This window comes from Sturnira hondurensis, unplaced genomic scaffold, assembly GCF_014824575.4.
Source record: "Sturnira hondurensis isolate 20B ecotype Veracruz unplaced genomic scaffold, ASM1482457v3 Scaffold0008196, whole genome shotgun sequence".
Lineage (NCBI taxonomy): Eukaryota > Metazoa > Chordata > Mammalia > Chiroptera > Phyllostomidae > Sturnira > Sturnira hondurensis.
In genome coordinates, this window is record NW_028080827.1 from 26,301,209 (window position 1) to 26,423,104 (window position 121,896).

The window sequence follows — 121,896 nt, forward strand, 5'->3', positions numbered from 1 at the left end:
GGAAGGACACATGCCATGTAGCTTGGCCCCTGTGAAAAAGCATCAATTCCTTTTCCTTTTCCAATATAGTCTTCTCTTGTGGGTATGAAATTATTCAAAGATAGCAACTAATTTCCCATATGACCTTGAGAGCTACTAGTTTGGAATGACTTTGGGCTGCTTGCTAAAAAAAAAAAAAGATCTCAGAGATGAACTGTCAGGACATTAGTTCCTCTTCCCATCAGCTTTAGGAACATCCTGTACTTGGTGCATGTGAGTGTGTACCACTGCAGAAATACAATGTGGAAAGGCAGTAAAAACAAATGTGCTTTGTTGGCTACCAAACCTCAAGGCCATGCTCACTGGTCATGGTGATTGGTGCCGCAGCTCCCCAGGTCTTCCTGCGGAGACAGCATCTGGGACAGATTTTCTCTGACAAGAGCTTTCCACAAAGAGGTGTACAATGTTTCCCCCTGAAGGCCAAGAGTCAAAGAAATGGTGCAAGACCATCTGAAAACCCCCTGGAGGAAACTGCAGCCGTTTTCACTTCTCTAAGCCCATGGGCATTGCGGGTTGTGCTGTGCAGCTTGTCCTCCTCTCGTCTGGGGCCATTGTCCTTTGTTTCTGGGTGAGCTAGGCAGTGTGGGAAAGACCAAAATGATACTAAATGTTCACCGGAGAGGAGCTCTTTTGAGGTAAGAGCTTTCAGGTTATTGCAGGTCGGGTGACTGTTGGGAACCGTTCTGCCTGGTTTCAGGAGTTGTAACTGCCCCCCATGGCTAAGACTGAGTGAGTGACCTCCAGAATGCGTGCCACTAAGGAGACAAAGCTTATCTCCCTGGCAGCAGCGTTGCTTCTGCTTCATCCCCTGTCCCCAACGCTTGGTTGGTTAGTCAGAGATGGGTAAGACCACCTCAGAGGGGGGGCAACCTAAGCCAGACAGAATCACTTGGGAGGCCCTCAAGGAAGGACTGGGGGGGGCTGCAGCAAAGAGGGAGTGATGGATCCTCGACCCCCAGGCTATTCTGACATAGCCTGAGTTCCCATTTCCATCTGGGAGAGGCACTTCCTGGCTCTAATCCACTTAAGCCTAAAAACCTAGGACTGAGAAGGCAGTGCAGCCCTTTGCTGGCTAGAGTGGTTCTGGGTGATCAGGCCTAAGAAAGAATATGTGAAATCCTGTGAAACCTGCTTTGTTTAGAATCTCTCATTTAAATGATAAGGGTCCAAGCAAGAAGTTTGTTCTCAAAGTTTTACGGCTCTTTAGCTATCTGACCCTGACTGAGAATAAGCCCTCATAGTTCTTTGAATGCTATCTATTGTTAGATCCTTACCTGTATTCTTGTGCAAATGAAACCAATAAAGTCCCCTTGAGGAAGGGGCTCTTGGCCCTTCTCCTTTGAGGGATTGGCCACTTCTCCTCCGCAAGCAGACCATGTCTTGGCAGTATTATTTTCATCCGTGGTGGACGGGGGGACTTGCTGGCAAAGTTGCCCCTGCAGGTGACCAGAAGCTACTTGAATTCCAAAGGGCTTCAGGGAGCCAGAACTCTCATGGACTCTGCCACTTAAAATCTAAATAACATATTGTGTTCTTTGCAAGTGAAAAACTGTGATGACTTTTCTTCAACTCACACAGGAAAAGAGTGTCACTCATGGTACTTTTGGTTTTTTAAGAAAAAGATCCTTCTAGAAGAAGAAGAAGGCACAAGTAGCCAGATTTTGGAGGGAGGCCAGGGCAATGGGGAATGATCTGATTCTGATGCTGTTTTATAGAAAAACAAAACAAAAAAATGTCTGGGTTCTTTTCAGTGAGAGCTAAAAGTATAACCATTTCTTTGACTCTCTTTTACATGAAAATGTTTAAGTCGAGCACATACACAGTGATTTCTTTTATTATTTACAGAGGAGAAGATTGCCACCAGAAAGCATGTCTGCTAATGTGTTTTGGCCAAGTTCTCCTTAGAGATGGTGATTAATAGAGGAATGGGTAGAAAATTAGAATATACAAATAGCTATTCAGACATGCGGGTGAAATGCTAATGCAGTGACCTTTACATCTTCATTTTTCTTTATTTCTTTGAATGCTAATTAATGGACACGTTCAGCACCAGGGGGAGTTTGCATCCAAGTCCATGTCTCTGCTAAGCGGTGTTTTGAACATTTCTGGAGCTGAGTCACGGAGAAGGGCTGATCCAAGCTTCCTGAGGCTCCCATCCCTGCTGCCACCTTGTGACTTTTCCCCTGAGAACAAATAAACGCCTTCGTCCAGCAGCTCATTAGCATAGCTGTACAGCCTCTGCAGTTAGCAAGGCAATTAGTTTCAGAGGTAAGTGCAGGTTGGGGAGGTTGGAGGCACAGCGTGTTTATTGACTGCTGTCCCTGGACAACAGAACCACTGCCTGCTTGTTAACCAGGCCTGAGTTACTGCCTGCCCAGAGCTCCCAGACCCAAGGAAGAAGCAATGTGATAATTGGGGCCTTCCTGGAAGCAAAGGGCAAAGGTAAATTTGCAATTCAGGCAATAACCTTTAGAGTGATGCCAGGGATGCTTCCTGGGAAACATTCCCTTCACGCAGGGCAGGCAATAGACTGGAGGTGCATGCTGAGTTTGGACTGGAAAGTCCTATCATTGTGGAGGAAGAAGAAATAGCTCAGATTAAAGGAAAATGACTTGGAGTTGTTAGGAAAAAAAAAACCTCAGGGATCAACTTAAAGAAAAACCCCAGTTAATATTTTATTTCTACCAGCAGTAGTGACTGCATGGGGGGTGGGTGTGCTGGGATCAGGGTGTGTGTGGTCCGAGAGGAGATGATGATGTTGGGGAGACTGGAAAGAAGGGGGTGGATGTGGAGGCCAGCTCCAAGGACTCGCAGATATAATTCTGGGAACCGGTAAAGGAGTCACAGCAGGCCACGGCCATGCCACCAGTAAGGGTAGAAATTCTTGGGCATCTAGCTGCTCATCACAGTTGAGTTCCAGTTTCTTCATCACGTGGTCAAGGACACTGGGTGTTTCTGGTTCTCGTGAGGGCAGCCAGTTCCATGTTCATGAAGGTCAGGAACTCGGTCTCGGAGAGGGTGCAGCTGTTACGGTCCTTCCTAGTACGTGTCTGGACAACCACAGAGACTTGTGCACCTCTTGGTCTCTGCAGGGCTGGATGTTTTTGCCACATCGGAGTGGAGCAAGGCACGGAGGCTGTGAGTGGGGAGTGGTGAAGCAAGCTCTGGGATTAACTTTTATAAGGGGGACGTTTTATAGGCATGGCCTCTTCGTGATAGAGCTGCGAGGGAGTGAGAGTTTGAGCAGAGACTGGAGTGTCATCTATGCCTCCACCTTTGGTTTTCCTTATCTGTAAAATGGGGGTATGATACTGCCTACCTCACAAGGTTACCATGAGGATCAAATAAATTAATATTATAGAATGCATATTAAATATAATGTTAATAAGCCTTTGACATTATTATCACCATTATTATTTATCTATAAAGGGTAAGCTAGATGGTTTGGGTAAGAAATTGTACTACATGACCTCAAGATCCCCACATAACTCTTAGGTCCTATGATTCAGTGGGTTAGTGGTAGGAGTATTTTGTACCCACAATCTCTTAGGCAAGTTTTTATTTAGGGCACACTGATCCACAATTCTTTTGAATCCTAGCAGATGTCTTTAGAACTGTAATGATCTTTCTGTCTGGTTTTCTTGACCCACTTAGAGCAATATTTATTTATTTTCCTATATCCTACTTTGTCCTAAAAGATTTTAAGGAAGACATTTAAAGTAACTTTGAATTTGCTCTGGAAGATACACTGAATTAAATTATCTGAACTTGCCTCTTCTCGAAACACAGTTTTCAAAAAGAATTTAAAACCATTGACGATATTGGTAGATTGTTTCCAATATTTCCAATGTTTCTAAAAGCATCTCATTTGGATTTGGGGGGCACAGGCAGTGGTATTGGAGGAGAGGGAAATGTGAAGAGAAGGAAGACACTGAAAATATAACTTGCTGTAGTTTCAAATTCTGGAAGAAAACAGAGGTGAAAGCAAGTGTTCAGAGGACACAAGTTACACAAGAGTCCCCGAGGCACCATTTCACTGGTTTGCGTCCAAGGATGGCTCTTCTGATCAGCTTCTAATTACTCTCCATTGGAACCATTAGATGCTCCCACACGGGTGGCGTTCAGAAGGTGACAGAGCGCATGATGGAGGGGTAACAAAGAGAAGACCTGCTGGGTGCCAGGTGCTTTACAAAAAGCATCTATTCTAATCTTCACTTGAAGCCTGGGAGAGCATTGAGATTCACCAAGCTAAAATAACTTGCCCCAAATCTAGTTAGTAAGGGATAGTTAGTTAGTAAGTTGGTATCCCACCCTAGGAATGCCGAGTTCCAAAATCCATGTTCTTTCTAACATTCTCTTCTTCTCTGATGTAGACCTATGAACGTCCAGTGTCCAGTAATCCTGCAACTTGGAAAATAGAGGGCTCTTCCATGTTTATGATTTATGAAGAAAGGTATCACTTAGTCTCCGAGCCCCCTCTCAATTCTCACATAATCCGAACGTTTAAAGAAACCTGATCCTATAACTTTCCATTTCTGTAAATCATTTAAGAGGAAATTAACTTAGGAGACCATGTAACTTAATGCCCCAAAGTGGGAGAGGCTCTCCTTTTCTCCCTGGATCAGCGAAAACCTACATCTTTGTCATGTTTTCCATCAGAATTGTATTACCAATATAACGCCATGTAGGTAGAAAGAATATTTTCTTCAGAAAAGACTGAGATGAAATGTTCTGAAATCAAATTGCTAGCTGATATCAGTAATGCTTTTTCTAGTCAGCGTATTATCTAGTCTGAGACGCACCTCTAATAGCGTTGTCTGACCCACGTTTCAGGAGCAGAAAACCTCAGCGGCCAGCCCACTGCACCAAGCGCTCCGTGATGTTAGACTGCTCCAAATCGCCTCGTGTCAGACCGCCTTTTTCTTAAATTCTGGTTGATTACAGCGGGAAATTTCATAGGACAGGTTCTTTGGCTCTTTCCAGCAATGAGGATAGAGAAGGGTAAAGGACACATGGCATTAGCCACGCCATCACTGAGGTGACATCTGAAAGCTCATGCATGGTGTTACTGACAAACTGAGGCCAGCATTCCTCAGAAATGTTCTTTACTAGAGCTGAAGACTTGCCCCTCTTGATAAGCCAACCCTCTTCTCTGTTAATTTCCTTCTCTAACATCCCATTCTTCTTCTTCCTGGAGTCATTAGGTGATGTCACTAACACTAATGGTACTAGATACTGGCCCAGAAATGGGCTTCCATGGTGAGAGCTTTCTGTTACAGCTCTGTCCTACTCAAAGACAGGAGGGAAAGAAGGGAGCAATGCCCTATACCATCTTATCTACCAAATAGAATCATGACCACTGTCTCTATCAACTCCTACCAGGTGTGATATCCTAGATTCCTGACATACCCCATTGTTCTGTGTTTTGTCCTGTTCCTTTCCTGATGCCTGAACTTTTTTGCTCCAAAAAAGATCCGAACTTTCTCAATCTGATAAAAGGAATCTGCTGAAACAAAATAAAATAAAAACTACACTCAACATCATACTTCATACTGAAAGACTGGGTGAGTGCTTTCCTTTCTAATCAAGGCCCAGGCAAAGGATGTCCACTCACACTACTTCCATTGTGAACCTTTACTTGTAGGTTCTAGTCAGTGAAATAAGAAAAAGAAATTAGAGACAAACAAATCAGGGAAGAAATAAAGCTGTCTTTATTCAAAGATAGTTGGATCTTATACATGTAGAAAAGTCTTTAAAAGTCTGCAAAATAATCACTAAAAACAATAGAAAAATTTAGGAAGTTTGTAGGATGTGAGATTATTACAAAAAATATCAATTGTGTTTTTAACTCTTAATGAAAAAATCTGAAAATAAATTAAAAAGTAATTCCATTTAAAACTAGCATCAAAATAGTAAGGATAAACTTAATAAAAGAATCCAAAGCCTTGCCACCCTAACATTTACAATTTCCAGAATATCATTTAAAATATTTGCCATGCAATGTATGATCAGTTTCAAAAAAGACAGTCAGTGGAAATCCACCCCAAGAAGACCTCAGTGTTGGAATTCTTGGCCAATTCTTGGAGATAATATAGCTAGGCATTACAAAGTAATGGAAAATAAGTTTGCAATAGGTATACTAGGCAAACAGCAAAGAACAGAAACAATTTTTTGAAAAATCAAATGAAAATTCTAGAAATAAAAATTATAATAGCTAAAACAAAACATAACTGGATGGACTTAAGAGCAGAATAGACAGGATGGAGAAGCATCAGTGAACTTGAAGACAGTTGCAGAGAGAAAAAAGATAGAAAAGATGAACAGAGCTTCAGAGATGTGGAGCAATAGGAAAGGGTCTAACACATGTGTAATTTGGTCCTAGAAGGAGAGGAGAGATGAAAATCGGGCAGAAAAAAATGTTTGAAACATAATAGTGAAAAACTTCTCAAAATTGGTGAACAGATTCAAGAAACTCAATAATCCCCAAGCAGAATACAGATGAAGAAAATCATGTTTAGACACACCTTACTCAAACAGTTGAAATCCAAATATAAGTAGAAAATCTTAAAAGCTGCTAGAAAACAACTGACACATTACATAAAGGGAAACTGATTTATTTATTTTTTAAAAATATTTTTTAAATTTATTTTCAGAGAGAGGGGAAGGGAAGGAGAGAGGGAGAGAAATACCAACGTGTGGTTGCCTCTCATGTGTCCCCCACTGGGACCTGGCCGGCAACCCAGGCATGTGCCCTGCCTGGAAATCGAACCGCGATCCTTTGCTTCACAGGCCCGTGCTCAATCCACTGAGCCACACCAGCCAGGGCAGGAAACTGATTTAAATGACCATATACTACAGAGGTCAGAAGAAAACAATAACATACTTTGCAAGCTTCACAAAAAAGGAGAAAAACCCTATCAATTCTGAACTTGACATCCAGCAAAAATACTCTTCTAGCTGACTAAACCCTAAAGATATTTTCAGATATCTTTATATTTGACGATATATATCCAGATATATTTTCAGATAAAAGAAAACTAAGAGAATTCATCGGCAGCAGTCCTGCACTACAAGAAATGCTCAAGGAAGTGCTACCAAGATAAAAGTAGATAATACTGGAGAAAAATTTGAATCTTCAGGAAAGAATAAAGAACACTTAAAATAACAAAAATATGGCTAAATATAAAAGACTGCTTTGCTTTTTCATTTCTTTAAAATAAAGAGAACCATTAAAGCAAAACTTATAATGCTTACTGTGGGGAATTTAATATACAGGGTCTGGCACTAATAATGTCCCCTTTTGTTGCAAAATCTTTTATTACAAAATCACAAGCATGTAATTCTGTAACCTAACAATGTCACCCTCAAGCACTACATATGATGTTTTAGGTGAAATGTTCAAATTAAAACTATAAATTATTACACCCATATTATACCCTACCAACCACACTCAAGCAGGCATTGCTTCTGCCAAACCCTGTATATTCAATATATGGAATTTGTATGACAACTACAGAATAAAGGAATAGAATATAGGATAAAGGGAAAGGGACTGGGAGGGTGGCAGGGTAAATAGTAAAGAGAACTAAACGGTTCCAAGATCTCTGTGTATGGAAAGTGGTACAATAATAACCCTAAGAGGAATGAGAATAAAGATGCATTTTTGTAATCACTACAGCAAACATTAACAAATAATGCAAAAGGGTGTAGCTCAATGCTGATAAATAAATTAAAATGGAATTCTAAAACATATTAAAATATTTCTAGAGAAGCCAGGAAAGAGAGAGAGAAAAACAAAAAAAAGCGGGCGAGGGGGCAGGGAGGCAAAATGGAAACTAATAATAAAAACGGTAAACCTAATTCAAAATATGTGAAAAACTATGTTGAATATTAATGAATTAAACACTCCAAAGGAAGTGATTATATGGATTTTAAAAAGGAAGAAAAACAAATAAAAAGGAAGACCTATATATTGTTTATAGAGTTACACTTTAAAAATATAGTCAAGATAGGTTAAGAGGAAATATGTGAATTCTATCTACATAGATTAAGCATTATAAGTAATCATCATAAATTTTCTTTAGACAGTTCTTTTTATTTTAAAGAAAAAGTAGTCTGCTGTATTTACCCACAGATTTACTATTTGGAAAACAGATATGAAGTCTGTCCAGAAGGCATCCAGCCAGTTAGTATAAAAAATAGAGACACTGAAGAAGATACAAAATATAAGAAACTGTACACAGGACAACAATGCCTCCATCCTCTTTAAAGCAGGCACACTGGGACCTCACACAGTTCTCCCAATCTCCCTCAGCTGCCCTTTCGTATTTTCCTGAATCTCATTGACAGTATGAAATCTGTTCCCTTTCAGAAGTGATTTCAGTTTTGGGAAAAGCCAGAAATCTGAGGGTGCCAAATCTGGGCTCTAGGGGGCCTGAGTCACCTGGGCGTTCTGATGTTTCACAAAAAAACTCTGCATGAGACGTGATGCACAAGCAGGCGCGTTGTTGTGATGAAGCTGCCAATCACCGGTTACCCATAGCTGCAGCCTTCTGAATCATCCAAATAGTTTCCACAGAAAAAATGTTCAAGTTTAATGCAAAATTTGATGCAGATTCATTGCTCTACTTGCTCAGTCATTTTGAATGTGATGGCCACACAGTGCACATGCCCACTCAATGGTGTCTACTGCCCCCACTGACTAGTACTGTGGAGTTGTCATTGTTCACACATGTGCAATTCAGCCCACTCTCCCTGGCTGCCAGGTTACATTGATGTCACACAAACCATTCTTTTTTTAAAAAAATATATTTTATTGATTATACCATTACAGTTGTTCTATTCCCCCCCTTCATTCCCCTCCACCCGCACACTCCCTCCCCCATCATTCTCCTCCCCCCTTAGTTTATAACCATGTGTCTCAAGTTCTTTAGATTCTATATTTCCCCCACTATTCTTGCCCTCCCCCTATCTATTTTCTACCTACCCTCTATGCTATTTTCTGTGCCTTCTCCCCCCTTCTCCTCCTCCCACTCCCCTGTTGCTAACCCTCCATGTGTTCTTCATTTCTATGGTTCCACTCCTGATCTAGTTGTCCTCTTGGTTTGCTTTTGTCCTCTTGGTTTTGCTTTTGTGTGGTTGTTAATAACTGTGAGTTTGCTGTCTTTTCACTGTTAATATTGTTCATCTTCTTTTTCTTATATAAGTTCCTTTAGCATTTCATATAATAAGGGCTTGGTGATGATGAACTCCTTGAACTTGACCTTGTCTGAGAAGCACTTTATCTGTCCTTCCATCCTAAATGAAAGTTTTGCTGGATAAAGCAATCTTGGCTGTAGGTCTTTGGATTTCATGACTTGGAATACTTCTTTCCAGCCCCTTCTTGCCTGTAAGGTCTCTTTTGAGAAATCCGCTGACAGTCTGATGGGAACTCCTTTATAGGTGACTGTCCCCTTATCTCTTGCTGCTTGTAGGATTCTCTCCTTCATTTTAGTTTTGGCTAATGTAATTATGATGTGGCTTGGTGTGTTCCTTCTTGGGTCCAACTTCTTTGGGACTCTCTGAGCTTCCTGGACTTCCTGGAAGTCTATGTCCTTTGCCAGACTGGGGAAGTTCTCCTTTATTATTTGTTCAAATACGTTTTCCACTCATGGCTGTTCCTTTTCCCCTTCTGGTACCCCTATAATCCGGATGTTGGAACGTTTAAAGATGTCCTGGAGGTTCCTAAGCCTCTCCTCATTTTTTTGAATTCTCATTTCTTCATTCCTTTCTGGTTGGATTTTTTGTTCTTCCTTCTGGTCCATTCCATTGATTTGAGTCCCAGTTTCCTTTCCATCGCTATTGGTTTCCCGTGCATCTCCCTTCATTTCAATTAGTTTAGCCTTCATATGTTCCTCTAATTTGTGGCTAAAATCTACCAGTTCTGTGAGCATCTTGATAAACAGTGTTTTGAATTGTGCTTCTGAGAGGCTGGCAATTTCTCGGTCGCTGAGAGTTATGGGCTCTGGTTCTTTGAGTTCTTCTTGCGCCATCTTTCGGGCTGTTCGTGCCTGTTCCGTAGCAGGATCGGAGCCCTAAGGTGTTCACCAGAGCAGGGCAACTAAGTCGCTGGGTTGTGACTCTGTATGTGGGGGTGGGGTCAACGAGGAACTATGGCGTCCCATCTGCCGCCTCCCGCTGCGGCCCCCACAGGTGCTGCAGCTGCCACTGTTACCAGGCCCGAGCGTTTTGTCCCACTGCATGTGAGTGTGCCACCGCCGTCAGCCCTTGCCCCCTGGGGCCTGCGTGGTCCGTCTCACTGTGCGCAAATGTGCGACTGCGGTCAGTCTGCCCCACACCCCAACTGGTTCCAGGCTTCCTGCTGCCTAGGTTGGGGGATCTGTCCTGCCCAACCCTGCTCGCTGCTGGCTCCGCCCCTCTTACTGTCCCGTTGAATGGTTAGTGGTCGTCGGACTTCCGTTTAACTCAGTTTTCTGGTTTTTTGCTGTGTCTTTGGTCTCCAAACCTTTGTTGTATTCAAATTTGGTTGTGGGAGAAGGCACAGTGTTTCCACCTATGCCTCCATCTTGGCGGAAGTCCAAACCATTCTTGTTATATTAACAATGGTTGGATTTTTTTCCAGACAGATCTCATATACCATGCAAATAAGAAATATATGAAGGCTGAAGTCGCTATATTACTATAAAAAAAGAGAGAAAAGGGGACATTTACGCATGATACAATAGTCGGTTCATTAGGAAAACATAATATTCACAAATATGTATATGCCAAGAAACAGCTTCAAAATACATGAAACAAAAGTAGACAGAATTAACTACATAAATAGCAGCATCATTGCATCATGCACCATATTTTTTGGACTATAAGACAAACCTAGGTTTTAGAGCAGGGAAAAAAATAGGAGGCTTTTGCCTCCTGCCACCCTGCTCCACCCCCACCCCCCACAGCGAGCCAAGTAAGTTGCATTTGGACTATAAGATGCACCCCACTTTTCCTCCCAAATTTGGGGGAGGAAAAAGTGCGTCTTATAGCCCCAAAAATACAGTAGATATATTTTAAACTCCACGATTACAATTCAGGTTAGAAAGCACTTACTGATGCTTATTATATATTAACTTTGGGTGATACAAAATAATATGACAAGATCCACATCTATAATGAGCTTACAATCCTACTGGGACATGAACTTGGGCTTACAATATAATGGGAGAATAAGAAATTTTAGAATTAAGAAAAAAGAGTTTATTTTCTGTTCCCTTAGTGTTGATACATGGGAGCAAATAATCTTTTCCATGAAGGCAACAGCAATTACTAGCAGAACACATGAAGGAAAAGCTGAGATCTAGGACTAATACTGAAAAGCAGAACATAATGAGTATTGTGAGTTGATATTCCAGTCACCCCTTTCCACTTCTAGTGGGATTCCACATCTTTCGTCAGATGACATTGACACCAGCCCCCGATTCGGAATGAGATTCAATTAGTCACTGAGTATAACCTCATTGCCATTGCCCACATAGCAGTGGGTTTGGGGGTGACTACTGATTGGGAGTAGGAGGGAGAAATGCTTTCATTTTCTGTTGCCTGTGGAGGAGGAATTATGTGGTTCTGATTTGCCTGAAGATGAAACCCAGTAAACACATTTAAAGCATTATAAATAGTTCCTGGTGCAAAGTAAATATTCTACACATGTTATTTGTTTATTGTTTTTGTTGTGGTTGAGTTTGGATGTATTTTATTTTCTTGGAAGGCATAGCAGAGAGACAAAAATTCACCAAGTTTTGGTGACACGGTTGACCTTCTGGCTCAAACCAATCTTGAAGTCCTTCCAACCTCTGAACAAGCCGGAGTTGGGTTTCTTGATAATTTTTTCATCTTGATGGTTCCTAACTGGTAGTCAAAGTCAGGGTGATTTAACTTCGTGTGGAGGACAGTTTTGGAGGCATGAACCTCAGCATCTACGTGGTGTTTGAATTTATGTCTCGCGTAATTCTATATACAAAATGAAATGACAGACTCTACCAGGGAGGTGGCTGTGCCTAGGTTCCACCAACCTTTATCTTTTGCTAACTGGTATTCCAGCAGATGCCTAACCAAACTCTCTGGCTCCAGGCTTGTCCTACCCCTTTTAACAACCCTTCACATAACTGCCAGAGTTATCTCTACAATACGAATCTGATCTTTTTACATAGGCACAGGCCCATGCATTGTCTGCTTAAACCTTTCTGCAAGTGTATAGTGCCTGATTGCCTACTGGATTTCCTCCAAACTTCTCAGCATGGCCTACATGGTCCTTACTACCTTCTTCAGCTTGCCTTTTAATTTTTGTCGCCAGGATCCTCTCCCACAAATCTGATGGTCCCTCTACCCTGAATATATGATGTCCTTGAATGTCTTCAACCTTTGCGTGTGCTGTTCCCCGTGCATGCAAGGTCTTTCTCCTGTTTTCTGTATTGGGAATTCTTTGTTTTTTTAACCTTTGAAGACCCTCAACTCCAATATAACCTGATTAAAGGATATTTCTTGCTATCCCCTGGCAGAACCATTAGGATATGATTTATTACTTGGATTTGACTTTACACAATTATGAAAGTTGGTTAGTGGGTGGAAGAGCCTATGGGAGGTTGTCAGGGCTGCCTTCAGGGTGGGCAGGTGGAAAGGCAAGATCGGGGAAGAAGGACACATTGGGTTTGAATGAGGCCTAGAAGAACGAATTGGAACCTGTGTTGGTTTTTTACCACCTTGAGGCCTCTAACTTTGGTGCTGTGGGTGTCTGCTTCAGGAGAAGCTGTTGAATTTTGTCATGATGCTTGACGTGTACCTGGTCCAGGAGTCATAGAAGCCAAAGGAGGATGCAGCCAGGGATGCAGTTGGAGTTGTGAGCCTGGGTGCTGCCTTCCCCCATCCCCCACCAAGTAAGCCAGTAGACGGACAACCACACACGTGAGATGTTGCAGTACCTCTTGCCCTGCTCCAACCTTCCGAGTGAGCTCTTGTGGGTCATGCGAACGTGCACTCCAGAGGGAAGGGAATTCTGAGAAACATAAATCCAGCAAATTGAGCCAACAATGTACAGATCCATAATATTCTACACCTTCCTTTTATAAGAATAAGAGATCTTTGTACGCGTGTTTCTGCCATCGGAGTATAAAATCTTTTGAGCAAGGAGCATGCATTTGTATTTATATTTGAAGCACCCAGAAGTACTTATCAATGTTCAATAAAGCAACTAACAAAACAATTCTTAGCAGATAGCAACTTAACAGTGAGCAAAATGCTTGATCATTATTATTTTTTCTCACGTGTATTTCTGAATGGTTGAAAAACTAGTGTTTGACATTTGTTTGCACAACCACCTGAATAGTATTCTGGAAAAGAGTGATTTCTTAACATGCATGCTGGTATTGGGTTTCAGAGGGGAATAAACCTACTCCGTTGGTGAGTTTTGGTGGGGCGCCGCCTCTGAGGATGACAGAGGAAAGTGTTCCTTTTGTGATACATGGCAAGGCTTTCCACAGAGGCAGCAAAGGTTAATTATTTCAAGCATTTGGAACTTGGCCGCAAGTGGGGTGGGACGAGCGTACTGACTAGACATATGCTATAGAAGATCCCGTAAAGCTCTCTCTGTAGTGGTTTGCACAGAAACTGAACATATGGCAACTTTGTTTGGCCTTTTCTCTGGAATCATCTGTCAAGACATGAGCTACCACCCAAGTACCCACTCTCGTTCTACGACTCTGCGCTTTCCATTTTTGGTCTGATTTCGCAAAGCCTCAAACACTCATTTTTTTAAACTTCGTTTCTAAAAATTAGTTTTATCTTCCCTACAGAAGAGTTGTGGGTGTTTCTGGGAGACAGAGGTTGTGGGTGTTTAAAAGGCATGGAATGTAGACTCCACATCCTGGTTTTGGGGATTCTACGTCCTGTCGAGGTGACACGTGTCTTGGAGAGGTAGTGACTGATCACCCATCTAAAGAGAAAGGGGACTAGCAGTAACTGTTGGGATCAAACTTTCACTTTTTCTTGAGCTCCTACCACATATAAGCATGTCCTAGTAGAGCAGTGTTTGTCTAAGTATAGCCCCCTGGGTGAGGTGAAAACCAGTTCAAAGGTCCAAGTCTTTCCTTTGGATCCGACCTGCAAACGGTACATAATTTCAGTTTTTACTTACAATTAACAGCCCCTCTCTAGTAACCTATAAAATGAATTATTAAGGCTTATTGAATTTGTATTGATTGATTTCTAGAGAGAGGGGCAGAGAGAGATATCAATTCGCTGTCCCACTTATTTCTGCATTCATTGGCTGATTCTTGCATGTGCTCTGACTGGGGATCAAACCCTCAACCTTGGCAGGACAGCACTCTAACCAACTGGGCTACTTGGTGAGGGCAAGTCTTACTGCAATTTGATATTTATACATCAGCACATTAGGAGGACTAAAGCATAACAGTTATTCTACTAAAACGTCTTAATTTTGAAAAGCTCCTATTGGGCCTAAGGCTCTATAGATAATTGGAATTCACGAAAATTTTGAGAAAGAACGAGTCCTTTTCAGTACAGAATAAATGTTGACTTTGAGATGGTTGTAGTTTTCCATTGCTGTTCTCCTCCTGGCATTAATTAGCTTGTATCTGTAGGTTTTACTTTTCTTAAAAGTTTGTTTTTACATGATGTTTCAGTCTCTTTGGTTTTTATTTAGCTTCTCCCCAGTTCTTGTGATCATCCAGTTCTTTTTCCACCCCAAAGTGGCCATAGGTGATGATAGCGGCACGCACAGGTTTTTACCCTGCTTAAGGAGGCCTCACTCCGGTGAGCCGGCTGTCTGCAGGAATGGAGGCTACGCCATTACGGATTGATCCGAGGATAGAGAGCGGGAGACTAGGCACTGTCACGACCAGTTTATTTTTGTGGTAATCATATATGGTAATCATATATCGCCTAGTAGTTATCTTTAAAACCAACCTTATTAATAAAATTGTTTTCCCAATGAGTCAGGACTCAACACCCATAGTCCCAGAAGGAAAGAATCGATTGGCCTTTAGCATCTTGTCTCACACGATGAGGGAGATGAATGAATGGGCCAGAGTAATACGTGCTCTGTCACACCTTGCTGCTTACATATTTTATAACTTTTAAGCTCTATTAAAGGAAGCGATGCCAAGAGTATTTAGTGGAGATAGCCTTTAGCAATGGCTTTTTATGAAGGAGGATGACACCAATCATCTAGTTGATGATGGAGTGAGAGAAGATAGTACCTCGCTGAAGATGGGCTTATGATCTCAGTCCCTGGGTTGGTTGGCTGTTGGAAATGGTTGGGCAAAGAGGGCAGGGCAATACCAGGCATGACTCAACCAAAGTGTTTGTGTCTGGTTGCCTTGGTGGAGGGACAGTGATGTAGAAAATTACCTGTGACAAGCACAGTTTTTATTTTAGTAAAGCCTTTATTGTGTCTGAAGAAGACCTCACAGAACAACCTACATTCTGTGTGCTGGTTGAGGACAAGAATGTCTTCACATTTCTTCGCTCTCCATTTCAGGATCTCACTCCATCATGAGCAGGGCCAACTTTATGGGCACATGAGACTTTTAGTAGCTCATGTAATTTTTTTAGATTTCTTTTAAAATCAGAAGAAAAAACCAAACTTTTTGGTCAAAGAAAATGGGTTAATATATATTAATAAGTTTATCTTTCTACCAATGCAGTTGTCAAATACAGTTGCATGCTTGGGCACCCCCATGAAAGTGCACTGCAGTGCCAAGTGGGCACTCAATAAATGCTCACGATTAGTTGAAGAATAATGTTTAGTGGCTCCGTTGTATGTGGTCCAGCGGAAGTAATGCTATTTGAATGTGGTCGGTAGGGTAATGATATGGGTGTAATAATGTATAGAGGTTTTTTTTAAAGATTTTATTTATTTATTTTTAGAGGAGAAGGGAAGGAGAGAGGGAGAGATAAATATCAATGTATGGTTGCTTCTCGCGTCTACCATGCTGGGAATTGGCCTGCAACCCAGGCATGTGCCCTGACTGGGAATTGAACTGCAGTTATTTGGTCCGCAGGCCCATGCTCAATCCACTGAGCTAAACCAGCCAGGGCATAATGTATAGTTTTAATTTGAACATTTCACCTAAAATGCCACATGGTGTGCTTGAGTGGGATATTGTTTTGGTGCAGATTTACATGCTTATGATTTTGTAATAAAAGTTTTTATAATAAAAAGGGGGCATTATTTGTGCCCAACCCTGTATTTCTCTGAGGTCTCAGTCGTGTGCATGCTGCCTGCAGGAAGGTTTGTAAAGCGTGCAAAAAGCACTGACAGTGAGCAGGGAGATCTGAGATTGAGACCAGACTTCTTCACTTCAACTTTCGTGACATTGGGAAAGTCACTTAGGCCTCTGAGCTCTATTTCTTCACCCCTGAAAAGAAACACTTGAATTCAATTTCTAGGATTTTCTAGGTTAGACATTTTATTATACTAATTCTATATTAGAACAGATAGTAAGGGGCTGAAGTTCCTTCCTGAAAAATTTTAGACAGATGGCAAATGTAACATTTAGTTGTTATTTCTTGAGCTCATAGGTGCTCAGTGAACAGTTGCTGAATAAAGAACTCTGATGGTGTCGGGTGCCTGCCAACACTCTCATTCTCTCAGTCTCTGACCGCAGGTAGATGCTTAGTTGTCGAGGAAGAGATGGGGAAGGCAGATGATTGAGGCATGTAGCCTCTGGTGCTCCTTTCCAAACCAAACCTGCGATTACTTCTTGTTGAAAAAACCCAAGCTATTATTTCCTGGCCAGGCTTAATGATGTCTGTAAACTGACAGCCTGTCATTGAAAGAAAAATTAAGTTGGCAGCAGCATTGGCTGTCCAAGAGCCCGGCAGGTTCAGATTGGCCTTCCCAAATGTCCATATCCAAGGTAAAGTGCCCACCTGCTCAGCTCACTCTTCCTTTGCTTGAGCTGTGCTCGCAAGCCTGGCCCTGGTGAGCCTTCTGATACTGGGAGTTGTGGCCTGGGAAGCACTGAAGGTCAGTCAATCCCCAGCTTCTTTTTTCAGCATCCTGATGGGAAGACAGACATGGCAACTGAGAGGAGCACCCTGCACCCCCAACAGCTCTCTAAACTCTCTCTGCCACCTGCACAGGCCATACATGAAGGTCGCCCATAGAGGCCCAGATACTCTCCCACTCAGATTCCTGGAAGTGAATCTTGAAGACTCCTGGGAACAGGTGTGAGTTTTTAAGTTATTACCTTTATTAAAATAGCATTGATGGATGCATGGTAGGGGAAATGGACGTAGACCCTCTAAGACCATAAGAAAATACCAAAGGAAAACATCAACTAGGAAAGAAAGCTAATGAGCATTATATCATTAAACAGTGTTCTAATGTTGCCTTAGAAGATAATAACAGCATTAAAACTCTGGACCTTCTTCAGAAAATACTCTCCAAAGAGCCATGACCCGTGTGGGCCCAGCCTCAAGGCATGCTGGGACCTCAAAGGGGAGCTGACAGAGTGAGGAGGGAACCAGAAGGGGTGACCTGGGGCTAAAGCCAGATCCTAGGGCTTTTCTCCTCATGTCAGGTTGTCTGGTCGGTTCAGCAGTTTTAAAGTTATACCCTCTCAATTTTTGAAAAGTCTCATTTGTGTGAGAGGACTCTGGGCCATATATCAATATTAGGTTGTGTGACCCACTCAAGTGGGGAAGAGATATTCTCCCCTTTACACAGTAAGGGCCGAGCTCATGATTCTGCCTCTGGTTTGGTGTCAGATCTGTTTGGACAAGAAGAGATACAGAGGGAAGGTCGGTCCACTGGGGAGGGCACTGCCTACCTCCAAATTCCGTATGTTGATTGATGACCACAGCAGATTCAGAAAATGCTGGAAATAACTCTCTTCTCAATCTCAAGGATGTTTTACATGGAAAATGAATCATCTTGCTTTTTGAGAACGCACAGAAGGAAAATTCATAAATGATATGTCTGCTTCCCTTTGATAGCCATAATTCTTGTTTTTATTGTGTGCTTTTTTCCTTAACACCTCTTAATACAGTGTAATATAGGGGAGTGCTTTTATGCTCTCATCAGTTACCAGATATGGTTTTAATCATGTGATTGATTCTGAAAAATACAAAACCAAATTGGACATTAATGACAAGAAGCTGAACCCTCTCAGCCTCAAACACAGACATTTTCAAAAATTACTCTTCATCTCTGAGCCTTTGCACCTTTGACTTTGCAATTTAAAGTATTTTGCTATTTCTTTTAAGCTCTGATTAGATCGGGTGACACTTTGACTTCTGTAGTTGTATTCAGTCAACATTTTTGCCGTTTCCTACTTCATTAACTCCCATTCTCATTAGGTTCTGTAGACAATGGTCAGCTTTTGCCAATGCACTGACAATGGTCAGTTCAGCTTTTACCAGTGATTTCTGTGGGACTCTGGTCCCAGCGAGGCCCTTGTTTACGGTTTGTGTTGTAATAAACGTACTCGCCGAGAGGGCGGAGGGAGAGGAAGCAAGGCGTATAATGTAATGAGAAATGAAAACAAATCACAGGATGAAATATTACAGCCTTAATAACAACGGCAGGCATCCTGGAAATGTGTATTATCAATCAGAATACCAAATGGATATACTAACTGAAAACAACTGAAATATATAAATATTGTCTTATTGCTGTTGTCTGGTTCTCCATGCTTCCTTGATCTTTAGTGAAAGCCAATGGTGGGAATGGAAGGAGCCACACCTTATTGATCAAATGTCCCAGGCACTGTACTTGTTGTATTTCACTGGTTTTCATGATTACCCCAAGAGCCAGATATCTTTATTATCTTCTCTCATGCACCATCACAACCACCTTCCATCTGCTGGTCCTGCTTCCAGTCTTGCCCTTCCATCCCATACTCATTCCATCCATTCCCCACACAACAGCCAGAGAGATCACTGTAGAATGCAGATTTGGTCCCATTTTCCCCCATTAAGACCCTGTGAGTGTTCCTCATTTTTCTAGGGATCGAGGATTCCTGAACGAAGCTTAAGGAGCCTTCGTGATCTGGCCTCTGCGTCCTTCCTCATTCTCATCCAGGACCATTCTCCTATCCCACATCCAGCCTCCAGGCCCTCCAAAGGTCTTCCGGTCCCCTGCTCTGTGCCTCTCTTTTGACTACCCGCCCCCCACCTGCGTCCCTAGCAGCAGAGCGGAGCTCCCATCTCCAATCCCCCTCCTACACCCCAGAGTGGCTCCCGGATAGCAAGGGTCACGTCTGTTTGTTCACCAGTCAATATATTTCAAATTGATATGTAAAAACTAAGGCCCAGAGAGCTTACATTACTTTTTTAAGTTCCTAGAGCTGGTTAATGATAGAGTTGGGGAATCTGAGAAAAATCTATATCCAAGTCTGATGTTTTTCTCACAGCATCGTGGTGTCTGTCATAGATGGATGAGTGTGAGACAGTCAGTAATTCATTTTGGCTGGATCATAGCACGCACATAAGGGGGGAACTGGGAAAAGAAGGTTTTAGTCATATTGCATGTGGCCTTGTGCCCTAGGTTAAGGAGTAAGGGTTTTATTCTGCAGACACTAGGGAACCATCGATGAGCACAGAAGTTGCAAGAGCAGAGCAATTAGATGTCCTTATGCCTTTCAAAAGTGCAAGTGAGGGCAGGGGAACAGAAGAAAATGAGGTTTTCTTTCATAACTTTCATCTATAAAATAATACCACCCATTTCATGACTTTGGTGAAGATGAAAATAAAGCACATAAAAATGCTGTGCAGCCCTATCTATATCTCTTTATAAAACCATTATGAGCTTTTTTTCCCCTCTTACTGTTTGTTAAAAGAGCTGTTCAGCTTTGTAGTTACTTCTAGGAGACTCTGACTGGACTCTCTAACGGTGGTGTTGAGGCTATAAATGAAGCTTTCAAGCTACTGGGAAGTCACAGACCTGTCCCAGTGGGCGTGAGAGCCACCGATTGGAGCAGCTGAAAGTTTCCCAGGTGAAAAACTCGGGTGGGTGCAGAAAAGGGGGAGATACTGCTGTTGGTTAGAGATCCCCCGCTAGAACAGCTATCAAAAGACGTTGCTGGTACCCTGGGTGGGCTGTTTAGTTGGTGGGAGCATCATCTGTACAGCAGAAGGTTGTGGGTTTAATCCCCTCTGGGGAATCTGGGTGCGTGTGGAAGACAACCTATGGATATTTCTCTCTCACATCCATGTTCTCTCTCTGGCTCCCTTCCTCCCTCTCTAAAGTCAATAAACACACACTTGGGTGAGGGTTTAACAACAAAGACACTGCTGGCCACCCCTGTGAGGTAAGGCGGCTGGAAACCAGCAGTGGGAGCAGCGGGGAATGTTGTAAAGAGGGGACCTCTTGGCTCCAAGGCCTCTGGCCTCTGCTGCCTCCCCAGCCTGATTCACCGGGAAAGGAAAGGAGGGCTGGACCACATATTTGCTCGTTACCAAGAGGGCAACTGGAAGTAAGTGTTTTGCTGTAAATGATGGTGATCATGATGATGATGATGGTAATTACATTGAATAAAGAGAGTAAAAGACAAAATGTAAGGCCCAGAAAGTCCATTTCAGAGGGCGCGCTTGGAAAAAGGACTGCCTGAAGTGCCTGAAGAACGGCTCCTCCGGCCCAGGGAGTTGAAAGATTTGCAGGTGATCATGACAGTGAACTTGGGACTCAGGTCATCTGACGAAGCTCCGCTGAAGGCAATGTTTTTATGTCTTTCTCTTTGGACCCACCGTTTGGAAAAGGAGTAGTGGCCTGTTCAGGGTGAAAATTGTTCTGAAGCCCTGGTGGACCAGGTCAAGCCCTGGACTTGAGAGACATACTTCCAGGATTTCGATCACCTTTCTTTTCTTCCTATCAGCGTTAAGAACTGCATGCAAACTTAGAGAAGCGTTCGTTCAGGAACAGGAGATTAATTTGTTCCTCTTGCATTCCCTAGCACATCAAGGCATTTTATAAATAGCTGGTGAATTAGCCGGAACCCCCTAAACAGCTTCCCTGTAACTCAGCTCTAGGCTGTAGGTCTTCCTGGCACAGGAGGACGCAGGTGAGATGGAAGGGCTTTGGTGCACAGTCAGGTGTTGTGGGTTCTGCTCCCAGCTCTTCTGAGAACAAGCTGACACAAATGATGCCTACAACTGACCAGTCTTGCAGACGGCACTCAGGGAGGTTTTGTTTTTTTTCTAGCATCTTGGCAATGAATGTGATTCATCATCTAGTCTAACAGGTCTTCTCAGGTAAAAGCTGGATCTGCAATTATGACCAAAACTCTTTTACACAGTTTTTCAAAAGAATTAAGTTTAAACACATTGTAAGGGAGACAATGTTGTATATGGGTATCAGGCCAGATGGCCCTCTGCTTCCTATGAAAAGAACGTATAAATGGAGCTGGTTCAAAATTACCCCCATTAAAGTGTGTCCCAAACCAATATGGGCTCAAAATGATTACTTCTTTCAGTCGAATTGAACTTCTTTGCAAATGCTCCTAAGAAACTGCCCTTTAATTTGGATGCAGCTTAAATTATTTAATGAATCCCTTTCTCGGTTAATTGGACATTAGGTTTAAGAGTGAATGAAAGTGCCTCATGGGCCGCATAATAGCTGGCCAGTGTCTGTGGCAGGCGGCGAGGCCAGCCAGCTCTCTTGGAGAGACGGACCGGTGGTCTGGTCTCAGCCTCAGGCCTGGGGAAACCATTAACCAAACAACTTGAGTTTTATTTTTAACTCGATACACTGTGTTTGATGCAAAATGTATGGGCATTTGGGGAGGCCGTGCGCTCAATTGTGGAATGGCTGTAATCCCAGTGGGTTTGTCTTGCAGGCTCTGGAGGCTGCTGTTATTTCCTGGTGGGTGTCTAGGGGAGGAGGCAGCAGAATGTGGAGAATCTGGGCAAATAAAGCCTCATAAAGCAGCCCTTTGATTCGATGAGAACAGGCTGCTTTATCCCTGAGGCTGCGAGCAGGGCTGTGGGTGAAGTGCCAGATGAGTCCCTGCCTACTTTGTGACTCCTGGGTCCCAGCAGGCATCCAGAAGACAGAATTTAAAAGGACCCTACCTGGAGGGGCAGAGCACAGGTGTGCCAAGGGAAATCTACCTCTTGATACTCACGTGGTCTTTTTCCACATTCTCTTCCTTCACCCAGCAGGCAGTTCTTAAGGCTAGAAAAAGGCCTCTGACCTGTCAAACTCATTTTTGGTAGGCACGCTTCTCATCCAGATCACTGAGACATGAAATAAAATTTGTGATGCCTGAAGTAAATAGAAAGTTCAGTGGGAACACGAAGGACAGTGTGACTCAACCTTTGGGAACACCAGCTTACCTCATCGTCAAGCAGACATATTGTAGGCCACCCTCTGTGCTGGGGACCCAGGATGGACACGACAGAGCAGCCTTGCCCTTGAGGAGCTTCCAGGCTAGGGAGCCAAGAAGGGTTTTGAGAGATGGGTTGAATCTCAACAGATGACGAGGAAAAAAAGAGAGAGAAGGAAAGGAAATGGGTGAAGGCACATATTTTGAAATGTATACAGTGCTGAGATAATCACAAGAAAGTTTGCGTGCGCGCGCGCGCGTGTGTGTGTGTAAGAGAGAGAGAGAGAGAGAAAGAGAGTGACGATATTTGAAACTGTTTTTGCAGGCTTTCATATGCCATGCCATTGAGTTTCGTGTATGTCCTATAGAAACTGGAAGCCAAGGAATGATTTGAACAGGGGAAAACAAGCATATCCACATTTTAGAACCTTGGCAGCGAGAGAACGGGGGGAAGGTTAGAACAGAATGTTGCTGTCCCCAGTGAAGCACAGTGCCCGCGGAGGCAGTGTTTAACTGCTTGAATAGCCCCAGAAAGGTCAAGAAGGACAATGACCTAAAACAGGTCACTGGATTTGGCAGTTAGGATGTCAGTGAGGACCTTCCAGACAGGGCTCTGGGCGCAACCGGATGGCCCTGGTTTGAAGAGTAATTTACAGGGAAGCAAAGCGGAGGCTCCAATTGTCCAGAGCACAGTCGCTTTTTTTGTGGTTGTTCAGTCTGGCGAGTGTGGCTGGCTTTGTAAGGAAAAAAACCCAAGGATAACAGGAGTCCTGATTGTCTCCCATGACCCCGACGGTCCTGGAGAGTTGTGTTTGGATTTGCAGTTGTGTTGGCATGAGGTTTGTCCTTTAACTGTGAGGACTCAAGCAGTCTCCGAGACAGCCTTTATTTAGCTCGGCTTGGGTTGCCTGCTCTCTCGAGTTTGCAGAGAGCATCTGGGTTTTAGAGTTTTCGGAATGCCATTTACACAACAGCCCTGTGTCCCCAGTTACATTTCTCATCTTCCGAGGATGACATTTCCGAGGAACACCCTCCCTGAGCTCTACTGGGTCGGTGAGGAGTTCTCCAATGCAACAGAGTCCCCAATAACCCATTGGGAAGTCCCTAAAGGTGGAGTCACACCCCAGGGGCCCTACCCTGGGATTGCCAGTTCTGTCTCCCCGCCCAGTGATAGAGCCAGCCTGTTTTTCTGACATCGTGACCCAGCTAGCTCTTTGCTATAATCAATGTTTCCATTCTTTTCCAAAACAAACATGTGGATGATCATTCGCAAATAGGGGAAATGAAAATTTTCCATGTGTAGGTACGGTGCCTCTATTTTTGAAAACAAAACATTTAGCAGAGGAATTTAATCTAATCTCTGGTTACTTTGTAATTTGTCTGGGGCATTAGACCTTAGAAGGTAATTTTTTTTTTCTTTTAGATTCAATTAAATTCTCTCCCACTTCTACCCACCCCCTTCTGGCTTTGTTCAGGATTATTGAGCAGAATGGCTTGAGGAGAATAGGACCTTATTGTATCCCATTTCGAGAATGAGCCACGCAGAAACAGGAGCCAAGCCTGGAAATGAAAACGTCCTTGTAAATGACCAACAGAAGACAGGAGTTAAAACACACAACTGTTGTTGTGCCAGAAAATTGTCTGCTCTCCCTGAGCGGATGGGGAGGGCTCGTTTGCATTTATACCAGGGTTTAAAAATAACAAATACAGTTCTCCCTGCTCAAATAAAACGTAATCTCATAACTGCTTTGAAGATAACCCTACCTTTTTGTAGCCATAGAAATGAAGAGCTTAACATTCCTGAAAATCCCAGGTATGATACTTGTTTAATGTAAACAGGGCTTATTTAGTCTGGGTGATTTGTAATTTTATTTCAGAAAAGAAATGACTGATTGTTACGGCACAGATGTCACGATCAAAGCTTACTTCGTGTTCATCTAGGGTGTCAGATGCAGGCAAGCTGTTTATGTATCCACTGGGCTAAATTGGTACCATTATCACTTCAGTAAAGCTTAGTTATTACTGTGTTCTTTGCTAAAGAAACCAATTATAATATCTGCTGGATGGTATATTAAATGACACTATTTAATTAAAGCCTAATCTCTCTGTGAATGAACAATATTTTAAATTGTTGTGCATTATTTCATTCAATTACCGCAAACCTCTGTCCATTTTTAAGGGCAGGAAAAACTCATTTGGCACCCTGACTGCAGGGGAGAATAATTGCTGTTCTGTGCTGTGTTTGGTGCTCCGTGCCCAGTAGCAGTCAATCCAGGACACACAGCAGTTCAGGAGGTCTTTCAGTTTTAGAATATTTCACATCTGTTTCTCAAGTCTCTAGGCAGCAAAGAGCTCTATTCTACCCATGCCAGTGGTCCCCTCCAAGGACTGGGGGATAATGGAGACCTCCCAAAAGAATATGTTTAGAGGAATAAAGCCATTAAAGAAATACAATTCCCATGCCAGGAGCAGAGCTGTGTAACTGACAGGATAGCGATTCCTTTCGAACGAGTATCTCACAAGGGAATGCAAGAATTAAAATGAACTTGACAGTGAACTCAAGAGATAACCTCTAATAGAAAGGGAAACTCACTTGTTAGAAGAAGAGATGAGTCCAAAAGAGGTAGCTATTTTTAAAAAGATGGGGGAGAGCCAAATGTGAATGGATTTTTATTCCTCGTAGTCATTTAATTTAACTATGGAGAAATGTTGGCACACATTTGAATAGTTAGAGCAAGAACCACTAGCAAATACCACTAATATGCCACCTCTGTAGCTTTATAATGTCAAGGAATATATAGTACGCGTATATTGTGTGTTTATCAGCCTATTGGGTCATCTGTGAAATCCCAGGAAAGAAAAGTTGCAGTGATGTGTCCCAGAAGATGTAGGAACGAAGTCTGGGACCCAGGCTGTGAGTGGGAAGGTGAGAGCTCAGCCTGGGAACCTAGCATCATGTCTTGCTCATATTAGATCCTTTGCAAATTTATATTAGTTCCCCAATGCCATAATTCTAATATGTGACATTAGTGGTCCAAGCTGATCTATATGTCTTTCAGCCAGTCTCTGTGGCTCGTCTGAGTCTAGCTTTTGGCCTAAGGAATGATGGTGGTCAATGGCGGTGAGAGAGATGACCAGAGTGTGGTGCAGGTATTTGCCACGCACAGGTCATCTTGGTCTGTTTCTGCAGCTTCATCGACATTGTTCCATTGGCGTCCCTTGTTTAAAAAAACCATTTTGTAGAGCAATTTCAGATTCACAGCCAAATTGAAAGCCAGGCACAGAGATCTCCCATGGAAACCCTGTCCTGCCCCCACACACATAGCCTCCTCCATTACCAACATCCCACAGCAGAGTGATACATTTTTTAGTAACCGATGGGCCTACTTTGATTGGCATATCATCGTCACACAAAGTCCATTGTCTCCCTTAGGGTTCACTCTTGGTGTTTCACAGTTTGTGTGTTTGGACGAATGTATAATGACATGCATCTGTCATTGCAGTACCATTTAGGGCGTTACGCTACCCTAAAAACTCCTCTGCGGTTCGCCTCTTCATCCCTCTGCCTCCCCCACTACTGGCAATCACCGATTTTTTTTATCCTTTCCATAATTTAACCTTTTCAAGGATGTCCTGTTGTTAAAATCATTCAGCATGTAGCCTTCTCAGGTTGGCTTCTTTCACTTAGTAGCATGTACTTAAGGTCTTTTCATGGCTGGTAGCTCATTTCTTTTCTAGTGCTGAATAGTATTCCATTGTCTTGATGTACCATGGTTTATTTTATCCATTCTAGTATTACATTTTTAAAGACAACTCTTCATTAGATATAATTGTCAATTATAGCAACTGGGAAATATAGGCCATGTCCAAGGCATTGGGCTTGTTATTTGTGGCTATAAACTGGTCCAGTACAATGTCCATGTAAGAACCACCCAAGCCTCTAGAGAATTTCTATGAGTTTATTTCAGCCAAACTGATGATGGCTGCTGGGAAGTGAAATCTCAATGGACTGAGAAAAATGCTCTGGAGAAAGAGCACTTTTGCAGCTTATTTTATACGTTAGAGTCAAAAAAGGGGGTATGAAGGGGGTTACGTGAAATCCATTGATGGTAGATTAAGGGGCGGGGAGAGAACAAAGCATGGAAAAGCAATGGGAGTGGATAAAAAGTAAAGAGACGCATACTTCTTTCACTTTGGCGGGGACAGGATACTTAATAGTGAACATACAACACATAGAGGTCCTATGCGGTGAACAAGATAGCACTGAGGGGTGCTGTGGTCTGCTGCTCTGGTGCGGAGGTCATGCCCTGAGGGGCCTGGAAATTAAGATTTCTGTGGCATTTCAAAGCTATTTATCCCAGCTGCAAAAAAAAAACAAAAACAAAAAATACAACAACAAAAATCCAATTAACCAACTTTCTTTTTTTAATTAATTAATTTATTTTTAATTTTAAACATCAATGTATGGTTGCCTTTCGTGCGTCCCCTGCTGGGAGTTGGCCTGCAGGGAACGGGCCTGCAACCCAGGCATGTGCCCTGACTGGGAATCGAACCTCGATCCTCTGGTTCACAGGTCCACGCTCCATCCACTGAGCTACATCAGCCAGGGCCAATTAACCAACTTTCTTAAGGTAAAAATTGACCTTTATCAGAAAAGCTAGAGGCCGAGGATGGACTACCTGCAGCACTTGCTTTCAGTTGGGGATTTTAATGTTCAGACCACCCTGTGTAGTTACTTCCCTCTCTGAGTTTGAGTGGCCCACCATGCAGGTCTCCCCCCACCGTGCTTGGCAGGTTTAGTGTGTGGCCCCTTTTTCCTCCACAATAACATAGAGATAAAGGTGTGAGTTTTGGAGTCCCTCACTCATGCATTCTCTTAGCAAATATTTACTGATCCTTAATGATTGTCAAGATAGACAAGACCCTGCCCAGGAATACTCAAATTCAAATTCCCAACCCACCTTTGCAACCATATAACATGGAACAAGTTATTATTCCTAAACTGTAATGTGACATTAATAATACACCCCTCACTGGATTACTGTGAAAGTTAAGAGCAATTCCAGTATCTGCCACACAATAAGTAGCAAGTATATAGTAACATCGCTGTGCGTAAGTAGGTACCACTTATCTCCCAAGGATTATAGTTTGGCTCAGAGACGGGACATACAGTGTATACATACAGTAATGGTAATTGATTAAAAGCAATACTTCAGAACCAGCAAAAGTTAACACCGGCTTGTGAGGGCCAGTACAGTGCACCCTAACCTCTGCACGCACACACGTATGTAAACACAAATATGACTTTGTATTTGAAGGCATACTTCCTTTGGGGGATGCCTCATCATTGGACACGGCAGTCGGAGTGCTCTCTGCACTGGCGGAGTCCCCAGGATCGGCCCAGGAGTTATTAGATGTAATCATCAGGTTGAGTTACTTACACGAAGCCAGTTATTCGCCATCTGCCATTTGGAGATGTGCCCCCGGGCCTTGCTTGGATGCCAGCCCATTGCTATGCAGCAGAGGGAACTGTTTCTGTCCAAATAACTTATCTCCTTGGTTTCAAGTTCTAATGTGAGAAAGGGCTGTCAAATAGACGCCCTGTCTTAACGATGGAGGGGACAATGGGCATTCATTGTCCTTCCTATGGGTACAAACAGTGGAGAGGACACGCATCTTGAGGATTTTCAGATGGGGAATAAACTATTTGGAAAACTTAAACTTGGCTCAAAGATAACCTGGGTGAAAGTTTAGCCAGGTGGGAGAAGAAAGTCCTTTTCAGATGTTTCTATCCTGAGGCAGGGGTAGTAGGCAGTGGGGCGTGTCTAAGGTTGGAAATGATCAAACAATGTTAAGCTAATCTGTGAAATGTGTTATGCACAACTCATATTTATTGTGGTCTAACTGAAATGAAAGTGGGGGTCAATGTGTGGAGGCCTGGGCATCCCCTACGGAGAGTAAGTCATGGCTAGTCAGTGATACCTCTCAGGATGTCTGATCAGAAAACCTCATCTTTGTTGCAGAGCGTGCAAGAGAAGAGAGACAACTGTGTGCACTCTGTGTCCATGGTCATTGTGTCTGTTGTGATTACTTAACTCCCATGTATGAATAAGTGGCCAAGGCCAAGGCCAAGGTCACTTGGCTAGCAAATGGAGAAGCCAAAGACCTGGGTTTCTTCTCCAATGTTCTATTGTTTTGGTAGGTAAATGGCATTTTAAGATCACCTCCTCCTGCCTCTGGCAGTTGGATCCCTAGTCACTATCTTTTGTGGAACTTCTCTTCCCTGGCTTTGAACCAAATTTTCAACTACTTTTTGAAGATCATCACCTGCGTGTCTCTGCTCAGTATCCAGGCCAGGGAGTTTTGGGCTGCGTTCCTCAGAGCAAAGGGGCCCTCAGAGTCTGGGCCCACAGGAAAAACCCCACAAAACACTGCCAGGGCCCCATCTCGTCTTTGAATTTCTAGTCTCCATACTGACATTTTAGGTATTTGGGTTTGAATTCAGGATTCCTCGACTAAATACATTCTTTTATTCTCCCCTTCTGAACACAAATTTATTCTAACCCTTTTATTTAGGGAGGGAACTCAAGTTCAGAAACATTCTGTGACTTTCTCCATATCACACAATGAGCTAGTAGTAGAACTTGGGCTGACACTGAGGCTTCAAAACCCTTGGTCCCAGGCCCTGGCCGGTAGGTCAGATGGTTAGAGCATTGTCCCAATACACCAAGCTTGTGTGTTCGATCCCCGGTCAGGGCACATCCACAAAGCAACCAGTGACCGCATGAATAGTGGAACAACAAATTGATGTTTCTCTTTCTCTCTTCCTTTCTCTCTCTCTCACGTCAATTAAAAAAATAAAACTCAACCCAGTACTATTTCTTCATACAAACATAAACAAAGAGAAGTGCAAAGAAAACTGACAATGATGGCCAACATTTTACTGAGCACCTTGTCAGGCACTATGCTAAGAGTTTTACATGTATTGTCATATGTAAGTCTCCATGGGACCACATGAAAAGGACACTATTACCATCTCCATTTTAAGGATTTGAGAGGTGGTTAGCCTTTGGTTACATAACTAGAAAGGGTGAGAGGTGTGGTTCTTATTTAAGGCGACTTAGTCAAGAACTTTTGAAGCATATATGGGAAAAGTGAGGTAAAAGTGAGTAAAAAGTAGCGGCCCTGTCGCATAATCCGCGGCTGAGCTGAGTCCCCCTGCAGCTTCGGGAGAAGATGGTTTCCAGCACCCCCGCAGCTTCCCTGCTCCAGCACCTGCTGCCTGCATGTGCTCTGTCAGGGGGCTTTCTCCTGCTAGCTCCCCACCTTTCCCGAGAGCGGTGGTGTCAATGGAAGTAGAGGGGAGCTCCTTTCCCTGGGACAACCCCCACCAGTGGGGGGTGGGGGGTGGGAGTTGGTGGATGATGCCCCGTCCCTCTGTCTTCCTTCAGGGTGATGCGAGGTGTGTTGCACACGGTTTCCGGAGGGTCACCTGGCCCCTCCCTCAGGCACCCACAGCAATAACCTCATTGATTCACAAGTTACTCGCTTCCCCCTCCCCTAGCTCCCATTCCCACTCAATTCTCCCCACAGAGGTCACTGGCCAAATGAATGACTTGCACGCAAGTCTGGCTCAGGACTTCTTTTGTGGGGGAGCCAATCTAAGGCACTGTTTTAGAGGGACATATTCAGATCACATGTGGCCCTTAAATGCTCCCTGGGGAGGAGGGGCACTATAGGACTTCTCCCGACTCTGCTAGAAGGAACGAGACAAAAATGTGAAAAAGAATGTTTTATAAAGATGAATGTTTTCAATGGAAGGGACTGTAAGGGAGGTGAAAAAATAAGTCTTTGAAATGTTATTTACAATACTGTGAGAGGAGTCCTCTGGCACTTGGACCTTTCTCCAGCGGGCTGAAGGCAGGTGGGCACCTCTGCAGCCCCCGGATCAAGGGAGCAGGGCAGGAGAACGCAAAGTCCCTTTTTTGGCCTTTGGTGTGACTCAGTCATTGCCTCATCTTGTGTGTTCGCCTCATGCAGAGAGAAGCTGGTGCTTCTTGTTTCACAATATTTCAAAGGCTCTGCCAGTGAAGGGGAACATGAGCCCTTTGCTGGGTTCCCAAGGAGCTACTGGAAGCCGACTCCTTCAGCACTGGTGCTAATAAGTTTCCCCAAGGAGCTGCTTTAATTAATTTTAATATTCACTGTCCAGATACAAGATGTTGGTGATTTCCTAGATACTTTAAACATACAATCCCACCATTTGGGGATTTGGGCACCCTACTGCGTTCAGTTCAATTTTATCTAGTGTCTCTTCTAATTGAAAGTGATCATTGGGGACTTCCGCCAAGATGGAGGCATAGGTGGAAACACTGTGCCTTCTCCCACAACCAAGTTTGGATACAACAAAAGTTTTGGAGAACTAACACACACCCAGAGGCCAGAAAACCGAATTATACGGAAGTCTGACAGCTACAAACTGTTCAACGGGGACGGTAAGAGAGGCAAAGCCAGCAGCGGAGCAGGGTCGGGAAGGACAGACCTAGGAGCACAGGCAGCCCAGACCTAGTCGGGGTGCAGGGCAGACTGACCAAGGTCGCACATTCGCGCGCAGTGAGACGGACCACGCAGGCCCCAGGGGGCGAACCCAGTGGTGGAGGGCTGACAGCGGTGACACACTCACGTGCGGTGGAGCGGGGCGCGTGGCCCTGGTGACGGTGGTGGCTGCGGTGCTGGTGGGGGTCGCGGCGGCGGGCGCCGGAGGGAAGCCATTGTCCCTCTTTGACCTCGCCCCCACATACAACATCACAACCCAGCGACTGAGTTGCCCTGCTCTGGTGAAAACCTAGGGCTCCGTTCCTGCTACGGAACAGGCATGAACAACCCAAAGGATGGCTCAAGAAGAACTCAAAGTCCCAGAGCCAATAACTCTAAGTGACCAACAGATTGCCAGGATCTCAGAAGCCCAATTTAAAACACTATTTATCAGGATGCTCACAGAATTGGTAGAGTACAGTCACAAATTGGAGGAACATATGAAGGCTAAACTAATTGAAATGAAGGGAGATGTCCAGGAAACCAATAGCGATGGAAAGGAAAATGGGACTCAAATCAATGGAATGGACCAGAAGGAAGAACAAAACATCCCACCAGAAAGGAATGAAGAAATGAGAATTCAGAAAAATGAGGAGAGGCTTAGGAACCTCCAGGACATCTTTAAACGTTCCAACATCCGGATTATAGGGGTACCAGAAGGGGGAAAGAAACAGCCACGAGTGGAAAACGTATTTGAACAAATAATAAAGGAGAACTTCCCCAGTCTGGCAAAGGAAATAGACTTCCAGGAAATCCAGGAAGCTCAGAGAGTCCCAAAGAAGTTGGACCCAAGAAGGAACACACCAAGGCACATCATAATTACATTAGCCAAGACCAAAATGAAGGAGAGAATCCTAGAAGCAGCAAGGGATAAGGGGACAGTCACCTACAAAGGAGTACCCATCAGACTGTCAGCGGATTTCTCAAAAGAGACCTTACAGGCAAGAAGGGGCTGGAAAGAAGTATTCCAAGTCATGAAATCCAAAGACCTACAGCCAAGATTGCTTTATCCAGCAAAACTTTCATTTAGAATGGAAGGACAGATAAAGTGCTTCTCAGATAAGGTCAAGTTCAAGGAGTTCATCATCACCAAGCCCTTATTATATGAAATGCTAAAGGGACTTATATAAGAAAAAGAAGATGAAAAATATGAACAGTGAAAGGACAGCAAACACACAGTTATTAACAACCACACCTAAAACAAAAGCAAACCAAGAGGACAGCTAGATCAGGAGTGGAACCATAGAAATGAAGAACACATGGAGGGTTAGAAACAGGGGAGTGGGAGGAGGAGAAGGGGGGAGAAGGCACAGAAAATAGCATAGATGGTAGGTAGAAAATAGATAGGGGGGAGGGCAAGAATAGTGGGGGAAATATAGAATCTAAAGAACTTGAGACACGTGGTTATAAACTAAGGGGGGAGAAGGGTGGGGGAGGGAGTGTGTGGGTGGAGGGGAATGAAGGGGGGAATAGAACAACTGTAATGGTATAATCAATAAAATATATTTTAAAAAAATAAAAGAAAGGGAAAAAAAGAAAGTGATCATTGGCATACATGTGTTTCTTAAAAAATATATAAAGTATATATATATAGAGAGGGGGGGGAATTGATTTGCTTAGATACTATTCTAAGAGGCATAGAAATTTTTCTATGTCTCTTGAGACATCTTGGGATAACATCAGATACCCCTCTGTGTGTCCCAAATAGGGTTAAGAATGGGAGCTCCAGAATCCAGAGAAAGGCCTCTCTCTAGTTCATTTGGTGTTTCAGGGAAGGGCCTCTTCTTGGAAGTCCGGGCCAAGCTGAAGGCTAATCAGACTGTGGACTCCCCCTACTCAGTTGAAGTGTGTTGCTTGTGAATGGTCCCCAACAAATAGTTACTTAATCAAACTGGAAATATGTCATAATCCATATCATAAAGAGGTTTATACTTAACATTAAGAACAAGTAAAAAGTTATGAATGAAGTATAAGAGGGGCCAAGAGTGGGTGAGGGTGGGGGGTGTGCCTGTGCACGCACAGGGTGCGGGACTGAGTGAGTACGTGAGAGTCTCATATCACCTTGCCAGGCTCCTGCGTGCTTTGAACAGTCCCATCCCCGTTACTAAAGTCAGATGGTTCCCTTTATACCAGGCTTTTGCATCTGCTAGTACTGGGTTCAAACACTGGTTCTGCCTCTGTGGCTGTGTTATGGAGGGCAAGTCACTTAAGTTTTTTGTCACCCAGTGTTTTTAGATGCAGAATTAGGATATAGTGTGTCTTAGACTTTGACCTCTAGAAGTCAGAGCCCAAGGCAAGGATTATTGGGCTGAAGCTTTCTGTGAGAAGCACAAAGCCAGAGCCCAGCAGGCAAAGGGAAAATGGGAAGAGAGTCAAGGACGGATGAGAAAACCTGAGGTGCAATGTGCTGCTGTGCTGGCCACTACTTTAATCTGAGTTGTTCAACGGGAGTGTTGACTAGACGGTCTATGATCACAAACTGCATCTCCCAGCCATTCATGGAAGGGGAAAGGAGGGGGACCTATTCATTCCATTTCCTCCCAGCTCTTGTCTCCTGGTTTACCTGACTGGGAACAATGTGTTCCCATCTCCTGAGGTGCCTCATCTAGCCCCTTGGTGACTACTCAGGACCCCAGATCCAGTCGTCTGCAGTGTGGTGCTTTATCTCAGCATGGAAGTGGAAAGAAATTCAGAAAGATAAGGCCCAGCACATAAGAGCTGGACTCCAATCAGCAAGGGCGCTGGGCAAGGGCACCAGCAGCGGTGCTAGCAGTGGTAAAGTCTGAGAGGTGCCTTTGGGAAGAAGCAGGTGGTCCAGGGAATTGGGAAACTGCACAGTTTGTGCTCAATACATGCTGGTACCTACCTCATTGGACTCTTGGGAGAGATGAATTCATGTGAAGTACTGAGAACCATGCCTGTCATTACAGTGGACTCTGAAACAGATGACCTGAGTTGATGATTTGCTTTGCAGCTTGTCAACTGTGTAAATATAGGCAAGGTGCTTGCTTTGAACCTCAGGAGCCTCACTGTAAAACAAAAGAGAACAATTGCACCTGTTTTATAGATGTGTTGGAAGGACTAAATGAGGTGAAGTGCTTGGTACAGTGCCTCATGTGTGGTAAGTGGTCCATAAATGTTTGGGATGATGGTGAAGAGAATGATGACGGAGAAGCAATGCTTCATGAAAAGCGCAAACTTTCTTGGATTCCTGGGTTCCTAAAGCAATTGTTCTTTAATGTCAGTTGCATGAAATTGCCCATGAGGAAGTCATTGCTATCTGGCATTTTCCAATTTTGCTTCCTATTGCAGTATTGTGGTGGTTGAATTATATTAAACTTCAGTTCAGTTTTTCTCAAAACCTTGCTTGCTGGAAATTTACCCAGAGGCTGAACGTGATAGCAGCGACTTCCCTGAGAATATTTCTCCACAGACTATCAGGCAGCAAGATCTCTTAATAAATCTCGAGCCTGGTCAGAAGTCTAATGACTTTGAAGGGAGCCATAGTTGGTCAGTCAACCAAAGACACATCCACTATATTAATAAGGTTTTGTGGAGTCCTTATCTGTTTTTGCATCGGAGAGCACTGCAGCAATAGGACCCATCTCTGTGCTGTCCACGAACACTTTCGATTTCTCGTTTCTGCAATCCTTTCTGAGTGCAGATGAAATTGTGTCCCCAACTACAGGCGAGCTAAGTGATTGTCATCACTCAGGGCCAGAATGTCTTTCCATATGAAAAAACAATTCATTAAATACAACTTGACTTTAGACACCTTACGTATTTTGTTGGGAGAAACCGGAACACAAATCATTAAAACAACTTGATGTTTATCCTAAATTTACTGAATCTGCATGGCAACCCAAGCATCCTGAACATCATGGGCTCGAGTACCCATGAAAGCTAACTATGATTCAGAGTAGGAGTGAGAAGAAAGAACAGGAGCCAGGGTCTTCCCAATAAGCATGTACGCAAAGCCATTCCCTTAGCCTGGGAGAGTCCTGTCCCTCCCCTGGAGACCCACCAGCCCGTGCGCCCCTTCACTCAGCTCAGCTGCCCTAAATGGAGACCCAGCAATAGACAAACACAGGTCTCTCAGTTGTTTCCAAAGTCTGCTATTTACTTGAGCCAAAGAAAGTAATTCTGTACCAGGGGCGATAATTTTCTAGCAGGTTAATATAGCTACATATCAAGAAGGTGCTCGAGATCGGTAAAATCCCATGAATTTAGATTCCTCAGACAGGAGTTAGAATCCTGTTACAACACTCACCGCCTTACCACCCCGAGCAAGCTACTGAGTTTCTGCAATCCTCAGTTTTACTATTTCTAAAACAGGATTAATGATGAAAAAGATGATGGCCATTGCCCTTTATGAAGCACTCACAATGCCCTGAGAACTGTGCTAGGTGCTCCATGTACATTTTGTCACTCCTCTTCACAGCCATTTGGGACTCAGACGAGGACTATAGCGAGTGTGCTTCAGGCAGTCATTACTGCAACGCCCACTACAAGCGCCACCGTCTCTGTTGCTCTAGAGAACATTTCAACCAAAGACAGTACCCAGTCCCAGGTACTGCTGCTAGAATGTGGCTAACACTCTCACCTGCTTTCCTGAGGCCCCAACGCCTTTCTTTCTTTTCCTTTTTTGTTCTAGTGTTAGATATGTCTGAGCCATGCTGATACAAGACTCTTTGTTTCGTTGTTCATTTTTCTGAGAGATACACAGTGCATGCAATTTTGTTGTATGTTATTTAGGGATGTTGATCTACTCTGCTCCAAGTTCACTCAATGAAAAGATCCAGATCAAAAACTGTTTTGTAAAAAAAAAAAACAACTGTTTTGTAGAATCAGGTCTACTCCAGGAACAGGTATAAATGACCCATAGACTTGGGCAACAGGGCAGGGATTGGCTGCAGGAGCTGGGGGTGGGCAGGGCAGGGAAGAGCATGGGGGAGAGGGGGTAGGAATCAGGAGAACTGCAGTAGAACAAGAAAAAAATAAAATAAATAAAACCGAACAAAAACTTCAAAGACGTTAACAAACATAAAAATGATGATGTCAGCAATAATCCCTCCAATAACCCAGTAAGAGTTCCCAACTTAGGTATTAAACTTTCTTGGCATTGGCTGGAGGGATTCTTTGTGCTGCAGCAGCATTGCCACTCGGCCCCGTTTTGCCGGCGACCTGCTCTATGCGTGCAGGTGCCTGAGGACCAGCAGTCCCCATCCAGACAGGGCAGTCAGCCTCCGGGAAGGTAACACTTGTACTGCTGAAGACAATGTAACAGCCATTTTCACCCTGGGCAATAATTTATTAGTAACGTTTCAGGGGTAATTTACTTTAACCCATAATGCATTGTTTTCCAAATTACAGTATGCTAAATATCTAGAAAGCTATCTCACATAATTAAACAGGCTGCCGCAACCCCGGAGTGTTAGTTACTGACATAAAGAAGCATTTTTTAAAAAATCACAGGTAGTGTCATAAATTGCATTATACTGTAAACTCCTGAACCCATCCTGAGAAACATCACAGCCATAGAATTGCTCATCTTTTCTGAATGTGGCGTATTTATTTTAGTTAAAAATTAGAACTTCCTACAACTTGTAAATTGAGACCTTTTTTGAAAAATCAGTCACAGTTGTATGTTAGTATATGTGATGCATATAATTTTCACAGAAAGGCAAGTACACATGTGAATAACCTGATTTCAGAAACTGCCCGATTTTCCTGCAAATGAGAGAGCAGAATGAATTGGCTCAGTTGGGAGCTTTGATGGAGGGAGCTTTGCTCGCTTTGGGGAGTTTGGTTTGGGGCTGTTGTTCGGAGGTGTCCCCTACTGAGGACTCTGTGAGTGAAGCCCACTCGATAGTCCAATTCCAGGAGACCCTAGTCTCCTCTCCCACATATGGTAAGACCAGGCAGAACCCAACTTAGGGACTGGCCTGTCGGATGGCCCAGAGGCAGGGGATTGGCCTGCGTGACCTTACGAGGCTCCTTCTAGTTTAATGAAGTCTCTTCTCAGACACTGTGACATCACCATTCTCTCCAAAAGCCAAGGTTGATGAAGAGAGGGCTGAGGGAGCTGTGGCTGTGGTATTTTCAGCCAGCTTAGTAAAATGGTGAGGAGATGATTCGCAAACTTAGAGCAAATCTGCACAACTTGTGGGACCTGTTAAACACACTGATGCTCTGAGCCCAGCCCACAGGTGTTATGACACAGGAGTTTTGTCATGGGGCCTGAGTTTTATTTTGGGTCAACTTTATTGACTATAAGTTGCAAACAATAAAATGGACTCATTTTAAGTACAAAATTCAGTTTTGGTGAAAGCAGATGCCCTCATAACCCCCATCATGATCGAGGTAGAGAACCTTCCCATTACCCAAGAGCCTTTGTTCATGCCCTTTGCGTTCAGAGCCTCTACCCCCTAAACTCCTGCTCTCAGGCACCCATCAGTGGGCTGCCGCTATCGTTAGTGTCTTTTCTAGAATGTCATTAAAATGGAACCATACAGTATATATTATTTTGTATCCGATTTTTTCTTTCAGCATAGTGTTTTGAGATTCATCCAATTTGTCACATCTACCATTGATTAATTCCTTTTAATTAGTAAGTAGTATTCATTGTGTGTTTATTCCACAACTTACTTATCCATTCACTTTTTGATGGACATCTGGGTTGTTACGGAGTTTTAGCTATTAGGAATAAAGCTGCTATAAACAATCATGTAAAAGTCTTTCTGTGGAACTGCTGGGTCATAAGATAAGCATATGTTTCCCTGTATAAGAAACTGCCAGGTTGTTCTCCATGACAATTGCTCCATTTTTAGATTCTCACCAGCACTGTTTGATAGTTCCATCACTCCGTACCCTCAACAACACTTGGGTTTGTCAGCTTTTAATTTTAGCCACTCTAGTTGGATGTCCGTATTTCCAATAAGCTGTTAGGTGATGCACAGCGAAGTCGAGGAGCCCCAGCTCTCACAGAAGCAATAGCTTCCGGCAGCGAGAAGCAACTTCAGCCCTGAGTCCAGCTGCAGCTCTGAGCCTGCCAACGCTGTCTCATCCCTGTGCTCACCCCTGCTACACAGTGTCTTTGTGATTGAATCTTGGTTTTTTAAAAATAATTTTAAAATGTAAAAACTATTCTTAGCACAGGGCTGTGTAAAACTAGGTGAGGGACAGGACTTGGCCCACCATGGGCCACAGTTTGCTCACCCCTAAGGTATTTAGGCTCTCTCCTCATATGTACGGACAAAACCTCTTTATTTGAACATCTGTTGTAGTTATCACTGCTGGGAAGCTCTCTGCTCATATCCCCCCTCTCACACACCCTCTCCTCCATGCACACACTCACCCAGTCCTCCATTTCTGCTTTCAGAACAATCTCCTTACAGTGCAGACAAGTCAGACCATGACCTTCCCTGACCAACAGCTCCCGCAGGTGCCCCAGGGGGCACCGTGCTGTGGGGTAGATCCCAGCCGCCTGGCCTGGCTGCCTCTGCTCTAGCACCTCTCTGCTCTCCTGGTCAGCCTCCTCCCTTGCCTTTCCCGCCTCCACTAACTGAGCCGCAGCTACTCCAAACTGTTTGCAGCTGCCATCTCCAGGCTGTGTTCCTTGGCCCATTGCATTTTCCCAGGTTGGGATTCTTAATCTCCTCTCTACCTGGCTAACCTCTGCTGGCTTTTAAGGCTCAGCCTGCCTTTCTCCTTCGTGTCACCAGGCCTCCTCTGGGCCCCCAGCACTCGGTGGTCCCTAGCAAACCCGAACCACCTTGGGGGTTGGGTCCTGTCTTTTTTCAAGTATGTGCTACCATGACAAGCACGTGGTAAGTGCTCTGTGGACATTGCAATAAATTCCCAACCATCATGTCCCATTTTTATATACTTGGCAAAACTGTTTTCTATGTGCATCTTTTATTTGCTTTCTTTTCCCAGTTTCTTGTGTTATGGCCACTATTAAAGTTCAAGTTTGTAAGTGCAGGCATAGAGTCTATATTTTAGTATAGACCTTCCTCTTTCTTCCAAACACACAAAATAACACCCTGAAACTTGTGAGAGTAACTCTGAACAAGTCACCTGGTAGGAACCACAGAATGGCACCAAGGTCCTGTGAGGTCTCTTTTTGACAGAGGAGGAAACTGCAGTCTCAGAAAGGTGAAACGGCTGGCCTAGGGACCATCCGTTGGTAAGTGGCAAAACCAAAACAAGGGCTGGAAGCCAGGCCTTGCTCTGGCCAGCTTTCGAATTTTTGGTGTCGTTTGCAAGATTAAAGTGTCGAGCCCTGAATGCGGAGTTTCAGTCTATGAGTGAGTAGGTGTGGGTGGGTGGTGGCTCAGGACTGGCCCCAGGAGGCTGGGCAGTGGTGACCTTTGGCGCTGCAGGTCTGCTGAATAGGAATCCTTGTTTGCTAACCTTCACAGCCCCTGTCTTGTTCCTCCAGCGTGCGTATCGGTCATTCCCTTACAACAGTGACACCCATTATAGCTGGCAAACAAATGGTCAGGAACTGGGCAACTCCAATTATTGAACTCAGCATGGGCGATCATTTAATCAGAGCTCACAAGACTGAGGGGAAGTATTAAAAGAGACATAAGCAGCCTGTATGGTCCCCAGAATGAGCCCTTTTCAGGAGAGAAGAGAGCTTGTATTATTAATTGTGGTGGAAAGAAGATACACTGCAGTGTCTCGGCACAAAATGGACTCGACGATGAGAGTGGAGACCGGGGTTCCGCTGCGGCTCCATTCCCCATTTCTTGTTTCGGTTTAATTTTGGAACAATTATTTAACTACTGCGTGACTCGGTTTCCCTGCAGCAACACAGAGCCACTGCTATTGCATATCCTTTAAGATCTCTTACACCCCTGCCAGAAACCCGGGCAGTCCCAGTGCATCATCCACATTCATCCACGTGGCCGCAGCCCCTGAAAGACCAGACAGACCTCCTTCGAGGTGGAGTCAGCCACAGGACGTGTGCCGCAAGCGTGCCATTGTGGCACGCATCTCGGCTTAGGAGCCACGTGCACACACTTAAAAACTAGTTTTGTGTTCACCCCATTTGCCTTTTTATGATATTGAATGTGAGGCTATTCCATTCTTTATTAAATGTGAGATTAGGGGGGATAAAGCGTTGGTCTGGGAAGTATAATAAGTGGTAAGGGCACCGAAGACCGAAGACCGCTTCAGGGGTGATGAAGGTGGCAGCAGTCTCATCCTCCCTTCAGATCGCTTCCCGCCTCTGCGGTCACCGCTTGAGAGGCCTCCCAGCAGCGCGGTGCGCAGAGAGGAGGCTGCAGGGGGACAGCGGGCTTCTCCCCACCCCCACTGCTGGCACGGAGCACGCAGGTGGGCTCCGCACATTCCCTTTCTGTCTCTCTGGAGGTGTCGCTAAACCTGGAATATTATTTGGAAAACACTTGCTCTGTTTGTCTACATATTCTCTTCTAAAAACAAACCAAATTGATGCTCTCCTTCTGACAGACTTAAAGAAATAAATGCAACACTACGGGGAAATAGCATACAGCTTCTTAATGACCGCATGAAATGTGCTTTCTCGAAACATACAAAGGCACGGGCTAAAACGTGATGGCTCCATTAAATTACAATAATTTTGTTTAAATACTACCCCGTGAGCCCCTTCCGTACTTTCCTGTTTCTGTATCTTTCTCTCTCAGTCTCGTTGTCTCTGAGAGTTGTTCTTTTGTCTCAGATAGCTTGGCGAGGCTTGTCGAAGCCACAACGGCGTGGGGAGCTAAGAGTAGTAAGTGTTCAGTGTGGACGGCGCAGGAATCACTGGAGATTCTACACAATTTAATGGTTCATGCAGCCTCTTTCATGAAGGCTGGACCCTGCTTCAGGTCTTCTGATTGTCTTGATGAGGATTTTAATGTGCACTTCTTTTTCAGCCAAGTTGAGCTCTTTGGGGTCCAAGGTCAGTGGAAGAAATTGAAGTCCTGTGCCCTGCACAAAACATCAGATTCCCACCGCTTGGACTGCGGGACTGGGAGGGCGATTAGGCGGTCGGGGCTAGTGGTCAGCATGAATCACGTGCTGTGGTCAAACACAATCACAGCATCACGTGGCACTGTTTTCTTTTCTCTCTCCATACAAGTTTTTTTTTTCCTGATTTTTTCCTATTTGACTCTTTTATTTTTAAATCTCTATTTTTTTCTTTATTCTAGCAAAAATATTTAAAAGACAGATTTTAAGACCTCTATCCAAGAGAAGTCATTCCCAAGGGAAACTGTACTCAAACACAACCTGACTTTGGGGCTGATGTAGCCAAGAAATGGTCTTTTTAAATATTCTGATCAGGGGCTTGGAAAACACAGAAGGTTTAAAACCTCAGCCCAGAAGAGGATGATTAACTCGGAGCAGATGTGGTAGTTCTAGCCACGTAATTTTAGACGTTCTAATTGGCAGTTTAAAAATAACAGAGTTGCAGCCCCCTCCACTGCACATTCCCTTTGTTTCGCCCTTGACTGTGCATTGTATCTGAAGCCTTAGGCTTTCTGGGGCTGCCCGGGAACCGGGGTCCGTGGGTCCTCCTCTTCCATCTCCCAGGTCTGCCCGACTCTGCCCTGAAATACCACAGGATAATGAAAACTTGTGCTCTTAGGAATGCTCCCACCCTCCGACTCACAGACAGACGTGTTTCCTCCTCTAATAACTGGGTGCTTAAGGGATGTACTTTGAAGCCGGTAGTCCAGTCAATCGGTTTCTGGGCGCCTTACACTTCCTGCTGAGCTGCATCATTTTCTTGCCAGGTAACAAGTCTTGCAGGATGTCATCATGAAAAGGAAAACACTGATTTCAAATAACAAGTTATTTACCGAATTCTTTCCCATATCTGTGTAAGGCAGAATCCAGACACTGAAACAAATGTTTGTTCCTTCTCTACTGTTTCAATTGGCAGCAAGGTGACACGTCCGTGGAGACGCTCATGACAGAGCTGCATTTGCCTTTTTGCGCTTCCCAGGAGCCCCGAGTCCCGTCTGGCCAGGCGTGAAGGTGCTCATGGTTACTTAATCTCAGCCTCTGAGTTTCCCTTCTGGGAGAATTCCTGTGTCACTGAGGGAATGGAGAGGTGTAAAAAAAGTGCTGAGAGGTGGAGAGCTGCCTTGGCCCCCTTGTCACCAGCAGAGAGTTTGGTGGCACCCATGTGAGGGGTTCTACATTGTCATTCAGGCCCCCTGTGCTGTGTGGTTTGTCACTCCTGCTTTGAATTTTGTTTACATGAAATCTCGCACCGTCCCAACCAAAGAGACCGCAAAGGCATAAACTGTGTTCAGCCCATAAATCCCAGAGTGCTGAATCTGTGGCAATGCAAGTGTCTGCCTTCTAACCTGTGGTGAGCAATAAGATGCCCGCTGGCATCTCGGGGCTTCAGTGCACAGAGAACTCGGCTCTTCTCAGGGGCCCCTCCTCTTCCCACTCTCTCCCCGCAACAGGACTTGCATTCACTGCTCTCTTACACCCAAGACCCTCTTACAATGCATCATTTTTTTAAAACAGGGAAAAAACAAAGTGGTCTTTTCCTGGCTGGCTGGCTGGCTGCAGAAGGTGATGCCTGCTGATGAGAGCCTTGTCTTTCATCCCGAGCTCTCAGAAGGACTCTTGGAATGTTAACCGAGGCATGTGTCCGTCTCCTCGTGGCTCGGTGTTTTCTCTGGGCCTCCTCCAGGGAGCCAGTTAGGGAGGTAGCTATTCATGTGCAGAAAGAATCCGGTCCCTCTCTCACTTTTCCAAGGAGTCATAGTGAAAAAGCCTTGGTGCCCCATGGAGGTGTGAGGAGCCAGCCGGCGCCCTCCTCTCACAGGCCGACCTGGAACATTTCAGGCATTCACAGCCATTGGGCGACCTGACACACAGCTCCAAGAAACTGGTTGATCTGCATTCTATGAGGGCCGAGATGCCGTCTATCTGCACCAGAAGAACATCAGAGCACACCGGAATGGCTCCCAGGGTGCGAGGCTGGGTGTGTCAGGCGGGAATTATTTAAATCACTTGGCCATTTTTCCTTGTATGATACACTCAGGATAGGGGTCGAGGATACCAGAGGTCCCTCATCCCCATGATCAAAATGCAGTCGTGCCCATCTTTCTGTGGATTCAAGGACTGAGCCGTCTTTCCTGGTTCCTTATTTAACTATGTGCTATGGTCTTCCTTTTTGCTTTGAAAATCATCCTTGTTACTCTTCTAGCCCTCGATCTCCTTTACGTCGTGCTAGCAAGGTCTTCTGCATACTTGTGGATGTTGGGTATTGAGCCATTTTCTCTCTATTTTTTGTTCATATTTGTATTCACCTTTTTACTTAAAGATTTTACTTTTAGAGCAGTTTTAGGTTTGTAGAAAAATGAGTAGAAAGTACAGAGAGTTTCCATCTACTCCCTTACTCCCTCCAGTTTCCCCTACTACTGACACTGCCTACTTCTCATTAGCATTATGAACTGCAATGCCAGACTGTGGTCATTTTTAAGAAGACAAGGGACTTTCACCTACAGCAGGGGTGTCAAACTCATTTTCACTGGGGCCATGTCAGCCTTGTGGTTGTCTTCAAAGGGCCAAATGTAACTTGAGGACTGTGTAAATATAACTACTCCTTAAATGTTAAGGAGTTGAAATTACATTCGGCCCTTTGAAGGCAACCTTGAAGCTGATGTGGCCCCCAGTGAAAATGAGTTTGACACCCCTGACCTACAGTATCTCATTTAACAGAGACTGTTTAGGAAGCCAGTGTGCCTTTAGGGCAGGGGTGTAACTGGTGATGGGGATGCAGGCTGCTGAGCAGACCGCTAGGTCCTGTGGTGAGCCATCTAACCCATGGTCAGCAGGGACCCATTTGAGGAATGGGTGTCCGTTGGGTTTCCCAGTGCCCAGAGGAGGGAAATGGGGCTGTTTCCAATGGCTGCTGTAACAAACGACCACAAACTCTGTGGCTTACAAGAATGCAAATTTATTACCTTACAGTTCTGAAGGTCAGAAGTCCAAAAATGGGTCTCACTGGACTATCATGGTGTCAACTGGCTTGTTCCTTCTGGAGGCTCCAGAGGCGAATTTGTCTCATTGCCTTGTCCACTTTCTGGGGGATTGCTGCATTCCTCAGCACATGGCTCCTTCCTGCGCCTTCAAGAACAGCAGTGGCCAGCTGAGTCCTGCTCACAGTAAACCCCCCTCACACTGATTTTCCCGCCGCGCTCTTTCATTTGCCAGGATTTTTGTAACTCTATCAGGCCCACACAGCTAAAGCAGGATGATCGCTCTATTTCAGAATCAGCTGATTACAACCTTAATTCCGTCTGCACCCTTAGTTCCTCCTTGCCAGGTCACATCCCACACTCACAGGTTCTGGGGGTCAGGACGTGGACATCTCTGGGGGATATTACTCTGCCCACCGTACAGGGCCCTGTCCTGGAGAAGCGGGGCCTGGGATCAAAGTCACCAGTGAAGCACAATCTCATTCTCCTCAGGAGTAATTAGAAGCAGGGCCACTCACTCCATTCGGCTTACTTGTCACTTGTTTAAGGACCCCTCTGTCCCTGCTGACTGACGTAGGAGACAGTAGGGCACGTGACACTTGAATGTGGCTACTGGGAATTGAGACATGTTCTAACTCTAAAATACACACCAGATTTTGAAGACTTAGTACAAAGAAATGTAAAATGTTTTTACAGTACTGATTTTTACAATATAGATCACCCATAGAGAGAATATTTTGACATACTGCTAATTTTACTTTTCCTTTTTTCTCTTTTTTTCATGTGGCTTCCAGAAACTGTAAGATTGCATATCTGGGTTGTACCATGTGCTTTTGGGATGGTGCAGCTCCGTAACAGCTCCAAGCTGAGCCAAGTGCTTCCCTGGTGTGCTTCCATGGTCCCCGATCCACCCCTTACACGTTTACATCGCAGCAGTTCTCCATTTGCCTGCCTACCTTTCCCTCCACATGGCGAGTTCTTAAAGGACAGGCACTGTATCTTATTAATTATTGTAACTCTCATGCCAGGGTAGTGCTTGGAATGTTATGCTAATAATCATTATCATCATAGTAACACTTGTCTGGTGCTTACTAGATGCCAGGCTCTGTTCCAGGGGCTTTATATATTAACTCAATCCATCCCTACAACACGCTCTAGCTGTATGACTGCAGGTAAGTTATTTTAACATTTTGTGCCTCAGTTTTCTCATCCATAATATGGGGCTGATAACATCACCTCCCTCATAGCTATTCATAATATGAGAATTAACTAGTGATTTTATATATAAAACACTTTTACATATACTTGTATACATACAGTACCTATACATTATTATATGCATATTATAGAGATATAATACATATGTATGGATATATACAGTATTGGGGGAAAAGCTCCGAATGGCACCTGCACATCCTAAGCACTATAAAAGTATTTGTTAAATAAATAAACAACCCTTTGAGATACTTCTCTTCATTTTAAGGATCCCAAAATTGCCATAGAGAGGTTGAACGACTTGCCCGAGTTTACACGGCCTGTTTGTTTCAGAGATGGGACTGGAGCTCAGTCCATCTACATTATTTAAATACCGTGTTGTACTGGTGCTTACTAAATATTTGAATGAGTGAGTGCAAATACGGGCGAACTGATGATGAATGCTCCATGCAGTGACTAATGCAACACTACACAGCTAGTTTGAAAAAGAGTTGTCTAAAACTCAAACTCCGAAAGTTAAAGAAGATTCAACGGGAGGGCAGGGGGGCGGTGAGGAGTATATAGATTAGGGACATAAAAGGGTGAAACTCAGTTCATAAGACTGTGATCTCTAACATTTCTTCAGATTAGCCGTGCCGAAGGAGGGAGTGGAAGCACTGTTGGGGAGAGAGCAAAGGAAAATCTGGGCTTGTGGGACTGTGTTTAGAAGGCGGAGCAAGACCAGGAAGCACCGACGGCGAGTGTTCAGCTGCAGGGAGAGCTGGAGATAACGTTTGTCTTTGGGCAAAACTTTAAAAGAAAACTTGGAGTTTTCTTTTGCTTAAAACCAGGCCTACTCAGAGAACAGACTGAGACTGGCCGTCACCTGGAAATGAGAAGTCCTGCCTAGCATGCTCTAAGCCACCTGGAAGAGTCCAGGCTGCAGAAGAAGGTCAGAGGGGTTGCTGCCCCCATTTCTAAGCCATGAGCGTGGGTAGAAGTGCTCAATGCTCACTTTGCTGTCTTTCGGCCGATAATATGGTTCCAGAGAAGAAGGGACAGTGGGGGGACCTACAGGCTTGTCCAGGGTCTTCTGTATGTGACCCACCAAGGGGATGTACAAGACCTGAGTGATGAGACAGATTTGACTAATCATTGCTCCCTGAATATTGTCACTTTGCACTTAAAAGGACTCGGCCCCTATAGCTCAGTCACAGTTAATCAAGGTAAAGTGTACATGTTAACAATCACGATTTAATAAAGGAAAACTCATTTCAGACCATGACTGTGAAGCTGGTAGCCAACGTAGTCACCTCGAGGAGTTTACTGCAGCCCCCTATAAACTGTTGGCTTCTGGCACAGGGTGTTAGGGCCTTCCCTAGGTGCAGCTGGGTCTGTCCCAGGACCGGCCTGCCCTGACACATTCCCAGCTGCAATCTCTCTGGCTCCATCTCAGGCTATTAAGAAGTTGAGGTCACTCTGCCAGGCACAGCCTGTAAATTTCAAGCTCTCAGCCTAAATGTGCACAGAGCAGAATGTGTGTGCCTCCAGCCTGGTTTCCCTGCCACAGGAGGTGAGATGCTCAAAGGCGGTGGGTTGGTCTTTCAAAGGCTGGGAGAAATTTATGGCTCAATTTAAAACCACTTGTAGTTTATCAAAGCAAAGGAAATGGCATCACAAGCTTCAGGGTAGGAGCAGATTTTCTGCAAGAGTGAGAAAGGAGCCTGTTCTTCTGTTCAATCTTTCATGATAGCAGAATCCTTCCTGAAATCCCGCAAATTTGGCAACAATGGCATCTTTTTTTGACATGACCAATGATTAAACAGAATGTATAAATGTCAGGACTGCCTTTCTAATTCTTGACCAATCGGAGAGGCCAAGAGTCTGTTGGACTGGCTTAGTGACAACACGTAGCAGCAGAAATACAGAGCACGGGAGGACCTACAACTGTGGGTTCAGTCTCAGACCTGACCCTTTACCTTCATGGCTCTTGCCAAGACAACTAATTATTCTTCATGAGAGGAGTGAGATAGAAGATCCCTCAGTCAGGCGTCTTGTTTGTTTTTAATGACGCTCAGGAGCCTGATTTGCAAGCCACACATGCGAGGGCACTGAGGCGCGTGGTTGGTTTCCCCACACATACCGAGGCTCAGGGAGGCAGATTGTCAGGAACAGAGACCTGGCTGACACGGCTCGCATGCACAAGGCTTATTTGTCTCACACACTGAGAAGTCTGCAGGTAAATAGAGACTGTTCTCAGTGCAACGGCACAGAGATGTCAGAGCTGGGGTCTCTGTGACTCGCTTGGCTGCTGGAGCTCCAGCCATCACATCTGAACTTCAGGCAGCATAAAGGGCAGAAGGGGGAAAGGGGGCTGTACTGGAAGCTTCAACCAATGATGGCTGCTGACATTGTATCAGCCACACCTAAATGTAAAAAATAGTACCCTGCTAGGTACTTTTCTGGTCTCCAATAATGTAGGAAAAGAGGGGGAGGATTGACATTGGGAAGGAGACAAGCAGTTTCTTCTCAGTTTGCAACACACAGCTCAGCAGTGTGGGAGAATAGGAATCCAGTCCTCATGGTTTGTGCAAATAGAACTTGTGTACCATTTGTATCTATTTATTACTCACTCTTCTCACTCTCTCTTTAGATTATTTATCTATAAAGCCCCTTGCTCTCCTAAGGTCAGGGGACATTTCTAATTTGCTCACTGATTAGCAAAGCCCTTGGTCCATGGTAGGTACTAAAAATATATTATTGAATTATTTGATGAATTGAGACTGAATTGGATGCTGGGTGGTAGAAATAGTTACATAGATACTGAATGAACAATCACCGATATTTTCAATAGTTTTAGGCTGAGAAAAAATTACTAGGAAGAGATGTCTTCTTTTTTGTTTGTTTAAGGAATTTGGCTTCTTTTTTTAAAATTTAATTCTTGTTCACGTACAGTTTTCTGTCATATATTCCCAGCCCTGCCCCCCACAGTGCACCCCACCTCCCTCCCATTTCCGCCCCCACCTTAGTTATTGTCCATGTGTCCTTTATACTTGTTCATGTGAGTCCTTCCCCTTTTCCCCTGTGATTCTCTCCCCTCTCCCCTCTGGTCCCTGTCAGCTTGCTCTGTATTTCAGTGTCTTTGGTCATATTTTGCGTGCTCGTTTGTTTTGTTGTTTAGATTCCTGTTAACAGCGATATCATATGGTATGTGTCTTTCACGGCCTGTCTTATTTCGCTCAGCATAATGCTTTCCAGTTCCATCCATGATGTTGCCAAAGGTAGGAGCTCCTTCTTTCTTTCTGCAGCATAGAATTCCATTGTGTAAATGTACCATAGTTTTTTGATCCAGTCATTGACTGATGGGCATCTAGGTTGCTTCCAACTCTTGGCTATTGTAAATTGTGCTGCTATGAACATTGGGGTGCATAGGCTCTTTTGGGTTGGTGCTTCAGGGGTCTTAGGATATACTCCTAACAGTGCAATTGCTGGGTCAAAAGGCACGTTCATTTTTAGTTTTCTTAGAAAATTCCATACTGTTTTCCATAGTGGTTGTACCAGTCTGCAATCCCACCAACAGTGAACTAGGGTCCCCTTTTCCCCACAACCTCTCCAGCACTTGTTGTTTGTATCTTTGTTTATGATAGCCATTCTGACTGGTGTTAAGTGGTATCTCATTGTGGTTTTAATTTGCATCTCTCTGATAGCTAGTGATATTGAGCATCTTTTCATGTGTCTCTGGATCCTCTGTATGTCCTCCTTGTAGAAGTGTCTGTTCAAGTCCTTTGCCCATTTTTTTAATTGGGTTGCTCGTCTTCTCTGAGTGAAGTCGTGTGAGTTCTTTGTATATTTTGGAGATTAAACCTTTGTCTGAGGTATCATTGGCAAATATATTTTTCCAAACAGTTGGTTCTCTTTTTATCTTGATACTGTTTTCCTTAGCCATGCAGAAGCCTTTAAGTTTGATGAGATCCCATTTGTTTATTAAGAGTAATGAGAAACCTTTGGAGGTTTTTTTTTTATATTTTATCAATTTTGAGAAATAATCCACAAATACAATTTTATGTATTTAAAGTACACAATGTGAGGAGTTGATATGCACACCCATTGTGAAATGATTACCGAGATGAAGGCAATTAACACAGTCATCACTTCCCATAGTTGCTCTTTCATTGTGGGTGGTGAGAATGCTGAAGACCCACCGTCCCAACCCTGCAGTACAAGGCACTGCAGTCTCAGCTGCAGCACGGCCGGCGGAGCCGAGAGCTCAGCCTTCCTATAACTGGGAGTGTGTACCCTTTGACCCGCAGCTCCCTGTTTTCCTTCCCCTCGGCCCCCTGCAGACACCGTTCTACCTTCTGTCTCTGTAAACTCAGCTTTTACTCTTTTAGATTCTTTGCATAAGGGATACCACACAGTAATTGTCCTTTTCTGTCTGGTTTATTTTACTTACTAGCTTCATGCCCTCAAGGGCCACCCATGCTGTCACAAATGGCAGGGTTTCCTTCTTTATGGCTGAATGGTATTTCATGCTACATACGTACCACATTCTCTTTATCCACTCGTCCATCAAAGGGCATTTAGGTTGTTTCCATAGCTTGGCTATTGCGAATAATGCTGCGGTAAACATAGAAATTCAGATAACTCTTCAAGCTACTGATTTTATTTTCTTCAGACACACACCCAGGAGTGAGATTGCTCGATCAAAAGTAGTTCTGTTTTTAATCTTGTGGGGACCTGCCGCACTGTTGCTCCTACAGGCTGAACCAAGGATGGGTGTCTTCTTTAACAGTTCTGCAAGATGTATTGTTCACAGAAGGAAGAAGAAACTAAAACCCAAATTTCCTAAGTATCCTTTCACATTCCTCTTAAGTGCCTCTTATTCTACAAAACTTCTCCTTTCCTGTTTTATCTAAAGTGAGATTATTGCATCAGACAGCGGTAGTTACAATGTCCATGCAAGTCCTTCTGGTTTGTAGAATCACCTGGGCAACTGTTTTAAAACAGATTCCCAGAGGTGTGTCCCAGAGATTTGGATTCAGTGAGTCTGGGAGGGTGTTGCGAAGCTTATAATTTACGAATTGCTCCGGATACTTGTGCTGTGTGGCCAGGTGGAGAAATCCCCAAGGCAGAGTCCCCCCAGCTTTGTAGCACTGTCGTGACACCTCTGCAGACAGGGAACTGCCACAGCCTCCTCCCCAGCCTCCTCCCCAGCCTCCTCGTGTGCCCTGTTCTGCCAAACCCTGTGGACAGGCGCCCATGGGTCCCTTCACAGTCCCATCTGGAGCCTGTGTCACAATGCCTGGGGCACAGCGTGGGTGCTCCGTAATCATTTGTTACATTGTTTAAACAAATTGAGTACACAATTATTCACCTCTACAAAGTGCTGCTAAGAAGTGCAAAGAAGCTAGTCTTATCTGGTGAGCAAAACTGGTCTTAACCTAGAACTCGGGGACAGAAGCTGTAGAAGTGACAGAAAAAGTAAGGAACTTGAGATTCTCAAACAAAATTTTTATTTATTTTTTAAATATAATAGATATAAATAATTGTGATGACATTTACCTATCGTGATTATAAAGGTTATTTTAAATGATGCAAAGTAGTTAGTGCAGTGCCAACGGCAAAATGATCGAACTATGAATGTTGTTGTTGATGATATACAACTACAATTATAAAAGAAACTCTTATTAAAGGAAACTTAGAACATAGAAAAGTGTGAGGAAGAAATAAAAAATTGACCCTAATTTTGCCAGCAGAATCAATAATCTTGTACTATAATTTCAAGGGTTTTCCCAAGCATCTATATTAACATGTATTTTAAAAATATATGAAGTATATATTTAAAAGTGTATATTATATTAATATATTTTTGAATGGCCAGTGAGCACATAAGTAGATGCTCAGCACCACTAGGTATTAGGGAAGTTCCGATCAAAACCCTAATGAGACACTGTCTTGCACCCATTCGGATGGCTGTCTAAAAATCAGGAAAACCACAAGTGCTGGTGACAATGTGACGACGTTGGAAGCCTGTGCACGATGAATGAAAATGTCAAATACTACGGTCACTGTAGAAAATAGCATGAATGACCATATGATCCGGCAATTCTATTTCTGGACATAAGCCCAAAGTAATTACAAGAGGGGTCTCAGGAAGATATTTTTATACTTTACGAACTGAATTGTGTCCCTTTAAAATTCGTATGTCAAACACCTACTCCCCAGTATAAAGGTGTTTGGGGGTGGGGCCGTGGGAGGTGATTAGGGTTAGTTAAGGTCACGAGAGTGGGGTCTGCTTGCTGGGATTAGGACCTGCATAAGAAGGGACACCAGAGAGCTTGTTTGCCTTCTCTCACTGCTCCCCTGCCCTGCCCTCCCCTCCCCTGGCCACAGGAAGACACAGTGAGAAGGACTAGAACCTGACCAGTCTGGCAGCCTGGTCCTGGATCTCCGGCCTCCAGGACCGTGAGCGAACGAATTTCTGTCGTGTTACTCACCCAGACCCTGGTATTTTATGGCAGCCCAAGCTAAATAGACACAAACCCGTGTTTATAGCAGCATAAGCAACCGAGTGTCTGTTTATGGACGCCTGGATAAGCAAAATATATTACATACATACAAAAGAATATCATTCGTCTTTCGAAAGGAAGGAAATTCTGACACATGCTACAACACGTTTGAACTGTGGCGACATTATGCCAAGTGAAACAAGCCAGTCACAAAGAGACAAAGTGCTGCACGATCCACTCACACGTGCTGATCAGAGCAATTAAAATCATGAACACAGAAAGCAAAATGGTAGTTGCCGGGGTCGTGGGGAAGAAGGGGGCGGGAGTTATCATTTAATGTTCACTGGGTACAGACTTTCAGATTTGCCAGATGAGACGCGTTCCGGAGACGGACGGTCCTGACAGTCACACAGCAATGTGAGTGACATCACGGAACTGCACACTTAAACATGCTTACAATGGTAAATTGTACGTTCTGTGTATTTCAGAATAAAAAAATGTTAAAGACGTATATACCAGTGTGTCTTAAAATATTTTAATATTTGTACTTAAACATATAAAATGCTTTACTATATACAGTATAAATATAACATTTTATATTATACATAATCTACATTTAAAAGATGTTATTTAGGAGTAAGTACACCCAGCCTGTGTTGAGCAGCACTATTCCTTGGGATGGCTCCTATGCCCATCTCCGTCTCCCCAGCTTCACGGGTCTGGGGCGACTTGGCCACGGCCCCTTCTCCCTCCGTGCAGAGCTCTCCACCCACCGCTCTGCACAGGTCAGCCTGGGGTGGCGGGCTCAGCGCTGTTCCCGCAGCGATGAGAATCAGTGTGACGCGGGGCTGAGCAGTCTGGGCCTGTCGTGTGGCTCTTCTGAGGGTTGGTCACTAGATTGCCAATGAAGGGAACCGCTTTGCCCTCAAGCTGTGACCATATTTATTACCAGCCATCCCTTCTGCTGCCAGTCGGAAAGGTGACATGTGGCCATCTCTTAGTTGCCACATGCTAAGCCTCATCTCACAATGGCCACTTAGTCTGGAGTTGTCCTGGGCATTGCAAAGTGACATTGCTATTTCCTACAAGCTGAGGCCCATGAATTACCTCCAGCCAAAGATGAAAATTGACATTGAAATGCTTAGCAAGTTTTACTATATTTAAGAAACTGACCAGAGCTGCTCAGCCTCATCCACAGGTTTTGCTAATGAATTTGGCAGAGAGGAGTTACATTCCCGGGCAAAGCATTAGAACAAAAAGGACCTGTTTTCCTGTGTAATGAATTGCTGAGAAATTATTCAAAATGTGACTTTAAAAGCCTCTTGCCAGCAAGCAGCTCAACTCTGAGTCATGAATTAGATAATGGGCTTTTCTAAACCCACAGAGGAAAACCCTCTGAGGATTTATGTGGGTGGGGAGAGAATGTCTGTACAGAACTGCCACCTTCTCCCAAGTGCCGGGGCACAATGCAGAGTCCCAGGGACCTTGCATACAAGGCCAAGCCAACTGAATCACCGGCAAGAGCACTGGCCCAGGCCACCAGCTGCAGATCTCACCAGGACACAGCAGTCCAATTCCCCCATCTCTGGGAGCTCGCAATGGTCAGAGAACAAATAAGGCTCCTCCCCCACACCGCCACCTTCCTGCAGAAGTGGTCCCTGCCCCCACTCCTTAAGCCTGAGTCAAATTGGAAGACCTGAGTCTGCCATGCCACTAAGTCTTACAGCTCCTAGGTATGTAAGGAAGGCGTGTTTGCAAATGATTCCACAGAAGCTAAGCTCCACATAGTACAGAGCCCCTTTTGCACACAGAGCTCCAAGAATGAAGGAAGTAGTGACAAATCAAACCGTGGCAAATCTTCAAACCAAGAACAGGACGTCATGATATCCTCTAACCAAGCTTTTCTTAAGGTCAAGGGCACTCATGACTTTTTTTAACCCCTTTTCCCTCCACCTAAATGTTCCCTGGTACCAGGAATACAAACCCAGTTTCTAACCTCACAGGGAAACTTGCCTTGTTTAACTTTGATTACCTCTCAGGCTAGCTGCCTGACTTGGCCTGAGTGTGGCTCAGACTTGTCTGTGCCTCATGCCTGCTGCCCACTCTGGCTGTGTGTGCCCTTGGATCACCAGCTCAGAGTTCTGGCCTGACTCAGAATAATCACTTGGGCATGAGAGCAACCTGGATGTGACATCTGTCAGCCCAATGATGGCCAAGATAATCTGGCAACACCTCCTTTGTCTGATTCCCAAGTGATTCCAAAATCCATTTAGCAATCTCATATGATGAGGTGGCTGTGGAAACCATGAGGGCTTTTTTTTTTTCCTGTAACCTAAGTGTACATGCTGTTTGAGAGAGAAAAAAACGAGGGACATGAGGCTTTTTCCTCTATTGGACCTAGAAGGATACAATGGGCGATGGTGTCCTGAAGTATTGCCACCCTGCTATGAATATTTTAAGGAACAACATTCCCTTCCTAGATAGTACTGGGCCTGGAGATTGCCTTGTTCTGGGAGAGAAACCAATAGCTCTTAGCATTCTCCCTTTGCTCCAAAGTTCCGTAAAGTGTAGACCTAGGGACTCACATCACTTCCCAGGAGCGAGAAGGGCAGACTGATATTCACAAGAGTTTCGGTGGATCCCGGAGGTGTGGGCTGCAAGCCAGCTGGCTCTTTCAGTTCGAACACCACAGCGAGCAGACCAAGTTCACGCGGCCAGATGGCCTGGCCAGCATCCTTCCCATCTGTGGCTGCACTCGTCACCCCTAGTTTTCTGTATGGTCACAGTGGGATGACGAGTGACTGTTTATGTCATTCCTCCTTTAATTCAATAAGTCTGCGCTGAGTACAATGCCCCGTATTGTAAAAGGTTCTTCAAGATATAAAAGTGTAAGTTTCCAAGCTAGCTGAGGATTGCCTCAGATTCACCGTTTCCTTTTCGTTGTTAGGTTCTCTCGGCTGATTTATCTTTAACCTGAAAACTCAGGTTCAAGTTTCTGAGCCAGATATTAGCAGTTATAACACTCTCAGTCTTGATGTTTGCGGTATTATTATCTTTGTTTTTTAATTTATCCCCGAGGTTCCCCGCTGAGTGTGAAACTTTTCTTTAAATATTAAACAACTTCTCTGAGGTTTGGAGACTTCACCTCACTTTTGCCAGAACCTATTCTTGAGGGAAGAACACTCATCTGTCAGTCGTCACCACTGCTGAGTGGAGGCCTGTCCCACATTTGGGACTTGGACATGGTTATCTCTTCACTTGCTTACTGTCTGCTGCCTCATGTCACTAACCGCATCAGGAGCACTTGGCCACCAACGCCATTTGGTCAAGACTGAGAGCACCACTGGTCATTTGGATGGCCAGCCAACAATCCTTCTTGGTCCTCCCTTGGTTCTGCCATGCCCTGGACTCTCTGCCTGGCTCACACTGAGATCCCTGAATGAAAGCACCCGAGGCTTCTGAGATATAAAAACCTATGATAGACAAACCCTACCATCCTTTTTATGCTAGTTTTTTCCCCCAGCTGGACAGCACCCAAGTATCACAGTCTCTCAAAGCATTTCACTCTAACTCATTACCTCCCAGAGCTTTTAAAACTAACCATCCCATCTGTTTAGAGCAAACAATTTTAAAGTACTGATCTCTACACGGCTTCAACCTTCCCAACTATGTACCTCTAGGTTGAAAATCCAGAAGAAGTATAGAAAAGTAATTAGAGTGAGAAGCCTGTGTAAACAGTAAGTGTTAGCTATACTGCAACGTTCTTAGTGGGAAAATATAATTAGCTGTAAAATAGTGAGGTGAACAGGAAGAACCCTAGAAAGCATGCAAAGGTGTTGAAAGTAACACATCATTTGTCCTTCCTATTTTTAAAATTCTTTTTAAAAAGATTTTATTTATTTATTTTTAGAGAGAGGGGACGGGAGGGAGAAAGAAGGGGAAAGAAACATCCATGTGTGGTTACCTCTCATGTGGCCTCACTAGGGACCTGGCCTGCAACCCAGGCATGTGCCCTGACTGGGAATCGAACCAGCGACCCTTTGGTTTGCAGCCCATGCTCAATCCACTGAGCTACGGGGTCTATTTTCAAAATTCTTAAGTTGCCCTGTAGTAGATGCCTATTGTTTCCTTGCTAAGTATGTTCTTTTCTGGTGTTAAAATCTCTCTTTTTTATTTCAATCACTTTTCAGGCTCTGTACATGAAGTAGCCCTGGCTTCCTGGGTGGCACATGGACCAGGCCTTACTAACCAGAACACTCCATTCCCCCAGACACGGCATTAATTCAGGGATGAGAGCCTGTCTTAAGACACACAAATCAAAAGCAACTTATTTGAGGTAGTAAATGCTAACATTAAAAATGATGGAAACCTTTAATTTTTGAGAACAGTTTTGTCCACCCTGCAGACAAATCCTGTTACTGAAGAGTAGAGCATGGCCTTAGAATGTGATGGAATCAGGAGAGCATGACCCTGCCATGCCTGAAGCCAAGTGGATCCATGGTCCTTGAACTATTCAGGGGCACAGACAAGCGATGCTTTGCATTCGCTTAAATTAAATTTCTCATTTTAAATTAAAACATTTTTGAGAAGTCTCTGCCTTGCCTTTAGGATGATGAGGATTTAGCCTGGGAGACAGACAGACTCGTGAGGGTGTCAGTGCTGGGCGTCAACACAGTCAACGGGGGAAAGCACATGCTGTGATTAAGACACACACCTGGCAACTCTGCAGCAACAAATAAGGCCTAGCTTTTAAAATATTTCTTCTCTGTCATGGGGAGTTCGATATATGTAAGTAGAAGATTTATTTTATTGCCCTGCCTGGTGTGGCTCGGTTGGTTGGGTATCATCTTGCAGAGTGAAAAGTCTCCAGTTCAGTTCCCCGTCAGGGCACATGCCTGGGTTGAGGCTTGGTCCCTAGTGCGGTGTGAACAAGAGGCAACCGATCACTGTCTTTCTCCCTCCTCCCTTCCCCTCTCTCTAAAAATAAATAAATAAAATCTTTGGTTTTAGAAAGATTTATTTAACTGTGGAGGTCTTGTTAATGATACGAAAACCATAGTTTTCCAACATGCTGCTAAAGTCATTGGAAACCACTGTAAGATCAAGTCCCTTCGAGGGGAACTTTTTCAAGCATTGGGAATTGGGGTAGAATGAATCAAATGACAAATCTCTCTGCCCTTCTGTGTTGTCATGAAAATATGAATTGCCGAGCTTTATCATCAAAATGAACGTGCCATGATACATAATTTATTTTAGCAGTGGAATCGTTTGCAGGCACTGTAAGTTGGTTACATAGCACAGAAAAGCCCAAAGCAACAGGGGTCTGAACAGAATAGGCTGAGCTGATCTCCAGTGAAGGAAACCTGAAAGCAATCAGACGAGAGCGGGTCTGTGTCCTCAGAGACCCAGGGCCCGCCGGCTCTCCAGGTGTCCTCCGCCGTGCTCTGAGACGGCTTCTTGAGTCCCACCCATCGTGGCCTCGCTCTGGGCAGCTAGGTGGACACAGGGACAAGAATATGCCCCACCCTTTAAGGGGACTCCCAAGAGTCACATGAACATCTATGGCCAAAACTGGTTCACACGCTCTCTCTTCAGTCGTTTTCATGGCCTGGTGAAGTCTTTTCATCTCACTGGGTGGCAATGTGCCCAGCTGAAGATCAGTGATTATATTACTAAGAAAAGGGAGAGAATGAATATTTGGGAGAAGTGTGACAGAATAGGGCAGGAATTCAGGGATCCTGCATCTCTGAAGGCGACAAGATATCAGTGTTTCTCAAACTCAACATGTCTGAAAGGGAGCTATTGAATTGTACATGATGATGAATGTACAATGATGCCAGGGCTGTTCTTTGAAAAATGTGTTCCAGCTTCTTCTGCCTTGTCTTTCTCAAATCCCCAAAATGCACACACACAAACTAGCATTTCCAGCACCCATGTTTTTTTATTCATTGCGTAAGCTAGGCTGTTCATGTGTTTGCTGATAATGGGTTTAAGTTAATGATAAAAATAAGAAGTGAACATGTTGTTTCCTCTTTTACTACGCATAGTTTCTACTTTTTCCTTCCCTGCCAAATGAAATCAAAACAATCAGCTCTTAGACTCAGTGAAATTTCATTTGGTTGAAACAGCTGGATGATGTCAGAAAAAGGACCAATGCCATTGGAGGAATTAGACAAAGGCTCTTTTTCAACCATTCATTGATTATCAGCCTGTCACCAGCACCTCACGACCTCTCCGTAGCTTCCCAAAAGCTAAAGGACAATTAGGGGAGAAAAGTCTCTTCCTGGAGGTGTGTGTGGATTCTGGTACGTGAATGTTCGCCTGGCTGCCTGAAAGGAGGGTCAAGGAGTTAATAAAACCTTAGGATATCACAATACGTTCAGCTCTGATGTGCCTTGTGTGACACCTACCAAGAACGGGTCTATGAAGATGAACCACGTAAAACTGCCAATATTTGACAATTTTGCCAGCAAACTGGCAACATAATACAGTCTAAGGATGGTGCGTGAGAGAGAGATCCAAAATGATACATCCAAGATCAAAATAAAGTAAACATAGCTTAAGAAAAATTGGGAAAACCACTGGACCATGTGGGCTCTTGAACTCGGACAGTGGCACGCAAGAATTCAGCTCAGTGAAGAACTGAGCACTGAGTGCTGCAGGCAGTGTTCCTAAAGCTCACAGCTTAATTTAGCAAAGCTATGCTGACCCTTAAAGGAGCCTGCTTTTGACTGCTGCCTGGAGCAATGGCTCTTGATAAGCTCCAGGTCCCGGGAGATAGGGAGACCCAGAGACAGTCTCCCAGCCTGGAGCCAAACTCAGCTACTGGCTGGACAGGTAAAAATGTGCATTTTGTCATTATCACATCAGGGAAGAAACACTGAGTTGCTATTATATGAGCAGATCTGGGAGCTGACTGACGACATCCAGAAAACTACTGCACAAGAGAAAACAAGCACAGAAGGAGAAAGAATGTCACTGATAAGAGAATGTCAGAAAACTGACCCGCAAAGCTGAATTTCAAAGTACATGAAGAAATTTAATGCTAACGAAGATAGCCAACTATTAAATCTTTAACATTGACTTATTCTAGAGAAAGTAGTGTTTTATAAAAGTTTGACCAGAGACTTTAAACCATGAAACAAAACCAAGGATAAATTAAACAAGAATGGGAAAAGAAATAATCTGAGATTCTCAAAATTAAAAAATATTCATGGAAATAAACGTTTAATAGATGCTGTTTACTCTAGAATGGAATGAGTGAAGAGACAATAAATGACTTGGCAATTCATCTGGAACACAGCACAGAAAGAGAGAGTTTAAAATTGTGAACAGTTAAAGGGTCTCAACTTCTCCGAGCTTCCATTTTCATCTGTAAGTTAGGGATCATAGCAACTCATCACACAAGGCTTTTGTGAGGATTGGAAAAGTTAATGCATGTAAAGTGCACAAACCTGTCCCTGGAATATAGTAGATTTTATTTCAGCAAAGCATTAAATAGGTAAGTAAGCAGAATAGGAAAATAGGAAAAAAGAGTTTTGCTATCATGTAGTCCCCAAATGTATTTATTCCTTTGAGCTATTTGCCTAATAAATGAATGGATGAATGTAAAATAAAATCACATGATGATATATTACCCAATATTATTTTTAATGCTATATCGGATGACCATTTCTCCTTCATTTCTAATGAAAGCAAAGAATGGAAACCATTTGACTCAAGGAAAGAATTGTCACCCAGTCATCAGAAGTACTTACTTTTTCAGCACCCCACCCATGTCTCTACCTTTCCTAGCTTGTGACCCCAAGGTTCCTGTGCCCCTGAAGCATCAGAGTCCAGCTGTAGATGGAAAAGTGATAAGATTCTTTTTTTTTTACATGTCGGCAAGAGCAGACTTAAAATGAATCATTGGTTGAAGTCAAGATTACAAGAAGGTCAGTTATAGGTAAGAGTGCACCTGAAAGCTGGAAGGCTTCGAACTGGCCCCCCCAGACCTGCCTGTGGCAGCATGCCTGGGACAGGCTGGTGACCTCCCAGTGGCATGCTGCCCATTGGGGGTCTCCTGATAGCAGCAGACCTGCAAGTGGCCACGGCAGCCTGGAGCCCAGTTCAGTCTACCCCAAGGGAAGCAGTAGGAATATCCCCGTTTCTCAGTGGCCTGGAGAATTTAGATGTCCACAGGCGGACCTACAGTTTGGAGCAGGAGGAACCCAAACAAGAAGCCATCAGGGAGGTGACTGCACAAAGGGGCCCAGAAGCAGGGACTTGGCTCCCAAGTTGGCAGCAGTCACAGGCCCTGACTGCTGCCCCTTAAGGAGGTTGTTTCCGTGACTTCTCTTATCTGTAAGAAGTTAGCTTTTGTTTGTTAGCCGAAACTCTGTTTACTGTAGGACTCGGGGTTTGGCCAAATCCTAGGCTCATTGGCTAGAGGGCCTGGCAGTCAGCAAACATGGGAACTCAGGAGAGCAAACAGTGGGCCTGAACTTGGCCTATGCTCTCCTACTGAAGCAGTGGGGTTCTGCTGTTACCCCCCAGCACCATGCAAACCTGGAAGGTCAGTTCCCACTGTGCTGCAGGACTCACTGGCTTTGCCGGATTGGTGGGTTTGCCTCAGATGGCTTCCTCCTATTTACCTACAGATATAAAATTCTCAGGTACATGAAGCTCCTTTTCCTATTGCTTGGAAATAGGATTTTTAGCTGTGTCCCTAGTCATGATTTTTACACCTATGAGCGAATGCAGTCAAATTGTCAGTTATTTTTAAAAAGTTACAGGTTATTTTAAAAGTTCCAGATAATAGCTGGCTAGGCAATGCCATACACTTTCACGAGGCGTGGGCGGGTGAGGGGCACGCAGGCACACTCAGCCCTCGCAGCAAGGTGCCCATGTGAGGACTCATCACCCCAGGAACAGATCGAACCTCTCACCACAGCCCACACCAAACCCCAATTCCATGTCACCCGCTTCCAGCTGCTCTTGGATTATCCGCTATATTTTGTTGCACTCTTTTGGGGGGAGGTGGTGAAGCAAGGAGTACGGAGAGATTCAAGAAATGTATTAAAATTCCATGTAGTTGTGGGAGAATTTGCTAAGTACCAAGTGCTTGATACAATGTTGTAAAGGCATCGTATCATCAAAAGCCAGGACGTACAGACACGATAGAGCATTCCCACAGAAAGAAGAGTAAGAAAGACCCCGGCTGAGCATCCCAGTTGGTCAGAGCGTTGTCTCAGTATGCCAAGGGTGCAGGTTTGATCCCCAGTCAGCACGTGTCAGAAGCAATAATGCTGCATAAATACATAAGTGGGACAACAAAGTGATGTTTTACTTTCTCTCTCTCTCTTTCCCTCTTCCTCCCCTCAACCATCCCTCCATTCCTTGCCTCTCTCTAAAATCAATGAATCAAATTTTAAAAAAGAAAGAGGAATGAGAAAGGATAAAAAAGATAAAATAAAAAGTTAGACTTTGAAAGGCCCAGGAGATTATTTGAAGGAACGGTATCAGACAATGAGAACCGACCAAGTTATTTTCCGATGTTAGATGGCCTGGTATCACTGAGGGAACTTTCCATCTGATTAAAAATAATTATTGCTGGCATTAAATCCAGTTGGAATCGCCCGACATAATTTATCTTCTGGTTCATGCTGCTACCATATGCCTGACATTGTGGAGCAGAAACATTCTCTTTCATTCTGATAAATAGCACTTTGTAAATATTTAGAAACGAAAGCTCTGGATCGCTGAACAGTTCTGATGGGGGACATGTGCAAACGGGTCCGTTACTCATGTTCCTGACAGACTGTTTGGGGTGCGGGGACCAAAAACACTCAGGGAGCCAGGTAGGCCTTTCACGGAAGTCTGGTTCGGAACACACAGCAGCTGGGGGAGCGGCTGGGCCGTCCTGCGGGAGCCGTGCTTCGCGAAACCACGTGTCCTCTGAGTGAGACATTTCGCTGTCTGGCTAGTGCTGCGTGAGATGACAAACTGCCACGTTTATTAGGCCAGCTTTCTCTGGGACCCTTGTTTCAAGAAAGAAGCCACACTGAGTGTGACCTGTTTGGCGAGAGGGTCTTTTAGAGGTAAAAGAAATCAAATGGAGCTAAAATGAAGTCACTGGGGTGGGCGCTGATCCAGTGTGACAGGTGTCCTTCTAACAAGGGAAGACTTGGGCACAGACACCTGCATAGAGGGAAAGCAATGTGAAGGGTCAGAGAGAGCAAATGATCGTCTGCAACCCAAAGAGAAAGGCCTGGAACAGCTCCCTCCCTCATGGCCCCCTGCCAACACCTGGATTTGAGGTTTCTGGCCTCCAGAACTGTGAGATAATACGTTTCTGTTGGGTTAGCCACCTGGTTTGTAACACTTTGTTACGGCAGCCCCAGGAGACTAACCCAGAAAGAAACCTACCCATTGGTCGTGAGGAGCTTCTCTTTGGGGAATTTGGGTCCCCTCCCTCTCCAGGCCAGAGCTGCTTGGAGGAGTCTTCGTTCTCTTCCCCACTCCCGTCAGGGTGGCTCATCGGGTCACTGATGTCGGGATGGGGTGACTGTGTGTGGCCTGACCTGTTGTGTCTTGCTCTCTCTGGGACTGTCAAGCCCCAGAACTCCTCCTTCTGTTTTCTCCAAATGCTTCCTTGTGGCAAACTCTTCAATCAGGCGGCACACTCCCTGTGGTGGGGCGACCACCTTTCTCCAGGCCCTTCCTTGGGCTCCATTCAAGGAAAGGAGGAAGAAGTTCTGAGGCGGCCTCGGGCTCAGGCTGGCTCTCTGTGCGGCATGTGCAGTGGAAATGCTAGTCGTTCGGTATCAGTTGCCTCAGTGAGTTGGGAGAACACTCTGTTGTCTGGGACTCCGGTGCCCTGAACAAACCCCTCAGAGTCCATGTGACACAGACAGTAGTTTGTGGTGGTCCCTGACCGTTCTGGGCACTGGAATTGGGTGATAGAGCGCATCCTGGTGGTAGAGATGTGGGAACGCCCCTCCCACTGGAGCTTTTAGAGGAATGTAAATAGTAGTAGCAGAAACAGTCAGTTGCTATTGGATTCAGGTTGGAGTTTCCCGTTCATGTGGTTTGTGGGCATCTGACACCTCCCTTGGCTAGATGATCATTCTCTCTGTAACTGTTGATGATGTTTCAAGAAGTCTATAGAAAATCATTCTCTAAGTATTTTTAGATCATTTCCAATGCCCCCCCCCTTTTTTTTTGTTAAGGAACATCTCATCTGTCCCGTGGATATTCTGAAGTCTGTAGCTTTAAACTTATCATCGGCCAGGAGAGCAAAGAGGAATATCTTAGGACACTAATTTATATCTTCTTGTTCATTGTTAAACATCACTTACCATCTTGAATATATATTCCGAAATAATTGCCATGCATAATTTATCAGAGTGAAAGAGTTTTTCTACTCAGAAAAGCCAAGGCCTGGGAGCCTGGTAATACAGAAAATGAACTGCACAGAAAAGAATGTAGATCATCATTAGAAACAAAGAGCACGATGAAGCAACAGGAGGGAAATGCAGGGCAAAGGAGCAAAGTCATTGTTCTTCAAGTTCCCAGAAAAGATGCTCTGAGGAGTTAGAGATCCTGCTTTGCTTGTTCTCCTGGAATGGTTGACCAGAGCCCGGCCACGCAGTCAGACAGAGGGAGGTGGAGTGAGGGGGTGGGAGGGCGAGATGAAGAGCGAGTATGAGCGGAGTTGGGAGACTTCGAGAAAAGAAGTAGAGGACGTTTGTGTCCGCATGCATTTTCTCCTGACTGTACGAACACAGATAACATTAAACACCAGGGCTTATCTAAATAGTCACCAATTCCTATAGCTAAATACTAGACTAAGTGGTATTTTAAAATAGCATCGATATAGAAAAAATGCTATGGTTCTTTATCCCTTAGCAAAGAAAATACTTTATGTAGAAAAGATGAATATCTTAGGACACTAAGACATTTGGGCTTTTCGGGTTATGCACCAAACTGACACAAGTTAACAGCTTGCTAATGAAAACAGTAGATGGTTTGGGGAAAAGACGTTTCAGCATTTTTTACTAATGGGTGAGAAGGAAAGTTGTTTGAGTAGTAAAAAAAACCAAAAAAAAACAAACCAAAAAAACCCCAAAACAACCCCCCCCAAAGCCATGCATGCGGACTGCTGTCCAAAGTTATTATTGAAGGATGGATGCACAATTCACTTCAGACACAGTGTGAGTTTTCAGTTTTCAACCCTGTTGGACTCCGACTGGGCCAGAGGAATTTGGGAGGTACTGGGTTCCCCCGCATCTTTCTGGAGAATATGGCGAAGTAAAATGTGGAAACGGAGGGCGGGGAGCTACTTCTCCCACCACTGGGAAGACGTCTCAGGGGGACGAGGGGTTGGTGTGTGATGACAAATGAACCTGCAGCTTGTGTTTAAATAAGAAACTAGCACGTGTTGAGAAGGGTTGGAGACTCTTTAGAAAGACACGTGGACAGTTCTTGCCCAGAGCTTCGGCACCGTCTCAAAGGCGCTGTGGTTAACGTTCTGCCTTTAGTGCTTTTTGAGCAGCACCTAAACAACACTGTCTCCTAGGAATGGCACAGCCCATCTCTATGGTTTGACACACGCCTTGGGAACGTTGCCCGCTGCCTCCTTCACGCTTCTCAGTTTTACTCACTCCTCAAGGGTTCTATCAAATTGCAATTTTTTCCCTTAAAATTTCTCGACATGCCCAGGCAGTGGTGATTTTGATGTAATCCCATAAGACTTAATGCTTATATTGCCCATAGCTGGTATGAATTTTGCTCAACTACAATTCTGGGTTGACAAAAAAGTGACTGAGCAATGAATTCATTCTTCTACCAGGATGCCTGCCATCATTGTATTTTTTTCATATTAAATTAAATGACTGGGAATTCCACTGGCCAGAATAGCCAAAAAAAAAAAAAGTCATTCTCCATTCTTGTTGGGATTCACTGCTCTACCCCTTCACTCAAAGCCACCGGGAGTCTTATGTAATCTACCATACTGCCGTTTGTTCTCCTGGGAACTCCGAGATGCCCCTTAACCAAACCTACACGGTCCTTTGATAGCAGTCAATTCTGCTGCCTGTGCATGGTGTCTCTGAAAAGTCTGGGGGTTCTAGAGCGCAGAACACAGCCCACCCTTGAGAATATCCCTCTGCCATTTCCTCACAGGTATGTCCACCTCCAGAGAAGATGTAAAGGTTAAGTCTTGAAAACCCTGGGGAGGAGAGATCCAAGAAGGCAGAGGGGTTGGTGGAAGCTGCACAAACCTCCTCCCAGGACCAATCTGTAGTTACAACTAAATTGTAGAGAAATCATCCTGCATCACCAACTAAACAGTAGCTGGAGCGAAGCCTTATAACCAAGCACAGACAGAAGAAACTGCTTCACCACCACGTGGCTGGTAGAGAGCAGAAGAGGTGTGAGCTGGCTGGCTGGGCTCCCACGGGTGGCAGTTGAAGTTCCGGAGGGATATTTCAGTGGCCAGGGTGTTCCCCCTGAGAACGGTGGGGTCTAAACACCAAGTTGAGCTCTGCAGCCTAGAGCAACAGAACTAGGAAAGGAACCCAAATAACATCTGGCTGTGAAAAGCAGCTGAGTTTCTGTCCACCAGTGAGAGACAGCTAGAGACAGAGACAGCCTCTTAAAGGGCCAAAGAACACAATTTCACTCGTAGCCACTTACCCTGGGCTCCGGCAGAGGTAGGACAGAGTGGACTAGAGACATGCGAGGGGGGTCAGGGGCTGCTGAGTGAGTCACCCCGATCCCTGTTGCTGGGTCATTCCCCACACTGCAGAGCCCTCCCCTCCAAGAGGCATCAGCCTGAGGGGAAGGAATAGCTCTACCTGCAGGAATTGCTCTGACCCACCTGGTGGAGCTTAAACTAGCCTGTGGAATGCAGCTTGAGGCTATATCAGTGATTAAGTTTAACAACTAAGATCTCTGGGAGCCCTGAGACTCACTGACCCTTCCCCAGGCCTGGTGCTGCTGAAAGCCAGACGTATGTGGTGCACAGTCTCATTCTTTCAAGGAAGGAAAGAATAAAGATCAGAGCGCACATACGTGGAATGGAGCATAGAAAATAATACAGAAGATTAATGAGTTCAACAGCTGGTTCTTTGAAAAGATAAACAAGACTGACAAACCTTTAACCAGATTCATCAAGAAAAAAAGAGAGGTCCCAAATAAATAAAGCCAGAAATGAAAGAAGAGAAATAACAACTGACACCAAAGAAACACAGGTGACTACAAAAAATATTATGAACTCATAAAAAAATTGGACAACCTGGATGAATGGATAAATTTCTAAAAACATACAATCTTCCAAAACTAAATCAGGAAGAATCAGAGACTCTGAATAGACAGATTACACCAACTGAAATTGAGGCAGTAATCAAAAAACTCCCAACTAACAAAAAGTTTGGACTGGATGGTTTCATGGGTGAATTTTACCAAACATTCCAGGAAGAACTAACACTTTTCCTCAACCTATTTCAAAAAATTCAAGAGGAGGAAAAGATGCCAAGCCCATTTTATAAAGCTAGTATCACCCTAATTCCAAAACCAGATAAAAACACTACAGAAAAAAATTACAGGCCAATATTGCTGATGAGCATAGGTGCCAAAATCCTCAACAAAATGTTAGCAAACCGAATACAGCAATGCATCAAAAAGATCATACACCATGATCAAGTGGGATTTATTCGGGGAATGCAAGGTTGGTATGACATTCACAAATCAATAAATGTGATTCACCACATAAACAAATTGAGGGTTAGAAACCACATGATCATGTCAGAGATGCAGAAAAAGCATTTGATAAAATCCAACACCCATTTATGATAAAAACTCTCAGCAAAGTGGGATTAATGGGAACATATCTAAATATAATAAAGGCCACATATGACAAGCCCCCTGCCAGCATCATGCTCAATGGGAAAAACCTGAAAACATTCCCCTTAAGATTGGGAACAAGACAGGGAGACTCCCTTCACCTCTCTTGTTTGGCATAGTACTGGAAGTCCTAGCCATAGAAATCTGACAAGAGGGAATAAAAGGCATCCAAACTGGAAAGGAAGAAGTAAAACTGTCTGTAGTTGCAGATGACATGACACTGTACATAGAGAACCCCAAAGGTTCCACCAAGAAACTGCTAGAAATGATAAATGAATTCAAGGAAGTACAAGATACAAAATTAATATTCAGAAATCAGTTGTATTTTTATATGCCAACAATGAACTAACAGGGAAATTAAGAAAACAATCCCACTCAGTTGCTTCAAAAAGAATAAAATCCCTAGGAATAAATCTAGGACATAAAAGACCTGTATTTGGAAAATTATAAGACACTGAAGAAAGAAATTGAAGAAGAAACAAAATAGTGGAAGCACATACTGTTTTCATGAATAGGAAGAAATAATATCATTACAATGTCCATACTACCCAGAGCAATCTATAGATTCAATGCAATTCTTATCAAGATTCCAATGACATATTTTACAGAGCTAGAACTAATATTTCAATAAATTATATGGAACCACAAAAGGCCCAGAATAGCAACAGTGATCCTGAGAAAAAACGAAGTTGAAGGAATCATGCTACCTAATATCAAACTATCCCATAAAGCCAGAGTAATCAAAATAGCATGGGAGTGGCATAAAAACAGACATATAGATCAATAGAACAGAACAGAGAGCCCAGAAATAAACCCACACCTTTATAGTCAATTAATATTTGACAGAGGACACAAGCACATACAATGGGCTAAAGATAGTCTATTGAATAAATGGTGTTGGGAAAATTGGACAGATGTGTTCAGAAAAATGAAACTAGACCACCTTCCTACACCATACACAAGAATAAATTCAAAATGCATCAAAGACTTAAATGTTAGACCAGAAACCATAAAAATTGTAGAAGAAAATGTAGGCAGCAAAAATCTCAGACATTTATCATAGCAATATTTTATTGGATGTATCTCTCTGGGTGAGGGAAACAAAAGAAAAAAATGAACAAATGGGACTACGTCAAACTAAAAAGTTTTTGCACAGCAAAGGAAATCATTAGCAAAGTAAAAAGACAACCCACAGAATAGGAGAACATATTCACCAAGACATCTGATAAGGGATTAATATCCAACATTTATGAAGTACTTGCAAAACTCAACACCAAAAAAAATAAACAATCCAATTAAAAAATGGGCAAAGGACCTGAATAGACACGTCCCCCAAAAGGACATACAGATGGCTGATAGACATATAAAAAAGTGCTCAACGTCACTAATATTCAGAGATATACAAATTAAAACCACAATGAGATATCATCTCACACCCAAATGAAAACCACAGTGAAATATCATCTCACACCGGTCAGAATGGCTATCATCAGTAAATCAACAAACAGCAAGTGCTGGTAATGATGTAGGCAAAATGGAACCCTTGTGCACTGTTGGTGGGACTGTAGACTGATGCAACCACTATGGAAAGCAGTATGGAGATACCTCAAAAAATTAAAAATGGATCTGCCTTTTGACCCAGTGATCCTACTTCTGGAAATATATCCAAATAAACTCAAAACACTAATTCAAAAGAACATAAGCACCCCATGTTCACTGCAGCATTATTTACAATTGCCAAGATAGGGAAGCAGCCCAAGTGTCCATCAGTAGATGAGTGGATAAAACAACCATGGGATACTTACACAGTGGAATACTATTTGGCCATAAAAAAGAAGAAACTCTTACCTTTTGCAACAGTATGGGTGGACTTGGAGAATATTATAATAAGTGAAATAAGCCAGTCTGAGAAAGACAAATACCATATGACTTCACTTATATATGGAATCTAATGAACAAACTGAACTAATAAGCAAAATAGAGACAGGCTCATAGAGAGCAAGATGACAGCTATTGGGGGGGGAGGGAAGGTCAAGGGGTAGAAGGATCTAGCGAAAAGGAAGAACTCATGGGCATGGACAACAGTGTGGTGATTGCAGGGGGGGAAGGTAAGAGGGGATCAAACTGTTCAAATCAAACAAGCTCCCAAGCCCTTGTGATTTTTCCCCTTAGGGCCAAAAGAACAGCTCACCTATCCCTTGCCTAATGAATTTACCTTGATTCTTCATGGGCAAGAAAGGGGGAGGGGTGTCAGTCTGGCAGTTCTGTGGACAATGCAATCCATGGGGTAGTCTTTCTCACCATCAGATCTATACTGAAAGTGAGAGAATAGAAGGGCTCTGCCTTTGTACTGGTAAGCTGTGCACATCCTACTCTCTCAAGCTGGCATAATACAATGCATTTGTTTTGAATCTGATTAAAACCAGGAGTAAACAACGCATATTAATTGATCCATGCATTTTGGTAAACAATACATTTGCGTCCCTGTATTGATTTTTCTGAGCTAGCCAATAAGATGAGTAAACCTTGCATTATTTATCACTGGTCACCCAATGTCACGTTTAAGCCAACAGAACTGGTGTGCTTCCTGTGTCTCCTCAGGAAAAGTAGCAGGCTGATTTGGAAGAGGTCAGGATGCAGCATCAGATTTTCCCTCTGAGCCTTTCAAAACTCAACAGAAGGGCCAACCACAGCTGTCTGTCTTCTCCTCATCAGGTGAGTACACACGTGTACAAGGATAGTGCATCTGTAACCTTTGAAAGAAGACAATAGGCCAAAATTAAATCAAGTGTATTTTTACCAGTCAGATGAGTCATTTTCCCCACGAGGTTAATTATCATTAATGGCTTTAATTAAGGAGTCACAGGAGGTATTTATCTTGGAAAATGTGGATCCATGTGGTTTGCACTATTGGATTTTCGTTCTCTGCTGTGATTGTGCTCTTTCAAAACACCCTGTTAATGTTGAATCTCTTTGGTGCTGTGTGCTAATGTTGTGATGCCTGGGAGCATATATCACAGTGACACTGGCCAGGTTTAGCCTGGCATTTAACTAACTGTAGAGCTAGAATTATTCTTGTGCATTTGAGGCTTACACGTTGGAATTTCTAAGATAAATGAGTCAGTTGCATCTATTCTCTAGCAATTAACTGGTAATTGGGGCATTTAATCAGAATACGGACTTGAAGGATTTAAGTCTGATTAGATGCTGTTGGCATGAAAACAAAGATTCAACTCCGAGTCCATCTCACTCATCTGTTATGTTCGCACCCTAAGTCTAGATCGAACACAAATACAGCTTGTCAATGAACACTTTACAAATAAATGTATACAAATAAATGGATAAAATTTTAATTTATTTAGTTTATTTTAGATTTAATGTTATGCATCTACTTGATGCAAGAAAGTTGCTCATTAGCATGTAAACATGAATAAAAGAGCTGTTGAATTCCAGGAAGCCTCAGTTGGCCTAAGTCTTACTTCAATCAGAGTATAAATCAAGGCAAATAACTGTACTTCAGTATCTTCTCTGTAAAATAACCACCACACTTCATGATCCATGCAGGAAAATGCAATAGACATATTTTTATGGTTCACACAAAAATAACCAAGATTAAACACATATTAGCAAAAGTCAGTAGTTGAAGCCTGGCCATGTATTAGAATCACCTGGAATGTTTTCAAACACACCGTGATTCCTGAACCACACCCCAGACCTGTTAGATTAGAATAACTGGGCCAAAGACCTTTGCATCCATTTCTCAAGTAGCTTAGGTGATTTTAAGTGTTAGGAAGTGTTACCATAGGCAGAAAGAAAGAAAGAAAGAAAGAAAGAAAGAAAGAAAGAAAGGAAGGAAGGAAGGAAGGAAGGAAGGAAGGAAGGAAGGAAGGAAGGAAGGAAGGAAGGAAGAAAGGAAGAAAGGAAGAAAGGAAGAAAGGAAGGAAGGAAGGAAGGAAGGAAGGAAGGAAGGAAGGAAGGAAGGAAGGAAATAATAATAATAATAAAATAAACTTAACTTTAATAATATGGGTACAGAGTTGTAGCAAGAAGATGGAAAACCCTAACAGTCTATGAGGCCAGAGGAAAAGCAGGTGTGGGTGCAAAGGGGCGGGGTGGAGGCTAGGGCACAGCAGCTGTCCTCTGGCCATCTGAGTCTGACCCTGCACTTGCCTCTCCACTCATGAGTACTTGACCCTGCTACCAGCAGAAAAAACTCACAGAGGATGGCCCGTGCTTCACACCTGCCTCTAAAGTGCAGGCACATGTCATGTGAGGCCTCTTCACTTTTGCAGAATAGGAAGACGCTGTAAGAGAAAGGTGAAGTGTGGGATGAGTTAGATAACCTCAATGTTCCTCACAGCCGTCCCCAGGAGACCAATCCATTCTCTTAGTTCAATTACCATATTTTTCCATGTATAATGTGTACCTTTTGCTCAAATTTCTGAGAGAAAAATAAGGATGTTCGTTATACCTGGGTAGAGCTAATTCTGTATCTATATGTTTATAATTTTTTATTTATGCTTACGAGTTAAAAGTGTAACTCTAGACTTACCTCTCTTCTTATGCCTCCAATAATGTCACCATTACCCACCCAGGCATCCATACAGCTCTGAAACCATATGCTGGGTTCCTTCCTTTGCATCACCTCCCATATCCAATCTCCTAGAATTGTCTGTTCGTCTCCTGGAACCTTATCAATTATCCCGTCCTCTGCAGCCCCACTATCTGTTCTACTTTGAACCTCCATCATTTCTACCTGGATTTCTACAACAAATTCCTAATTGATTTCTGCTAGGACCGGTCTTCAACCCCTGAAATCTATCCTTCATACAGCTGACAATAATTGTGTTTAACACAGACGTGATCACATCAACTCCCTGCTTAAACCTCTTCTGTGATTTTTCATTATATATTGCAAGCCTTAAACTCTGGTGGCACATGAAACTCAAGAGTCCGTTATAAACACATCTTGGGGGCTTTTAAAACTATCAATAGCTGAGCCCCACTTTAGACCGAGTGAGTCAGAATCTCTGGGAATAGGGTTTGGGAATCAATATTTTTAAAAAGCTCCCTGATTTATTTTAATACGCAGCCAGTGCATTTAGACCAAATTCTGTTCTGGTTAACTATTTGCTACAAAACACAACTTAGCTGCTCAAAAACTTAGTGGCTTAAAACAACCACCATTTCATTATTTCTCACAATTTCATGGATTGTGAATTCAGAGAGGGCTTTCCTGGGTGACGTCCGGGTCCACGTCAGCTGGGGTCACTTGTCGGTGTTTAGATGACAGATGGGCTAGTCTGAAGGGTTCAAGACAGCTGGCCGCAGGTGAAAAGGCTGGGCTCCACGTGTGCACATACATCTCAGATTAATCCGTCTCGTTTCGTGAAGGACCACTCCTGTGGCCTTGCTGCCCCAAATGGGGCGCACAGACCAGTACGTAGGCAGCGTCACCTGGGAACCTGCTGGGGAGCGCAGTGACGGGGAACAGTGTCCCCAGACAGAGGGCAGCTCTGAGCCTAAGCCTTGAGAAGATCGGACTGTTTCCAATTAACTGTGTCCCAGAACGTGTTCAAAAATAGTTACAAGAATACCAAAATTTGGCACTCAATAAAGTAAAATTCACAATGCTTTAGGACCCAGTAAAAAATTACCAAGATGCAAAGAAACACACAAAAAAAGACCTATAATGTGAAGAAAAATTACCCATCAAAACCAACCCAGAAATGACACAGATAATAGAAGTGGTAGGTAAGGACATTAAAATAGTTATTTTTAATGGTATACATATGATAGAGAATGTTGAAGAAAGATGGAACATTCTTCTAGAAAAGCGCCCAACTAGAACTTCTAGAGATAAAAACTGGAATGTATAAGATGAAAACTACATCGAGTAAGATACTACCAGATTAGACACTAATAAAGAAAATTAGTAAATTTAAGGATGTAGCAATTGAAGTCAACTGAGACATAGAAAAAAACCCCTAATAAACAAACAAATAAATAAAGCATCAGTGAACTGTGACCTAATATACATGTTGAATATAAGAATGAATTTAAAAATGCATACATGTTTGAAGGAAAGGACCACATTTTTTCCAAATTTGGTACAAATTATAATCCTACAGTTTCAAGAAGCCCAATAAACCCCAAACACAAATACATAAAAATGAAGAAAGCTATATAGAGAACATGATAATCAACTTGCTTAGAACTAGTAATAAAGAGAAAATCTTAAAGCAGTGAGAGCGAAAATACCCCCTATTTTCAGAAAACCAAAGGCTAAAAATTATAGCAGATTTAATCACTGGAAACAGTAAAAGCCAGGACACAGTAGAGCAACATTATCAAAGTACTAAAAGTAAAAACACACAATCTAGAATTCTATGGCCAGCACAAATATTTACCCAAATAATGGTAAGATACAGACTTTCCAGTGCAGAAAAGCCCAGACCGCCTGGCCAGCCAGCCAGCCAGCGTGTCCAGAGATGGTAAAGGAAGTTCTGGCAGAAGAAAACCAGCCCCAGAGGGAGCATAACATGTAGAGATACAATGTGTGAAAACAAGAAATATGCAAGGGCCTGGAGGAAGGCGGTGCCAGGGTGTTGGTGTGAGGTTCTTACGCTACCTGTGAAGAGGTAGGGTGTCACTCCACATGGGACTGGGGTAAGGAGAGCAGGAAGAGAGAGGGATTATGGAAGGACACGAGAAAATTGGGGGGGTGCGTGACTGGCATGTTCATTACCTGGACTATGGTTATAATTTTATGGGAATGCAAATGTCAAAACATCAAATTGTGTACTTTATGCACAACTTGGTGCACGCTGATCACCCAACAATAAAGCTGTAAACAGGAGAAAACACACATGAGACACAGGGTGGGGCAAAGTGGGTTTACAGCTGTTCGTATGGAGAATAATCCAGTAATTAATAAATAATAACACAAGAATAAGCTCTGTGTTTTGCATATTCATGACTGTAAACCTACTTTTGCCTACTCCTGTATAATTTCACAGTCATTGGACTTGCAGAATTCAAAAAGTTCTCAACGATATCAAGTGTTGTCAAGAATATGACTGTACACTGAGAAACAGTGTGACATTTGTACAAACTCATTGGAAAGATATTTAGCAATAGAAAATTGGAGATGAACAAATCAACATACCTTCAACTTTGTATTTCTACTTTCAGGTAATTACCCTAAAAACACTCTTCCACATGTGCACTTTCTTTAAAACATGTATAAAACATATTAATTGTGGTATTGGTTCCAGTAGCAAAAAATTAGAAACACCTTGCATGCCCATTAATAGAATAACAATAAATATATTTATGTGTTTATTATAATGTGTTGTGCATTAGAGAGCACAGGAAATTGTGGCATCATCATAAAATGGCATGTAATACAGCATTATTTTTCTAACATTCATATGAAAAGGAACCTCTTGAGGATCTTTAGATCTGGGGTGGGGCTTGAGGTTCTTGCTTTTTAAGAAACCCCTGGTGATGCTGATACTTCTGGTCCATGGTAATTTTGTGTAGCAAGACAATACTGCATGAATGAACTAGATATATATGTATGCATCAACATGGACAGGTCTAAAAACTCAGAGAAAAAAGCAAGTTGCAAAAAGACTTATACAGTACGATGGCTTTGGTGTCAACGTTTAAAAATACAAAGCAGTACTAGACATTGTCTGTGGAAATGAAGAGACATAAGATCTTTTTTAAAAAGATTAAAATCATGGATACAGAGAAGGTGATTTTAGGTGTGGAGGAAAGGGAGCGGAGCTGGAGAGGGAAACAAAATTCTCCACTTTAATCAAAATATTCTATTTTGTTTATATTTAAGAAAACTGGAAGTAAAATCTAAAGCTAACATTATTTTCTTGTTGGATGTATACACAAATGTTTTATAGGATTCTGAGAACTTTGACATTTTAAGCTTATAAAAACAAATATAAAAGGTAATAAATTAATATCCAAATAGAATCTATTATACAGTTCAACTTTCATAATAATAATAGTGCTAGAAATCTACACACCTGGTGCTGCAATGGCTGTGTTGCCACTGGATTCTGAAGCCAGAGAGACTCACTGAAGTCTCACCGAGTGAGGGAAGACCTCCTTTGGTTATGCAGAACCTCTTGGTAGAAACCCCAGCACCCTCACCTTTTTTGCAAACTTAGTTTCCCTAAGCAAATGTTTCTCTGTAACATGATTTTCTTTCTTTGGGCATCAGATGGTGCCTTCATGTAGCTGAAATTTGTGGGATATATGTATATGGCTGGTGCAACTTGATTATAACAGAATATTTTGACTGTTGGTGGTAGTGCTGTGCTTAAAATGTCAGTGTGGGAATGGCGGCAGCCATGATTTTGAAGGGTAGTCATTGTCCTCTGGTTGCCTATAATGTGACAACACAGCTCGGCCTTCCGGACGGGTTACTGTCTTTGAGAGACAGGACCGCACTAGCCGGCCTCTGAAAGGAGGGTCTCCAGGACAGTGTGAGCAATCAGGACAGTCACCTACCCTGTGCCTACTGCTGTTGCAGCTGCTGAGACCTTTAAACACTCCGGCTATGTGTCCCTGAGTGGACGAAGAAGAGCCCGGCTTCCCAGGAACCTGCAGACCATCAGAACGGACCCCTCTTTACTGTCAGATTACACCGAGCCCTGCCTGAATCCATGAGAAAGTTTAGCCCTTTCATTTCCTGTGAATCCATCCCTTTTCTCTCCACTCGGTCATGGGAGGACAGCAGGTCGCGGGAAAGCGTGCTTGTGTTTGCTCTGCGCTCCGAGTCTCTGCTTTTGTGTAGGGAGGAAAGGTGAGACTTCATTTCCAGGACTAAAACACGGACCTTCGCCATCCTGAGAGATTCAGACAGGTGCAGGGGCCCTCGCAGCAATGATGAGTGAACCTCAAAATGTGATCCAGCCTGTCACTCACTCACACGGACACTGTGATCAGTGTCAGGCTGGGCCAACAATCTGCCATTGAGGGCCCTTGGCAGGTCCATGGAGTTGCTCCTCTGGGGGTGGAACTTGGCTCCTGTCCCTCTAGCCACCTGTGGAGGTGGGCATCCACTGCCCCCATTGTTTGGGAAATTGGAATAATGCCACTGTACCTTGAGGCCAGAGATCTTGTCACCATTTTGGCTAAGAGAGAAGAATGCTCTTCTGTATTTAGCCCAGGCAGGGGGATGGGAGAGAGAAGGAAGGTTGTTGGTAAGGTTTACTGAGCCCCAGAGTGCTTTGGTGCTTAATATACAGTTCATTCCGTTTCACACAACTAAGCCCTTTTTTTGCAATGACAAGTGCTGTTACCTGGACTAGGTCAGGAAGATTCTGGTATCTGTTGTCAGGCCCTTCCTGCAATCATCTCTCCATGCTGGCTCCCTGGGCCCATCTCCTCCTTTGTGATAACTTCTCTCTGCAGACTGTTGTGCTCTGGCTCCTGTTGGGGCCAACCCAGTCCATCCAACGTGGCCGTGTGGCGTGATTCCCAGTAGTGTTCAGCGTTCAAGTCTTTTGTTTTCCCCAGGATACTTTCAATTCAGTCCCTGTGTAATTTAGTGGCTATAAAAGGAAATGTTAAGGGAGGGGGGCAGAGTCCAAATCCACTTACCAGGGGCTCCAAAGTCTCAGTTCCTGTCTAAGAAACTTTGTATTGCAAGTGCATTGACTTTGTTCGTTGAGTGTTTCCGTTTGATTTCCAACTGACCTCTGTGACCTCGGTGATATTACCCAGATATGTCAGACTAGGCTCAGTGAATTCTAAGTGAAGCAGTAGGTTAAGGAAGAGAAGACTTAATTGGAGAAGGTAAGATGAGCTAAGCATGGAAAGTGAAGGATTTAGAAAACGACTGTGAAAAGTGACATTTTAGGTTGTGAGTCTTTGGAGGAGGTCAATAGGCCACATGAAGAATTCCACGATGAATGAGCTTGGTATACTTGGGACAGAGCTCGCGGCAGGAAGTGACTCAGATAGGTGGAGTGAGTCTCCCGGAGCCCTCACAGTCAGGCAGGTGTGGCAGGCCCAAGAAATCCAATGTGGGTTATTGAGCGAATACAGACAGATCTGCCTGGTATACAAATAACACGGGCGTGAAGACAGGGTCCGGAGAGCGAGAGGAGAGCAAGGACGCAGGGAGAACAGACACTGCTGCCTTGAACACCTGGTCTAAGGTTGAACTACCCGAGTCATCCCCCCTCACTCTCTCTCCCTCCTCTGCTCACCCCCTCCTTCCCTTTCTTTTTCCTCTTCCTCTTATCTTCCACTTATTTATAACCTTTCCATGTTTATTGGTTTTAATATTATTTTATGTAAAGCATTTCTCCCCTTGGTAAAAGGGCCTTTGTCTACACAAGAATAAAAGCTTAATTAAGATTAATTTTACAACATTAAGCATTTTCAACCTCCTAAAAAGTGAAATTCAAACTTCAAACAATTGGTTTAAGTGGTAGCACCAATCAGAATGGATTGAATCCAGACTTTACTGAGTTATCACCTGAAAAAGAAAAAACCAACCCAACCACCCAAAGATCCACCTAATTTATGAATGAGAGCCTTGATTCCATTCACACAAAGGCCCCAGCTGTCCTCACAGTGTCCTCCTGTTGCTACTTTTAAGTTTGTAGTGTTTCGTAGTAAACACTGACAAGTGATGTTACTCCTAGCCTGCACGATTGCTGAGCAAACCCACTGACTCGTGCAGAAAAAGATGTGTTATTTTTGTGTTTCTTTTGTTTGCATTTTTCTAAAGTCTGAGCTTGGTAAAACTGAAAACACATAATCAGTTCTGAGGCAGACATAAAAATCTTCTGAAATTCTCTCCCTAGGGAGAGCAAAAATAGGCAGTTTCCAATGCAAGAAATAACTGTGGTTATGTGGAAACCTTTGACTCTCAGATTTTTTCCTCTCCATCTACTTTAGGGCTCCAAGAGCAGCTTACAATCATGGAGAGAAACCCTTTGAGAACTTGTTCTAAAGGGAGTTATTTTGGGGAAAGTGTAATTGAAAAAAATCATGGCTGGCGGGTTTAGAATTTGCCTTCCACAATGCACAAAGGATCGCTGTTCTAAACCTCCCTTATACCAGGGAGGAGAGCTGGTCTACTGGCAAATTTATCAAGGGATTTCTCAGCTTAAGTACTATTTGTCTGTGAAATCTTTTGCAGATGGTGAAATTATTTTAGTCTGCTCTGATATCCTCCAGATTTGTTTAAAAAAGAGGGAAAAATTGGACCGATGAGTTGTTAATAATGCCAGGATCTAATTAGATACACTATCTAGATATTCTGCAAGAATCCATACTATTCAGATGATGTCAACAACTCTTATTTAAAAATAAAAACAAAGATGTCCCAAATAATCTAATGGTTTCTGGCAGTAAAAATGAAAAGAAGAGAAAAAAGAAAGAGGGAGGGAGGGGAGAGAGAAGGAAAGAAGAAAGGAAGAAGGGAAGGAAGGAAGGAAGGAAGAAAGGAAGGAGGGAAGGAAGGAGGGAAGGGAGGAAGGAAGGGAGGAAGGAAGGAAGGAAGGAAGGAAGGAAGGAAGGAAGGAGGGAAGGAAGGAGGGAAGGGAGGACAGGAGGAAGGAAGGAAGGAAGGAAGGAAGGAGGGAAGGAAGGAGGGAAGGAAGGAGGGAAGGGAGGACAGGAGGAAGGAAGGAAGGAAGGAAGGAAGGGAGGAAGGAAGGAGGGAAGGAAGGAAGGAAGGAAGGAAGGAAGGAAGGAAAGGAATGGAGCTTCCACTCACTTTGAAAAGAGAAATTTTACTGGAGGATGAAACCCATCCATCTGCCACCAGAAGCATCAGTTTTCAGCACACGGGTCGCTGCTTCTGAACAGGATGCCAGCTGTGCGCCATACATGCTGTCGACAAGGAAAGATTCTGTTTTGAAACCTCTGCTTGGTGTCATATCACCAAAAGCAACCAACCTGGAGGCCCAAGGGTGTCATTTGTCTTCAGAAAGTAGACGAACCGAGGAGCAGAGGTGAACTCCTTCGCCGACGACGCTAATTGTGTTAAGGAGAGCACTTGACCCACACTCACACTCGCACACTCTCACCAGGGGCTGGATGGCCGCGGAATCCACGGTTGCTGAAACACCGGGTGACGGCGATGTGGAGCATGTGGCTTGAGTACTCACTGCATTTTAGTGCAAGCTCCTACAGGCTGGAGCACAGACCTTGTTCCCGCAGGGAACACAACAGTGACTAGAGTACAAACAAGGATATTGGGAGGTTAAGTAGTGTGTTTCCATCAGATAAGTAGATGGAGGCAGAGCAGGGTTTAAACCCAAGTCATCCAACTACAGGCTCTTCACCCTATTCCACATTGCTTTCAACTGGGTCGGGCATGGGGGGCGGGGGGCGGCAGCATTAGGAATATATATTATTGATTACTTCCAATTTTCAAAGGTTTTTTTCTGTGACCTATTATTCAACTTCTCCTGCTTTACCCCCATCCTCAAATAGTAGTGCAGGGAACAGCAAAGATGTGCCTGCAGATTAAGCAAAATATATATATATATAAATAAATGTCAGTCTACCTCATACTGGTAGCTTTTAAATTCAACAAAACCTGAAGCGTTGAAAAACCATGTGAGAATGGAGGGGGAGGGGCAGGTGGAAGGAGTGGAACCGGGGCCACCAAGATGCAGGTTTCAGGATGCACTTTTCTGTTTACCAAGGAACTCCTCAGTTTGGTTTTATTCTGCAGCTCTTCCGTGCTCTTGTAATGCGGAGAGAGGAAGCTGTGAAGCAAAGAACTGCAGAAAACTCTGAAGTGATCGGAAATGGCCAGGAGCCTAAGACCTTTCTCGGCCAATAGGAGGAAAGGAGAGAAGGTCATTATTTACCCTCTTCCAAGCTCTTGGGAGAGACTCTGGTCTGTGTACCTGAATCCATTTGGCCAGCTCTCCAGGCCACAGAGGTGGATGAATACAATGATGTGTTGGAATGTGAACCATTGCGGAATTAACCGTGACAAAAAAGTCTTTTCTTTCTTATATCAGTATGTAATTCCAAACTCAAGGAAGCATACCAACTGTCTATTAGATATTCACAAAGGTAAACAGATTGTTACAATGACTGCAAAGCACGAAGGGTACACCCGGGCCATGGAACATAAGGACTAAATAGCCCACATCAGATCGGGACCCTGGTGGGAGACAGTGGTAGCTGGGAAAGGGCCACAGCTGCTGAGAGGACGCCTCCCACTCCAGGCAGGAACTCAGATGTGCCACCAGCAGCCCTGAATGTAACCCTTTGTCAGCTTCCACCGCGGCCCGTGTCTGTGCCCCAGCCTCCGCCCGGAGTCCCATCCTCCTCTCCCAAAGCAACCTTTGGGCTTCAGTAAAGAGCCATTTCAGTCTTCACAGCTTGTTGAAACCCTTTGTGCTCTTGCAGGCTTGACTTTTTCTAACCACTCCACTAATCTAAGTCTACCTTATTCATTTGAAAAATGTCAGCAATAATTTGTTACACACCTCTTTGGTTAGAGTTTCTGTAGAGAAACGGTCTGTGTCATACTAGGGGAGCCAGTACCCTGACCTTTGAACCAAAGCAGGATCTTTTTTTCCAAGACACCAACTCTGCAGGAAAAAGCCTATGTGAGTACAGAAATCAAGCTCTTCTTCCATAGAAATATGAAAAATCAAATATAAGTTTGGAGAGAAAAGTTTTTTGGTAATTGGTTTAGTATGTATTCAGATATTATTCAGTGGTCCTGAGAATTACAATGTATGTTTCATAGGCCTGCTTTTTCGTCCTGTCAGTTTTGTACTTTTTTTGCAAGATTTGTGTAAATGTAAGAACCCTTAATGGGAAAAGTGGGATGAATTGTGGGTTTGAGTTAATTCTTTTCGGCACTTCCTACGTGTGTCATAAACTGGGAGCGGGGTGGGGGGCCCGAAAAGCCCCCGCAGAGGCTACGTCTGTGTTTTACAAATCGATTCGATGAGTGTCAACCAGCAATTTTTAAAATTGAAAAAAAAAAAAGGACAGAAGGAGTGAAATAGAAAATACCAGAGTTTATCACATGCAATATTTTTTTAAATATAATTTTTATTTAATTCTTGTTCACGTACAGGTTTCTGTCTTATATTCCCAACCCTGCCCGCCCCCCCCCGCCCCATGCTCCCCGCCTCCCTCCCCCTTCCACCCCCCCACCCTTAGTTATTGTCCATGTGTCCTTTATACTTGTTCCACATGCAGTATTTTTTAACGAAGTGTTGGCTTCAGGGGTGTGTGTGTGTGTGTGTATGTGTGTGTGTGTATTGGTTCTGAATTGTACTTTATTAAACAATGGAGCGCCGTTGGCTAGACAGACAGCAGACAGGATGGCGCTTTCTCTTGTATTGAGAGAGGCTAGATTACTCAGGATGCTGGACACCAAGCTCAGGACCTCGACTTCATGTAGAATCCACCACACGATCTTCAGCACATATTTGAAAAGGATATGATAAAAGTAGAGTTTTCCTACGAGTTTGGCAGTGGTGATCACTCAGAGGCAGGGGCAGATACAGAGATTAGACTGTTATTGAAAATTCTCCGGGCTGAAACCAATTCTTGCTATCTTAGGCATGAAAGGAATTTTTCAAATGGATTATTGTACAACTCACAGAAATGCTGGGGAGTTTAGGGAACCAGACTGAGGAATGAGCAGAACTGGAGGGGGGTACCCAGCCGGAGCCACAGTAGAAGTCACACTGCCAGCACAATGGCCCTGGGCTCTGTCGCTGGCCCTGCAAGCTCAGGTCCCCATGTAGCACTGACACTGCAGTGAAAGAATTCTCAACTGCTTCCACCTCTTGCATCATGGCACCAGGTATAGTTTCTGGGGTGGGTGATCGCGGTTGGACAAGTCCTAGGGCAAGTACCTAAGCTCTAGCTGTAAGAGGCTGACGGATAAGTCATCTGCCATTTCGGTTTCTACAGAAAGAAGTCTTTGCCTCTAATGGCTCCGAAGCCAATTCCAACAGATGGTGGTGGGGGGTGAATTCCTGCACACCACCAAGCAGTTCTCCAACACCATGTGGGTGTCCTACAATTCAACTAATTCTGAAACTATCTACCCAGAGTTAGCATCGGATTCCATAGGTTAAGGCCTCAGTCCTATAAGACTGTGCTCCACTTCAGATACCAATAGAAAGTCCAGGGTGTCCCTGTACTTCTGATGAACTGGCTATAAATCAGAGGCTTCCACCACCCCTTTTTTCCTTGAATCCGATTAATTTGCCACAGCAATTCATAGAATTCAAAACAGTTTTTTACTTACTAAATCACCAGTGCATTATAAAAGGATACAATCAGGAATAGCCACATGGAATAGCCATAAGGCAAGGTGCAGGGAAAGAGTGTGGAGTTTGCCTCTCTCACCAGATCAGAAGCTCTTTGAATACCCGTCCTTTTGCATTTTTTTTTATGGCGGCTTCCTTACATAGGCATGACTGATTAAATCACTGGCCACTGACAATTCATTCAACTTCCAGCCCTTCTCCCCTCCCTGGAGGTTGATGGTGTGGCAGAGGGTGGGGGCTGTGGGGAGACTGAATGGTTTAATTCTCTAATCACCCATGGTTGGCTTCCCTGGCAACCGGCCCCCATCTTTTCATTGCTGCGGGGCTTCCCAAAAGTCACTTCATTAACATAAAAAAGACACCCTTATTGCTCTCCTCACACATCTCAGCCTCCCATCCAGATTTCACACCACAGAGAGTTTTCTAAACCCAAGGGTTGGTTAATTATGGACTAGAGAGAGGACTGCAGGATTTCAATTGGGGTGATAAGGGCATGGTGTGAGGGTGACAAAGAAAAAGAACCTCAAAGGACTAACCCAAGAGATGGGTGAGGGAAGAATCAGCCACGGTGGTGACAGGTTGTGTAAGGATGATTAACGATGGGGAATGGAAAAAGCTAACTCCAGGCTTCTGCTCTGGGGTAGGCGAGAAGCTGGTTCTGGTGACAGATAAGAACTGAGAAAAGAGAAAATTGAAGGATGATTGTGAAGCCATATTAAGGGTCATAGGGCTTAATGATTCTTGAAGTTAGTGGTCATAATGAAGAAAACTCCTTTAGCTATACCCATTGTTTGAATTGTTTGCGAAGACTAATTACCTGATTGTATCATTATCTTGTGTGGTTCTCTTATATATTGTCACTGGTAGACTGATATTTCTGTGGGTTTAGAACTTCCTAAGCCAATGTTACCATGCAGACTTGTAGCCTGAGTCCCACATCCTTTCAACATTTATTGTTACGCGCCTGTGGGAGACTCAAACTAGAAACTTAAAGAATGCTTTATTCCCCTTAAAACTGTAACACTTAACACCCACAAGAATGAGAGTTTCCCATGAGATGCAGCATGTTGAAAGACTCAGGAGCATGTGTACATAACGCAAACACAGAAACACAAACACCAGATAACACATCTACAGGACTACTGACGGCTGGTGGTTCTTATCTCGCCTCCACATCGCCACCCTCAGGTGGGAGGGGTTTGCTGTCTTGTGGATCCAAGGCCCTTGTTCTCTCCTTTTGGGATCAGGGCAAGACCTCCGTATCTATGCAAACCTGCTCATTTGCATCTTGTATGTCACTACAACTTTTAACTACTTTAGACCTTGCCATTTAGAGAGTGTGGAGGGTTGGGCTGTTAAAAGATAACAAGATAAAGAGAGGTGCCTCAGGAGAGGTGCCCAAATCAATCTGTAGCAGTTCTCATCTAGAAGAGTGGACCAAACCACTAAAAGCCCTACAGCATTACTTACCCGACGGTGTCTCCTTTCCTAATTACTCTTCTCCCACCTCTTTCTATATGCTGAGCTCACTATGCGGTTCAAATTTCCTCGCTTTTAAGATGAAAGCGAGATACTGAAGTCTCCCTAGTAATTCTACATCTCTCGTGTTCCATCCAGCATCATGATCTCTATGCTTTTGAATGTATGCGCTTTCCTTGTATTTCAGGAGAAGAAAGTGGGAAAATGTGATTGAATTTAATGGGAATTACATGAAAATCAAGATACTTGAGGTGAGGCAAATCTTTTCTAGGTCTGGAATAATATGCAAAAAGACCAAAAGCCAATGCTTGGATGAATCTAGAATGAGTTCCAATTAATTGTTTATTTTCATAATTTTTTAAATCATACCAAGCATGTCACTCCAGTTTTGCCTTCCTCCTACGCACAGCTAGTGCTTGCGGATTCACGTCACCAACAGGGACTGGCAGTTGGACACCATATTCTTCAACTACACCTGCCTAAATCAAAGAAAAGATAAAAACAAGGTGGTTGAAAAAACCTGCATTTTGTGTGACTCGACGGTCAAGCATAGTGATATGAAGTGGAAAACACGTAGGGTCTTTGCACATGGGACCCCCTTCTACCTGGAACCCTCTCCTATCCCCCCAGGCCACACCCCTCCATCTGGTTAGCTACTCCTCCGTCTAGCAGTTTTCAGCTCAAATGCCATCTCACCAGAGAAGTCGTTCCCTGACCCCCCAGATCAGGTCAAGTCTGTTTCTTCTCAGAACATTGGAGTCTGTACTTGTGGATCTGGTTTCCACTGCCCGTGAGGGTAGGAGTGTGTCTTTTTGAATGGTTTATTTGTTCTAATATCTACTATAGGGTTTAGCATATAGTAATTGCTCAATAACTAACTATTGTATGTATGCATGAGTGTATGTAAAAACTATTGTATGTATGTAAGTATGCATTTATAATCAATCATGAGTCAGAGGTCCTGGCTTCTCATTCTAACCCTGCTTCTAACCTGGGAAAAATTTTCTTGTGACCTTAAAATGATTGTCTTCATGTGGTTGATCTTGATTTCTTCATCTCTAAAGTGAATACTTGGGGCTGGCTCACAGCTTAGGAACTTCTGCTCCTAATTTCATGGTCCTGAAACGTTATGTGCAAATATTTTTGTGAATTAAGTAACATTAAAGTTTGCCTCTAAGAAACATTCTATAGTAAGTTATTGATGATAGGTCAAGGTAAAATACCATCTAACCAGCTCCAGCATATATCATCAGGAGAGGTACACTGATTATTCAGAGTAGGAGAGGAGGCTTATTTCGAGATGTCTGTAGGGTTCCTGACTTCCCTAGGGTAGCAGGTTTGGGGATATTCAAACTCGGATAAANTAAAAACTATTGTATGTATGTAAGTATGCATTTATAATCAATCATGAGTCAGAGGTCCTGGCTTCTCATTCTAACCCTGCTTCTAACCTTGGAAGAATTTTCTTGTGACCTTAAAATGATTGTCTTCATGTGGTTGATCTTGATTTCTTCATCTCTAAAGTGAATACTTGGGGCTGGCTCACAGCTTAGGAACTTCTGCTCCTAATTTCATGGTCCTGAAATGTTATGTGCAAATATTTTTGTGAATTAAGTAACATTAAAGTTTGCCTCTAAGAAACATTCTATAGTAAATTATCAATGATAGGTCAAGGTAAAATACCATCTAACCAGCTCCAGCATATATCATCAGGAGAGGTACATTGATTATTCAGAGTAGGAGAGGAGGCTTATTTCGAGATGTCTGTAGGGTTCCTGACTTCCCTAGGGCAGCAGATTTGGGGATATTCAAACTCGGATAAATAACTGAGAACAGGGGCAGGATGGGGGCACATATTAAGGAGTGTTGACGAGGCTGTTACACAGCAAACCAGTGAGGAAAATAAGACAAGAAAATATTTCTATATGCACAATAGCAAGTACTTCTGAAAAGTGAATCATTGTATACTAAATTACTTTTTAAATTCATGATTTCAATTAACAAGATTCTGAAAGTTTTGTCCAACCACATTTCAATCTCTCTTCATGCATCTTTGCACCAACTTCCTCCTTCTGCGACCTTAAAGCCAGTTTCAGAAAGATGCTCTAGGGGGGGAAAGGCTGGGCTCCACACGGGCCCTAGGCGGGAATGCGTGTCTACCTCTGCTGATGACCAGAAGGAAAAACCCTGTGCGAATATTTGAAACTCAGACAGAGGCTTTTGACACTTTTGCTAATGTTTTTCATACAATATTTATTTGAAAGACCAACTGCATCCCAACCATCTCTGGACTGTATCCTGTTTCGCCTTAGCACATTTATCATCCTCTGTTCCTTCCTCCGCTGTGCAGCAATCTCGTGGGAGTTTTCATTAAAAACCGATCTGCAGAGCAGAAGTCATGTCAGTGTTATGAATGAGGACAGGTCTGATAGCATCTCCTACGGGTGTGCGAGGAGTCGCGTGTTAAGCCAGGATGCTGGGTGAAAAGCAAACTTGAGTGTGAGACAGCCCTGGATGTTGATTGGTTCCTGGCTGGCGCTGAACCGTCATATCTGAGGTTTGGCAGCTCCATCCCGTGGACCAGGGCCCAGTTAGAGGGTCAAGAGAGAACAGAAGGATGATTGGGGACACTGCCCTCAACAATCAATGCCTAATGTACAGCATGGTGACTGTAATGAATGATACTGTAATGTATATCTAAAAATGGCTAAGAAAGTATATCTTAAAAGTTTTCATCTCAAGAAAAAATATAACTGTGTGATGATAGACATGACGATGGATCATTCTGCACTATATACAAAATCAAATTATTAATTTGCATACCCCAAACTAATATGATATTATATGTCAATATTATATGCCAATCAATTATCTCAATTAAAAGTAATTCAGGTAATACTGCCGTTCCTGAAAGGTTTTCTATAGATCACATTTTTATAAGCTGACAATTTTTTAAGGATCAACCATACTAGAATGATGTACTTTTTAAGAGAAAAAGTAATGTAGGGTTCATAAAATAATTTTCTTTAAAAAAAGGTAAAGAATTGATGCCATGCACCGAGGGAAGGAGAAGCGGCCAGCCTATTGTCCCTTGCTCCAGGCCTCTTCTTGCAGGTGGCCCTTAGGGGTGCAGCGTCCCTTCCTTTCAGCCACCAGCGACCCTCAGGGCCAAGCAGACATTCCAGTTCTAGATGTTCAAAGGCTGCTGCTTCCTGGCCCCTTATCACCTCCCCTGGCAGGACTCCGGCTAAGAGACAGATAGACTGATGCAATGAAACAATAATAACTAGCATTTGTTGAATGGTTCTAGACCACGCAATGTTGCTAAATGTTTTCTACACATTACCTCTTTAACCCACCCAGCATCTTGAAGCATGGTCTAATTCTTTTAAACTGAAGCACAGAGTCCAAGTAGTGGTAATCTCTGGTGAGTGAGTGGGGCTGGGGTGACTGGGCACAGTTAGGAAGGCCTCCTGGCATTTGGGATATGTTCTCCTTCTGTACCAGGTTACACTGGTCTACACATATGCAGCAACTCCTCAAGCTGTATATACGCTATACCGCAATTTTCAGAAGGTTAGAAAAGGAACATAAGCTCCACAGGGCAGGATTTCCTGTGTTTTGTTCATCCGAGTGTCCCGGTTACCTGCAGGGCCTAATTAGCTGCTCAGCAGACATTTGCTGAGTGAGTACAGGCACGAGATCTGGGTTTGTGTCCTATTTAGTCGTATTTATTTCTATCCATGTTTTCCTTGTAGCTCTTGGTTAGGGGTATGTGAAAACAGGCTGAGAAGTTAAGTCCGTGCCTGTTTCAAGATAACCCCGCTAATTCGGGGATGGAAGCTTCCACAGTTTGTGCTCTTAAAGCACCAGTTTAATACTCCACATTCTGCTCTGTGAAACGCCAGGTGAGAACTATGGGAGTGGGGGGGTGACGGGGGGAGAGGAAGACCAAATTCCTGATTTCAGAGCCATGCAAGGAGTAGAGGAGGAAGCCAGGGGAAGGGAAGGGTCATTTTTCAGACTCAGAGGAGCTACTTTGGAATGGAGGCTGTGCTGTGAGAGTCCTCTGATCCTGGGGTCAGTGACAGCGGCTGTAAGCACTATATGCAAGCAGTGAGGGGATCTCGCTGAGGGTCCAGAGCTTAGTATCTCAGCTCTCCTTGGAAATGAAACAGACTGGTTCTTGTAGTAGGGCTCAGCCTCACCTACACTTCACTTTGCGCCAAACGGGACTGTAATGCAGATGATGAAAAGCAAACAGATTCCAAGAAAGCAAGAAGCATTCAGGTCCCTGTTGACTGGGCTCTTCTTTCTCTCCCCTTTGCCCACTTTCTTTTCCCAGTACAACCTGAATAAAATGAGGAGGTCTTCTATTTTTGGTAAAAGACAGCAAAGGCTGTTGGGGCCTCTGGGTCTTGCTTCCCCAGGGACATGTGATTGGTTGTCCTAAGGGTGGGGCCGTATACCCCTGTAGCATTTCTTCTTACTAGTAGGAAAGAGAAAGTGATACACAAACAACTGCAATGAAAGAGAAAGTAAAATCCAGCAATTTTGCTTTTGGATATTTAGACAAAGGAAACAAATCATTATCTTAAAGAGATATCTGCGCCCCCATGTTCATTGCAGCATTATTTACAATAGGCAAGACATGGAAACAAGTGTCCATCCACAGATGAATAGATTTTAAAATGTTGTATAAATAATGGAATATTACTCAGCCTTAAAAAAGGAAGCCTGCCATTTATGAAACATGGTTGGACCTTGAGGGTCTTGTGCTAAGTCATATAAATCAGACAGAGGAAGACAAATACTGTGTGATCTTACTTATATGTGGAATCTGAAAAATTTGAACTGATTGGTGGTTGCCAGAGTTGGTGGGGAGGAGCAGAGGGGAAGCTGGTGAACATGATTGAAAGGCACTTCCAGTCATAAGAGAGAGAAATTCTTGGGACGTAATGTACGGCATGTGACTATAGTTAGCAATACTATATTGTATATTAGAAGGTTGAGAGAAGAGTGGATTTTAAAAGTTCTAGTCATAAGAAAATATACTTTAACTATGTGCAGTGATAAGTGCTAACTAAATTTGTGCTTATTTCACAAAATATGCATACACCAAAGTATTATGTTGCAATCCTTAAATGAATGCAATGTTATATGTCAGCAATTTTCAACCTTTTTCGTCTCATGGCACACATAAACTAATTACTAAAATTTTGTGGCATACCAAAAAATATATTTTTTGATGATCTGACAAAAAAATAAGTATAATTTTGACTCATTCACACCAGACAGCCATTGTTGTGTTGACTGCTGTCATTTTTTATGTGATAATCTGGGGGGAAACAGGTCAGTGTCCCTGACTAAGTAGTCAGGGGCTGCATGCTTTAAAATTTCTTGTGGCACCATTGTGCCACGGCACAGAGGTTGACAATGGCTGTTATGCGGCAGTTCTCGCTCGAAAGTAGGAAAAAGAGAAAGTAAAGTGTCACCAGAGAGGTAGTGGTCAACATTTTGGGGGTGAGTGAGAGAGATGCTGAGAAATCGAGTAGCTGAAATCTCACAAACAGCACACACTCACACATATACATGCTCACACACACACCAGACTCGCCGATTCTCTGGTCAGGAGGAGAACACGAGCTGGCTGAATGGCTGCATCTTTTGCCCGTCCTATCTTTCCCACGCTCTGAGAGCCTATTCTCCAAACTCTCCTCAGAAACAGGAGGCTTCAGTTGTGCACCCCCCACCCCTGCCATCCTGGGGTGGGCGCTAGCAACCCCAAAGCAACCTGAGCCACAGCGACCTCTCCAGGTCTGAGCAGTGCCTGCTTGGCTAACCCAAGTGGGAGGGAAGGAGGAGGGAAGGGCAAGCAGAAGAAGGGGGAGGCCGGGTGGAGGAAGAGAAACAAGACAAGTCCCTGAGAAGAGGGCTTCAGGTGCTCCTGCTTGTCTTGAGTCTGCAGAAGAGGCGTCTATTTTGTCTGTGTATTGCACTGTCATAGAACACTGAGGCCAGGGATTCAGGGGGGGGAACGCAGGTGGTGACCCCTTGTTGGTCTCTTCCTCCATTCTGCTTCTGAGAAGAGAGGTGAGGTGACCGTCACTCTCGCCCCAACTTAGGCCACAAGGATGAGGCCACACACTCGGGAGGGAGGGCTGCAGAGAAACAGCACTGCTAAACCAGCCCTGGACTGTCTACCTCCAAAGAAATACAGTCCCCACCTGTGTAAGACACAGTTATGTTGGGTGTCTGTCACTCACAGTTATCCCTCATGCTCCCGAGACAGAGTGTTCAGATATAGCATGGTTTTCTCAATAAATTAAAATTAGAAAACCGATGACCAGATGATTACCATTGCATTTGATGAGAGCTGATGTGTCCTTTCTTTCAATTATACTTTAAACCTCGAAAGCAGTTTTGCAATTCAAACTACATGGAGATATTTTACTAAAGAATAACCGTTTTTCAAAAAAAAAAAAAAGAATAACCGTTTTTCTTTGAAACTCTCATCTTCCTCCTCCACTAAATTCCACACTCAACCCCTAAAACAGGACTGCTAATCTTTTAGAATTTCACGTACACTTTTTAAAAATAAATATTATTCTGCATTTTTTTTAACTTAACAACGTAGCATGAATAACTGTCCATACTGTCCATTCTGCTCAACCACTGTGATGAACCGTGATTAACTGGCCAGTTGCCCCTTGGCGGACTTTCAGAGTGTTTCCGGTTTTCAGCATCATACCCAACACTCAGGCAACACCTTGTGCACACGAGTGGTGCTTTGATGGGACAGAGTTGCGCAAGTGAATTTTTTAGGGTTGAGACCTTCTAGAGGACTTNTCTTTTAGAATTTCACGCACACTTTTTAAAAATAAATATTATTCTGCATTTTTTTAAACTTAACAACGTAGCATGAATAACTGTCCATACTGTCCATTCTGCTCAACCACTATGATGAACCGTGATTAACTGGCCAGTTGCCCCTTGGCGGACTTTCAGGGTGTTTCCGGTTTTCGGCATCATACCCAACACTCAAGCAACACCTTGTGCACACGAGTGGTGCTTTGATGGGACAGAGTTGCGCAAGTGAATTTTTTAGGGTTGAGACCTTCTAGAGGACTTTTACATTTTATTAGGATGAAAGTCACATAGCAGTTTTCATTGTTTTGCCTCCCAGGAGCAGCTACAAGATGCAGAGCTCCAGCAATGAGAGAGGGTTAGTGTGAAGGCAAGGCTCCTTCTCAACCCCTCATCCTTCTTCGCCTTCGCAGGCTGAAAAAGATAAAGCTCCGTTAACAGAGGGAGGGCCTGTGACTCCAGCGAAAGGACAAAGCCTGTGGTCACGTCTGGCCTTGGCGCCAGCTGAGCCAACCACCCCGAAGTATTTTCTGTACCCAACTGCACACATTGTTCTTTATGGCCTCTTAAACATCAGGATCTGGATTCAGGAAAGGAGAGGACCTTTCTGGGGACAATTATGCAGTTCTGTCATTTGCTTTACATTCCGCTCATCATAACTGATTTGTACAAACAGTGCAAACTCACTGCTGAGTGATGTTCATTTTTTGGAAGGCCCAGGGATCTGTCGACACCGTCACCTTGGCTTACGGTTCTCATCTGCACCATTTCCCCAAGAGCGATAAATGAAACCAGCCCGGAGCACATTTTGACTGAGAGACTGGATCTATAAAGGCCAGCTATTTTGGGAAGGAGGCCAGAGGCTTCCTAACCAAACAAGTACAAACTTCGTTTTCTTTTGCAGTCAACCATTTCCTTTTGGTCCCAGTCTATTTATGGAGATCCCTGGAATAGGTCACATCCTTTTCAGCATATTGTTGCTCAGCAGACCAGTCCTGAAGCCTTCAAACACTGGTCCAGATATTCTTGACTTTTCTTTGGTCCATGGATATATTTGGCAGCCTGCTGAAGGCCATGAACTCCTTCCTTAAAATGTTTAAATCCTTACAAAATGAAGGGGATTACGAATGAAACAAGTCATGTTGAAATATAATTGTTAAAATATTAAAAGCAAATGTGTTATATAATGCGTATGCTTTTTTGTTATTGTTAAATAATAATAGCAGCAGGCCTGATAACTAGTATCATTTTGAGGAAGTGATGAGTATAAACAATACTGAAAAATGATGTGAATATATCTGTGGTTCCACTAGTGACAGAATCAGAGGTACTTGCTAATACCATTGTATTTGCTGCCAACACACATAAAGGAAATACCAAATTGTAGTTGGAGGTTATCGAGAACAAGGATGCATTTTTCCCCACCCACTTTCACAGACTCTAAACCGTTTCGTTTAAAAACCTCTGCTCTAAACCCACAACCCTGTTTCCTGCAGGACCTCTCACCCTGATGTCCCACAGGCGACCCCAAGTCGCTCCCCACTCCCCACTCCCTGTCTCCATGAACACACCAGCCATCACCCAAGCTCAAAATTCTCACTCCTCAGTGCCTCTCCTCCTGGGCATTCCTCCACTGAGTCTCCTTTGGCCCCCTCCATTCCTTTTTCCTTCGTTGGATGTCACTGGTTCAGACCCTTGAAATAATCTGCCTATTGTTTGGCCTGATTCCGCCCCCTGCCCTCCAGCTGGTTCTCCGCCCTGCTGCGGGAGTGACTTTCAGAACACCACGTTCACGTTCACATCTCACTGTGCTGAAACCCTACCGAGACTGCAGGATCGAATCCACCTCCCTAGCTTAACACAGAAGGCCTTCTGAAGTCTGACCCCTCCCCCCTGTTTTGGCCTCTGTCATCTGGTTCCCTCAACACTCCAGGTCCCTGTTGTAAGGAAAGGCTTCCGCTCCTCTGTCTCCAGGGTGTTTCCTGTGTCCAGGAACTCGTCCCTGAAATGCCCTTCAACCAGACCTGCTAACAACTCCTGTTCACTCATCAACTTGTATACACCCCAGCCCCGCCGGGTGTACACACACACACACAGACACACACACACAGTTGATCACACTTTTCTCCTTAGTTTCTTTGCCACATCCACTGATATCAACTGAAAGATTTTATTTGGCTCATTATATGTTTTCTTATCCATCTTTTTCTTATCTATCTCTTTCTTGCCCCTAGGCATGCTCCAAAGGCCCTTACCATGCATTTATTTTTATTTTTCTCTTTGATTTGTTAACATCTTAGCGTGGTATCTAGCATGTAGAATAGCCTAATAAATGTATGGGCTTTTAAAAAAATAAATAACTGAAGAATAAGTGAATTGATAGAAAGAAAATGCCCCTAAAGTTTCATGCATTTAAACAAAAGCGTCCATTGTAACACCGATTCATAATAAAGACTGTTGCGAAGCTAAAAACAGAAGCTCTGTAATCTCATTTATTTTACTTCCATAATCTCATTTACTTGTCAGACATTGTGTGGACCATGCGCCGCTCAGAGGTGAAGGGACTAAGAGATGTGGGACTCGGCTTTGCGCCTGAAGCTTGAGAGGCAGGGTCCAGATCCCACCTCTGGTACCGCGGCCTGCGTGTTATGAACTACGTTCTGCGGAGTATAGGCCTTGCTGGCTCCAGAAACTCATGTGTTCCTGCCAGGGAGTGAAAATTCCAATTCCTATTTGAAATAAATTCTGGGTTTGGAGGTCTCTGAGCAAAAGTTTCATAATGTCTGACAGAACAAAGCCAGAAGTTTTTGGCTTTCTGCTGTATTAGGTCTATGTTTTCTGTCTTCTGATACCAAATGCCTGACATTGTTCCTGTGGGACCTCGTCTCTCACTCTTGAAATCTCCATTTTTTTCTTAAAATTGTGTTGTCATTCTCATCCACTCTATTAATTCATAAATAGCCACTAGACAAGTACTAATGTATTCATGTAATTGTTTATTTGTTCTGCCCAGGTGCTCCGCAAATACATGTGGTAGGTTTGGGGTGGGGGCAATTTCAGTTTTGTGGAATTCTTTCAAATGAGGGGGCAAGCGTGACCTTTTTTCACTGTTCAGCTCTATGGTCAGGATAGTATTATTCTACAGGTTGATAAAGAAGATGGGGTGTTCGTGCGTTTTTATGATCAATATCCAGGGATTTCCCATCTTCGGAAATACTATTGCACTCCCATCCTGTCACTGGGCGTCCCCGGCTGGTTGGGAACTGCGTGGGACATCGGCTAGGAGAAGCAGTGGCCTTCAACAAACTCACTGGGGCGTTTGACTTCCTTCTCAGGAAGACCCTCATTATCACTGACTTGAGAATTGCTGCCAGTTACAAGACAAATGTGCCGGTGCCACACTCGTTCATCAAAGGAAGAGGGAGAGCAGCCTCTGCCATGCATTGGAATGAGCGGAAAAGCGCTGGTGTTAGCTGGGTCACAGTGGTCGCGTGCCCGTGCCTCCCCTTCAAATCAAGAGTCAGAACAGCACTACGAGTCATCTGAGCTCTCTACTCCTGCACAGAGGAATGTTTTGTATAATCCAGTCTCTAGTTCCAAAAGTTCAAAGCCTTTCATTGTCACCGGCCCTGTGAGACACTTCTCATGCAGTGTCTTCCATACTTTTAAGGACAGGAGACAGCTTTTGCTAAGTGTCATTAGAATCCACAGGCATTTAGTTGCAGCCTCTTAAATAATTTTTAAAAAATTCCCACCAGAGCTAACTATCTTTAGCAAGGTCTCCTCTTTTTTTTTTTTTAAAGATTTTATTTATTTATCTTTAGAGGCTTGGAAGGGAAGGAGAGAAGGAGGGAAATATCAATGTATGGTTGCTTCTTGTGTGTCCCCTGCAGGGAACCGGCCTGCAACCCAGGCATGTGCCCTGACTGGGAATCGAACCGCGATCCTTTGATTCGCAGGCCAGAGCTCAATCCACTGAGCTACGCCAGCCGGGGCGCAAGGTCTCCTATTTTTCATTTTCTTTTTCTTTTTGGAAATATGAAGCACCTATTTCTCTGGCTAATTTGTACTTCAAAAGCAAGCTCAGAGACAAGGCAAGGAATCCAAAACATTTTTAATTTGTGGAAGCATTTTGTTTTTGAAATAGCTGAGGCAGTTCACACACATATTTTACCAGAAGTCGGCTGGGAAATGGATCTGTGGCCTTGGGACTTCTTGAGCAGCAGCCATCAGAGGGCCTAGAACTCCTGGTATGGACATGGTCCAAAAGGCTAAAGATGCAGAGTCGGCAATGGGGTGGACCCTGGCAACTCTACTGCCCAGACATCTGCCTTCACACATTTATCTACTTTGCTCCCCTTTGCCAACGTCTCCACACTCCACCCCACCGTGGGGGCTGGCTGCCTTAGACACAGAGCTAAGCTAGAGACAGGAAAAGTGCCCACCGGGCTGTGGTGTTGTGTGCTCCAAGGGAAGCAGAAAAAGGTGTTGGGCCATTGGCTGAGATTCCATGGAGAAAGTCAAGGCCAGAACCTGTGCCAGGGAGAAGGTCAAGGAGCACCAGGTTCCGGGGGCCAGAGCCAAGCACACAGAGCTGTGCCCAGAGATGCCGGGCTGCAGGAGGAAGCAAGAGGAGATCCCAGTCACTAATCCCAAAATGTAGGGGTGCAAAGCCAAGAGAGACTCAGAGTATACCATGTAGGCTAAGACAAAAATTGGGTAGCTTACTATTTTTGAGCTGCACCTTGTGTGTATTAAAGTGGCAAGAGTTTTCATGAGTGGATATCAATCCTCTTTTCTGCATCAGAAAGAGGCCTCTCACCATTGTCTGTGCCATAGCGGAGGCCTCCATGGGCAGGCTGGATTCCATGTCCCTCCATTTTCCCGACAACCATGCAAATCATTCTGCCTCTGGTTCTTCAGTCTTGCTCCAGTGGCTCTTACCTATCAACTTCTAACCCGATTCCAATTTGTCCCGTATCAGGAAAACAATGCTGTCCTAAATTCTGGGTTTGTCCTAAGCGATACAGTAAGAAAGAATGAAAGAAGGAATAAAAGGAAGGAAGGAAGGAAAGTAAGAAGGGAGGAAGGAGGATACTTTTTTGTATAAGAATGTGTACATGCATCATAAAAGTTTTTAAAAGGTAGGAAATGATTATTATAAAGGTCAAGGTAGAGGGTAGGGAGATACCATACAGTACCCTTCTGGGCAATTGATAATATTCTATATGTTTATTGAGATGTTTATTTCCTTATTATTTATTAATCGAATACATATATGACTTTCTACAAGTCTATTACATCTGAAAATTTGAAGAAAAAATTTTAATTGAAAAAATAAAACAGCAACAGATTATGTGCTTGGGCGTCTGTACTCTTTTCATCTCTTGTCCTTCCCTCCTTATGTGGAACGATTTTCTTCTCAGGCAGTTCTGACACACAGTAGGAAAGTTTGACATCACCTCAGAGTTTCCAATCCAGAATGAAAAGAACATTTTCCCCCTGGGACCTGTAAATCAGATCTCTGGGCGACGTTCACCGCTGGGCGCTGGGTTCACCCCTACATCCAGCAGAGTGCTGGGTGACTTTTGGTGGAGGGCGGGGTAAGGGCTGATTTGTAGCATCTGCTAACTTCCGTGTTGTGAATACCTTTGCTGATTTTAACCTACCAACACGATGCCACTTGTGTGCTGGAAGGGGCCGGCTCCAGCACACCACTGCCACATCGCTGATAGCGTCCGCGTGGCCAGGGCATGCGATGCTCACTGCTTCCTTCCCGGGGCAGAGGGCAAGCATAGTTTTGATAGGACACCCTGAAGATTTTCTTCACCAGAATTGCACAAAGTGGGAAGAGTAGCTGGCCAAAAGATAAGTGAGGGAAGAGCACCGGACGAAAAGAATGAATGCTGCACAGTTGGGAATAAAACGTGCCCATTGGACTCTGCTTTTTACATCCATTTCCTCTTCCCATTCTGTGTTTGCTCTGTGTGATCTCATCCATCCCTTTTGCACTGATGTTGATGAAACAATGATTTCCAAAATTTGCATCATCTCCCACCCAGACTTGGCTTCTGAGTTCCAGCCTCATGTTTCATCTGTCAACTGACTATCTCCACCTGGATGGCCCCAGCAACCACAAACTGCGCGTATCCATAATTGAATTCACTCTCTCTCCCACAAGCATATTCCTCTGGTTCACTAGTTACAAACTTCAAAATCATCTCTGACTCATTTCACTGTGCCTCACTCCCCGCAGCCCCGCCCCTGCAATCTGGCCAGCAAGCCTCAGTCTATCGATTTGTGCCTTTATTTATTTATTTATTTATTTATATTTTTAAAAATTTATTTATCTTTAGAGGAGAAGGGAAGGAGAGAAGGAGAGAAATATCAATGTATGGTTGCCTCTCATGAGCTCCCCGCTGGGAACTGGCCTGCAACCCAGGCATGTGCCCTGACTGGGAATCGAACCACAATTGTGTGGTTCACAGGCTTGTGCTCAATCCACTGAGCTACACCAGCCAGGGCCTCCATTTGTGCCTTTAAAGCATCTGTGAGATGTAGCCCTTTTCTCTCCCTTCCAGTCCCATTGCCCTAATTCAAACCCACACTCTCTTTGACCTTGACTCTTACAGTGATCTCCTATCTGCTCCTCAAGCATCCAATCCATTCAAGTTTCAAACAACATAACCTTTCAAAAACATAAATGTGGCCCTGGCCAGTGTGGCTCTGTTGATTTCAGCATTGTGCTGTGCTGAAAGATTGAGAGTTCGATTCCTGATCAGGGCATACATGTAGGTTGTGGGTTTGATCCCTGGGCGGGGTGCTTATAGGAGGCAATTGATTGATATTCCTGTCTCGCACCGATGTTTCTCTCTCTCTCCCTCCCTTCCTCTTTCTCTAAAAGCAGTGAAAAGAAATGTCCTTGGGTGAAGATAAAAAAAAAAATACAAATGCATTATGGCCCTTCCCTGGGTCAAACTCCTGTAAAGCGCCTGTGATGGCCCAGACTCCTTGGCATGGTGCATGGGGCCCACCCAGAACTGCCTACCCAGTCCCCACTTCCTGGTCCCATCAGGCATCTCACACTCCTGGGCCTTCACACGTGCTGTTCTTTCTGCCTTGAATTGTCTGATATAAGTGTGAGTCTCCCTCACTACCCACCCCCAGCCCTAGAACTAACTGCTGCCTTATCTGTGCTCCCACAGCTTGTGGTGCAAACCTTAATGATAGTCCTTAAACTGAATTACAGTTAGATGTACACTCATAAGTGTTTTTGAATGAATGAATTATAGATGTTTAGTGAGTGGGAAAAACATATGGATCCTATCCACTAAGCTCTACAGTCCTGGTCTTTATTTCGGTGATCCAAACCTTCATTCTGCCGTAGAGACAGTAAAAGTTCTGTTTCAGTGTTAAAAATAATAAGAAGAATAACAAATCAGTTGGGCCGAGTCTCGACAGTTCATCAAACTGTCTCATCAAACCATACACTCATCAAACCATTGGCTGAAAAAGGCTGACAGTTCCAGAACACATATCCTTTTTTTAAAAAAAATCTGTATTTACATCTCATGTCCAGATGAATACACTTCCTCTCATTTCATTTAGAGTCAGATATATTTTAATAGTAAGGAGTTATTTTTGAGGCAATCTTCTGTCTGTTGGAAGGCAGAGTGCTGTACAATATATAACAACAAACTCTTTCTGCGGTGAAGCTGGCGTAACGACGAATCCTCAGGCCCTGTCAGCTCTGCTACGACTCAGTCTATTAAAGTGCAGCGGCACTAACTCCGTTATCGCTCGTTTTGCCAAAAGAAAAATTTAGGCACGCAGAAAGAGTCACGTTGGACTTGAAGGAAAGTAATTCGATCGGTGTGCTTCTGTTCCTTGCTCCAATTTCTAGGACACAGTTGCTTCCTCAAGGAGGCTGATAACTTGGAGTGGGAAATGAAGAGAACTGATGGCGAGAGATGCAAGGATCTGGTTGTATAAATGGGAAGGCTTAAAGAGAAAAAGTAAAACACAGAACCTAGGACAGACTAGAGAATGAAAATTAAATCAAAGTGGAGTGTTTTCCCAAAATTTCATCTCTCAGTGGCAAATTCTCTAGAACAATGTAGTTTTAGAGTTTAAAATGTTATCCTGGTTATAAATAATTCCCTCTCTTGATATTGGCATTAACGTCTGAATAACTGCAATATGAAAATGAAAACCATCCGCAAGCCTCAACTAAATTATAAGATCAAAGACTTGACTCTAGAATGAAGTTACTTATGGCTTAGTTTTTACCCACTATGGTAAAGATCTAAGACAAGAATAAGAAGTATATGGAATTCTTGCTATTTTCCCCCCTTTCTCCCATGTCCAAGGTCAACGCCACTGAAGAATTACAGCACTGGTTATTGTGATCTGTTTGCCAGTCTTCAAGCCTTCGGTGCATTATTGGGGGAGCCGCTGATAACCCATCCTGGTTGGCCCCCACTCAGTCAGGGATGTAACAGGAAGCAGATGGTGCACTGCGGTAACTTTGCAGGTGTTTGCTGTGAGGGCTCTTGCGAACCCCTGCCACTCCTGGGCCTGGAGGGGCAAGTGATTTGGAGAATTCAGAAGGAATGGCTATGTAAAGAGAATATTTGGCAGGAGCTTAGCTTTTGATGGTAAAGCAGCCAACCCACAGGGAGCTGGGAAAATGAATACCCAAGACTCGCCCTTCTCCCACCCTCCGGTCTCCCGCCAGTGGGTCTGTTAGTCAGGCCCAGGTTGTACGGTCTGTATCAGTCAGCCCCTGCTTCACGGAGTGGAATGGAGCAGATTAGAGAGCAGATCTGGATGGATAATGGAATATATCTATTTATATCTCTTTGGGGACCAGATTGAAGGCATGTTGCATGTAGAGAGAGCTACCTTGTCATACTGTCTTCCATATGCGTGTGCAAAAACAAGAGACAGGCTGGGCTGCTGATGCTAGATGTCATTGAACTTTTGTGTCTCCCTTTCCCACTAGTTAGGCAGGAGTGAGCCTGTGTCCCTTGAGATGGATGATGCCATTCTCCGAGTTTAACATAGTTCTAAACCAATTAAATTGTTGGCAGGAGAACACCAGCCGATGTTGTTAGAAAGATGTGATAGACTCTCTCGTTTCTAACGCAACTCAAGCAAAGCACCCAAAGAAATTTTCCCCCTTCTTTTCATCTGCCTGCAGATGGGATCCTTATTTCTCTGGAGTCATCTGCCAGTGTTACTGATCCCCCATCTGAATCCCCAGCCAGGAGAGCAGCATGAGCTTTTGGGAGAGTTTATTCATATCCAGTCTCTATATTTTTGTTTGAAACCCGATATCTTGACTTCAGAGCCAAGCGTCTTGTGATCTGCCATCACCCAAATGTGTTTTCAAGGCGTCATCCCAATGGTGTTTTCTTCTGCTGCAAATAGGATGTTGTTGACATGTTTCTGTTGTAGAAAATGTTTCATATGCCAGTTTTCAAAAATAAAAATTCTAAAACCGTCCGTGGAACATTCTAGGAGGGTTCTCAAGGGTGCAGAAGGCCTCGTCCAAGCAGGGTGTGTTTTGCATCAGGCCTGTGTTTAAATGATCAATTCAGGAGAGCAGCCTGTGGGATTTCAGCTTAATTGAAACATATACTGCTAATGTAAAGAAGAATGGGGGGGGGAGAAAAACTGATATTAAAAATGAATTTAATGTAAAAATGAATTTATTGCACCTGCCCCCTTTGGGTACAAGGATAAGTAAAACAAAGAGATGTAAACATGAATTCTATATATAATTTACCAGTAGTTCTCATTTGGTTGTTTAAAAATTTATTCAATAGATGTTTATAATCAATGTGGTCAGTGTGTCTTATTTACAATGTTTCATCAGAAAAATGAAAGACACGTCTTATGGGATATTTTCCAGTTGTATTTAAGGATCTTTGTCTCACTTTAATATTTAAAGACTACGTATGAAACAATAAAATCCCTCTTTCCCATACTTCATGTCTGAAGATCTTTCAAGCCTTTATAAATAATAAGCTCCCAAGTACTCTTTTGAAATTTGGTTTTATTCTCGCTGGACCAGAGAAATTACATGAGAAAATAAAAGCCCAAAGCCATGGGGCAGGAAACAGGATTCCCCCCTTTTCTGTCACCTGCCCCGCTGCCTTCGGACTGTCCTGGCTCCCCGTGCCCCTAAGCGTACCCACCTTCCTTGTGGTCTCCTGTCCCAGCCCTCTCTCACCGTGTTACAATCCCTATGTCCCCCTAACATACTTCATTTTTATTCTTCCCTCCTTTCAGTTCTTTTTAGCACTCATGTTTCCTCCCTTTTGTGAGCCATCCCATCTCTTGGGGTCCAGTTTGGGAGGTGCTTAGGTATCTGCACTTGATCCTAGCCAAAAGGCCGAGAAGCAATGGTGCTTAGGTATCTGAACACTCAGCCTACTTGCCCTTCCTATCAGTTCACATGGGTTCAGCCTACCACGATACATACATCATAGTCAGCATGTGGGAGTAAAAGGGTGATTAAAATATGCTTCCTGTCCTACAGAGTTTATAGTCTAATGAGGGAGTTAGAACTACACATGCCCAGACATAGTTCAAAGCAATAGTACTATTACTTTGAACTATGTAATGATAAGTGCAGAAATGGGAATCTTTGTAAAGCAAAGACTCCCAAGATAGAGCTGAATTCTAACTAAGAATGGATGAGACTAGAAGGCTTCCTGAAGGAGGTGGCATTGAGGATGGGTCTCCACCAGAGAAGGGGAGCAAGGCAACCTCCAGCCGTCAGAACAGTCACGGCAGGGCGTGGGCTAGCAGTGTCCCTGCTCACACTGGGGAGAGGGAGGGCTGTGGGACTGAGCGGGAGCTCTAAGGGAAAAGACACAGAGGAAAACAGAAAAAGCAAAAGGTGGAAGCTTGGAGACTGCCTAAATTTAAGGAAGGGAAAAGGAAGAGAGACCAGTGAGGGGGCTTCAAGAAAGCCTTAGAGATTGGAGGAGAACCAAGAGCTTAGTGGCAGGGATGTGAAGGGAGGAAAGAATTTCCAAAAGGGGGGATGGCTAATAATAGTTATGAGGAGAATAACAACTAACATTTGTGGACTACTTAGTCTGCGCCAGCCTCCTAACAGAGTTAAGAGACAGAGTTAGGACTTGTACCCAGGCCTGACTGCTGCCAACACTCTTAACTCTACCGATCAGGAGAGTTAAGGACCCAGAACAGAACAAGGACCCAACTATGCTCCTGACCACTGCTGATGTCCCAAGTGAGAGATTTCAGTAGAATGGTCAGGACAGGTTGCAATAAAAGGAAGTTAACCTATTGTGAGTTTGGAATCTCTTCCAAAAAGTTTAGCAGTGAAACTTAAGAAAGGGGGCAGTAGCTTAAAGAAATAGGAAGACTTTTTCATTTTTAAGGGGAGCTACGTAGACACTAGGTTGAACTTGAGCTTGAAAACGTGAGAGGAGATTCCCAAGGCCAGAGGAGGAAGTAGGATGGAGGACACACATAAAAAGATTATCCTGGGAATGACGAGGCACGCTGCTTCCTGCCTGCGATAAGAGAGAGGAGGTGAGGAGGAGCACGAAGCAAATCTGCTACAAAGACAGAAGGGTTGAGAAGTTGGTCTAGGATGGAGGCCTCCATGTCCTCAGCTGCTGGTGAAGGGGGCTGGGCAGGCTGAAGAGAGAAAACGGAGTGGCCACTGTAGATCACGCGCTCGGAAAAGCTGATCTGCACAAAATGGTCAGTGCCCACTTGGAATGCTTTGAAAGCCTATTTGGGATGCAGAATGCAGAGCATGAGAACACCACCACTGTAGGGCAAGATGAGAGTTGTTTTTGAAAATAAGGAATCCCAAAGGCAATCCCCCCCCCAAAAAACAACAGAAAACCCCCCAAACAGATCCTCATTCCAGTTGAGTACCTCTTCCCTTCCTGTTTTTTTGGCCAAGCAAACAGTAACCAAATAGTTTGGGCATCTATCTACCAGAGAGACCTCTGATAAATTAAAAGTCACCTTGGCAGAAAGCAATGTTCCTAATGCCCATGGTGCAACAAAAGGTTCTTTGTAGCATGAACACCAAAGAACAAGGGCTCGAAGGAGGAGTTTCTGAATTACCTGGAGAGCCAGTTCAGGGACAGGACAGAAACATCTTTTATTACCTATTGATATCGCATTTGCCTTTCTGAACTGATCATGGAGCAGAGGACCTGACCCTGAGCTCTGAGAGTCCAGGGTTCAAGTCTGGGTCCTCCGTTTACTAGTGTGGGACTTGGGACAAGTTGTTCTTGCTGAATGTCACCTATAGAATGGAAATAATAATAACTACCACCTAGAGATGGCAGGATTCAAGGAGGTAATGCATTCTGATTCCCGTTCTTTCCCTTCCTGCCTGGACACTGAAAATCTCAAATTCTAAGTTGTGGAAGCACGCATTTATCATATTCGTCATCATTTTTGCTGTCCCCTCTCAGAGATTTAAGCAGGTCTTTTTGTTTAATGGCAGAAATTATTTTATATTTGTGAAGCAGAGAAAGAAATGATCAAGGACAAGTGTAGTGCAAATCTGGGAAAACGACTAAGATGCAGGCATCTGTGTAGAATTTCCCTGGGGTGCCTTTTTGGTCCACTAGTCACTGCTACCGTTCCCATAGTATGCTCTCCTGAACATCTGAAAAAAGACTTAATGGAGAGGGGGAACCTTGTGGAAGAGAGGAAAGGCAGACACTGTGAAATTGAGATAATGGAAGGGTTGGTGTCCCTTCCCCACGAGGGACAGAAGTGGGTATGTGAGACTTCCTCAGAACCATCTAATCTGGGGGTCAGAAGTTTGTTTCTGGAAAGATAGGCCTCATGCTGGGAGAGTAGAGCCCTGTACTCTTCAGATTATGATGTTAGGTGTAAAACTAAGAATAGTAGCACAACTTTTAGATTTCCCAGTCCCAAAATTCTTGACATTGACATTCCTTAGCTTTGCAAAAATTTTGGGAAGTAACCTCTGTGAGAAGTGCACACTACTTCATCAAGAAAAGGGGAGTGATCAGGGAATTCTCATAAGGTTCTACCTTGTCTCTAGTGACCCACCTGCCTCTCTGGCCTAGTCTCTGCCTTCTCTCCCATCATTATGATGGCTTGACTTTGCTCCTGCCCATGACCAGTGTCTGCCCCTGGGCAATACCCCAGCCCTTGGTCCTACCTCAAAACATTTGTTCTAGTAACTGTCTCCCCTCTCCTGCATTTTTAAGTTCTCCCCCTCCACGGGATCATTCTCATCAATATACAAACATGCTGTTATGCCTGTTGTCTTAGAAATAACCCTCTCTGACCTATTTCCTCTTCTAATTATATCCCATGTTTCTCCTTCCCTTTAGAGAAAAGCCCCTTGAAAGACGGGTGCAACCTCCCGTTGCTTCTCTCCCTCTTTCCTGAACTCACTCAAGGCAGGTTGGGGCCCTACCCTTCCACTGACATTGTTCAAGGCCACCAGATGAGTTACGGTATTGCGAAGTCAGTTGTAACCTCTCAAACTTCATCTTAATTGACCTACAAACAGCATTTAACCAGGTCAATGCCCCTTTCCTCTTTGAAATACTTTCTTCTATTGCCTTTCAGCTTCTCCTGGTATTCCTCCTACCTCCCTGGACAGAGTCTTCTTCATCTCTTCAAACTGTAAACATTAGGCTTTGCCAGAGCTCAGCCCTTGGGTGTTTTACTTTTCTTATTACATTTACTCTCTTGGTAAGTGCTGCATGCAGTCCTCTGAATTTAAGTACCATCTCTGTACTGATGACTCCCACAGTTTTATCTCTACTCTAGACGGTTCTTTAAACTCATAAGACCACCTGTCCTCTTGACATCTCTCGTTGTGTGTCTCCTTAGCATTTCAAACTTAACATGCCCAGAACCGAGGTCCTGGCATCCTCCCCAAAGCCAGCTTCGCCTGCAGTCTCCAGTTACTAGTGAAGGAGGGCTATTCCACTCTACCAGTCCTTTCGGCCAGAAGATCTGAAGAGCATCCTTGACTCTATCTCCTCTCTCATACCCAGCAGATCTTGCAGCAAATGCAATGGCATTCACAGTCTTCACATCACCTTCCCGTTATTGTCCTGGCCCAACTCTCCATCAGCTCTTACTACCACGGCCATCTCCTCGCTTCCACCCTTGCCTCCCTCAGTTTCTTCTTACTCCAGCAGCCAGAGGTATCTTGTCAATACAAAATCTAGTCGTGATGCTCCTTATTCAAAACTGTTCAAGGGCTTCTTTCCATTTCATTCAGAATAACAGCCAAATGCACACAATGATGCCCTGTTATCTCTTGACCCATTTCCTACTGATCTCCCTCTCAAGTACCCCAGTGAAGCCACACTGGCCTCCTTGCTGTTCCTCGAATGCACATGAGGCATGCGTCTGCCCCAGGGCCTTTGCATTTGCAGTCCTTCCACCTAGATTGCTCCTCTCCCAGACACACAACGTGGCCACATCTCCCACTTCCCTTATTTACTCAAACAAAGTCATCTCAGGAAAGCCCATTCTATTTTCTGCTTCATTTTTTCTCTCCTTAACACCTATCTCTACCTAACTATATATTTTACTTACCTTGTTTATTGTCTTCTTCTCTAGAATGTGAAATCCACAAGATTAGAGATTTGTTTTCTCTATGTTGTTCACAACTTTATTCCAGCACCTGGAACGGTGCCTGGCATGTAGTATCTGCTGAAACATTTGAATGAATGGATTTTGTTCATCGAATCTATTTGAGTAGCCAAAGAGATCGTCATCCAATTTTTAGAGAGGTGTTTGTGGGGAAGGAGGTGGCAACAACCTACCCATCTGGAGTATTTCAATTCACGCCAGAGATACCCGCCTGTAGCAACCTTGCCCACGGAGATCAAGGAGGGTATTATTGGGGGGTAGCAGGTTCTCAGGTGCACGCTGATGGCGGGCCTCCAGGCAGAAAAGCTTCTGCTGCCGGTGAAGAGGCAACTTTGTGGCTTAACATGAAGAGTAAAGCCGAGATGGTCACCTGTCCCGAATAAGGAATCCCGAGCTGAGCGGAATCCTTAAGGATTTACAATATGAAGGTGATAGAATGGCATCTCAGGGCTGGGAGGAAAGGCACAGTGTCGTGGTCTTGGTTATGGTTGTGGATACGGATGGGAAGATCTGTTCTGTCAAGCCTGTGACCCAGTCACATTTCCAGGGCTCAGAAACATGAACTGAATTAGATTTAATGTTTCTTGTGTAGGAGTGAAATATGGTTTCTCCTTTTGAGGAAGGAAGCTCTGCTTTAAGCACCCAGGTATATAAGAGATTTATGGATAATAAACATGATGTAACGGCTGAACTCACAAATTCAAAAAAATTGCCCTCCTCCAAGTATGAATGAAATGATTAGCTATGTGATGTTAGGCAAATCTCCGAGCTTCTTGAAACCAGGGTCTGCATCTGTAATATGGTAGGATAGGCTACACAATCACCAAGGTTAATTTTCTCCTCAGCGTCTTTTGACATGACATCATCTAACCCCGTTTCCTGTAAAACAGAAAATAAAATGTGTCCTGCATAGCTCATGTTTTGCTTATGAGGATCAAGTGAGATAATGTTTTTGCAGGCTCTTGGTAGACTAAAACACTTTGCCCACACAGAACATTTATTATTACTACTCTTGATTAGTTTGATGAGATGTGTTTATAATGTATTGTCCCCAAAATGTTGTTTAGGAAAAGATACAACTCTAGTGAAGGGCAAAGTTGATTATATTAAAACATAAAATACTTGAACGCTTAGCCTTTGAAATTTTTAAAAAGGAAGCAATTTTTCCAGCTGTTTCAGGTATGATTGTCTAGGTGGTATGTGACAGGTAAGATAACTCAAGTCATCTGTTGTAAAAACGTGAGTAAAACTGGGGCGTCTAAGGAAAATCACCTTCAGGTGTGGCTTGATTGAGCTTAAGTGATAGCAACATAAACTGATTCCTCTCCTTTTTTTGCACCAGTTTCCTTCATAGCAGCTCTAATCTTAGGCCTTGTATAATCATAAAGTGTCTTCCAGCAGTTCCTGGAGCTCCATCCTTCAGAATTTGAATACAACAGGAAGTGGAAAAGCCTTGGTACAGTTGGTGTAGGCAAACATCCGGCAATTCACACACAAGCCTCCGGAACCAATGTCTGCGACAAGAAGAAATACAGTATGCTGTTTGGTTTAGGCCTGGATGAAAATTCTATCGTTAGGCCAGGAGAAGAGCCCTGTCCAGCTCTCCTGGATTAGCAGTGAGTAATAACATCCCGCAACCAAAATCGGTCTATTGATTCAAGAAGATGGAGCCATTGCTGAGAAAGTGGGCTGTGTGTATACATTCCATAAGAAAAATACAGGCGTCTACTCTTTTTTTTTTAAGATTTTATTTATTTATTTATCTTTAAGAGGGGAAAGGAGAGAGGGAGAGAAACATCAATATATGGTTGCCTTTGGTGTGTCCCCTGCTGGGAGTTGGCCTGCAGGGAACTGGCCTGCAACCCAGGCATGTGCCCTGACTGGGAACCAAACCTCGATCCTCTGGTTCGCAGGCCTGTGCTCAATCCACTGAGCTACACCAGCCAGGGCCAGGCGTCTACTCTTGCCATTGTTGCTGTACATACTCTCCAGTTGCCAAGAAAGCAGCATATTTTCTTACTCGGTGAATGAGCTGTTGGGAGACCTTATTAACTTTTGTTAATAGAAAGCTCTGCGTCTGCAGAGTAGACCAAATCTCCCTGAGAGCCTGTGCAGTCAGCTGTGATTTTCTTGTCCTTGCTCTCAGGTAAAGCTGCCTGGAGCAGATCAGCCGCGCACTAACATCCCTGAACAGTGCTGTGTCCTTCACAGCATTGGGACGGACGGCAGTGAGGCATCACTCTCCCGGAGTTCAGCGGGGTGAAGTCAGTCTATCCTCCAAGAGCAAATCAAACACAACTTTGTGGGTTTGGTGGTTCGCTGCCAACAAGGAGACTGATCTCTGAATTAATAGGTCGTGACAGGATGACTTTGGAGTTCTTGGCAGAAAGCAGTATTTCCAATACCAACGCTCCTTACGGCAAGAAAAGGCATCTCTGCTAAGTGGCCCATATTCCTTGGTGGCATTTGCATAAAGGATCAGCTCTGTTATTTTATTTAATGCCAAGATTTCCCAAGATGAAGGAGACGATGGTACTCAGCATGAGCGTGGTAATGTAGCTGGGCCACAACTAACCCTGTGAACAGGTTGACTGTGGAGAACGGACCGTCAACATGACAGGTTTTCACATGAAATTACACTCTCCTTTGAATGTGAATTTCCCTCCGTCACATGAGAGAATGGAATCTTATCATGGGAGCCTGTCTACAAGGAGATTTGGTTAAGCTGTCACACTGTTAAATAAATGGTCTCTTACAATTTGTTTATACTTCTACTGAGCACAACATTTCCATAAAGAGGGAAAAATTTAAGTGCCTGAAGGGAGATGGAAAACAGATAACGCCATCTGCTTCAGTGGCTGACCTTTATCTCCTCGCGGGGACTTTATTTTTCTGAGCAGTGAGGAGAAAACAGCAACAAGGTTGCTTCTAAAAATTCCAGGGGACACCCTGCATATGTTAAGATGCGCGAGCACTTTGTAGCCGAGGCAGGGGCTTTCTCACCATAATTTGTGTTAGAATACAAGTCAAAGTCTGTAGTTCAAAGCAATCTGGTCTTTTTCTTACCTTCATTATAATGCATCTTGATTTAATATGACATTACGATCCCTTCTGTGAAGGCAAGATTAAAAAGCAGGAAAGAGTAAAAAAAAAAAAACCCTAAGTTTTGAGGTTCACATTATTTTCCTTGCAAACTGTTTATCTGGCTAAAAGTTTTTCTTTTTTCTTTTTTCTTTTTTTTGGTTTGTGTGATTGCCAAATTTTGTCCCTGGATATTTGTCGCCAGAACTACTACAGGAAGGTGTGGCTAACAATAAGTCTCAAAAGCTAATTTGAATGTTTCCAACAGCCAGAACCAGCTGTTCTCTGTAAGAGACTCAACTCTGGCCATGTCTACACTCCTGTATGCAACACACGTGGGAGGGATGGGCTGAAGCCCGCCACTGAAGCCCGTATTATAATGGGATTGGCAAACACATCCAGAACAAGCTTTTCCTCAAAAATTTCTGGGGAGACAATCATTTGCCATCTGTCAAGCACAGGCAGGTGAGTGTCGTGCTTAAGCCTTCAGATGCTGGGATCACATGGACCTACTAGCTGCAGAACTTCTGCAAGTTACTCCATCTCTCTGGTCTCCAGTTTTAACATGAGGATAATACTGGGAACAAATGCACTATTATCCTGAGAATTCAATAATGTGATAAGCATGAAGTTCTTAGCACAGTTTCACTCTCAGTTTAAGTACTTGCTAAATTAACACTGAGTTAAACATTATTATCATCATCTGATTTATATGAAATATTTGCTTTTGTGACTATAAGTTAAAAACTACACTGCAGGGGAAAAGTGTAATCATGTTGAAAGATCCTTGTCTTTTTCAGAAATGAAGATAACCAATCACTTCTTCTTAAAAATATAAAATATTGGAGAGCTAAGGTTTTAATCTCAAGAGCCAATGGAGGTGGCGAGGGATTTTAATTTGGGAGATAGTATTAGGCTTATTCTAGGATTACTCTAAAGAAACACATAGTTATTTACTTTTACTTTGAATATTCTGTTGCAGAAAAAACTTCTAAAAAGCTCTGGACACTGCTGTAAAGGTAAGTGTGAGTGTACATTTCCCAGTTATACACACTCATGCACATACACATGCTCTGAAGGAGACTAGATTTTTCTCTCTAGCCAGGACAGCTACCTCTTCGTGCTATTTCTGGATTTGCTGAAATGTGTTTCTTCATCGTGGTGCACCTGAAAAAGGAATTTAAAAACATAAAATTTTTGTCTTCCTGGGCTTGACAGGGCCAGTCACGTCCTGGGGACTCAGGGAGGGGTCAGGGGTTGAAAGGAAACTCTGAAAGCCCGTGTTCCTGCTGGTCCATCGGTCGGTGCCAGCAGCCAGGGCAGAGGGTAAGGCGGGAAGGAGGGAGTGTCAGGCAGCGGCTGCTGGCCATGCACGCTCGGGTGGCCTGGCAGAAGGGTTAACCGGTTAGCCTCTCGCTTTAACGCTGTAAAGCAAATTACCAATACATACACGCACTCTTGAAAATTATCATGTGGGTGCAGAAGAAAAATAAATGAAAGATTTTTCTTGCCCTTATTTTAAGAGAAAATCATTCTACATATTGCCTTCGTGGAAAAAAGGCACAATATGAAATAGGGAAAATAGGTGGCGAGACAAAAAAATATTTTGATTTCCTTGGCCAATGACCTTTGAGACATTGGTATTTTCTTTGGTAGTGTCACAACAGAAAAATAATAAGTAAAAACTAAAGCCTCCCCCGGCTTCCTTCGTTACTCACATATTCGCAGCAAATGAGTTTCCGCTGCAGGATGATTTATAGACGGTGATCGTTCAGTCTCGGTCTCAGGTGGTGCCTTTCGGGTCACCGAGGCTTTGGCCTGTAAATGGAAGGAGAAGGTCATTTATTTACCAGTGTGGCACATTAATTAGCAGCCACTTTGGCTGGTGCCTGCATGTGAGGAGGCCTGAGGTATCTCGGGCCCCATCTGCTGTGAAAATAATGATGACCAACATTTTTTATGCGAAGGCTTTTCTTTCACGGGGGAAACTCCTGCTTGGTCTTTCACGGGGAAATGAACTATGGAGACTTTTATTCTCATCACAGTTTGTTTGTTTGGTCTTCTTGGTTGGCAGTAAAAGGGCTGTTCTTCCATGATGTTTTTTGGTCAGGGGGCTGGTTAAAGAGCTCCCAGATTTGAGGAGTTCTCTGTTTCCTTTGTTAAGTTGATTCTCCTCAAACCCTGAACCCTGCAGGAAGAATCTGAGAAAACGAGATCTAGATTTAGCTCCTTGGGGTAGAGTAGTTCCCTTCGCTCCCTCTACTCCCGTCCTTCTCCCTCTGTGCTGGAGCCCGGCCTCCTGAAGCTGGAGGTTGGGGGTGGGGGTGACCTTTCTTAGGGAAGCTGTCAGGACACCCCCCTTCCTGTGCTCATCCTGGTTTCTGAACTGGGAACTCATTTCTTCTTGTTTCTGTGCGTGTTTGTTTATTTTTTTATTCAGGCAGCATTGCTTGTGTTTAATCATATGTACCTGAGATTAAAAGCCAGAAGAAAGGAAATACACAGAAAAACGTATACAAGAAAACAAAAACGGTGTGTGGCTTTCCTCAGATCCCACGTTTGGATTTCAAAAACAGGTGAGTAAGCAAAGGCACGGACCTGTTGGACTGTTGTCATTTCTGTCCCTTCTCCCAAGGACGGAGCAGGGAAGTGACCACTCCTTTTTTGTGGTCATTGTTGTTGTGTTGTGACTCTGTTCCTGGCTTTTCTTGGGGCTTTCAGGCATAATCCTCACTAGCTGGGTCCTTCTAAGAACTCCCGGCAACTCATTTTCAGCAACATTTAAAAATCCAGTAAGAATGCAAAGAATCCTGTGCAACTTGCAGCAGACAAACACTTCTCTGTTAATGATGTCATTTTGGTCTTATTTCTGGGAGAATGTTGCCTGTACGTCCATTTCCCCTGTTGCCCCAAATAATGAAAACTCTGCAAGAATGTTTGCTGATGGGTGCACCTTTGAGTTTACAAAGATTAATGATTTAAAAATTGACTCCACAGACCACTAGTAATGAAATTGACCGTATCCAATTTTGAAAGCCCTAAGACCAGAGAGAAACTGCAAATTAGCGGTGAAAAGGTAGCATGTTCCTGGTGATGTGGAGCCCAAGCTGGTACTGGACCAGGAAAGTGTTATAGGAAGCAGCAGGCTGGGTTAGTACTGTAGCGCCGGGTGACCTGAAGCCACCCAGACATGAAATGTGTGGGCAGGTTTAGGAGACATTCACTTGCAATTCCTGAAGAACCTGAAGTAGTAACAGGCCAGTGATCATATGATTATACTAGTTACAGTTCATAGTTATTATATCCCACTGACATGAGATATGAATGAAAAGGAAAAAAGGTAGTTTAGATTATTGTCTTGCTTCTGTGGAAATAATAATAATGGTAGCAACACTACCAGCTAATAGTTTTTGAATATGTGCTATGTTTCAGATGCAAGGCACGTCATGTATAGCACGTCATTTCACTTAGTTCTCACCAGAGCCCTCAATGGTGCACAGTATTATTAGTTGTCCCCCTTTTACAATTGAAGAAACCAAAACTTAGCGAGATTAAGTACCTCTGTCCGCTCAATCATTAGCTAAGTGGTAGGTATGAGTTGAACCTCCACCTACTTGATTTCCAAGTAAAAGCATTTAGTCACTATCTTTCGCCACCTCAGTGTTGGATGCTGTTGCTCTGTTTTATGGAATCTCGTGCCTGCAAATGGATAGCTCAGATGGATACAATGGCCAAGAATTTAGTCAGTCATTTGAAGGTCTTTTAAATAACATCTCTAGCTTCTTGTGAGAGACATTCTCTTTGTTTAACAGTGAACTGAAATTCCTCATACTGTCCCTTCAGACTCCTGGCCGTCACAGACACCCCCCTGTGCAATTAGAAGCTCAGTCAGTGTGATCCTCTTCCTCCCTCATAGAAATAAAAGCTAAGGTAACTGTTATGGTCTCTACACTCCTTAGTGAACATCTCCGAGTTCCCGTCCAACTCTCAATGAGACTTCATATTTGGGCACCTGCGTAGCATGACGTATGTGACCTGTGGCACTCAAGAGCCTGGACCCATCAACCAGGAGACTTCAAATGCTGACAAGTGACATTCACTGAGAAGTAACATGTGTAAGCTCCCTCTTACTGTTCGGATGTAAATCAGTTTTCCTTTCAAATATTGTAACACAGGATTTGCCATCTTGCTGAGGAAGGGCTTATTCAAGTGAGTGTCTTCTCAAGTACAGGTTTTCCTAGCCATCGTGGGTTAAAGGGAAAATGCTATTTTAAAGACTGATTTTCATGACATGTAAAACTGTCTGTACTCTCTTGATCCTCATCCCTTTTCTCCCCTTTCTCCGACCCATTTAACATTTCTCAATGTCTTTATCCCTCGTGATACCACTTGTAAGTTGAACAAACGCTTTACAGTAACAAATGCTAAAGAGTGGCCCGTGTACCAGAGTGATTTTTCAATTTCTTTTGAGGAAAAATGAAGAAAACTTGGCTAGAAAGTAGGGCAATGAGACATGGAGCGTTCTGCCTATTTCTCAACACTCAGGGCTTGGATTCAGTCCTTGCATTTTCCCTTTTGAGTTTAGTACACATTTTGGACAACAGCCTCACCTGCGCTACCCCTTAGGCCTCGCAATCAGTCTTGGCCAGTGTCCAAGTGAATTCTATTTCGGTGAAGTAATACTAGAAAAACAAAAGTAGTTTGTTATGCCGAGCACCTGTAAAGCACGCCATATCATTCTGTTGTAATGCTCTCTCTTCTGTATTTCTCCCCTGCTCCATTAAGTTTCAGGGTGGTTAGAATACCCAAGACTAAGTTTTCACTATCAGCGAAACTCCCTCAAGTCTAAAGAAAATACAATGGAACAGACAAATGATTTCTTCTGTCTTCACGTGATGGCTTTATTAGTTTAAAGAGGCAAGTGAAATAGCAAGTTTGCATTTCTATCTCATGGAAGATAACTTTTTTTTGGTAACCACGTTACAGTTCATCTAAATTTGAATATGTGAAACATAAGAATCCAGAGTTAGACTTTCTGGCTTATTTCTATAGCAACTGGAGTGCAGAACTATATATGGGGAACCACTTGATAAATATGTGCCAGTTTTAGCACCCTTCTGCTTCATAAAGATGCTGGAGCATTTGAGCAAATCCAAAGGGAGGTAGATAACAATGAGGAGCACAGGAAGGTAAAAGCAGTGGGTTGGTTGTTGCCGATTCCAAGCCGCCTGCATCCTCTGTAACTTACGAGGGTGTGGGCTGATGTCAGCTACTGATTGCTATGGAGAATTTAAGGGGGATCCCAGTGAATCCACCAGAAAGAGAATGTTTCTGAAGCATATTGAAATGTATAACTGGAAGCATAATCGCCATAGAAAATTAGAGAATGGGGAACTGTTACCCAAATTTGATAATATCATTCAACTAAAAAATATGCTTGCTCACAGATGACAAGGATGGAATCAACAGCACTGCCACGGTGCTCATTCACAAGTTAGGGAAGGGCTGGGTTGCGGGTGCCCATTCACAAGTTAGAGAAGGGCTGGGTTGTGGCATTGGTTGAGCCTGGACAAAGGAGCATGGCAAGAGACACGTAAAAACTGTGAAACCTTATGTTTTTAAAGTTCGTGGTACGTCAGGCAATCTTGCCTCCTTCCCTTTTCTCCCCGAGTCAACCACGGTGTGAAGACTGGGACTCAGGGGCCTCGAGCCCTGGAGACAAAGTGCAGAATGGTGGGCACAGAAGGAACTAGGGAACAGTTTTAACCCACCACATATGCAGTCGGGACCATGGACTTCTCTTTGAAACTCAAACCAACAGCAATTATTCCTTAAGGGAACTGGCAGCGTAGAAAGGCCCAAAGCTGAGACCTAACTTTGTAGCAGGAGCAAGTACCGAGGCTTTCTGAACCGCAGGTGCCTGGCAGGCCCCTGGGACTGCAGTGCCTGGGTTACTGCATACATCCATCTTCTGGGGCTACTCTGAGAAATTATTACAAACTAGGAGACTTCAAACAACAGAAACCTATTCCGTCCCAGTTTCAGAGGCCGGAAGTCCCAAATCTAGGTGGTAGCAGGCCACTCTCCGTCCACAGGCTCTGAAAGGAGACTCCTTCCCGCCTCCTCCAGCGTCCGGTGGCCCCGGGCATTTTTTCGGTCTGTGGCTGCTGGGCTGCAGTCTCTGCCTCTGCCTCACAGGTCTTTTCCTTCTGTGTCCCTGGCTTCTCCTCTTCGTATAAGGACACTTCCGATTCAAGGGGGCCCATTCGGTTAACACAGGGTGATCCCATCTTAAGGTCCCTTTCTCAATTACGTCTGCAAAGATGCTTTGTCCAGGTAAGGTCACATGCACAACTACTGGGGGTTAGGACTTAGACATATCTTTGGGGGGGTCACTATTCACGGGACTTTCAAGTCCCAAAACTTGTTGCTCCTTCATAGCTTATTGTGAATTAGTCTAACCAGACAGCAAATGTATGTGAAGAATAATGAGAGAGTTGTTCTGCTGAGAACGGTGGGGGAGCCGTCTTGGAGGCTGGGATGTTTTGAGGGAGGGAAGGTCAGAGTAAGTACCACTGGTGGTATGTTGGGGATTCTGGTAGAGGCTGGGACTCCCTGTCCTGGCATTGAGAGGAGGACGCAGGGGAAGAAAAGGGGAATGAGAAGTTGAAGACAAATGTTATCTTCCTTACGTTCATTCCAGGGGCCCTGGCGATTGCTGCTATGTGTGGCATAGAAACTCACTTCATTCATTGCTGCTCTGTCACACGTGCCACCTGGATCTTAGGTCTGGCCTGTTACATGGGCATGAGGTGAGACACACTGGTCTCCCGAAAGAACTAGTGTACCTTTGAATCGGGCAGCCAGCCCCTGTGGCAGGCAGGAGTGTATGGGCACGTCCACAATAAACTGTTAGGATTCCTCACTGTGATGAACAGAAAGCAAGGCTGGACCTGGGGTCTCAAGGAAGATGTTCTCTGTTAGTCCCGCTCTCACGTCTAATACTAACAGAATCCGCAGCTAATACATAGCAATTCTGAAACCAGTAATGCATGACCTCATTAGGGGCCTGATGTTGACCACAGCCCTGCTGTGGGTGATCTCTGGGGGCATTATTATGGACCTCAACAGTTCTGCCTATTCCTAGGGCTCCTGGAATAGCTTTGAAATTTAAAGGGCATCTTAGGAAGAAGGACCTAGACTCGATAGCTCTTCCTTGCTAGTATCTGTTTTATACATTGATTTTTATTCTTTTTTTTAAAAGATTTTATTTATTTATTTATCTTTAGAGGGGAAGGAGAGAGGGAGAGAAACATCAATGTTTAGTTGCCTTTTGTGCGTCCCCTGCTGGTAGTTAGCCTGCAAGGAACCCACTGCAACCCAGGCATGTGCCCTGACTGGGAATCGAACCGTGATCCTCTGGTTCGCAGGCCTGTGCTCAATCCACTGAGCTACGCCAGCCAGGGCCCTGATCTATTCTTAATAATAGCTAATATGCAGTGAACATTCAGTTACAGGGTAAGCACTGTTCTAGATGTTTAGAATGCATTATCTCTTTTGTTCTCACAAGAATCTTTCAGGGTAGTCGTATTATTGTCTCTGCTCTTAAGATTAAGAAACTAGTGACCAGAGAACTTAAGTAACTTGTTCAAAGTCACACAGCTAGTAGGTAGAGGAGAGGACCCAGAAATCAAACCCTGGTGTCTTTAGCTGCAAAGCCCTTACTACAAACCACAGATTCTCCGGCCCGGGGTCGGGTGGGTTAGCAGGGCAAGCAGTTGGCACAGCAGAAGGAACTGGGGAGGGATCCCGTCAAAAAGAAGCTTCTTACAGGGAACGAGGGCACGTAAAGATTTAACAAGTGAGCCCAGAGTATTTTCAGAACTTGTGACAGGTACAGACTGGAAAAAAAACCCCGCAAAATAGGACAGATGGTCATTCTTGGGAAAGCTGCCTTTAAGAAACGGGATGCCGTGTCCTTATTTAACACAGAGCAAACCCTATCTTCGGGTGTCTTGCGTCTCTACCTAGCTGAAAGTAGTCCAACTTTTTAAATGGGCGACTGGCCTCTGCACAGTGATGCTACACAGACAGCGCACAGCTGGCCAACAGGAGTTCAAACGCACACATAAACACTAGTTGATAGAGACCCTTTCACCATTTTAACGGGCTGCTGTGGATAATTCTGAATCCGAGACCACTAACTATTTAAAACGCTCAGTGATAATTGGATACAGCTGTTGGAACATTTTTAAATGATTTCTATTTCAGAGTTAGGAAACACCAGAGAGACTTGTTGCTGCAGTTATGAAAAAAATATTCTTGGGAACTCTAGTTCTAGAAAAATAATTGTGCACGTGTTGGAGGAGGAAAACCATGCAGACCTTTCTGACATGTAATATATAAACGCCAGTTTTAGGCCCTGCCCATCAACTCATAAAAGAAGAATATGATTTAAAGTGTCTATTTTTCAAGTTACCCCCATGAATTATTATGAAGAGGGCCATATTTTCTGTTCAGCAAAAAATAATTTTTTTCCCATGTTAACTCCAGGAAAGTTTAAAATAATGGGACTTTCTCCTTGAAAGAAAGTGTTCCAGTTACTGTTGGTGTAAAACAAACTACCTCAAAATATAGCCACTTAAAACAACCACCATTTTTAATAGGCTTGTGGAGTCTGTGGGTCAGGAGTTTGCATAAAGCACAAAAGGGATGCATTGATCCTGCTCCTTGACATCTGAGATCTCGGCTAGCAGGGCTTGCTTAGAAGCTAAGGGTGACTCAGCGGCTGGGGCTGAAGTCCTGTGGGGGCTGCTTCACCCCTTTTCTGGCACCTGGGCTAAGAGGTAGGATTGGGGACCAGAGCACCTACACGGGACCACTCCATGTGGTTTGGCTTCCTTTCGGCAGAGCAGTGGGAGGTTCAAAATGCCGGTGGTCCAGCAAGCCACACAGGAGCTGCATCACCTGTTGCGGGCCACAGCATCACTCCCACCGCACTCTGTTGGCCAAAGCCGTCAAAAACCCACCCAGCTTCGACAGAAGGGGCACACACCGCCTGTTGATAGAGAAGCAACAGGTCATTTTGCAGAAGAGCATGTGTGGTGGGAGTTACGGTGGCATCATCAGAAAAATACAACCTGCCGTAAAAATTAAAAGTCCCAAAATGGTTCAAGATGCACATTATCCAAGACGTGAGTTGACAGCTGGAGAAAAAACTTCATTGGAATAAGTTCCTTGAAGGGATATATATGTACTTTATCCAGAATACAGTTAACAACAGTAATAAGGATGATAGCAACTGAATCTCCTTGTGTTCACTATGTGCCAGACACTGTTCCAAGCGTCTGTATTAGTTCATCCTCAGAGGAAACTGAGTTGCAGAGAGGTTAAATAACAAGTCCAAAATTATGCAACCAGAAATCAATAAAACTGGGCTTTGAGCCCTGGCAATTCAACTCTATTTGCTGTGTGTTTTGACCATTCTGCTATATTGTTTCTCTAGCCCAAGGGGGGAAATAGGTACGATATAATGAGAAGCAAAGTGTAAGTTGACATTTATTATTTCTAGACCTTGCTAGGGAATGGGGGCTGATCTTTCTGACGGCTACCACGTGCCAGGTATTATGCTCCACTTGTTACAATAACCCTATGAGGTAAGTACTATGACTGCCATTTACTGAAGAGAGAATTGAGGTTCAGAGTCGGTAAGTCACTTCCCCAAAGTCACAGAGCTGGCAAATGATGGCCCTGGGATTCAAACCCCGAATTACCTACATATTTATTCAGCCTATCTGCTCATCTCTCCATAGCTACAGTCTACCTGCTCTCCAGGGTTTCTGTCATGGTGCATTCGAAATCAGTCACTCTGGAGTCTTTTGCTTCTTTTTTTTAAAAGGGTGTTAATTTCAGTAATGTTCATAAGATTTAAAACTACAAAGAACATGATCTCCATCAATAGGAGAGTTGCTAAATAAAATATATGTCCATGCAGTGAAATGATATGCAGTAATAAAGTACAACTATAGGCCCTGGCTGGTGTAGCTCAGTGGATTGAGCACGGGCCTGTGAACCACACGATCGAGGTTCGATTCCCAGTCAGGGCACATGTCTGGGTTGCAGGCCAGTTCCCAGAAGGGGACTCATGAGAGGCAACGGTACATTGATATTTCTCTCCTTCTCTCCTTCCCTTCCTTCGAAAGATAAATAAAAGCTTTAAAAAACTTTACAAAATTAAAAAAAAAAGTACAACTATAATACTGTCGTGGAAGGAGCTACAAGTCACGTTGAGTGACTTGCACAGTACATATGCACGTATAGACTTCCACTCCTGTGTTTCAAAAGCACCCACCAAACAAGAGTGGATATGGTTGGTTCTGCTATTGTGCTTGTTTTTAAAACAACTCGTTATGGCACAGATGACAATTAGGAAATTATTTAGCCATAACACAAATTTCACAATTGCTTTAGTGCAATTTCATCAATGAGAAACTAGGTGAAAACAGCAACCCAGGCTCATGGGAACTCACAAATCTCACACAAAGGCACGTCTCACACCCACTGGCTGCCCTGATCCACCATGAATACAAGTGGCCATGGCTTTCGGTTCCACTTTGGACACGCTTCCTCTGGCCCATGTCCATGAGCCAACTTCAGGGCTTTTTTAAGGTAAATGCCCTATTTACTCTAGAATTTGTACATTCTAAGAATATTCTAGAATATGTCTTAACGATTTAATGCGTTTAAAACTCTGCCACAACTTTCGTTAAGTTGCTGCACTTTTTTTGCCTAACATCCCTGACAAGGCTTTTGTGTGATGCCCCCTCACTCTACTTTTTGTTGGAAGCCCTGTGGCTTTTACTCTGTGATTTTCACCTGGTGATTTTGGGGGAAGATGTTGCATTATAGCAGAACTAACTATATTTCAGTAGATATATGTACAAATACCTTGTTTCATTAAAATTGTTAGCACTGTAGTTTAGTTTCATGTAATCATGCAAAGCAACAGAACATGTAATCCTGTTCTGCAAGGAAACAGGACTAAAACCCAGGAGAACTAGTCCCAGCCTTGCTGTAAACTTTCTATTGCTGGTAAATTTGGACGAGTGATCTGACCTTGATGAGTTCCCCACTATTAAAAATGGGATAACAGTTTTCCACTAACCAAATACAGCTCTGCCGATCAGTGAGATGATTGGCTTTCAAAGCACTGTACAAAATACACATGGCATTCAAATGAAGTCTGCTGGCATTTCTGTTGAGAGAAAACAGTAATGGTAGGGTGGGGAGCGTGGGGGGAGTAACCCAGTGCCCATGCTTCTTAAATATGTGTCTGACAGTTGAATAGCATTCCTTACTTCATGGTAAGTGTCCTCGAGCTCCCTGTTGTATATCCAGTGGTAAAGGAAGCTCAAGACAGTATGTGACACTGAGCTGAGAATGTACTGCCCCAGGGACCTCATGTATGGGCTTCCCATTTTCCTGTAGCGAGGGCAGCCAAGGCCAGCTCACCTCCTTGCCCTCCTTGGCAGTGGCCCGCCAGGGCTACAAGAGTCTTCTGTTTTATCTTAGGATCGTAGGTCCAAACCAGGAGGCACCAGAGTTAAACTAACCTCAAGGCCCAAACTCACACCCTGATTATCCTCTAACCGTAGCCGGGAATGTGGAATGGAGAGTAGTCAGCAGTTTTCCCTGAGTTCCTGGTGCAAGGCAGCACAGGGAAAGCACAGTTTGCCTTTCCCTCCTCTGTGTAACAATTCTCAGTGTTGCTCATCTTGATGACTTTGCCGTCTATGCCCTGGAACATGTACACGAGGTCTCTGACAAAGGCGGCCTCACTCACTCCCACATCTCTCCTTGGCCTTGTCATATTGTCAGAAACAGTGTTGGGGACACCCTTTGAGGTAGTGTTTTGTGAAGAAGGCTGGTTTGCACAAAACTCCATGCAAGACGTGACTCCAGCTGCTGTAGGAACCAGTTTCCTATTCTTGGAGCTCACTGAGACTGTTTGCTTACACTGCCCAAGCCAGTTCCCCCACTGCCCCAGCTGTGCCCTGACGGGATGCTGCAGCCCTGGAGAGTCTGAGGCCTGGTGTCCTCATACTAGGGAGTTGAGTGGGCCTCTCTTGGTAATGCTTGGGCAGGTAACGGGGTGTAGCTGGAAACCTTGTTAGACCACTCGCATGGGTCTTCACTAAGGCTTAGCGAGAGGTAGAGAATTTTCCATTTATTTTTCAAAACTCCCTGAAAATGACACTTTCTGTGGGGTTCTGAAAACAATGCAGCATCTGCTTCTCTTCTTTGTCAATTAAGTTCTTTCTTGATTTTTTCACCCTCTAGAAAGTCATCTCTTTCAACAGTTGGGGAAAAGTTGCCGCCAGTCGCTCACTCAGCACACTGGGACTGCTGGGCTTCATCCGCTTCGCTCCTGCCTGGAATCCAGCAGCACAGGTTCAGCAGCAGCGCCTTCAGCAACTTCTGGTCAGTGGTCACCATCCTCGAATCCTCGCCAGAGACCAGGAACCCGTGGATCTGCTGGCCCCAGGCTGCCCGCTCACCCTGAGCCTGGCGCACTCAGGAGGCCCAGCCCTGCGGCCTGCCACCTCCAGCTCCTGGTGCCCCCAAAAGGTTGAGGCCTTTGCGAAGTGTTTTGCTTCTCGACAGCATGGCATTTGGGATACATAACTGAGTAAGTCAGAGCAGCTAAAACCTCTTGGTTTGATAGTGGAGCTTTGGGGACTAATGTTGCACCATTTGTGTTTGCCTTTTCAAGTTCTTGCTGGACATGACCTATCTATTTCATCTTAGGTAATGAGCCTGAATTCTAGAAGGAGTTTTCCTTTCTTCCTAAGAATATGACTTATTGAATACCTGACATTTCAAGAGTTTATCCTTTGCCCTATCGGACCATTAAGTGAGCAGTAACTGCTCCGAAAATATCTGTTTTTCTTGATCTTCAGCTATAACTTGACAAGGACTCAACCATAACATTATGATTATGAAGCACTTAGGGAGGATAGCATCTGCAAGATACTTTCTAAATATTTTCTTATTTTGTGCTCTTCCCTCTAAGTCTCCAACCCCAACTGTGCTGTGGCCCTTAGCTGATTCTGAGAGGTTCTCTTGAGCTGTCGTGGAAGAAAGAGGCAATTTGATTTTGGAATCCAAAGATATTTTTCTACTCTTTTTTGCTCCATTGATGTGACAGACAGCTTCAGCTCTTGTGTCAGACGGCTCTCTTTTGACTTGCTTCCTGTGCTGAGAACCGTGTTAACTCACTCACCATCTATGGATTCGGAGGGCTATACTGTTTGCCCTTTTCTTAGCAAAAATGGTACCAGATACATCGTTGCTTAGAGACCAACACTATGCTTTCCAGTAGTTAGTGAACTTTATCCACAGAGCAAGTTGAGGGTTTTCGATGATCAGTGCTCTTACCAAGTTATAATGACATTCTTTGGGATCACATCTGTTCCTAATGGGATAGAATTTAAACTAATGACAGGAGATCAAGAAGAAGTCACGAAGATTTAGACAGATACAGAATCTACCAACACAACATTCAGGCATCAGTACAACAGGAATCTAGTGAATACATGATATTTTGTGTCAGGGTGTAACAGCCATTTGGGTGTATCTTTTTTACTTCGTTTTCTAGTCCATAAAGCTCGTTGACAAGGAGCCAGGCTGTTTTCATCATAGACTGTGTTTAGTGCCCAGCACATAGTATGTTTTCAGTAGATGTTCATTGCCTTGTTCAGAGTTTTCTCAGAAACTTGCTCACAGGGCTTTGTTTAAACGTGGAATCCCTTGTCAGAAAAGCTGGAGCAGGAAAGGGCTGAATTTTTTATACATGCCTCAAACCTCCCAACTCTGCAGCCCAGCGCTCTACACTTGAAATCATCCGTAGCATTCAATGGGCTCGGGCACATTATATAATAACTGTGATTTACATGTAGTCCCCCTGGAAGCTTTATTTATG

At 43.9% G+C, this 121,896-nt stretch overlaps 1 pseudogene; it reads right to left on the bottom strand.

The window, feature by feature from the left end:
• Positions 1-57,036: 57,036 nt before the first annotated feature.
• On the bottom strand, positions 57,037-120,410 carry LOC118992506 (gamma-tubulin complex component 3-like; annotated as a pseudogene).
• Positions 120,411-121,896: the final 1,486 nt, after the last annotated feature.